Here is a 144,179-nt window from a genome sequence, read left to right on the forward strand (position 1 = left end):
GGCCAGGGCCCAATACCTAGAATTGGAAAAGCAAAAGAAACATATGATTATAATCAGATAAAAAAAATTCTATTACTTGACAAAGCTAATCATAGTCCCAGCCATATCATTAACTATGAGGTGTGTTTTGTAAGTAAGTCTTGTCCTCAAAAAAAGTGCATTTACAAAATTCTTATTACACAAAAGCCCAAACCTTAGTCTACCTTTCAATACAATTTATACCAATATTAAGGCTTCTTTCTGGTGTCCCAAGCTTCCTACTAGACAACAGCAGCATCTGCAGACAGCCTCACAGATCTTCCAACATTATACACAGGACCATTTACAGAGTTAGTAACAGTAACTATAACACTCCCTTGGCATGCTCCTGAAATTACATTTAGAGCTGTTGATTTTGCTGAGTTACGTATGCTACGAAGTCCTGAAGTCAGTCACAAATCTGGTTCGATACTCTGTAAGTTCAGATTTTGTTTGTTACACAAAAATAGAAAAGTAAAAAATACAGCAGCAACATGGATGCCTTTGTCTATGGTGCTGTGGACTTCCTGAGTTGCATGTGGCCTCTGTATGCAGATGCTGTGTTGATTTTAATAGACATTGTCATTCTTCAAAAAGACCATAATTCGTGTATTAAGCATATTTCATAATTCCGCAATAGATCAATAGCAGCAATAACTTTCCAAAATTATGTGCACCTGCCTGGTGATCCTTCTTGTGAAATGGGAATGGCCTGCATTTTTTTCAAGCTTATGTCACAGCCACATCAATTATTAAACAGATTTTCCCACAATGGATTCTGCCATTTCAGAAGAAATTTGACTTGACCAGGCAATACTACACTCCTGGAAATGGAAAAAAGAACACATTGACACCGGTGTGTCAGACCCACCATACTTGCTCCGGACACTGCGAGAGGGCTGTACAAGCAATGATCACACGCACGGCACAGCGGACACACCAGGAACCGCGGTGTTGGCCGTCGAATGGCGCTAGCTGCGCAGCATTTGTGCACCGCCGCCGTCAGTGTCAGCCAGTTTGCCGTGGCATACGGAGCTCCATCGCAGTCTTTAACACTGGTAGCATGCCGCGACAGCGTGGACGTGAACCGTATGTGCAGTTGACGGACTTTGAGCGAGGGCGTATAGTGGGCATGCGGGAGGCCGGGTGGACGTACCGCCGAATTGCTCAACATGTGGGGCGTGAGGTCTCCACAGTACATCGATGTTGTCGCCAGTGGTCGGCGGAAGGTGCACGTGCCCGTCGACCTGGGACCGGACCGCAGCGACGCACGGATGCATGCCAAGACCGTAGGATCCTACGCAGTGCCGTAGGGGACCGCACCGCCACTTCCCAGCAAATTAGGGACACTGTTGCTCCTGGGGTATCGGCGAGGACCATTCGCAACCGTCTCCATGAATCTGGGCTACGGTCCCGCACACCGTTAGGCCGTCTTCCGCTCACGCCCCAACATCGTGCAGCCCGCCTCCATTGGTGTCGCGACAGGCGTGAATGGAGGGACGAATGGAGACGTGTCGTCTTCAGCGATGAGAGTCGCTTCTGCCTTGGTGCCAATGATGGTCGTATGCGTGTTTGGCGCCGTGCAGGTGAGCGCCACAATCAGGACTGCATACGACCGAGGCACACAGGGCCAACACCCGGCATCATGGTGTGAGGAGCGATCTCCTACACTGGCCGTACACCACTGGTGATCGTCGAGGGGACACTGAATAGTGCACGGTACATCCAAACCGTCATCGAACCCATCGTTCTACCATTCCTAGACCGGCAAGGGAACTTGCTGTTCCAACAGGACAATGCACGTCCGCATGTATCCCGTGCCACCCAACGTGCTCTAGAAGGTGTAAGTCAACTACCCTGGCCAGCAAGATCTCCGGATCTGTCCCCCATTGAGCATGTTTGGGACTGGATGAAGCGTCGTCTCACGCGGTCTGCACATCCAGCACGAACGCTGGTCCAACTGAGGCGCCAGGTGGAAATGGCATGGCAAGCCGTTCCACAGGACTACATCCAGCATCTCTACGATCGTCTCCATGGGAGAATAGCAGCCTGCATTGCTGCGAAAGGTGGATATACACTGTACTAGTGCCGACATTGTGCATGCTCTGTTGCCTGTGTCTATGTGCCTGTGGTTCTGTCAGTGTGATCATGTGATGTATCTGACCCCAGGAATGTGTCAATAAAGTTTCCCCTTCCTGGGACAATGAATTCACGGTGTTCTTATTTCAATTTCCAGGAGTGTATATGGGGTCACTTGCAGGAGTAAGTTATAGCAAATGATAAGGAAGGAACATGCATTACTGTAAATATTGAAGAACTCCTGTCTGTGCAAGATACTTTGCTTGCAGAACTTCACACAGTAGACCAAAAAATCATTGTGACATATATAAAAAAGGATACACACACTACAAGCAAAACTGTAAATATTTCTTGAAGTCCTTCACATCTGAAAGTAGTTGTATCAACATTTAGTGTTGAAATGGTTCAAAAACTTTTAAGTATGAACAGGCAACAAATGTTACAAATTTATTAGTAGTATTTTGAGAACATTACAGTTTCTGAACGTTTTTCTGAAATGTGTTACAATACGACTCCTCTTACCTCCTGCACCTCGGGGTTTTAAGCCTGAGGGTCGATATACTCCTCTGCCTCTTCCTGCTGGTCCTCTGTAGAAAAAAAAGAATTCACGTTTAAGTACTGACCACAAATGAGTCACAATACAATTAGGTCTTGTAACACCGGTGGTTACAAATGAAAATTATAACCCAGAAATCAAATGTGCGGGACAACTATATTCATCAACATACAGAACAACTGATTTCCCACACATCAAACAATGGAAGATCCAAGATGAAAGCTTACACTCTCTAATGGCCTTCTTTCAATGTTCCCGTCGGCCACTCAGTGCCTTCTCTATGTGGTAGCAATCTATCCAACTGAATATCAATTCTCCCCAGTCACGAGAAACGCTATTTCCATTTATTTTTATTGTGCATACGCACTTTTAATTCACTGGTGAGATGTACAAATATTGTGCTCCACTATTTTCTTCCTACTGTGGTGAAGGAAGGCTTAGTAAGGGATATTGCAGATAGTTTTTACTTGTGTTATATTTACGAATGGAATCATTTTTTTGTAAAATCACCAACCCATCAAACACTCATTGTCAAGCAGGTTGTCTTGCTATGCAGTGGTGACTGCACAACCTGATGCAAGAGGAACACCACTTGCCACGCTGATAAAATAGTCACAGGTGGAGCAACTTCTATCCTTCCATTTCATGTCAGCATTTCCTTTCTTTTCTACACTGCTTCTTATCAGTCATTATCTGTTGGCTGTTTTCAAAAAATGTGCCCTGCTGTGGGCTAATGATCTCCAGGATGAAGGGTCAAGGATTGAGTTGTTAACATTACTTTGACAACATCTTCATGTTAGCCTTAATTGCGTCCTTAACTCATTTCCTCTGATCTCCTAGACTAGCATCTACTCACAATTAATTCAAAGTAAAACACTCGTTTAGGAACATGGACTACATGCCATCCCCATCATAACTAGCACCTGAAGAGTGCCGCTTCTATGCCGGTTGTATGTGCCAGTTATAGGATGCTAACATTTGTGTGACTGTCTTGCTATATTACACTATGTCTCTTTGAATTAACAACACTGCCTGTCTAACGCCACTTTCTCACTAGATCCTGAATCGTTGATTTTGCAGGAATATTACTTGCAGGAAAAGTGTCATGAACATCTTTAATGGATTCAGACCCCACATATTCTTCAACAACGAACACACGTTCTTCAATGGAGTAAGACATGACAATGAAGTACACGGTTTATAACGACTACTTTTCGTATGAACTGCTCACACACTACTGCTGTTAAAAGGGGGCAAAGAAACTGACAAGCTAGTAATGCTACGCACGCACGTTGACATTCCGGTTCGGGCCGGTTTTCTGTGTGCCACTCTGCAGTATATTCCTACAAACATCAGCTTGAAACTTTGTTAAGTCGACTTTCTCATGATATTTCTCATCTATCTTCAAGTACCAGTTCAGTTTCATCAGCCTCACTGTGGCACTCTCCACAGGTGAAACAAACCTGTGGGCCTTCGTGCTGCCCTTCTTTGTGTACATTCAATATCCCCTGTAAGTCCCACTCACTATGAGTCCCACACACTCAATGGTGCTGTTTCATATCCTTACATATTGTTACACACAGGTACTTGCATGAATTGACCATTTCCTGAACATTTAAAGCAAGTCGTCATTTTTTGCACAACTATGGAATCTCTTCGAGACATGACTGAATATTTCTGCACTTGTTTTCAGACAATACTTCATTTCAAATAACTGTATCATTTACAAAAATTCTGAGGTTACTTTGCTACTGCCTGCAAGGTCATTAATATATAACACAAACAGCAAAGAAAGTCAACACACATATGCAAAGACAAACAGATTTGCTCATGATGGAGCAGACTGGACAGGTGCAACCAGATTTCAATAACAACACTGAACAGCACGAAAGTCAGGACATTATTGCAACTATTGTACTGAAGTGCTGTTTGATTGCTGAGTCAGCTTTACCTTTATATGCATACTGCTGCTATTTTCATTTGACTTAGCCATTTGCCTCCAGGGGGACAAATGTGTAGTATTGCTGACATACACACATGAAAGGAGACACTTCTTAGCTTTCGTAACTAATGGTTCCATCCCCAGAGAGGATGGAGGTATTCATTGTGAAAGGTTAAAGAAGAAGGCCATATCACTCAAACATCAGGGCGAGAGAGACCGTACTGTCAAACAATTCTGTCTCATAATTATAATTTTTCTCTACAAAAGTTACAAGTTGCACAGAGTCATTCATTCAAGAATTAATATACATACAAATTTCTTCACAACTTTAAAGTGATTCCAGATGAGAAGGAGTCTTTTCTGAAAAGAAGACCACAAAAACAAAATTATCTGGTGTTTAAATCTGAAAAGTGCAGAAGCTTGGCAAATGGAAGCCCAAGTTCCAACTTCATGTTAATGGAAGAAGAACTGTCCCTGATTTCACAGAATTATAGAATGACTTAGTTCATTGTACTGTACAGAAATTTTATAGTCACAACTTCTGAGAAGTGAGAAGAATGAGAAAGTGGAACATTGTACTGCTTGACATTCTGTAACCGACATCTGTACTCAATGTGACACGAGTCTGCAGCACTGCAATAGTTAGCAACAATGTGTGTGTGTTATTAATGTGCACTTTAAAAGTTCCCAATTTGTTAATTTTGTAGGCTAATCATAGCAATGATTCCACATTTTGTGGTTTTTTTTATGTTTCCTTCGCACAACATTCTTACCAGTGTTTTCAGGAATATTTAATCAGTATAAAATCAGACACAATTCTCAAATTTGTGAATGCCTACAATCAAACCCCTATCTCAACATGCTTAGTTCTGTTTCTCAACGAAGTCTGCTCGAAGACATATCAATGGCGATGTCACTTTTGTTCAGATTTATATAACCTTGCTGTCACACAGTGCACAGTCAGAGGAGCCATATAGTAAACATCCAAAGGTTAATCAGCCGCTGTCACTGAATTACAATGAGAAATAAAGTTTCTATTAAATTTTGAAACAGCAACACTGCTTTGCAAACAATCTGTGTTTCTAAATCAACAAGAAATAACACTTCCCACTGCTGTAACAAAGAAGCAATAACAGACTGATCAAAATGGCTCTCTGCATAGTGGTAAAGACAACACATGTGCACTGAGATGAAAAAATTCGTGGGATGCCTCCTATTATTGCGCGGGACCTCCTCTTGCCCAGCATAGTGCAGCAACCCATTTTGGCATGGACTCAACAAATCATTGGAAGTCCTCTATAGAAATATTGAGCCATGCTGTGCCTATAGCAGGCCATAATTGCAGAAGTGCTATTGGTGCAGGATTTTGTGCACGAACTGACCTCTCGATTATTTTTCATAAAAGTTTGACGGGATCTGGGTGGCCAAATCATTCACTCAAATTGTCCAGAATGTTCTTCAAACCAGTCACATATAATTGTAGCCCGGTGACAAGGCACATTGTCAGCCACAGAAATTTGATCAAGTCCATGACTGGCTGCAGACTGTCTCCAAATAGCCGAACACAATCATTTTCAGTCAATGACTCAGTCAATTCCGTGCAAACATAGCCTATACTATTACAAAGCCACCACCAGCCCGCACAGCACCTTGTTGACAACTTGGGTTCGTGGTTTCGTGGGGTCTGCGCCACACTCATACCCTACCATCAACTCTTACTAACTGAAATTGGGAATCATCTGACCAAGCCACAGTTTTCCAGTCATCTAGACTCCAACTGACACGGGCACAAAGCCAGGAGAGGAGCCGCAGGCGACGTTGTGCTGTTAGCAAAGGCACTTGCGTCAGTCGTCAGCTGCAATAGCACATTAACGGCAAATTCTGCCACACTGTCCTAACAGATACATTCGTCATACATCCGACACTGATTTCTGCAGTTATTTCATGCAACGTTACTCGTATGTTAGCAATTACAACTCTACGCAAATGCCACTGTTCTAGAGTGTTAAATGAAGGTCACTGCCCACTCCATTGTCTCTGGTGAGAGGTAATGCCTGAAAGTTGGTATTCTCAGCACACTCTTGACACTGTGGATGTCAGAAAACTGAAGTCCCTAACAATTTTCGAAACGGAATGTCCCACAGGTCTAGCTCCAACTACCATCCCATGTTGAAAGTTTGTTAATTCCCATTGTGCAGCCATAATCATGTTGGAAACCTTTAGACACGAATCACCTGAGTACACATGACAGCTCCGCCAAACCACTGCCTTTTAAAGGCTCGTGTACATGATACTACTGCCGTCTGTATATCTGCGTATCACTATTCCATGATTTTTGTTGCCTCAGAGTATAGTTACACATATATTAATTCAGCAAAGAGGGCAATTAGAACCACATAAAATACTTACCTTGATGGCTTCCTGTCTCGAAACATGGTTGTTTAAATCTGCACAGCAGCTGAAATTAATAAAAGAACAACTATGAGTTGAGGATTACATATCACAATAAAAATACAAGCCACAGGTTGCTTAACAGTTTCATATAACAGAAATAAGCTACCCATTGGTACGTTGATAGACACACAAACACAAACACACACACAAAATTCAAGCTTTCGCAACCCACGGTTGCTTCATCAGGAAAGAGGGAAGGAGAGGGAAAGACGAAAGGATGTGGGTTTTAAGGGAGAGGGTAAGGAGTCATTCCAATCCCGGGAGCGGAAAGACTTAGCCTGCCTACACTGTGAAGCTTTCTATGTGGGAATGACCAGCAATAAACTGTCCATTCGCACGAATGGACACAAGCAGACAGTGTTTGTTGGTAATGAGGATCACCCTGTGGCTAAACATGCCTTGGTGCACGGCCAGCACATCTTGGCACAGTGTTACACTGTCTGGGTTATCTGGATACTTCCCACTAACACCAACCTGTCAGAACTCCGGAGATGGGAACTTGCTCTTCAATACATCCTCTCTTCCCGTTACCCACCAGGCCTCAATCTCCGCTAATTTCAAGTTGCCGCCACTCATACCTCACCTGTCATTCAACAACATCTTTGCCTCTGCACTTCCGCCTCGACTGACATCTCTGCCCAAACTCTTTGTCTTTAAACATGTCTGCTCGTGTCTGTATATGCGTGGATGGATATGTGTGTGTGTGTGTGCGAGTGTACACCCGTCCTTTTTTCCCCCCTAAGGTAAGTCTTTCCGCTCCCGGGATTGGAATGACTCCTTACCCTCTCCCTTAAAACCCACATCCTTTCGTCTTACCCTCTCCTTCCCTCTTTCCTGATGAAGCAACCATGGGTTGCGAAAGCTTGAATTTTGGGTGTGTGTTTGTGTTTATTTGTGTGTCTATCAACATACCAACGCTTTCGTTTGGTAAGATACATCATCTTTATATATATTTTTTGTACGTTCCAAGAGTAATGGTTGTAGAATCAGGTCAGGAACTGAATAATGAAATAAATCCTGTTCTGCTAAGTACAATTGTCAATCCACAGTTAACAGGCTAACTCTTAATAAGCAGGAGCTCCAGTTTTTCTGGGCTGGCATTCATCTCAATCAGTGACAAATTGCTGCCACTGGATGTCAATGGTAAGCTCTCTTAGAATACACACATCACCTCCTTTTGAAGATTCTGAATGCAGTTGCTCAACATAGCAATGAATATGACACAACTCAGCTTTCACCACTGACACTAATCGACAAGGTAACTACATGTCAGCACTACATAATCATTGGGATGACTATGACATTGTACAATTACGAATATTTAAATTACTGAAATATCCCCCAAGATGATGTGGTGGTTTGGAGTGAAGATATTCTTGTAATTAATTCTGGGAAACATATTAAAAACTTCAAAAATCAGACTAGAGTGCAGAAATAACGGTTTTCAGCTGATGTAAAACTATATCTATGCATCACACCACCATCACACACATAAGTAGCACTGAGTATGCTCCCATTCTGTGACTACTCAAAGTGATCATTCCATTGACGCTGTGGTCTTCTTTCTTGGGATTTTTAGTGGAACTTATTCTTCATCCGCCTACTAACATGGTGTTGCAATTTAGATTGGTATGTTTCTACACCATACACTAAATGTCATGGTTAACACTGTCCATCAAAGCTACAACACTTAAGGAGTGCAAAAATCTCATCTGTGTGCTGTTTATTCTCATGTTATAATTCTGAAGAAGAGTTTAACATTCACTGCCAAGTAGAAGAGTTTGCTTTCATATTACATTATTAAATAGGATTTGTTTTTCTCACCTCCAATGTTCACCAAAGTTTCTTTTGACTATTCCAAGTAGTTTACTACAATTGGTTAAATTTAAATAGAGAAGAACAGCCATGACATGGAAATGAATAAAGAAGATGGGAAGGACCTTTCAGTTGACCAAGGATTTCTACAATTATCTCTCAAACAGTTACAGTAAGAAAATCAGAATGTTTATACACATCCGCACACCTGAATTTGACTACACCAGGAAAAATAGAAAACATGGAACATAAAGAAAGGAAAATTCTGAGAAAATAACAGGGAAAGTAAAACACAACAGTGAATACCGAAACAGGAGTAATGAAGATCTGTATAAGAAAACTGAACAACTAAATGCCACAATGAGAAAACGTAGACAGATGTTTTACAGCCATCTGGTTTAGAGGAATGAAAACAGGTCACACAAGAAAATTTTTGAACATGTCCGTTGCAAAAAAAATCTCTCTGGTGCAAGTAGCTCCACGAAATCAGAAGTGAACATTTAAGAACACGAAATTGCAAACAATGATATGTTTTGAAAGAAGGTTTTATTTTCCCAGCTCCAGGGAAAACAAAAAAAAAAAAGACAGTTGGAACAAAGTGGTTAGAAGGCAGGAAACACCAGTATTCTGATCAAATGAAAAATTACTGGAAACTCTGAAGTTAAATCAGAAGTAGTTATAATATAACACACTAAAATGGATGTAACAGTAGAAACATTGTTCAAAAATGCATTGTCATTAAGGAGATGATGTGGGCTCCTACATATTAGATGTCCAAGGGTTTCTCAAGTCTTTCCAGGCAAATTTCAGAACAGTTGCTACTAATTAGGCCATCGTTGACAGCTTCCCATTTTCTTGCCCCTTACTAATACTTCTAAAACAAAACAAGTCCTCATATGGTATGCTTACTATCAATATTTTAATTCTGAAATTCCTTAGTGCCATTTTGGATAAAATAATTATGGGTATTGGACTGCATCATGGTAACTACTAAAACAGCTAAATTATTGATGTTTCAACCGACTTTGTGCGGTCCTCTTCAGGGCGGTTCACTGCTGTATAATGGTGTAAGTGTTGCTTATAGACTTGTCATTTTTGGTTACCCGGTGACTATTGATCTTGTATATCCAAGATGTCACTGGAAAATTTGAAGAGGTCGTTATGGATGGTTGGCTTTACGGTGTGCTACTGCCTGGTGGCTGACTGGAAGGCAACTGTGTTTTCCGACTGGCAGTGCCACTTAACCTGAGTTTGGCAGCGCAGATGGCTGCCACGAGAGAACTAGCGTGAGGTCTTAATGTCTTGCTTCACCATCGCTGGATACATCTGGGATGCACACACGTACATCTAACACGAATCTCTTTCAAGCAGCTGGTAATATTAACCATAGCCTCACAGTATATTTATACAAGTGTGGAATTTGTTATCAACAATCGATCCGAGTTTGAGAAGAAAAATCATCTTTTTCATCATTTAATGAATCTAAGTTTTATACAGAAAGGAATGAAATATGAATGTATAAAACTCTAACAGTCCATCCATGGAAATATAATTCCAGACAGATACCAGCAGCTGTTTTCAAATATCAATTGATGTCCTTGACAACTCCTAAGCCATAGAGGAACTCTTAAACAGAAATAGTCATTTTTTCAAAAAACCTGTAAATGGCGAGCATGGAGTAAATGTTCATCCAGTTTCTACATCTAAATCAATACTCCACAAGTCACTTGATGGTGTATGGCAGAGGGTACTTCTGGTACCATTAACTGAGCCTCCCTTCCCAGTTAAACTCGCAAAGGGCATGTGGGAAGAATGACTATTGGTAAGCTTATGTATTAGGTCTAATTTCTTGAATTTTCTCATTACAGTCTCTTTTTTCTATCAGTCCTACCAAAAATGGTCACAGACTGATGAACAATACTCATCTAACAAGTGCCTTATTAGCCGCTTCTTTTGGGAAAGAGTTACATTTGCTTAAGATTCTTCATACGAATCCCAGTCTGGCATCTGCTTTTCCTACTATTTGTTTTATATGGTCACTACATTTATGGTCACTCTGTATAGTTTCCTAGATATTTTATGGTAGATATTGTTTCCAACAATTTGTCATAAATATCGTAGATGTACAGTAGTGGATTTCTTTCCCATGTTACATTTATTTACATTCAGGGTCAAGTGCAAGAGACTGCACCAGACACTTCTGTAGTTAATTCTGCAAATCGATGTCTTCTGGCATTGCTACTTTCTTATAGAACAGTCTTAAAGAACTTCCAATGCTTCTTACTATGTCACTTATATATATTGGAAACAGTAACACTCGTATCACGCTTCCTTAGGGTATTCTGCAAATTACCTCTACATCTGTCAAGTGACATGTTGAGTTCTATCTGCAAGGAAGTTAGCCCATACTTTTTCCACTAGACAGCATTGCATGATGATGGCAAATGCCTTCCTGAAGTCAAGGAATACAGCATCAACATGAACACTATTGTCTACAGTGCTCTGGATCTCATGGAGGAACTGAGCAAACTAAGTTTTGCAGCATCTCTGTTTGCAGAATCAATGCTGACTTTTACAGAGGAAATTTTTGTAACAAAATTACAAAAAGTCATAATTCCTGAGCATAAAACGTGTTCCATAATTCTACTACTGTTTGCTGTCAACAATGTAGGCCTATAATTATGTGCATCTGCAGCATGACCCTTCTTGAAAACGACAATGACCTGAATTTATTTCCATGTGCTAGGTATCCTTCATTACTCCAGTGAACTATGATAGACTGTTGCTACAAGCTGTAGATTGTAAAATGAAAGCACAATTTGAGCAGCAATATTGCATCGAATTTTGTGAACAACTCGATGATTCCAAACTGGAAACGATTCACAAGATTCAATAGGCTTTTGGGGAGAAAGCTATTGGGAACTCACAGATAAAGGAGTGATCCAAGGTACAATTTCTTTAAAGACAGTCACATATCAGAGGGCAGTGAATCAGGTACGTCCTCAACAAGCCAAAATGACAATATCATTGAGCATGTGTGGGCTCTGGTTACGGAAGACTATCGTATCACAGTACTAAAACTTGTGAAGGAAGTAGGGTAAACTCTTGACTGCTACATTCAATTTTGATTGACAATTTGTGCATGACACAAATCACACAGGGCATGCTGGACAATCCAAACAGTAATCCACCTTTCTGAACACTGATCACAGGCAATGAGAATTGCTTGTTTTGTTTTGCTTTAGGGTGCAAAAACAACTAGAGTCATATGTGCCCATGTCAGAACTGTAGAACACAAAGATGAAAAATGAGTTAAAAACGGCTAAGCATTAAGCCCAATTGACGAAAGGAAATACAACTAAAAACAGTGACATGGAGAAATGTCAATAAAATACACCCTAGAGCCAAAAGAGGTTCTGAACTAAAAGTTACATGTCCTTTGCCATACTGCTACAATGGATAAAAAGTAAAACATATTTGACAGCTCGTGCATTGTTTCCTAAAATGGCCGATAACTCACATGGCAAACATAAATGAGAAAGCAAATGGTTAAAGAAAGGGCATTCTGTCAGGGAATGGTGAACTGTCAGAGGTTGAGGGCAATAAGTACAAAGTGTGAGGGGTCATCACTTAACAAATGGCACTGGCTAAAGAGGCAGTGCCCAACACGCAACGTAGTTAAAATGATCTCCTCACGGTGAGACGGCCCAGTCAAGATTGGCCAAGCCACTGGGAGAGGTTTAATTCCCTGTAGCTTGTGCCCACGAGGGGAAGACCAGTGGTGATTCCACAATGACACCACCTGCTGACAGACGGTGACAGAGAGATCATCGCAGGGAGTGGAAGCATTAGCAGGCTGAGGTAAGAGGACAGCAGCCTTGGTAGCAGCACCAGCAACCTCCTTTACCGTCAGACCGATGTGCCCAGGGGTCCTAATAAACATCACACCAGCTCCATCAAGAATGAGCAAGTGAAAGCTTATTTGGAACCGTTGCACTAAGGGATGGATGGTGTACAGCACACAGAGGCTCTGAAGGGCACAGAGAGTCAGAGCAGATGACACAATTGGAAAGCCTGTGTTGCCGAATGTACTGGGTGGCGTGATAAAGGTCAAAGAGCTCCACTGTAAATACTGAACTATGTTCCAGAAGCTGATACTGAAAAACATTGATGCTAATGACAAGGGCACACCTGACACCACAGTCACTATAAGAGCCATCAGTGTACACACAGGTACTGTCGCGAAGTTCTGTGTGAAGGTCATGAAACTTACGGTGATAGAGCAGGCTGGATTTGTGTCCTTAGGAAGCGAATGAAGTACCAGGTGAACATAGGCCGCCGCACGAAGGCAAAGCGGTGGGGAGTTCACACCCATTGGGAAAGTGGTAGGTATCATGAAGTAAGCTGCCGGAGCAATAGCTGAAAGTGAACTGCCGGGGGGTAATAAAGAAGTTGCCAGAGAAATAGCTGAAAGTGAACTCCAGGAGGTAATAAAGAAGAGGGACGTGCCCCACACTGGTGATCAAAGCAGTCACTGAAGAAGGCATAGGATAGCATGGTAGACAAATAGCATATCACAACAACCTTGGGCACTCCTGACAATACCCTCGTCTATGATGAACACCCACCATCAAGGACAACATAGTGAGTTCTATTACTAAAGAAGTCTTTCAGCCACTCAAATATCTGGGAACCTATTCCATATGCTCGTACCTTCATTAAGTGTCTCCACTGTGTTGAATGCTTTCTGGAAACCTAGAAATATGGAAACTTCCTGTTGCCCTTCATCCATTCTTCACAGTATATCATGTGAGAAAATGGCAAGCAGAGTTTTGCAAGAGCGATGCTCCCTAAAACTGTGCCGATTCATGTACATGAGGGTCTCAGGATCTAAAGATTTTATTTTATTTGAACCTAGAATATGTTCAAGGATTCTGCAGCAAACTGATGTTAGGAACATTGATCTGTAATTTAGCTGGTCCATATTTTACTCTTCTAGTATAGAGGAGCCACCTGTGCATTTTTCCAGTCGTTTGGGACTTTGTGTGGGGTGAGAGATTCACGATAAATGCACGATAATGAATGCTGTAGAGTACCCTTTGTAAAACAGAATTATTTCTGTTTATGCGGATTCCACATTCAATATAACAAGTCACTATCCAACTGACAAAAACATGTTTATCCCATTGCAGACTTGTTTAACTTTTTTTTACTTGTGCATTTTCTTGGACATGCATCAGTGTAGCACAGAACTGAAAGCTTTTCGTAAGTCTAGGCATATAAATGTAAACTTACCAACAGTTACCTGTATCAAATGCTATTAGATTATACTATTTTAAGAGTGCAAATTGGGTTTGGCATGACTATAACATGCAGTTTTCAACTGCTATTACATCTCTAGACATGGAGTAATTGATTAGTACAAGGATGCAAAATTAAATAAAATATGTGTTGGCTGTGTGTTTTGTTCAGGGCGTTGCAAAGCTATTAGGGTTTTTCATCCAGTCGACTGTATCGGGTATATCAAAATTGCGAGCGTGATAAATTTAAAAATTAACATTTCTTGCAGACTGTGTACTGACTGACGCCATCCTCAGTTATGTGAAGGATATAAAGGCAAAAACTAGCTACCATACAGAGCCATACTAGTTAACTTACCTTCCCTTCCCTTCCCTTCACAAGAACCATGCTTCTCATTGTAGTTTACTGAGCTTTTCCACAACACACTTCTTATATGCTTAAAATGGACTTTTATAAGCAAAGCAGTGCGTCAAAAAAGTAAACATTAAGAAAAACTTCCATAAATTCAAATATTTGCTCGATGCATTAAAAGTACAATGCAAAAGTTTAATACAGAATTGTTTTTTGAGTGTGTGCGCGCGCGCGCGCGCGCACACACACACACACACACACACACACACACACACACACGATACGAGATCACAATACAAAATGAGAAATGGTTCAAATGGCTCTGAGCACTATGGGACTCAACACCTGAGGTAATCAGTCCCCTAGAACTTAGAACTACTTAAATCTAACTAACCTAAGGACATCACACACATCCATGACCGAGGCTGGATTCGAACCTGCGACCGTAGCGGTCTCGCGGTTCCAGACAAGCGCCTAGAACCGCTCGGCCACAACGAGAAATACTTAGCTACATTATTATTTTATTTTTCAAATAAAAAAAACTCACTTTTAAAAAAATATTCACACTCTTCTTAATTCTGACAGCAGCGAACTTAGTAGCAGATCAAAACATTACCAATCAACTAACTGAAACACGTTTTTCGCCAACACACAGTCTCTGTAAACAAAATACTGATCACTGAAATAGAAGTTCACTGCCGCCAACGAGACATTCCACTTCCCTGTTTCAAGTCAGTGATTACAGCACAATTTTCAATGCAGCACCACTGGCGCACAGCTGCAATCTGCTCAAACCTGGAAGTTAGAGGAAAGTTACTCATCTAGATACGTAAATCGCCAAGCACTGGGATGAAAGAGAATTAAAATCAACACTCTATGGATGGATGATTCTCTTTATTCCGCTGATGTCGCAACTCAGAAAATTTCGCGCGAATTCTGCAATCAATCTCCGGCCAATTCAAATTTTTCGTGACCCTCTTTGGCTGGTCAAAAACCATGTGACCTTCATGCTGTCCTCCTTCGTACGCGTGCAATATCTTACCGCTGTTCCTATTAGTTACAGGTTCCACAAACATGAATAATAATCTAGGATGAGTTGCTCGAGAGTTTTGTTAACAATCTCCTTTCGTAGAATTATTTTATTTTTCAACAGTCCTACCGATAAATCGAAATTAATCACCTGGCTTACCTACGGCTGAGCCTGTGTGATCAGTCCATTTCATGTTCTCACATGTTGTTATGCGCTTTGTGAAATGAATAATTTTACATTTCTGACAATTTAAAGGAAGTTACCGATACTCTCATCACTTTGAAGTGTTATCAGTCTCTGACTAGGTATTTGTGCGACTTTTCCAGAGACTGCTTCATTATAGATAACTGGATCATCTGACATAAATCTGAGATTATTATTAATATTACGTGCAAGGTCATTAATATACAACACGAAGAGCAAGGGTCCCAACGCATTTCCTGGGACATGCTTGAAACTACTTCCACAACTTTCGTTGATCCTCCATCCTAGTTAACATACCGAGTCCTGACTACCTAGAAAATAAAGCTGACACTCTTGCTTCCCACAAAGGAATAACACTATCATCATAGGGACAACAACAGGTTAGTGATAGAAGTAAGTGAGAACTGTTTGCAGCTGTTACGATGAATGAAGTCTGTTTACAGATTGGACAAGATTATAATAAGAGAAACAGGGTTGCATGTTCTCTGATTCCTTCCTATCATTGTCATCTAAATCCAGTCGAATGGAAATGGAATGTAACGAAACAGAATAAAATTATTTGCGATAAATATCAAGTGTATTTCGCTGGAAGCTTCCAAGAAACAGATATGAAGCAGCAACCAAGTGAGGTGGCGCATTGGACAGCATATGGGACATGCACTTGGAGGACAAAGGTTCAAACCTGCATCCAGCCATCCTGGTTTTTGTTTTCAGTGACTCCTCTAAATCACTTCAGGCAAATGCCAGCATGGTTCCTTTGAAATGGCATGGCCGATTTCCTTCCCAATCCTTCCATAATCCCAGCTTGTGCTCCACTCTAATGACCTCGTTGTCGAAAAACCATAAATACTAATGTCCTTTTTCCTCTTATAAAGCAGCGTAAAAGAAGTAACTGTAGAAAATGGAGCGAAGCATGTGAATGAGGTAAAATTTTGACTGGGAGTTATGCGATGTGATGCTTAAATATGGTAGGAATATGATAAAGTTTTAATACCAGTTGTGCTTAAAAGCCTGGATGTCCAGTGGTAAATTTACGTCAAGCATTTAATATAAGCGCTTATCACATGGTCATATTGATTGAAACCATTAAATTTGTAACACCAAACACTGAAGGTGATTAAGTAGCGTCAAACAGAATAGCTATGGTGAAAGGTGAAAGCTGTGTGTAGTGTGGTTCATGAGACAAAGTCCGATACCGAAGGCACCCACAGCACACATCTAGAATCGTTTGCTTATGTTCATAGAAAATCAGCGTCATGCTAAAATCTTCAACTAAATAAATACATACTTTCTAAAGTGGCAGTATGTTCTTAAACAGTGCGACAGGAATACCATTCAAGCATTCAGCAATTCCTTATAAACACTAATTTCTAACAGAGTAACACACCATCATTTGAAGTGACGAAATAGAATAAAAACTATTGACACTAAGAGTGTGAACTTGATGTGAACTTGATGAACCGAAGTTCATATTACTGCAGAACAGTCAATACTGTAAAAATACTTTTTTATTTTGGTATAACGATCATAATATTATGCTTTAGTCTTTGAGTGAAATATTACAGTGATATGGAAATTTATTTGTGAATTCAGAGGTTTAAAACTATTCTTGTCCCTCATTAAAATTTTATGTACAGTAAATATAACAGTGTTTTTTTTGTCGCCATCTTTGACTGTTCGGCACAGTAGTACAATGTTTGGTTACAAATTAAGTTCCACACTTGTAAAATAAATGTATATTTCCAGCACCTGTGACCTCTGTGACCTACCAGAATCTAGACTAACTCTTTGAGGGGCAGGTAAACACCACTAAAATTTACCCTAGTGCAGCAAGAAAAATTATTTGCAAATTTCAAATTTTTTTTTACTATTTTATACATTGAGTTTGTAAAAATTCACTTAAACGACAGTAAAATATTAACATTAAATGTGGTCACTACAGGTAACCACCACCACATTACAGTATACAAATTCGATATTTGGTGGTTGAACTTTGAAATAACTAGTTTTTAATTTTCGTGGTATCTCTTGAAACAGTTCTTGCCTGCTCTCAGACACAAAGGTACTTTGCACACTGAACACATCCACACTGTTCAGACTGGATTTTTCTTTGAACTGCAAACTGCGCATCTTCTAGATGATGGGTGAATTGGTTGATGTTTACTGCTTTAGTGGCGAATACTCGTCTGCGTATGGTTTGTGTGATTTGATCTGGGTTGCTATACTACTTTGGGATACAGAAGCAAAATTAGCTGCCACTGAAACTATTTTTGGAACCTACAAGATTTTGTACATCTCTCAATGGTAGTCTTTATTGGGGAACTGCTCCATTTCGATTTCTTTGCGCATAATGAAGGCGTTTGTCACACTGCAGTCTAAAAAGTGAAAAAATATCCCATCCACCATTTCTTGCTTTTTCTGTCAATAGCATAGTCTGACTTTAGTCGATCAAAATTATCCATATAGTTCATACTGGAATTGTTGTCTTTCAATACAATTGGACAAGTGATATTGGTTAGTGTTCCATCTTTCATTTTTCGAGTTGCTGTGGACACATCTTATAGTGAATGACATGTAGAAATCAAGTTGACTGCCCTGTTATCTTTTCATCTATAGATTATTATTGCATCATTGCTTATTTCGTAATCGAATTCCCCTCTTTCCAGTTCCTTTTCCTCCTTGAGTTTTGGCATATTTTTCCTTCTGGGATTTATTGTTCCACAAGAGTACACACCATTGGATTTTAGGTGCTTGAACAGATCATATGATGTAAAATAATTGTCCATGAAAATAATATGATTCTTTCCAAGAAGACCACTGGTTAAATTTAGAACCAGTTTCGATCCTAGACCCACTACTGGAGAGTGTGAAGCTTTTCCTGTATAAACGTCAAATTTAAGGTTGTATAACATCCATTCTTTGTACCCTCTTTTTATAGGGTTGTCCCTCATATATTGTTTGAGAGATGATTTGCCTTTGAATTTAACCATTGCTTCATCAATAGCAAAGTTTTTGATGTGGTTTATAGCAATCCTGGAATTTGCTGTTCAAATGGTCTAGAAATGGGCGTAATTTGTACAGTTTATCATAATTCTGACTGTTTCTGTTGGGAGCGACCGAATTATCATTGAGGTGTAAGATACTCAGTAGCCAACTAAGCTGTTTTACTGGCAACAGCTTTGATATGTAGCTTTCAACAAGATCTGGATCAGTGCTCCAGTAATCTCTGTAGCCTTTTTAGTGATACCCATATAAAGATTTATTCCAATAAAAGTGTTAATTTCAACTTCGTTGGTTGGGCACAAAAGTTTTGCCTTTCTGTGTAGCATACAATTTAGTTTGGAACACTGTGAGTTTTATTAGTTTTTCATCGAAAAATTCACAAAACAAGTCAATTGGCTGTAGGTTCACTTTGTTCTTTCTTTCTGCGATCACACAACCTTCTCCAATAAATAATGGCACTTGGTCAACACTTGTTTCTTGGCTCCAGTTTACCATGACTGTTGATGGGGGTAGATGGTAAAATAATATTTTCACTGACATCATAAATTTCACTGTCATCCCGAGAATCACTACTGTTCGACACACGACTGCACACAAGACTAGAACTTGCACACCTTGTCGTGAATCGCGGGTCATTTCCATCACTGCCCTCACTGTCAACACTGCTCTCACTAGAAGGTATTTCTTCAAATAAAATTCGGTAACATTCGTTCTCAGTTATTCCTTTTTGGCTAGACATATTTGATGGAGACGAAGAAAATATACTGGGTGGAGCAGAAGGGCGGTGGTTAGCAGCACTAACCACACAGAAATTTGTCTGTAAAACACGGAAAATTCTATTTCAATTTAAAGGTACATTGCATGTAGACTTATATATCTTCAACACTTAAATATAAGCAATTACTTACCAAAAATAGGCGTATAAAGAAGAGATACAGAGAATACTGCATGCCGCTTCCAAGAACAGTGCTAACAATGAAGAAGTATCAACTATTGTTCTGAATACGTGGCAAGAATTCATGCAGAAGACCTGCACTGCCATCTAGCGGCATTTTAGGCAACAATTAGGTGGTTGGCAGAGAGACTACTGGCCCCTGAGCGGTAAAGGGAGAAAATATTATGTGGTTAGTCACAGTGACCACTGCGCATTGAAACCGTCTACATATGTGGTCAGTTACAGTTTTGCCTGCCCTTCAAAGAGCTAACCCTGAAAATAGAAACAAAGCTGAGCTGATGAGACATAAACCTTTCCTGGACTTGCGCAATAAGACTGAGAATGGCAGGGTCCCCCTAAATAGGGCAGATGTGCACTACACATCAGAGGCTGCTACTTAGGTAGCTGACTGTGTGTTGGCTGCAACAAAGCTTTTTTTGTTTTTGTTTTAAGCACATTATACATGGGAAGTGTGAGCTTACAAAATGACCCATGATGCACTGGTCCCCCGGCCTCTGCCAGCCACTTACACAAGATTCTCGCTGTTAGATGGAATACGATGGATCCTATTCTCACATGTATGATGAATATAAATCATTGATTCAGATCTATCTGTAACTGCTCGTAAGGAATATGTTCTTGCTCACTCGCACATGAGCCATAAAGTGCCGTGCCACGAAAGAAAAAACGTGAGTTAATCTAGTAAATTAACACTGGCAACAGGAAAGCAAAATTTTTATTGGTTTGTACATGATATCCAGCTTTTATAGTGAGGTCGTTTACACATGAAAGTGACTTCGTTTCACATAACTTGTACGAAAAGAACTAAACTCAGCGTCACAGTGTCTGTCTAAAATGCAATGAAATATGGTAACCATTACAAAAGCACATTAAATACTTGATAGTAACGAATAGTGAAATTAAGCTTCCGATTCACTTGCTGTTAAGTTGACAACAGAAACAACAGATATGTAGAGCAGATGATTAGACAGGCATGCACTGTGTAAACGCTTTGTTGTATTTGTACTGTCTGCAGAGCACTGCAGTCGATGACGACTTTCTTGTTCGTGTCGCACGTCCCATCTAAAATGTGTTTTAGATTAGGCGACTCTCCAGCCAATCTAGATAGCGATGGCTGCAGGACACCAAGAAGCATCAGTGAAAGATTGAAGGACATGCCTCACACATGAGAGAGTATTAGAAACCTAATGGTAAACTGTCGAAGCATTCGTAACAAAGTTCCAGAGTTAGAAGAGCACATGAAAAGCAGTGAAACTCACATAACACTATGTACAGAAAGCTGATTGAAACCTGAAATTGATAGCAGTGAGATTTTCGAGAAAAATTTAAGAGTATTTCGAAAGGATAAGCAAATGGAATATGGAGGTGGTGTATTTGTTGCAGTACATAAAAAACTCAAACCCACCAAGATAGAAACTGAAACTGCATGTGAGATTGTTTGGGGAAGACACAGTATCAGGGGTTGGTATAAAATGATAACTGAATTCTTCTATCGACCGCGAGGCTCTTCTCCTGATGTAACAGAAAATTTCAGAGAAAGCCTCAGTTCACTAGCAAGTAAGTTCCCCAATCATATTGTAATCATTGATGGAGACTTTAATCATCAAACAATTAATTGGGAAAATTAGGATTTTGTTAGAGGTGGGTGTGATAAGACATCCTGTGAAACTTTACTAAATACCTTCTCTGAAAACTGCCTAGGACAGATAGTTAAGAGACCCACTCATGATGGAAATATACTGGAACTAATAGCAACAAATGGACCTGACCTCTTTGAGGATGTCCACATCAAATCAATGACCATGACGCTTATGTGGCAACAATGATTACCAAAGTACAACTAAAACAAGCAGATATATATATGTTCAATAAACTAGATAAAAAATCAGTAGTATAATATCTCAGTGAGGAACTTTAAACTTTTAGCACAGGGCAGGAGCATGTACAGGAACTATGGCTCAAGTTTAAAAGGGTAGTTGACCTTGCACTGCATAGATATGTGCCCAGTGGAACAGTAATAACAGGAGGGAACCTCCATGGTATAAAGTGAATGTAAAGAAACTTCTAAAGAAATAGAGCTTACTGCATAATAGGTATAAAACAACATAGGGCTATACGAGTGCTATGCCGAAAGTTTTTAGCAAAATGTGTGAAAAAGAATTTATTTGCAAAACAATGTTTACAGCTTTTCAAAATTCTCTCCATTAGCATGTATACATTTTTTCTGTTCTCTGAAACCACTTTGAAAATTTGTCAGTCCAAGCTTCTTTTGGGATGTCAATTAACGCACTCTCGTACGCTTCAATGGCCTCTTCATCTGATGAAAACCGCTGCCCTCGAATGTTTTCCTTAGTCTTAGGGAACAGAAAGAAGTCACAGGGTGAATAGGGGGCATGGGGTAACACTCGCACTTTCTCCTTCTCCAGAAAGTCCATCGTTCTGTCAGTCCTGTGCACAGATGCATTGTCGTGATGCAGCATAAGGTGCCCACTCTTGGACTTTGGATGCTGTGACTTCCATGTGGCGATGACTTTTGGAAGACAATCGTTCACGTACCATTCAGCATTGACTGTACGACGTGTGTCCAAGGTCACAGAGGAGATGCCCGATCTTTGTGAAAAAAGTTGCCACCATCGTTCTTCCAGAGCTCTGACTTCGTCAAACTTTTGTGGGTGGTTCCTCCCCTGGAAAGCATCACACAGAAAACTGTCTCTTCATTTCTGGGTCATAATGGTAGACCCACATTTCATCACCTGTGACGATATTGTAGGTGTCTTGGGACTTCCCTCCATTGAATTTTTCGAGCATGAAACGACACCAGTCCACTCTCGCCTCCTTTTGGCTTTCTGTCAGGAAATGTGGCCAACGGGCACATCTCTTAGTAAGGCCTAAGTGACTATGAACGATTGTCTGTGCTGCTGTTGATCCAATATTTACTGTCCCTTCAATGTCGCAAAATGTAAGATGTGGATCTTCTTTGATCATTTTCCTCACAGCATCAATGTTTTCAGGAGTCACAGATGTTGCTGGCCGACCAGGACGAGGTTCATCTTCCATTGACTGCCGACACCTCTAAACCTCGCAAAACCAGTTTACAACTGTGATCCCAGAAGGGGAAGCTTCACCGAAAACATGAAGCAAAGAAGAATGGAATTCTTCGGCACTTAAACCCTTTTTATAATCATAAAAAATCATGGCGCACCGTCTCTGACTCAGCACTGCCTGTGCTTTCTTACCGCGCTGTTGGGGGATCACCGCTAGCCAGGGGCTGCGCGCGCACATCCCGAGGTCGAAAAACATCGCTCTTTCGGATGAAAACAACCCCATTGTCCTCTGCCTTACGGTTTACGGGCTGCTAAAAACTTTCGGCATAGCCCTCATAGATAGACAGATGCTGAATGAAACGTGTTTGGCTGTCAAGAGAGCAATGCATGATGCCTTCAATGACTACTGAAGAAAAACACTGTCAAACAATTTTCACACAATCCAGATAAATTCTGGTCATACGTAAGGGCGGTTAGTAGCACCAAAGTTAGTGTCCAGTCCCTACCAAATAAGACAGGAACTGAAATTGAGGGTAGCAAAGCAAAAGCAGAAATGCTCAACTCTGTTTTCAAATGCTCCTTTACAAAGGAAACTCTAGGTGAATAGCCCAAATTTAATCCTCGTACCACTGAAAAGATGAATGAAATAAGTATTAGTGTCAGTGATAGCGAGAAAAAGCTGATATCATTAAAATTGAACAAAGCTCCGGGGCCCAGTGGAATCCCTGTTAGATTCTGTACTGAATTTGCGGCTGAGTTAGCCCCTCTTCTCATTATAAATTCACCGTTGGCTAATGTAACAAAAAACCGTGCCCAGTTCTAGGAAAAAGGCGCAGGTCACACCCATTTATAATAAGGGTACTAGAAGTGATCAACAAAACTACCGTCCAATATCCTTGACATCGATTTATTGTAGAATCTTAGTACATATTATGAGCTCAAACATAACAGGGTATATTGAACAGAATGACCTCCTCGATGCCAACCAGCACGGTTTTCGAAAACATCGATAATGTGGAACTTAATCTGAACTTTTCTTACATGACATACTAAAAGCTTTGGAGCAAGGCAACCAGGTAGATGCAGTGTTTCTTGGTTTCTGAAAAGCATTTGACTCCATATTGCGCCTATACTTATTGTCAAAAGTACAATCATATGGGGTATCAAGTGAAATTTGTGACTGGATTGAGGACTTTTTCGTAGTGAGGACACAGCATGTTATCTTGGATGGGGAGTTATTGTCAGACGTAGAATTAACTTCAGATGTGCCCCAGGGAATTGTGTTGAGACCCTTGCTGTTTATGTTGTATATTAATGACCTAGCAGACAATGTTAATAGTAAAATCAGACTTTTTGCAGATGATGCAGTTATCTATAATGAAGTACTATCTGAGAGAAGCTCCATAAACATTCAGTCAGGTCTTGATAAGATTTCAACATGGTGCAGATATTGGCAATTTGTTCTAAGTGTTCGGAGTTGTAAAATTTTGCACTTCACAAAACTAAAAAACGTTGTATCCTATGACTATAATATCAGTGAGTCACTGTTGGAATTGACGAACACATACAAATACCTGGGTGTAACACTTTGTAGTGATATGAATTGGAATTATCACCTAGGTTCAGTTGTGGATAAAGCAGGTGGTATACTTTGATTTATTGGTAGAATATTGGGGAATTGCAACCAGTCTACTAAAAAGATTGCTTACAAATCACTCATTTGACACATCCTAGAATATTGCTCAAGTGTGTGAGACCCGTACCAGATTGGACTAACATGGGATATTGCACACATGCAGAGAAGGGCATCGCAAATGGCCACAGGTTTGTTTAATCCATGCGAGAGTGTCACAAAGCTACTCAATGAAATGAAATGGCAGATTCTTGAAGACAGACATAAACTATCCCGAGAAAGTCTACTAACGAAGTATCAAGAACCAACTTTAAATGATTACTCTAGGGATATACTACAACCGTCTATGTATTGCTTGCACAGGAATCATGAGGATAATATCAGAATAATTACTGCATGCACAATGGCATTCAAACAATCATCCTTCCCGTGCTCCACATGTTAATGGAAGAGGAAGAAACCCTAATAACTGGTACAATGGAATGTCCCCTCTGCCATGGTGGTTTGCAGAGTATACATGTAGATGTCGATGTGGACTTTCTGATGCACCCTTAGTGTGTTGTAGATAAAATAAAAATTTAGAAATAGTGCTCTTCAGAATGCAGTAAGTATATTCCAATGACTCCAGTTTCCATATATTTAAGTGTTACTTGTAACTTAATGCAAGCTGGCATTGCCTCTCACATACTTGTGTCAGCCTCTGTACAGAGCCAAAAACATGGTTCAAAAAGATTTCAAAATTGATGTTGCTCTTTCTAAACTGATTTTCGAACGAAACATTGTTCTTGTCAGAGAATTCCCTCATTAGTGTATTTGTTGTTCTCAAACTATTCCCATTTTCATATTCAACATCTGTGGGTCCATATTTTCTCCGTCAACGAAACTATAAGATCTTCAGCTAAAATCTGCACAACTCCTGTACAAATAATTTCACTTGTCGCCATCTTGAAAGTTGTGTAAGTAGCATATCCATCTCAAAGCATGTGGAAATGTTAACGTGCATGTAAGGGTTCTGGTGGGGGATGCATGTGCTAGAAATTCATACCTCTGGAAACCTGGCTTAAAAACTGGAAGTACATCTGGCACTCAGATGAATTTGGAAAAGTCATGCGATGTTCCTCACTCGCTACTTTTGAGACGCCATATGGTTTCATCATATTTTTGTTGTTTCCGTATTATAACTTGCGAGTTACGACAGTATGCTGTTTTGAAACTTCCTGGCAGATTAAAACTGTGTGCTGGACCGAGACTCGAACTCGGGACCTTTGCCTTTTGTGGGCAACTACCAACTGAGCTACCCAAGCATGGCTAAGCCATGTCTTCGCAATATCCTTTCTTTCAGGAGTGCTAGTTCTGCAAGGTTCACAGGAGAGCTTCTGTAAAGTTTGGAAGGTAGGAGACGAGGTACTGGCAGAAGTAAAGCTGTGAGGACGGGGCGTGAGTCGTGCTTGGGTAGCTCAGTTGGTAGAACACTTGTCCGCGAAAGGCAAAGATCCCGAGTTCGAGTCTCGGTCCGGCACACAGTTTTAATCTGCCAGGAAGTTTCATGTCAGTGCACACTCTGCTGCAGAGTGAAAATCCCATTCCAGTATGCTGCTTTGAGGAAAAGACACAATGGCTATGTGTCATCCTATATGCGATTTATTATGTCATTTAATGAGACATCATCTGTAAAGTCCTAAAAAAGATATAGTATGAACAGTTTTCAAACAGTAAATTGCATATGTTTGTTGCTGTGGTCGTGTGGTGAAAACCATGCTGTTGTGTGGTGAACAAAAGGAGGTTCAGAACTAAATATGTGCTAATATTTTTTATTTTATTTTATATTTCTCATCTTCAGGTTTTTAATAGTCTAGGAATTTCTTTTTCATGTAACAGAAGTATATTCTGTAATATTCGACGTTATTTAAATATAAGAGCATGCTCTCTCAGTAATGAGTTCCTTCCATTTTGTGACAGCACTCTGATGAAGAAACGAAATATGAAATTGCTGTGAGTGACACAACCAGCGATAACATTTATATTCTTTCTTGGTTCAAATATCTGACCTTTTCTTTCGAATATATCGCAATTTCCAAGCGTGTGGTTAGTCAGGTATCAAAGAATACAGCTTAAATAGTGGCAAGTAAAACGAGCAGCAGTGATGAATATATTCCTGCCTGCCACAACTATATGGTTGTTTATTTTACGATACGTCGCAATTTCCAGTGGTGCGGTTAGGCATGAACCTAAGAGTACATCTTAAATTGCTGTCAAATGACAGCTCTCCGATTTCAGTCGAGTGTCAGCCTTAGGGCAATAGCGCACTAGTGCGGTCACTGCCACAATGAATGGCTGGCCCTAGCCGCATCTGCTGCCACCAGGACTGCGGCTGGCCAGCACCACTGACAGTCGGTTGGCTACAGCTCAGTTGCACTATGGAGATTACGGAGATACACTATGTGATCAAAAGTATCCAGACATTTGGCTGAAAATGTCTTACAACTTAGTGGTGCCCTCCATCAGTAATGCTGGAATTCAATATGTTGTTGGCCCATCCTTAGCCTTGATGACGGCTTCCACTCCCGCAGGCGTATGTTCAATCAGATACTGGAAGGTTTCTTGGGGAATGGCAGCCTCTTCTTCACGGAGTGCTGCACTGAGGAGAGGTATCGATGTCGGTCGGTGAGGCCTTGCGCGAATTCGGCGTTCCGAAACATCCCAAAGGTGTCCTATAGGATTCTGGTCAGGACTCTGAGTAGGCCAGTCCATTACAGGGATGTTATTGTCGTGTAACCACTCCGAAACAGACCGTGCATTATGAACAGGTGCTCGAACGTGTTGAAAGATGCACTCTCCATCTCTGAATTGCTCTTCAACAGTGGGGAGCAAGTAGGTGCTTAAAACATCAGTGTAGATGTGTGCTATGATAGTGCCACGCAAAACAACAAGGGGTTCAAGCCCTTGTTGGCACTACACATGCTGGTACATGACATTAATTGGGCATTCGCCAAACTGATCGCCATATTGTGTACTGTGATTTGTCACACCACATAACGTTTTTACACTGTTTAATCGTCCAATGTTTACGCTCCTTACACCAAGCGAGGCGTCGTTTGGCATTTACCAGTGTGATGTGTGGCTTATGAGCAGCTGTTCGACCATGAAATCAAAGTTTTCTCAGCTCCTACCTAACTGTCATAGTAATTCCAGTGGATCCGGGTGCAGTTTGGAATTCCTGTGTGATGGTCTGGATAGATGTATGCCTATTACACATTATGACCTTCTTCAACTATCGGCGGTCTCTGCCAGTCAGCCTGTATGCTTTTGTGCCATATGTGTCCTTTCACGTTTCCACTTCACTATCACATCGGACATGTTCGAAGTCTGTGAGTTCCACAGAGCGCCCCATTCTGCTCTCTCACGATGTCTTATGAGTACTGAGGTCGCTGGCATGGAGTACGTGGCAGTAGGTGGCAGCACAATGCACCTAATATGAAAAACATGTCTTTTTGGGGGTGTCCGGATACTTCTGATCACATAGTGTAGCAACGGCTGTGTGCCTCTGGTATTATCAGGTGAAATGAAAGAAGAAAAGATTCTAATTAATCCTATGTTGCAATCCCACTCTACAAATGAAATGTTTGTGAACTTCGTGAACACAAAGATAAATTCTTCAGTTTCACTAGCATGTCTACAAAAGTTTTGATGAAATATTAAAGAAAATTGGAAACTGCACAAGAGGTACTAACACAGCAATGCGACAATGCATAGCAGATGAAGAGAAACTGCCAATCAGATTAAGGTAAGTTTTATTACAGAAAATGTTTATCAATAATGAAATTGTTAATGTTACATTATGTAGTAAGTAAAATTAACGTGACGGGTCACTGAAACATGTAAGTAATGGTGATGTAACACGATTATCAACACTGCCATCATTGGTGGTTTCTGGTGCAGACTGTTCTGAATTATTATTTTGTGAAGAAGAACAAGAAATAGATTGCATGGAATAGTTTTCCTGATAATATCCTGTTGCATCACAAGATAACGATGTAGACAGAGGCTGGAGTTCTGAGGAATATCTGGCTGATGATTGTGGACGCTGAAAAATGTACGCTGGGTAATGTTTGTAGGAAGATGTGTTTGGACAGTTAGGATGCGGTTGGGCTTCTTCAGTAATAATTAAGATTCTTCATTTTATAGACAACTTCAGGTGCTCAGGTATTTTCTTGAAGTCGCTGACCAAAGACAAGAAAAAAAACCTGTCCTCATCTGTCATCATTTGTGTGTCCAGTTGCTTCCTGGCTTCGGCAGATTTTTGCAGAACATCGGTTGGTTGGCTTACAATTCCGTTTTCTGCTTTCCCTTTCTTACTGAGCACTGTAGCCTGGAATGGTACACTTGGAACTTTCTGCTGTGGCATGATTCTCAACATTCTCAGGTGACACACTCTATGTGATGCGACGATCATATTTAGATATGATTGGAGTTAAAATACAGACATGGCTTCTTTCTCACAGCAGCAGAACCACTTTTACCGGTTGATTTCCGTTTTTCTTGGCTGTGTGAAACTTTACTGTTACGCCAATTCTTCTGTAAAGATTACCTGTAAAAAAGAAATATTATCTTAGTTACCAATAATGTCAATTTTTGTGAATGGAAGCTACAAATAGTGATATGTTAGATGGATTTCCACTTACCACATGCAGTAAGTACTGATAGGACATATGTTAATTTAAATAAAATGATTAGAACATTTCTGTTTATTAGATTACCTTAGAAAAATATTTCAAGTCTTTTTTCCTGAGAAAGGTTACCTTAAAACTAACCTCTCTCGCAAAAGTGTGAAATAATTTATTAATTTCTCCCTTTCAGATACCTGGCAACTGGAAATTCATTGATTTGCATCATACTTTCCGACTTGGAGTAACAACAATCAGAGAAATTGTAAGAACACTATGTTCATCAATGTTACATGTTAAAAGAGCATGTAAAAGAATAACACATTAATTCAATGTTTTAATTTTCAAAATATTATATAATATTAATTTTATGTGTTTTAATTTTCAACATAATGTTAATTATGTGTGTTTGACAGAAATTTGTAATATTCTGCTGTGCTTATTGTGAACAGTATTATGACAATTCCTATATCATGTAAATGATGAGAAAGATGATAATAAACGAAATGAAAAAAAATTGAAATCTGGATTATCATAAAAGATGAATGTTTGCCAGAACCGACCAAAAACGACTGGCTGCAAATAGCAAAAAATTTTGAAACTAAGGCCAATTTCCCAAACTGTTTCAGTGCCATTGGCGGAAAGCATGTGCGACTGGTGAAACCAGCAAACAGTGCATCAATGTTCTTCGACTATAAGAAATATTTCTCTATTGTATTATTGGCTGTTTGTGATGCAAACTACAAATTTGTCGCTGTAGATGTGGGATCACATGGTAAATGTGCTGACTCAACGATATTTCAACAATCAGTGTTCTATAAGCGAATACTGTCTAATAACTTGCACATTCTGGAAGAATAACACATATTTGAGACATAAACAAAACGCCAGTGCCTTATGTATTTGTTGCTGACGACGCATTTTCGCAGTCACACAGAATTATGTGTCCGTACGTAGGTCTGCGACTTGATACTATAAAAAAGTATTCAGCTATCGTCATTCTCGAGCATGATGTTTCATAGAGTGTATGTTCGGGATAATGGCAAATAAATCGAGGATCTTTTACGGGCCCCTGAATGTGGACGTTGACTTCGCCATAGACATTGTTAAGGTGTGTTATACTCTACACAACTATGTATGAAAGAGTGATGGTGTTCAATATTTAGACACATTGTATGGATATCTTTTAGTTCATGACGATATTCACAACGAATATGTAGGTGTGCAACCAGTTCACACTACAGAAACATTTTTGCCGATTACTTTGTACACGAAGACGCTCTGCCATGGCAGTAGTATTACATTTATTAAAGTCTGAATTATATGTACAGTCTTAGACATAAAAACTGACTACCGGCTGGGCGCCACAGAGACTCAGTTCGAGTCGTGCACTTAAGGTGACCAATATAACTGACTGCCCTTGACAAAGTTGCACTATCTGGCAACACTGTAAGATGAGGAAGTACCAGGAGGACATGTTGTCTACTTTTGAAGTTCTAGTTATTATCTTGCAGTTAAGCATTGGATTTTGCATATTTGAAAACCATGAACTACGGTTAAGCGTTGTAAAATTAGGCCGAAATTGGAAAAAGATCAATATTTACTTTTGGTATAACAGAGGGGTGAATGCAGAGGAGGCAGCTCGAAAGATTTGAACTGTGCGTGGAGCGAGTACTTTTGGGAAAAATACTCCAAAAAAAGATATTCTTGTTCCAACAAACATCGTTCCTTCAGGCATGAATGATTTTCCTCTTTAAGGAACTCTTGACTGTTGATACAAGTGATGGATTACCATTTCACCATCATGCGACACTTGCATTCATGGTTCAGAAGTCTGGTGTAGGAGTACTGCATGCTGTAATTCGAAACAACAAAAATCAATGGAGATGCTATTATTGGAATTATTCTTGAACATCAGGTCACTCATTGTACGTACCTACAATATACTGTTACTGGTGATGAGTTAGCCTTTATCGTTAACTCCCTAAGAAGAAATGAAAGGCTGAGACCCACCAAAAGACGTAAACTAGAGCAAAGAGTAGTGTGAACATAATATTTTTCATCTGATAGCTCCAAAAGTGTGTTTAATACTACGAATTCTTCCCCAAGGATGTGTTCATCACAGCTGAAGTTGTTGCCAACACCTGAGACATCTTTTGGTCGCAGTGTAAGAAAATCGACCGACAAAATTACATCCGTGTGCTACTGCATGCAAACGCACTATTTTCATTTGAGGAACAAAACTATTCAGGAGATTGATAGGGAAGTCATCTCTCAGGTACTTGTCCCTCTCCTCGTATACCCATAAAATATTACCTTTCTCGCTCTTGATCGATCAATCGTCAAGGCATTTCATTTCTAGACAAAAATGCTCTTCTAACTACACTGGTTTAAAGACATCGCTAGAACTAGTAGGTTTCTACAGGCATAGAATTTGTAAACTACTTTAGCATTGTCAGATTGTTTTAGATATCATGAAAGAATATACTGTTGCTGACTGATTTCTCGTTAATGATTACTGTTGTGTTCAATAAATTAATGGAAAACGCAATTACAATATTCACTGTAATAATACAAATTAAATTCAACTCACTACAGAAACATCACGACGGAAGTCTATTTTAATAAATCATTAAGTGTCTGTAAGACGGTTGTGTCTATTTTAACACGAATTAGTAGGATATTACCGACTTTTGATTTCGAAAAGGTCTGTATTTACTTCAAGCTCTGTATTATACTCAAGTATTATGAAAATGTAGAGTTTATAGATGAAATTATGTATTCACAACAACAAAAAATATGTCGGCAGAAAACAAAAGTGGCATTATGAATTTTGCAGTACCATAAGGTTTTCGCTCTGACACTAACTGTAAGGGGTACTGAAAGTAGCGAGAAGAATTTTACTCGAGTGTTGTCTTACGATTCCCTTATTGAGTTTCTACCTGTCTGCTTGTAGCTCTGCTGCAAAAGAATTAAAAATATGGCTTTCAGCGAGTCTCGAAAGACTAACGAAAGCAGCTTGCACCGGATAGGCAAGCATGTTACCTCGGAGCTGGTTTTTTCCTAAAGTTTGTAGACTTCATTTTGAGGTTGAATTGTTGGCAAATGTCAGTCAGAAGTGTGCTGTTGGCGTTAGTGTTTCAGTGTGCTGAATTTTTACCTATGATTTTTCTATAGGGTTTTGTGTCCCAAATAGAGCGTTGAAGTCTCTCATTAGGATTTTCACATCATCTTGGTGAATTTTGCTCGTGGTTTTTTTCGAGTGTGTTCCAGAATTTTTCGTTATTTTCAGAGTTTTTCTTATTTTCGATGTCGGTGGGGGCGTGTGCATTGATGAATGTACTTTCTTTATTGGGGCTCTGAATGTGCATAGTCATAAGCCGATTGTTGATGAGAGTGATTTCTTTGACAGAGTTGATGATGGATCTGTGTACGAGAAATGCCATGCTGAAGATTGGTGAGCCTTTCGCTACCTGTTGTTGTGTTTTGCGCTTGAAGATGGGATAGTTTCTGTAATGCAGGGTTTCATTGTCAGTTAGTCATATTTCTTGAAGAGTAAGGATGAGAATATTTTTTTTGTCAGTCGATTTCTTATGTGAGATTATTTAGTTTTCCTGTTTGGATCAATGTATTGATATTTGCTGTTCCAATGAATGTTTTCTGCTTGTAGGAAGGTTCATCAGAGATATCCGATATTCACTGCCATGCTAGCCTGGACTCCCCAAAATCCGAAAAATCCCGTTGCCGTCTGTCGACGGGCGGGTTGTGTACCACCTGGGTTAAAGTTGACTTCATTTGTACAATTCATGTATGCTTGTTTTTCATTGGTTTGTCCTGTATGATACCAGGACCAAATAGGACCAGAGGTTGTTGAAGCTTTTGGTACCAAATATTTTCAGCCGAGCTCATTGGCCCGTAAGAATAAAGTGGAGCAATGGCTTTTCCTTCGAATTTCGAAGCTAAAGCTTCGGAATTTATGAATAAAATGTGAAGCAAGAGCTTTTGCTTGTGGGAACAAAAAGAAAAATGAAAGCTTTTGCTTTCCCCTTGAGCTCTTGCTTCGGTATTAGATGAACTGTAAGAATAAAGAGAAGCTATGGCTTCATTCTGGAAGCAATTGCTTGTAAAACGTAAAGGCTGGTCAGTAGCAGGCTCACGTTTGCAGAGCGCAGATATGGCTCAAATAGCAACACGTTTACGCCGCGAAAAATGCTACAGACCGCGTCGATATCCACCTGGAGAGCATTATAAAACACTGTATCGTTTCAACGAAGCAAATGTTAAGTGGATTGCAAAGCATTTTCTGACAGAGACAGAGGAAAGAAGAGGTGGAGCGCTATCGTCGGAACAGAAGAGGAAGATTTTCCTTCGGTATATAGCTGATCCAGGGTTCGAGTCTGGAACAGCAGAAGAAATGGGAATTCATCAAACTACAGTGAGTAAAACAGTGAGCAGTGTTTCTAAAAAGGTAATGGGAAAAGCTGATTTGTGGATCAATTTTCCGTCACGAACACATGATATTACTGTGGCTAAAAATGAGTGGTTACAAAAATGTAAATTTCAAAGTGCTATTAGTGTAATTGACTGTACACATGTGCGAATTCCATAACCTGTGCAGTTTGGCGACGAATATATCAACAGAAAGAGTTTTGCTAGTATAAATGTGCAGGCAACATGCTGTGTGAAGGAACAGTTCACGAGTGTTGAGGCTAGCCGGCCTGGATCAGTACATGGCAATCGAATATGGAGAAATTCAAGTGTCTGGAATGTGCTGAGTGAACGTAAGAACACTGTTCTTTTTGGTGATGAAGGGTATGGCCTAGAGTCCCGGCTAATGGCCCAAAGGAGTTGTGATAGAGTGTTGCTTTGGTCAGCTGAAGAGGTGGTTTCCTGTTTTGACATATACATGTAGTTGCCTTACCAAACGTTCCAACAGTAATAACTTGCTGCTTTATATTGCATAATGTTGAAAAACATCTACAAGATGAAGATTTTGAAGACACAGCACAGGATTTACATGAAGATGGCGATAATGAGGAGGAGAGCCTTTAACTGAAGCGGATGTTCTTCGGAGAGGATGTCAAAGAAGACAAGAAATTGCAGCTCTAGTACAAAATGCAGGATTTTGAATTTTTTATTTATGAAAAGATACAAAATTACTGATCGTCTACAACAAAAGGAATAACACAGTCTACAGAACGGTATATACATTAAAACTATTTTCATTTTCCTCCTGTTGCATATTGTTTACATTATTTATCTGTATATTAAGAAAGTTCATTAACATAGCTTCTTTTTCCATTTGGAGTCGAGTGAGCTTCAGTTGCTCCAGCAGCACCAGCCTATGTAATTCTGTGGTACTAAGCATCTTCGTCTCATCTGATTCTGGCAATGCTCCTTTCTTCAAGGGTGGTGGCCTTGCATATGGACTTGCTCTAGACAGAGAGGATGGTGGACCAGCACGAGTTGTAACATATGTTCCTAGAAACACACGTGTATGCCAGAGATGCATACAACGTAGAACTTAACGCGTGTTTGCATTTTTATGAAGATTTACTTTACATAGATAGCCGGCCATAGTGGCCGAGCAGTTCTATGCTATAGTCTGGAGCCGCGCGACCGCTACGGTCGCAGGTTCGAATCCTGCCTCGGGCATGGATGTGTGTGTTGTCCTTAGGTTAGTTAGGTTTAAGTAGTTCTACGTTCTAGGGGACTGATGACCTCAGCAGTTAAGTCCCATAGTGCTCAGAGTCATTTGAACCAACTTTACGAAGATAACAGCAGAAACTTTCCTTCGCAAAGGGTTACGAAATGTTGACGGCCCAAGTTAACACTAGCCATGGCACTTAATGAAACTGAATAGCAAACATGGCTCTTACATATCATATTACTGCCAGCACCACTAATAATAATAATAATAATAATAGTAGTACTTACGATACAGTAATAAGAACATTTCGCTACTCTCGCGAAAAACAAACTTCCGCTATTATCTTTATAAGTAGCAGTAATTAATTTTGTTTGACTAACAAAAACTAGAACTGAATCTTACCAGATGAGTTTGAGTGCTCTACTGGCGACAGTATAGATATGGACGGTGCAACCCCTAGTGTCACAGCCCCTGAAAGTTAACGATTTGAAAAAATAAATAAATATTAACATCACACGAGCTCATAATTTATCTTACCTCGTATCTGGTTCATTGTAGGACCCCCATCTCCTTGTAGCAAGCTGTAAAACTTTTTCTCCCAAACATTTAAAACAGTCGGTTTATTTCCCGTTCTGTTCTTATCCGTTTTCCTTTTAAGTCTCGTTTTCATGTTACTAACTTTCTTTAGCAATTGTTTCCTGTCAATTTTAATGCCAGTATTAGTTTCAAATGAATGTATAACATTTAGAATTGCTTCTTCTTTCTTTCTTTTTGCTTCTGGAAGTTGTGACTTCTCTAATAACTCAGGATGATTTTCTAAAGCCTTGACTAAAAAACAACATTGTACTTTCAGCACATACCAAGCTTTCATCTGAATCGGACATCTTCAGTCTATAAGTGACAGTACTCAATGAAAATAAACGAAGTGAAATGCAGTCGGATGGCAAAGAAAACAGTGATGAAGCCTGCTCTTGCTCAACAATGGTTCGCTGACAATGCGTACCAAGCAGGCGGCTAGGAGCTTTTGCTACTGTGTTAGAAGTAAAAAGTGGAGAGGAAAAGCAAAAGGTTATCTTTAGCATCAGAAGCTAATGGTTCTGCTTTTACTTTTTGCTTCCAAGTGAATGCTCTTATTTCTACCTTTTGCTCCAAGCCTGTGCTTCAGTTTTATTCATACAGCCCAATGAGCCAACAAATGGTGACCAGAGTGCTGGTGATTTTCAATCAGACGTGTCCGGATTTTGGGTTCAACAGGTTGAATAACCGCTGAGGATTGTCTTAGTATTTGGTCCACCCCAAGTGTACGATTTCCTTGGTACCACCCATATCTGGGAGGCTTTCCATCTGGAGAGGCACTTGGAGGAGGATCTAACAACCTCACAAGGGATTATTACTATTCTGTTATCAGCAAATCCGATATGGTGTATCTTCCCACCACTGAAATAGGTGTATATTGTTCGATTCAATATTTGCATCACATAAATATGGGATATAATTACATTACATTGCTGCTAGTAGACATATTCCTCACATTTTCTTAGACAGTTGCTGCCTGTCACTCCATCAAAGGAATTTGTGTGTGCAGCATTGTTGCAATACAGACATTCAAATTACCTGATTTCTGTAATTTCAGTTCGATACCAGATCGTCTATGACTGTACATGTTGTGTTAATATCGATAAATAAAAGTAATAGAACTTACACAGTGTGTTTTGTTCCTGTGGTGTTGCACATTCTCTGCCCTCAAACATTATAGTCACTTCCTCCCACATTCTCTTTTTTCACATCATTGTCAGCGTGTTCTTCAGGTGAAAAGTCCCACAAAGCAAGACTCTCCCTTTACAATAAATTTCTCTGTATCAAAGTTCAGATGACAGAAAGACCCTTCTGCAGACACGCAGCAGCAAACAAATAATAAAATGTGAAGTATCTCCACAGCTGGAACCGCACTGACGGCTGGCAGTGGAAAGTGCGCACTGCCCCATTCAGCTGCGTGTAACATTGGCCGCAGAGGCGCGCTGGCCGCAACCGGCTCAGTGCGCGGCACCTTTCCATGCGAACCCGGTCACATCCGGCCAGCCGCAGGTCTGGCCGCGGCCTCACTGGTGCGTTATTGCCCTTACTTCCGATTGTAAGTAACTAACTGAATTTCTATATATGCATCCCTTCACCACCACCCTTATATGAACTTTAGTATTTGCTCATGCCAGAATTGTAAGTGCTACTTACCAGACTCTCAAGATGGCGAGAAATGAAATTATTTGCACAGTAGTTGCGCAGCTTTTAGTTGTAGAGATTACAGTGACGTAGAGATTACAGTGATGTTGACGAAGATAAAACGAACCAACAGTTGTTGGATATGAAAGTAGCCATTTCGCAGGAAAGGTTTGGGAATATCAAATAACCTAATAAGGGAGATATTTGATGAGAATGACGTATCGTTCGAAAATCATTTTCGAATGAGTAAAATCAATTTTGAAAGCTTTTTGGCCATATATCTGGCTTCGTAAGATAGACTACTACAAGCATGCGAGATGGTGTGCCAACCCATTTGAACTTACAAGTAAAATTGAAAGAAACCGGCAACTGGAATCACTGCAATATATGTATTGCATTCCAAAGAGCACCATTTCTAAATTCTTATTTTTTCTACAACACACTTAAGGTACATCGGAAAGTAACGTTCTTGTCTCAACAGTTCAGCTTTCTTTTTATTTTCAGAGTTAGTCAAGGTCCTCACAAGTGCTGTAAATATATGTTTGTTTTATTGGTACGGTATTGTACTTAATCAGACATTGTATGACTATGTAGCACACTCATTACTCAGTCATTGTGCCAATATGAACACTGATACATTTACATAGGAGTTTAATGTGGGTCAAGAGTAGTTTTAAATCTCTAAAGGCACAAATACATTTCCATTTCATGGTAACATTTACACTTAAAGACTAAAGCGCTATAGTTAATCTGAAATAACAAAATACCTTTACAATATTCACTGTTCTGCAGTAATATGAACCTCATCAAGTTTACACACTCGGTTCCATACTTTTGAATCCATTTCGTCACTTCATATAATGGTGTGTTACTCTGTTATAAATAAGTGATTATAAGGAGTTGCTGAGTGTTTGAATGATTTTCCTATCGACCTGTTAACAACAACATGTGACTTAACTGCTAAGGTCATCAGTCCCTAAGCTTGCACACTACTCAACCTAAATTATCCTAAAGTCAAACACACACACACCCATGCCCAAGGGAGGACGCGAACCTCCGCCGGAACCAGCCGCACGGTCCATGACTGCAGCCCCTAAGACCGCTCGGCTAATCCCGCGCGGCTCGCTCTTTTTAAGAACATCTTGTCACTTAGCTGAGGATTAAGCAAATCATTTTGGCATGACCCTATCTTCTCACGTGCATAAACAAGCAATTGTCAGTCTGTATTGTTGAATAAACCAGAGCAGAATGAGCTTAAACTCGCACGCGATGGTGAAGGAAGTGACGTCGTGGAAGAGAGCAGAACACTTTTCAACTTTCCTAATTTACGTGTAAGTTGGCGTGACAATATGCAAGTAGAGCGTTTTCACATGTGAAATGATTTACACAAGTGGTGGTAGGGGGCACAAATGTAAGAAATTCATACTTGTGGGAGCAACATAGGAGCAAAGATCGATTCTGAAAGCGAAATCTTGCTGCTGAAGCCGCAATTTCAGAATCGACATTGCTGCATTTAATCAGAAATGGTATTTGGAGACCAGTTTACTAAAACAGGGTATGGGAGTCCTTGTAAACGTAATGATACTGAGATCTACCAATACTTAGTTGTTTTCTATAAAAGGCGCGCCCCATTAGTAGATTCTCAAAGCCACAATTACCATGGATATGTTTATCTTCTAGTAGCTGGTTTTTTTTAAGGCTGCAGCCCCACAAACAAAAATTTTGCATGATACTTATTATCACTGAGAACAAAAGAAAGAGAAAGTATATTGCTCTCCTTCAACACAGCATCATCATCGGTGGTGTTATCATTCTATTTACTGGAATTGAACTGTCAACCTGTTGCTCTCACGGCTGTGTTAGGAACAGGCGTAACTCATTATACACCCTCCATCGCTGTCCACAGTTTTCCAACTTCTGCTGAGGCAGCTTCTTTAGTATGGTGCCTTGTGACGTCACTCTTATGGCTTCCACCAAATCCTGTGTCAGATTTTCAAGGTGTCTTATTTATAAAATAATCATTCGTACAACTACAAATTATACTGAAGGCCTATTTTCAGTATGATGAGAAGATCAAACTATTGTTTGCTGGCCCTCATAGAGTGGCTGCTCTGTTTGCATGAAAATATATTTTATAATGTACTGATTGAATTAGGTTAATGAGGGATAGGACTGAAAACATACAAAAATGATTGATTGATTGATTGCTTAATTGAGAGGAGTTATGGGACCAAATGGCGAGGTCATCAGTCCTGTGATTCTGAAGTTAGTCACAGAAGAAAGAGGGTTCGCTAAAAGTGCATGGATCCAGTCAGGGGAGTGAAATTATAAAATAATGAACATTAAACACAAACAGTAAAGGCATAAAAGGTGAGACCAAATCTAAAACCTGGAAAAAAAGGGGACGGTCATGGGGTCACAGGTTGACAAGACTGTAAGAGAAGTCTCAACCACAACCAACCTGCGCCTGCGCCTGGGCTAAAGTAGAACCTTACACCTGGAAATAAAAACCAGTTTTACAGAGGAAACTGAGGACCAGTTCAACCATCCATGGATCGTCTTCTAATATTAATTTTAAGGAATCGGGAAGAGCTATACTTAACACGAAGGGCCGAAAGAAGGGGAAATTCCATCAATATGTGAGATATCGTCAGTCTGGCTCCACAACCACATTGTGGGGTGGGTTGCGACATAGGAGGAAACAATGGGTGAGCTGGGTACGACCAATGCGTAAATGGCAAAAAACAGTGGACTCCTTCCTAGAGGAGTGGAAGGAAGAGCACCAAAATGCTGTAGACTCCTTGAGTTTATTACTGTGAGCAGTAGCACTCCAGATGGAGTTCCACTTTTGGTCAAAGAGAGATTGGACATAGATCCTCATATCCGCAGCTAGAATCATGAAAGGAAATGTGGGCAGTATCTGCTTCTCTAATGAAACGGTCAGTCAGTTTATTCCCTGGGATGCCCACATGACTTGGGACCCAGAGAAAGACGACTGAACAGGCGGCATGCTCAAGGGCAGAGAGGAGGTCATGGATAGTGGAGACCAAAAGGTGACGAGAGTAGCATCAGTCGATAGCCTGCAGGCTGCTCATGGAGTCTGAACAAATTAAAATGCTGTGCAGGGAGGCCTGAGAAACAAAAAAGACGACCCTGTGAATGGTTAGAAGCTCTGCTGCTTACACACTACATGATCCCAGCAATAAATGGTGTTCAAAGCCAGTTGGAGATGTGAAAACGTATCCCATCTTATCGACTGTCCTAGTAACATCAGTGTAAAAGATGCTGGAAAACCAAGGAGCGACTGAAATATTAGGATCCTAGAATAGAGCGGTCCTAATCTGTGGTCTGAGCACCATCCAATTGGGTGAAGGGCGGAGGGGGGGGGGGTGGTGGTGGTGGTGGTGGTGGTGGTGGTGGTGGTGGTGGTGGTGGTGGTGTATGGGAGGAAAGATACGGAGTGCAGTCCAGTGAGTGGAGGTCCAACAGAGGGAAGTGACACGCATGCCAATTGGCAATCCCACACATGGATGGGGAGACGTCCCTCTTTGGCAAAGAGCACAGGGTACACAGGATGGTCAGGGAATGGGCGAATGGTGATTGCATAAGAAACAAGGACATGGCTCCGTCGTATGTGTAGAGGGGGAATATCTACTTCTGTGAGGAGACTATCAACGAGACTAGTGTGAAAGGCACCAATAGCCAGATGCACCTCACAATGATGGACAGGGTCAAGCAGTTTCGAAGTGGAAGGAGCTGCTGAGCCATAAAACTGACTACAATAATCTAGTTGGGACAAGGCCAGAGCACGGTAAAGATGGAGAAGAGTGGAACTGTCTGCACCTCACGATGTGTGGGCTAGGAGACGGAGAACATTAAACTTCCGCATACACGTAGTCATTAGGTGGCGAATGTGGGGCAACCATGTCAGCTTGTTATCAAAAATAAAGCCGAAGAAATGGGACTGTGTTACAACATTGAGGAGCTGGTCGCCTAAATAAAGTCTGGTTTGGGGTGTACTGTAGGTCGAAGACAAAAATGCATAACCAACGTTTTGGAGGGAGAAAACTGGAAGAAATGCCCATGCAGAGGCCTGTCAGATGGCGTCTTGGAGCCAACGCTCAGCAGATGCTACCAAGTGGGAGCTGCACCAGATGCAAAAATCATCGATGTACAACGCCAAGGTAACCAGAGGTCCAACAGAGGTCACAAGCCCATTGATGGCAATGAGGAAGAGTGTGACACTTAGTACAGAACCCTGTGGGTTACCGTTCTCCTGAATCTGAATGGCGCTGAGTGAAGTGCCAACTCGAACCTGGAAGAGCCGGTGAGATAAAAACTTGCGGATTTAAGTTGGAAGGGGACCACAGAAACCCCAGTCATGGAGGGTAACTAAAATGTGATGGCACCAAGCCATGTCGTATGTCGTATACCTTATGTAGGTCAAAGAATACCGTGGCGAGGTGCCAGCGGTGAATAAAGGACTGTTGGATGGCTGATTCCAATCTGAGTAAATGGTCAGTTGGAGAGCATCCTGCCTGGAAGCCACACTGAAACAGGGACAAAAAGACCCAAGATTCCAGTACCCGACATAATCTGAAGCTGACCATCCTCTCGAGCAATTTGCAAAGTACATTCATCAGGCTAATTGGCCGGTAGCTGTAGAGTGTGTGATGGGGCTTATGGGCGCTCAACGTCGAGGTCATCAGCGCCCTGACACACATTAAAAGGAATGAATGTGGACAGACCTAATAAAACTGAAGCACACACGCAAAGAAAGCAGGAAAAGAAGGAAAATGCTACATAATAAAGTAAAACGTAAGAAAAGGGAAAACGTAGTAACAAGAATGCCACAGGAAATTTGTCACTGGCTGGCCACTTACATAAAATATGGGCGAGCTTGTCACACAGTGAGCAAATTAAGATCCTCTCCCTAAAATCTTTGTAGAAACATTTGACATGGCACAGAACTTTAAAACTTTAACCACATTCGTCCGAGTGTTGCCTAAAAGAGATGGCAGGTCCGCTGGCGAGTCAGCCACGGCCTGCTGGTCTGAAAATAAAACGCAATCCAATAAAACGTGGTGCACAGTAGCCTGGACGCCACAAGCACCACACATTGGAGGGTCCTCTCGCCGGAGCAGGAAGCCATGCGTCATAGGGCTGTGGCCTATCCCAAGCCAAGTGAGGAGAACCTCGTCCCGTCGACGGGGCTGAAAGGAAGTACACCACACACGCGTTGTGGGCTTGACTATTTGGAGCTTATTGTCAGTCACTTCCAGCCACTCATCCTCCCACCGACGCATGACTCGTGAGCTCAACAGCGAGGTGAGTGCATGCAGGGGGATAGCACACTGAGATACTTGTCGATCGAGACATGCCTCCTCAGCTGCGAGATCTGCCCTTTCATTCCCAGCAATGCCGACATGCCCTGGAACCCAACAGAAAGCCACCACCTTCCCCAGTCGCTGAAGTTGGAGGAGGGCACCCTGGATGGTCTGGACTATTTTATCTGCCGGATACAAACGTTACAATGAGTGAAGGGCACTTAGTGAATTGGAACAGACAAGAAATTTAGGACAGGAAGAATGTCTCATCTGCTCCAGTGCCCGCAAGATCGCAGACAATTCTGCATCAAAGACAGTAAAAGTCTGAGGCAGTTGGACCTTGAGGACACGATCCGGAAAAACAACAGAGCAACCAACGGAATCCCCTTGTTTTGACCCATCCGTAAAAACAGCTACATAGTCGTGGTGCTCGGATCAAATGGCAGAAAATGCTGCATTAAAAACGGTGGTGTACTGCACCAAATCTAAAATCACTCTGGGCCTCTTCAGTAACCAGGGTGGCAGGCAGTTAAAATCCAGGAGGTGGGGTTGTACAGACTCCACACCGAGGGACTCTAGCACACGTTGCACACGGATCCCAAACGGCATCGGAGCCCGGGGACGGTGGGAAAAAAGGCGGTCCAGAGGTGGATGAGCAACAATATGGTGAGCAGGCGAGGTTGGAGCTGCAAGAAACTTACAAGCCTGGCCCACCAGCAGGAGCTGCCGCTGGATGGTAAGTGGCGGATCCCCAGCCTCAGCACAGAGGCTGGGTATGGGACTGGTCCGATAAGCACCAGTGGCCAGCCGAATCCCAGCATGGTGGACAGCGTCAAGGATCTGCAAATAAGATGGCCTCGCTAACCCATACACTGTGCATCCGTAGTCCAGCCATGAACATATGAACACACAAAAGCCCGATAAAACTGAAGGAGATGGGCCCTGTCTGCTCTCCAAGACCTGTGGCTGAGGAGGATGTTCAGTGCCTTCAGGGTTCTGGCTTTCAAGTCTCGTAGGTGTGGCAGCCATGAGAACCTGGAGTCAAAAATTAGGCCCACAAACCGCACTGTGTCTCTAAAATGTAGGACACTATCCCGGTAGCTGTCGAGAGACGTTGAGTTCCTAAGAACATTGCGTTCTTAAGGACAGGGATAATTATACTGTCTCGCCATTTTGACGGAAAAGCAACTGCAAAACAAATGTGGTTGAAGACCGTGAAGAGACGTTGCCTCTGGGGAATATCCACGTGTTGGATCATCTCGTTGTGGATGGAATACGGGGCCGGGGCCATGTCTCAGGAGTAAGTAAGAGCCTGCAACAATTCCCATTCAGTGAAGCGTGCATTATAGGGCTCAACATGTTGCGGGATGAAACAGAGGGGGATCTGTTCAACTCTGTGTTTCTGCTGGAGAAAGGTACTCTACCGCATTGATCCCTTTCCTAGCTGGTATTCATAGCGAATCTCTTCCCCAGTGCAAAATCCCAAGCAATTGGAAAAAAACTCAGGTGACTCCTGTATATAAGAAGGCCACATGAACAGACCTGCAAAATTACAGACCAATAAACCGTTAACACCAGTCTGTGGTAGAATCCCTGAACATATTCTCAGTTTGAATATAATAAACTTTCTTCAGACTGAGAAGCTTATGTCCAGGAATCAGCGCGGTTTTAGAAAGCATTGCTCATGCGAAACTCAGCTTGCCCTTTTCCCACGACATACTGTGAACTATGGATGAAGAGCAACAGGCAGATTCCATATTTCTAGATGACTGGAAAAAATTTGACACGATGCCCCACTGCAAACTGTTAACACAGGTTCAAGCACATGGAATAGGTTTCCAGATATGCAAATGGCTCAAAAACTTCTTAAGTAATAGAACCCATTATGTTGTGCTCTAAGGCAAGTGTTCATCAGAGACAAAGGTATCATAAGGAGTGCCCTAGGGAAGTGTCACAGGACCTCTGTTATTCTCTACATACATAAATGATCTGGCAGACAGAGTGAACAGTAATCTGTGATTGTATGCTGACGATGCTGTGGTGTATGGTATGGTGTCAATGTTGAGTGACTGTAGGAGAATACAAGATGACTTACAAAAATTTCTAGTTGGTGTGATGAATGGCAGCTAGCTCTAAATGTGAAAAAAGTGTAAGATAATGCAGGTGAGTAGGAAAAACAAATTAATAATGTTGGGATACAGCATTAGTAGTGTCCTGCTTGACACAGACATGTCATTTCAATATCTGGGTGCAATATCACGAAGTGGCAACGGCCTTGCCGCAGTGGATACACCGGTTCCCGTGAGATCACCGAAGTTAAGCGCTGTTGGGCGTGGCCGACACTCGGATGGGTGACCATCCAGGCCGCCATGCATTGACACCATTTTTCGGGGTGCTCTCAGCTTTGTGATGCTACTTGAGGAGCTACTTGACCGAATAGTAGCGGCTCCAGTCAAAGAAAACCATCTTAACGACTGGAAGAGCGGTGTGCTGACCACACGCCCCTCCTATCCGCACCCTTACCTGAGGATGACACGGCGGTTGGATGGTCCCGATGGGCCACTTGTGAGCTGAAGACGGAGTGCTTAATATCACAAAGCAATATGAAATGGAATGAGGATGTGAGGATTATGGTAGGGAAGGTAAATGGTTGACTACTCTACTGGGAGTATTTTGGGAAAGTGTGGTTCATCTGTAAATTAGACCACGTACAGGACACTTGTGCGACCTACTCTTGAGTACTGTTGAAGTGTTTGGGATCCATACCAGGTTGGAGTAAAGGAAGACTTCTAAGCAATTCAGAGGCAGGCTGCTAGATTTGTTACTGGTAGAGTCGAGTAACATGTGGTGTCATCGCTAGACACCACACTTGCTAGGTGGTAGCCTTTAAATCGGCCGCGGTCCGTTAGTATACGTCTGACCCGCGTGTTGTCACTATCAGTGATTGCAGACCGAGCGCCGCCACACGGCAGGTCTAGAGAGACTTCCTAGCACTTGCCCCAGTTGTACAGCCGACTTTGCTAGCGATGGTTCACTGACAAAATACGCTCTCATTTGCCGAGACGATAGTTAGCATAGCCTTCAGCTACGTCATTTGCTATGACCTAGCAAGGCGCCATTACCAGTTACGATTGATGCTGTAAAACATGTACCCTCAAGAGCGACGTTCACCAATTATGGATTAAAGTTAAGTATTCCAGCAGCTACGTACGTTTTTTGTTAGTCTCATTTCCTTGACCTGTTCCAGACCTCACGCCAGCCTGCGTGAGCTAAAACGCGTGCCTTTCGGCTTTCTCTCATAGTGGGTTGGCTGTCTTGCCAATCCACAACATAACATGCAAGTGTTATGGAGATGCTTTGGGAACTCAAATAGGAATCCTTGGAAGAAAGGCAAAAGTCTTTTCAAGAAACACCATTGGCAAAATTTAGAGAACCGGTATTCGAAGCTGTCACTGTTTACAGTGCAGCAGCTGGTGGAGACTGCGAATTCACTCCTGTATCTGGGTGCTTTGTTGACAGAAGGTTGTGCAGCTGTAGAAAATGTGAATAACTGCGTAAAGAAAGCAGCTTCTGCCTTCATAAAATTGTAGCCGATACGCTGATACAGGAACATCACATGCAAAACTAAAATTCATATTTTTAACACAGGTATAAGCCAGTGAAAGTTGGAAAGTAAAGATGATATCACCATAGTTACACAGCTTCTGACACATCATAAATATTTGGTGGCCATAAAAAAATAAATTAGGAGGATCTATGGAGAAAACAAATACCATAGAAGGACAAATACATGAGAGAAAGCAGAGAAGACTGTGACACACATTGAGAAAGCACAACTGAGGAATTAAGATAAAGGCATTCAATGACATCCCCAGGGAATGAGGACGAGGGGCAGGCCTGGATGAACATGAAAGAGGGTGGTGGAAGGCAAAATAAAGAATGTACATCAGGGGGAATTGAGAGAAATTGCCAAAGACAGAAGTGAATGGTGAGCAGTCCTGGATGACCTATGACCTGATAGGTGCCAAAGGTATTAAGAAAGTCATCTGTGGGGTCCAGCATGCATCAGTATTGGCCCCATTCTTGTTCTTCAGCTACACAAATAAATTACAAAGACAAAGGGCAGTTCAGAAATTATAATATTTGCTCATGACATAAGCATAAGAGGTGCGGCTATAAAATAATGGGACTATTGATGTAGCATATGTTGCTTCGAAAATGTGTATATTTATGTATTCTCACCTTCAATATACTCCTCTCCTCTATCCCTACAACACAATATGCAAATTTTCCATTGATGGGAACAGTGCAGGAAGTCGTCTTCTGTAAGCTCCTTGATCTGCTTTTTCTTTCACTGCTTTAACAGACTAATATCTTGTTTCCTTTAATGCAGATTATACCTTGGGGAATAGATAAAAGTCACATGGTGGTAGATCAGGTGAATAAGGTGGGTGGTCTACTACTGGGATGCTGTACTTCACTAGAAACCTCTTAATAGACAGTGCGGTATTAGCCTGTGAATTGTTTTGATGCAAACCCATGACTTGTTCTTCCACAATTTGGGTCCTTTCTTCTTACTTTCTCATGGAGTTGAGCAAGAAACTCAAAATAGTAATGTCAATTAATTCTGAACTTTGGGAACCCAATGAAGATAAACAATTCCATGAATATAAAAAAAAACTATCACCAGCACTTTGAATCTTGATTTGCTCATTTGATCTTTTTTGGCTCTCAGTGAAGTTGGCTCCTTCCAAAGCATGGCCTGGCACTTAGCTTCTGGATCATAATTGAAAAACCAAGATTCATCACGTTATCACTCTTTCCAAGAAATTTGGATCTTTTTTAATGGTATTCACACCGTCAGTATAAACATTTTCATGAGCTAGCACCAGTTTCGCACACATTTTTCTCAAGTTGTATTGGTTATGGAAAATTTGCCTTAAGCATCCTTTGAGAGCTCCTATAGTTTCAACAATTGATCATATACTCAACTGCTGGTCACATCAAACCTGATTCCCTACTTATTTGATATTTCCTTCCATTTTTGATGTTGAAGGCTGTCCAGGGCATGATTCATTTTCACTGTCTTCTCAGCCATTTCGGAAACGCTTGAACCTCTCAAAAACTTATCCACGTGATAAGCAGTCTTCGTCATCCTCTTTTTTTTAGTAACAGATTTCAGCTGCAGTTTTTCCAATTTTCATGTGAAACTTGGACAATTTTTTGCTCTGTTATTACACTTATTTTTCCAACAAAACAAAACAGCAGCTCTTACAAAAATGAAGACCATGGCCACATCGATTTGCCTACAGACACTGGAGATCCTGCATTTGATTGAGAAAGCTTCACACTTCACAGTTACCAGTTGTTCATCTTTGGCATACGCATACTTACTCTGTGACAGAGTCAATCACATTGCAGGCACTCCTCGCACTAATCAAGGGTCTAAACGTGATCTAAACAGAGGCAAGACAGGTGATAGCTTGTGTGAAGCTCAGCTTACCCTACATTATTCTGCAAACCACTGAAATGCAGGCAGATTGCTTATTGCTGCATTTCCAGAAAGCATGTGACACAGTGCCGCAATACAGACTGTTAGTGAAGGAGTGTCCCACATAAGTGTGATAGAATCGCTCTTGTTCACTATATACATAAATGATCTGATAGACAGGGTGAGCAGCAATCTGTGACTATTTGTTGACGATGCTGTAGTGTAAGGAATAGTGTAGTTGTTGGGTGACTGCAGGATTATACATGATGGTGACCTGGACAAAACCTCTACCTGGTGTGATGAATGGCAGTATGCTCTAAAAGTAGAAAAATATAGGTTAATGCAAACGAACAGGAAAGACAAGCCTGTAGTGTTTGAACACGGTGTTGGTGGCGTGCTGCCTGGCAATCACATCAAGTAAACATGAGGGTTGTCCGTAAAATAAGGTTCCCATGGAGCTACAGTCCTGAAAAGCGCTGTTATGGTGGATCCCACGATTCTATAGTGTACCTTGGTTCCCCCACTCCAAATCCCCTCCCTAGTGACCTGACTGTGAAGCTCAGTCTTGGCTTGGCAGCCGTACGTGATGGATCTCCCACTCGCTTCGACCGCCAGGTGTGAGCTGTGCTCAGTGATCCGTTTCCTGTTTGCAAAAAACATTGCACCAGCAGATATCCATTCCCAGCTATGCAAAATCTATGGAGACAAGTGTATGAGCGTACAACACGTGTGCAAATGGTGCAGAGAGTTCAAGAACGGGCGTACCGACGTCCACGATGAGGAGAGTTCCGGACAGCCATCTGTTTCTGACGAAAGAATTGCAAAATTGGAGCAATGGTGCTCTCAGATCGAAGAGTGACGGTTCGTGAGCTCTCCGGAATGATCCCTGATGTCAGCAAAACCTCTATTGACAAGATTTTGTTGGAGCATTTAAGATATGCTAAGGTTTGCGCGAGATGGGTGCCAAGAATGTTGACCGAAGGCCACAAACGTCAATGCGTTGAAGCAGCCCAAGAACTTCTTCAAGATCACAGAACTCATGGCGAGGAATACTTCAACTCCATTGTCACTGTAGATGAGACTTGGGTACAATACTGCACACTTGAAACCAAAGAACAGTCCAATCAATGGAAGCACCCAGAGTCGCCGAGATCGCAAAAATTCAAACAAACGCAAAGTGTCGGCAAAGTGATGGCAACAGTGTTTTGGGACCGAAAGGGGGTATTGTTGTGTGAGTTCTTGCCCAGTGGTACAAAAATCAACACTGCTGGGTACTGTGAGACACTGCAAAATTTGCACCGAGCAATTCAAAACAAGAGGGGTATGCTGTCCAAGGGGGTGCGTTTGCATAAGGATAACGCTCGACTGCACGCAGCTAAAGCCACCAATGAGCTCATCACAAAATTTGGATGGGGTATTGTCTAACACCCACCCTACAGCCCGGACATAGCGCCAAGTGACTACCATCTCTTCCCTGACATGAAGAAACATCTGGGTGGAACGCATCTTGGCAACAGAGAAGAGCTGAAAGAAGCGGTTCTCAGGTATTTGTGTGGCTTGGTGGCAGATTTTTTTGACTTGAGCATTCAAAAGCTCGTACACCACTTGCAAAATGTATTGACATTCAGTGGCGACTATGTATATAAATAGGTTAAATTCCGAACTTTCCAAAAATGTACGCATTCATGAAATAAACATGTTTTACACTGTGGAAAAAAAAAAAAAAAAAAAAAAAAAACTGGGCAGCTTATTTTATGGACACCCCTCATATGTAGGTGCAATGCTGCAAATGAACATGAAATGGAACGAGCATGTACGGTAAGCAACATGGAGGGGGCTGGGGGGAGGGGGGAAGAAGGAACAATGGTCAACCTTCATTTATTGGGGGATTTCTCAGAAAGTGTAGCATATCTATAAAGAAGCTCATGTAAAGAACACTAGTGCGACCAGTTCTTGAGTACTGCTCAAGTTTGTGGGATCCTCCACAGGCTCATTTAAAGGAAAACATTGAAGAAATTCAAAAGCATGCTGCTATTATTTGTTATTGGTAGATTTGATCAACATCCAAGTATTATGGAAATGCTCTAGGAACTCAAATGGAAATACCTGAAGGGGAGAAGAGATTTTCCTGAAATGTTGTTGGGGAAGTTAGGAGAATTTGCATCTGTGACAACCCGCAAATTGATTCTACTGCCACAAATGTACATCTCATTTGAAGACCATGAAAACAAGAAGTACACGCTTGTATGGAGGCATATAGATTTGACCCTCACTTCCTTGTGAGTGGACCAGGAAAGAGGTTGACTACCACGGTGCAAGATATCCTCCACCATGCACTGTATGGTGGATTGTGGAGTATATATGTAGATATAGATAGCTAAACTGGCCTACAAGTGATTCACACAATCAATTTAACTCTTAGTCATGTATAGATTTGGATTACTCAATTTCAAATAAGCAGAAGCCAGTCACTTACTACCCCAGATCTAGGTTTTAATGGTCTTACACTAATGAAGCACTGCGTGAAATTTTTCGGGGTCCATTTCGATAAAAAGTTAAACTGTTGTCAACATATGGATAAAATAATTACATTCAGTTTAGCATGTTTTGATCTTAGAAGTATCTGGTTGTCTTTACATAAAGACAAGGTACTGGCTTATTTTGCGTATTTTTGGCTCTCTGTTGTATTATGAAACAATCTTCTGGGACAATGCATCCAAACTAAATAAATTATTTATTCAGCAGAACTGGAGTAAGAAAGTTATGCAGAAGCTTTTAGTATTTTGGGTCTTACATTAATTCTCCATTACATTTATTTTTTAATGGTTTTTGTTGCTGCAAATACTAAATTTTGTTGTTATCATGATGGATTTATTTGCTTGTGTTCTGAATTTCCTTCCTGTTGATTTTAACAGAATTGTCTTGACACCACTTAGATTCAGTAAATCTAATAATCCACTACGTTCCCTGCAAAAGAGCACAGTGAAGTTGCAATATTCCACTGTACTTCCTCTGTCAGAAAAGTTCCACGACAGTTTTTTTTTATTTCTTAGTTTGTAGTACTAAAAAGAAACGAATGTTGTTTTTATGTTAAATGGTATGTGTGCATCCTTGAAATGACCTCGGCCACGTTTATGTACAAACACACAAGGTAGCAGGGCTTTGCTTAGGAACACACTGTTCGGGTTCTTGGCACATTAGCTTAGGCGACACAATGGATGCTGACTATGAGCTAAGAGTGAACATTAAGTTCACTGTTTAGCTCAGGAACACCGCTAGTGAAATGTGGACAATGATTAAGCAAGCATATGCAGGCGAGGCACTTTTGAGCGGTCAGGTTTACAAATGGCACAAAAGGTTTTCCAATGGCAGAAATTCAGTGCAAGGCGACCCCAGAGCAGGTGGCCAGTCTACGGCACTCACCAATGCAAACATGGAGGGTGTAAACAAGTTTCTGAAAGAAGACCATCATGTAATTGTGTCTGTGATATCAGGAGAATGTAATCTGAACCATAATGTATGTTATAAGACTTTACGCGAAGATTTAGGGAAATGGAAACTTAATGCAAAACTCATCACTCACACATTAACAGATGAACAGAAAGAGGGGAGACTACGAATATCTGCTGAATTACTGTATAGAGTCAGACGTGATCCCACATTTTTGTCAAGATTATTGCTGGGGCTGAAAGTGGGTGCTACCAGTATGACATTCACACAAAGCATCAAAGTGCTGAATGATGGAGTTCCAGATCACCAGCATCAAAGAAAGTCACATGGCAACCTTTGTGAACACAATGTTGATCCGATCCTTACATAATAAATGATTACTTCACCATGAATATGTTCCTCCAGGTGAAACAGTGAACCAAACTATTTACATCGAAGCCTTGAAACATTTGCGACAAGCAATTCGATGTTGCCACTCTGATTTGCAGCTCTCTCAGCACTGATTCTTACTGCACGACAATGCAAGACCCCCATAGTGCTTTATTGTAATCGAGTATCTGGACAGACATTATGTTACTGCCATCTCACATCCGCCATATTCGCCTGACCTCTCGCCTTGTGATTTTTCTTGCTTCCATGGGGAAGAAGCACAAAGAAAAGCTACATTAAGATATCACAGACATTCAACAGGCTGTGACAAATGAGGCTGAAGGCATCACAGTTGAAAATTTCCCTGCTTGCTTCCATGACTTCCAGAAACATTGGCAACTGTGTATAGATAGCCAAGGGGACTACTTAGATAGGAACAAGGATCATTACTTAATAAGTGCAGTTTTCTATTTTTTTTTTAATACTGTCCTGGAACTTCTGTGACACGGAGTATTCATATGTTCGATATTTAGACTGGAAGGCATCAGTGTGTTGCAAGAAACTGAACCCGAACTGTGCATCTGTATAGCAAAAACGTCTGGCAATTCAACTCTGTCAAATTACCCAGGCAAGTAATTGTAGAACAAAAACCATGTTTTGAGAAGGACTGTAACATATTTATCCCTTCTCAGAAAAAGCAAGAAGTGGATGCAGTGCTAGTTTTCACCGTCAATAATTTGTAAGAATCGTCACAAATCAAACACAGGAACAAGAACTGCAAATAGGGATATAGGTCAACTGGGTAAAATCACAACAACGTTGGTATTAGTCACACTGGGAATAAACTTGCATTGTATATTAATGGGCAAGATTATTAAATAATTAAAGCACATTGGTTTTGCAATTAAAACATAATGATAAAATTTATGCGGTCCAAGCCAGTTCTTTAAAACTGCATTTATTGCATTGCAATTTGCCACACTGCAAGAGGCTCCATCTCTTATTAGTTACACATGTATATCAATCAAATTATGGTCACTGAAATGAAAAGAATGGATCAATGGCAATGGAATCAATGAAGACGGAATGACATGAAATGATGTCAATGAAAACCAGTCAAAAATGCTAGACACGCAATTGGTAAAAAGACCAGGGACGGTGAAAGTGAAAGTCTGAGTCCCACGTGGATGTATACTCAGGTAGCCTGGGGGTTATGGCAGCTGCTCATGAAAAGCAGGAAACTTCAGTTCGTGTCTCAGTCTGGCACAAATCGTTGCTAGGCAATGAAAAACTAATGTAGACAATTATGCCACATAGCCTGTTGAAACCTTCCTTCTTAGCGTTGTACAGTGTCGCCATCTAGTGGCAATAATGAAAAACTCACATCTCTAGTGATATGTAGTTTGTGCTGTAAACCTCGCATCTCCGGTAATCACCATTGTTAGTGCGCAGGGCGAACACATGCTCCGAGATTAAAATGTTTTTTGATGTGACAGTAACCTTTCTGTCTGACAGACCCAACACTGCTTTATTGCTACAGGTACACATTAGTATTTCCAGGTATTTGTGTATTGCATTTTAAAATACGGAATTAATAATAACCTTGTTAAATACAATGTTGGTTTACGAGTTTTTCATCGCGCGTAAAGCCGACAGCACTCAGTACATATGAGGTTTTAATTTTAGAACTTAACAGAATCCTATACATTCTACAGTAACTACTTTGTTTCCAGCTATGGGTAAAAAGAGTAAATTCACTCTTCACCTTGTGAAACAAGCCGACAATGGGTCATACCGTATAAAATCACCGGAAGAAGATTCTAGTCAGGTTCCTCCTTGTCCTGCACCAAAAGAAAGAGTAGACCTACAAAATGAAGGTAAACCGTAGTTTATATTGTTGTAACTTCAAGTAAGATCCTTGTTTGAAATTGAGGTGATTAAATTATTTAAATATTATTGATGACATTATTGTTTACACTATGGATAATGCAGAAAAAGAAGCCAATACAGAGGCGAATTCCACTTCTAAGTTTGAAAGTCTTTTCGAACACAGCAGCAAGGATGATATCTTCAGTGGCAGTAGTGATGTTTATGATCCGGATAAAAACAAAAATGACCATAGCAGTAACAACAGCACGGAAGATGACAATGATGAAGTTGATGTGGGAGTAAAAAGTACTAAGCAGCACTGTAAAAGAAAAAGCAATCAACCACTTCAAAGTTAGCAGAAAGAAAAATGTATGAGGGTACAGGATTATTTAGGCAAAAAGATGAGTTTGGCAAAAAGAGTCCAACAATGAGCAGAAGTAGGAGGGAAATGAAACCACGATGTACTTGTAAACATTCTTCCTTAAATAGGAACAGGACTTGCAAGGATATTACAGAAGAGCACAGACAGCTAATATTTAATAATTTCTGGCAGGATATGTCTTAGGGTGAAAGAAAAATTTTTGTTAGAAGCCATGTCTACTACGTTCCAGTTAAAAGACGCAGAAATAATTCAGAATCTAATAAATCTCACTGGTATAGCACACTACATTACAATTTTGTAATAGAAGGACACAGAAATCTGTCTGCAAGACTATGTTTCTGAATACTTTGTGCTTAGGTGAATGGAGTGTCAGAACATGGGCATCTAGTGCATCAGGAAGAACGCTTGCAGAAGGGCCTCAAATGCAGGAGAGACCAACGAAAGTTTCAGGTGGACGACAATCAGCATCAGATTTTTTTGCACAGTTGCCAAAACTGGAATCGCATTACTGGCGTCATTCTTCCACAAAACTCTACTTGGAACCTAACTAGCAGAGTTAATCAGAACTACATAGGAAATACATAGAATTTTGCAAGAAAAGAGGACAAATCCCAGCTGCTTACAAACAGTTCTGCAAGGTATTCGACGAAAATAATCTTACCCTATTTTCGCCTAAAAAGGACCAGTGCGATCTTTGTTGTTCTCACTAGACAGGAAATCTCTCAGACAATGAATACTCTTTGCATATGGCCCGAAAAACTGAGGCAAGGGAAGCGAAAAATAGTGACAAATTAGGACCAGCTAGAGTGTTTACTATGGACCTTCAAGCACTTCTGCTTTCTCCGAGACTAAAAGCATCCGCACTGTACTATAAAAGCAAACTAAAGGTCCACAACTTTACCATCTATGATTTAAAAAGTAATGATGGTTATTGTTACCTTTGGCGCGAGAGAAGGTGGACCAACAGCTTAGGAATTTGCCAGTACACTCACACATTTTATAGAAACATTCAGAAGCTATTTTCTATAGTGACGGATGCACGTACCAGAATTGAAACTCAGTCATGAGTAATGCACAGGCTTATCTTGCCAATCAGAAACACATTACAATAGTGCAAAAATTTCTGGAGAAAGGTCACACTCAAATGGAGTGTAATTCTATGTACTCCACCATAGAAAGGAAGTTAAAAAACAGACCATTTATACTCCTGCTGCTTATGTAGGAGTTTGTACTAACGCAAGACAAAGTCCTAGACCTTATGTTGTCAATTATTTGGACCACACATTTTTCAAGTCCTATGATAAACTCACGTTTTATTCGTCTATTCGGCCGGGATCCAACAGTGAATGATATCTGGTGTCTTAAGTACGATCCCTCTGGAATAATGGTACATAAATTGAAATTCAGCAATACATGGGAACCACTTCCAAGAAGGATGTCAAACATACCCAGCTCATTTACAGTGCCCCCTCTCTACAGTTCACCACTAAAGATCAGTGCAGAAAAGTCTACGCATTTACAACAACTAAAGCTGGTCCTTCCTAAGGATATGCATTCATTTTATGACACACTGCCTCACATTTGTAATGAGAGAACATGTCTGTGCCTAAAAAAATGCAGCCGAAAATAAACTTGTTTACAGCCACCTATGACTGTGATAGTAGCAGTAATAGTAACAATAATAAATGTTAATAAACTGCACAGATGTTTACAGTAATAAAAGTTTAATTAAAGCTAACAACATTGTTTCTATGTTTTTTAAACACTGTAATTTATTAACATCCAGATTCTAATATTTTGATCAATATCTGTAACAATGTATCCTTACAGATGTTTCATAATACACATATAATGCAAAGTTTAAGTAAGTATTTTTTAAAACAAATTAAACATTCATTCATTTCAGTTCTTAACCGTGCACTTGTTACATGCCTCTTATCTCCATCACTACCAAAAAAATAACTGTGAAAACCTCGCAACTCCAAAAACCGGCAGACAATCTGAAGTGCATAATAAAGTCTTATGTACCAATGACCACATCCATATTGTGTAGCAGAAACCACTACAATTGACTAATCAGGTCCCTATGTGATTTCTATAATCAGTTTTTTGTTTCTCCTGTAAAATTTGACCAATTTGAGTTACGAGGTTTTCATTGCCTAGCGAAGAAATTTGCCTTGGTTTATTTTCCACAAACTCAACATTTCCCCAAGCAGAAATTAATCTCAGAGCCCCCAACCCACTGCTCTCTGTTGCATTATGCTATCAGGACCACTGGATACCACAAACTGTATGCAGCACAGACGTTAGTGGTGCATAACTTACTGAGAGGCATTTCCTCAATGGTAACTGTGCATTTGCAATTAACAAACGAATAAAGAAAAACTTGCATTTCACTTTATTTTTTTAGGAAAGACATAACGTACAGTGCCTTGGAAAGTTTGTAATAAGGAGGAAATGTTGAGAATTGTGCACATCTATCACATAACAGCTACACTGAAATATAACATGTCGCTGCTACAATACAACGTCGTTTTTATAGCTCTCACGTACCCTATTAGTTCTTCATGAAAATTTTATTTTCATTCCTTACGTTAGATGACTTTTAAATATAATGCTGAGTATACAATTTGCAGAAACTGTGTTTGATATGGCTCACGGTGATTTTCTATAAACATATAATACATAAATGGAAGCTGTGAGATAGGTATGGAAAACATCAGTCGGTGCTTGTGGTACTGCGACAGACAAAGTGCAGCAGGGGGCGAGGGAGGCAGCACACACTGTGGCATACATTTTTTTAAAAAAAGTACCACTAAGAGGACAGTTTTTGTTTTTCAACAAACTGTAAAATCTTGTTTGTTACATAGTTTTACATCAGAATGAACCATACAGTATGTTTTGTTATTATAAGCCTTGAAAGATCAGTTGATAGTATGGATAATGCCTTTGAAATAGATTATAAGTGGAACATAAATAAAAGGTAAAGATGCATAAGGCAGTGCATTTCCTTTACAATAGGTGATGCTGGGGGAAATCAGACTAGGAAATGAAATGCTAAAAGCAGACAAATTTTGCTATTTAGGCAGGAAAATAACTGACAGCTGACTGACAAAGCAAGAAAAGCTTCCCTGGCAAAGAGAAATATGTTAATATATCACATAAATTTAAGGGTAAAGGGTGCAGAGAGTAGCCTTATATCACAGTGAAATGAGGGCAATAACAGTACAGATAAAAAGTTAATACAAGCTTTAGAAATGTAGTGTGACAAATGAATGCAGAAGATCTAATGGACAGAATGAAAAATCAATGAAGAGGTATTGAATCTAGTCAGGAATGACAGAAAATTATGGCACAATTTGACTGATGGAAGAGATCAGTGAAACCAGTGAACAGCACACGTCCTGAGGCGTCTAACAATAGTCAACTCGGTAATTGAGGAAAGTGTGAGAGATAAAAACTGTAGAGGGAGACTCAGGCTCGACAACAGTGAGTAGAATCAAATGCATATAGGTTGCAGTAGTTACACAACAATAAAAGGACCCGCTCAGGATAGACTAATAAGGGGAGAGGCACTGAGTGAGTTTCTGGCCTGAAGACCACAACAACATTATTTGTATTACCACATTCTCCTGGTTTGTAGGCTTACTTCTGGCCTCACACAGTCCAAATAAACAATTTTGCACTGTAGCTAGAAGCAGCTCGAGCACACGCACTGTCCTCCTTGGTACACTGTACGAGGACACTGAATTCACATGAAGTTCTTTCCGGATCTGCTGTATTCAAGCAACAATTGTCTAAATGTTTGTGGCTGCTTCTCAAATACGAACATCACAACACTTCAGATTTTTCTGCAGGAGCCGTGTCGGTATCTACGGAGGTGTCCTTGCCATCTTCCGCCTCAATTTTCACGTCTGCATCTACAGAGGGCTGCTTGCTGTCCTCCTCATCTAAGATAACTAACTCGACATTGCCTAATCCGAGATACGCTTTATTCTTCAAGGCTCGGATGGCTTCAAGACTCCGATTGTCGACTACGTAGACCAGAGTCTGGCCTGACGAATCGGATATTGCACTCACGTTCCTCCACGTCCTGGTCTCTAGAGTCTTGTTTTGAGTGCTGAGCATCAGCAAGATTTTTTTAGGGTCTGTCTTGGCAAACAACTTTGGTGTCTTAAATAGTACCTTAGTCCCTCGTGCTACTTCCCCTTTAGGCTTTACGCAGAGCTTCGCACCATCCCACGGCTTCAGCAGGGGCACAGTTCTCTCCAGCCACTGCTTTGTCTGCTCGTTGGCACACGTAAGGATGAGAACACCCTGCGAATTGTTCGAATTGTAAAACTGTGGAAAACACCCGTCCTCGAGAGGTTCAAGAGCGTCTACGAGTGCTTCTCTGATTTTTTCGATTTCACGTGCTGAACATTTTCGCTCCGAATCTGGTGTTATCAACATATTCTGTTTGTACAGCGCTTCATCTTCAGTCTCCTCTCCCCCTGCAACTGTTGGCATTCTGTCGGCTTTCGGAACCTGCTTTTGTACTTTCGACGTATTCTTGTTCTTAACTGCGTGTCGTCGGTCGGATCTTATTTCTCTAGCAGCTAATCTCAATTTTTGAGACTCGAGTTTCCGGTCTGAAGCAGATTTCTTCACTTGTGTCTTCCCTACTCTTCCTGAAGATGAGTGCCCAGCACCTATATTGAAAGAACAAAAAATTATAATCAGATTACCTACACAGCAAACTGTAGTCCCAGGCATATCAGGAACTACAACTTGTGTTTGTTAAATAAATGCCATTTTTATACTAGAGAAGGTGAATGCATTTGAAATAAATTATTGTATGTGAAAGCTTAAACCTTACTATACTTTTCACTAACTTACTATACTTTTCTTCCACCCATAGTAAGACTTTTTAGGTTTCAAGCTTCCTACAGATAACAGTATCATCCACAAACATCCTACAGATCTTATGACATTATCTGCAGAATCATTTATTTGAGGTGCTTAAATTCCTTAGTCATTATTCTTGTCTGCCTATCCTCCTCCACTTTCTCACTGTGTTTTTCCTTCCTTTCTTCTGACCATTTCAGATCAACTCTTTCACTCTCCTACCTCAGAATCCATTCATATTTACTCTTTGCCTAAATACTTTTTTACTTCTGGTCCAACTTCTTGTTTACTTCTTACCCACAAATATTTCAAGATCTTTTTGGTTAATCCACTGTCTTGCATTTGATACAAATGTCCAAAAAAATATCAGTTTTCTTTTTATCTTTTTTGTTTTCTATGCTTTGACGAATTTCAGCTTATTTCATAATTTCCAGCCTTCCATGGGACTAATAAAGGATGTCCAGCAAAGGAGCCCCCAGTTTTTAATATTTCAAAAACTAGGATTGGCAGACGAGTGAATGAACAGTACGTTTATTGTGAAAGTGGCAAGACTGTGAGACAGAAGTTTTGAAATAGTTCGAGAATCTGATAACAGATGGTGTTGTAATCACACGACATACTGTTTATAAATAATACACTGCACTCAGTGTGATCAGTTCCACCATTGAAACATGAAAGGAGGTTAGTGTACACAAGGTAGAGGTTGAAATTGTATATTCCATTCAGTGACGAGTTTTCTGGTACTGGATACCACAGTTTAGAACACAGTCCTACAGCAATAAAGTGTAGTTTTCAAACATGATTAATGTTCCAAAAGGACCAGTTGGTGAAACTATTCACAAGCTCTTGCCAAATTGCAACCGACAAGTGGACTGGTTGACACTCTAGCTGGGAATGTTGACTCCAAGCAAACTGTAGTTACCCCTGAAAATATTGCCATGGTTTCTGGAATTATTCAGCGCAATCCATCCAAAGAGTTGCAGCAGAAGTTCTGAAGTGTTCCAGCACGCAGAAAATACTGAGACCGAGCCTACACACACTTCCGTTCAAAATCCAAAGCCATCAGGCCACACCAGTATGAGATGGGTGACAGAGGGATGGCTTTGTGAACCGAATTCTCACACCGATTGATATCGAAGAATTTGATGTTGGCTGCATGTGGTTCACAGATGAAGCACACTTCCACCTGAATGAAGTCTTGAAGGAAAAAACTAGTTATTTTGAGGTTCCAAATAACCCCATTTGTGTGAAGCAAAACCACTGTATTCTCCCAAAGTTACTGTTTGGCTTGTGGTATTGTAACATTACGAGTCAAGACAGCTGTAACGGAACTTGAATAGCATAAAGTTATCGTTAAAAACGCACGCCGCGCGATTTGTTACGATTTGGTCGGTCATAATAGTAGTAACATGCTTTTGAATACAATTAAAATATAACGGCGATACCTGTTTAGCGTTATTGGAAATAATATGTAATAAATTAATGAGTAAGGTAGCCGATCCTTTAAGAAGAGGTAAAATTGGGCATATTAAGGTGTTTTGCTTTATATCCACTAAGCTGATGATACGGCGTCTTTTTTCCCGTTTACTCTTAGAAAAAAAAAAAAAAAAAAAAGAAAACAAGTAACGAAGTGCTAATTGTGCATTGTGAAAAATATAGGGGCGAATTTTAAATAGCTACAGTGTATAATCAGACTAACAAATGGACATTCAGTTACGCGAAATAGCGGACAGTGAAGTGTGGTCATTAAATTGAGTACACCTACAGGGCGGTCAATTCCAGGATAAGTCTATTCGCATCTCACGAGGCACGCGGTATTGAGACCGTTTTTTTTTTTTTTTATTATATCACGGAGAGCGGGCTTCAATTTATAAAAAGGAGAAAAGCTGTATCATTATCATTGACTGTTGGTGTTATGCAACCAAAACTGTTCATCAAAGGGTTTCGGTGAATGAGTGGTGAATGCGAAATGAAACTGTGAACGAAGTTATGTTAAATAAAGCAGAAGAGACAAGACAGTTTGGTCGTATCTGTTATTATTCCATAAACCGTAACATTTATTCTCGTTGTACGAAGCCTTTATAGACGATCGTTATGACAATTTGCTTTGAAGGGATCTCGTTACGAGTTAAGTTTTGGGGACCTGGTCAACAGGGGATAGTTCGTAGATCTTAACTACTGCAGCTATTCTGGAATCAGGTGCTACCGTGACCGTTGTGTGTTGTCTATGGCTTAAGGTCATCATATCTCATGCTCTAAGATCGACGCGCCTTTCCTCTTGGTATAACGGTGTCTCACGGTACCCACGACAACGCCGACGGCGAAGGAAGATACGGTAGAAGTGGCGCCCAACATGGGGCTCGATCGAGGAGGATTGCTGCATCGAGTCGAGTGTCATCCGGATTCACGAACCCTAGAGTTGGAAAATATTGTAGCAGCCAGTGAGTCTGTCCAATGAAAGAGGTATTCTTCAATAATCGCTAAAAGTGAGCGATACTACCAGGTATGATTAAAATAACTGTATAATTATAAAACAAAAAAGGAAGCTGAGACTTGTGATTTCGGTAGATAAATATATATAAATACATAGTGAAAATAAGTGTATGTCTTGGTAATGAATAATCATGTCAAAACGAACGAAAAGAATACATGATAATGTGCAGTTGAGTAGAGTAATGAGTAGAGAGAGAGAGGAAAGTGAAGAGGAAAGGGATGATGCATCCCATGAGCTCAATGTGAGACAGGAGACATGTACAGATAATAATACAGTTATTGATTTAGAGCCGTTAGGAGATTCAAATACAATGATAAGTAAGGTAAGCAGCGTGGGAGAACATAAAGATCTTGAGGTTTCGCAAGTAGATCAGCAAGTTTATCCTCAAAATGGAAATATTAATCAAAAAATGTTTGATATGCTGGTATCAATAAATACTCAAATGGGTGTAATGAATGGAAGACTTGGTTCACTAGAAAAAGATAATAAGCAATTAAAAGAGGACAATCAAAAGTTAAATGAAAAATTTGGAAAGCAAACTGAACACCTTTGATTATAAACTGGAAAATACTAAGAAAGAATTAAAGGCGGACTGGGAGACTCAATTAAATGCGAAATTTGGAGAACTAGATGTAGAGTTTTCTAACACCTTAGAAAGGCAATATAATAATTTAATGGGAAAACTTCATGACGTAGAAAAGAAATATGAGGTAGTTTCGAAGAGTTATGATGGCCTGTCCAATAGGATGGTTAAGTGTGAAAGCAGCTGTTTCAATGCTAGCGCACAGATAGAAGAGCTTTCGAAACAAATAGTCGAGTTTGAGTCTGATGCTCGTAAGGGGATTGACAAGTATTTAGTAGATCAAACTAAAAGACTTGACGAAGATCTATCTGAATGGATAGAAATAAAAGGAAATGAAATTGTAGACAAGGTTAAGACTACTATTGGATCCCAGCCAAATGAAAATATCAATGAGCACCTAAGTAGAAATGATGAATTAATTAAGCTCTTCACTAGCGAATTTCAGAAAATAAAAGACAAAATAGTTGATGAGTTACCTAAATGGCAAAAGGAAACCAATCATAAATTGGTGGAGTTAGAACGAAAGTCATCACAAAATTTGTTGACAGAGGACAAACGTTCGGAGAATAGGTCGAAAAACAACCGAACATGTGATAATACGAAGTACAATTGTGGTGAAAAATTGCATTGGGAAGTTGATGATTTGGTTGGTAAAGATGATGATTCTTTTGGTCAGCGAGGATATTTGTCTTCTTTAAAGGTGGAGAACAGCATTTTTAAAAGTAGACAATTCCCAACATTCTCCACTGAAAAGAACAACTTGCATCCGAAAATCTTTATCAATAATTTCAAAAGAATATTTCCGCGTAGCTGGTCAGAACACGACCGACTTCAATTTATAGTATCCAAAATTACCGGGGAAGCCGCATTATGGGCCGCCGAAGTAAGTGAAAGTTGCCATACTTGCGCTGAGTTTGAACAACTTTTTTTGACTAAATACTGGTCGTCGAGTAAACAAGAGAAATTAAGAAAAGAGGTTTACCAACCTGAGTATTTTAACAGTAAAAGGAGTACTTTAAGGCAATATTTTGAAAAGTACATAAATAAGACACGTTATTGGAGTGATCCAATTTCTCACAAGGAAGTGATCAGAATTTTGAAGGGAAGGTTGCCCATAAATATACGTGAAAGTTAATAAATGTTCCTGACCACGACGTAGAACAATTCTTGTCGGTGATTGACTCTATAGATATGATTATGGAAGACGCAAGTCAAATGAGTAGTAATCAAATGTCGACTCACACTCATAGTAATACGAAGAATTATAATAATAATTTAACGTATGATAATAATAATACCGAAAACCAGGTCAAACCCGCATCACAGGAGCGTGGACAATCTTCATCCTATGGTTGCAATAAAAACAATGATTATAATAAATATAGAAGAGATACTTACTGTACTAGAGGTAAACCTCGATGTGGTGACGCGAATGTGCATAGTAGTGATATTAATAAAAGTAACAGGTACCCAAGTGATGAACCCAATTGCATTCGACCTTGGGAAGATAATTCGAAGCATAATGTTCATTGGCAGGATGAAACAAATGCCTCGAGTCCTCATCCAGCACAAGGAGTTATACCAATGGGCGAAGGAGCCTCCAATGTGCGACGGGGTGAATCCAATGTGCGACGGGGTGAATACCACAACTCGGATCATACTGTACGGATTGTTGAAGTTCATGAACCCCCACCGATGACTCAACGAGATAGATTAAACTAATACCAGTCACCAAATGCCTTCCTAGGATGACTGGAAAGGAGAAGGAAGGCAGGCATCAATTTGAAGTGAGAGTATTAAGGTACAATAATGATCAGGATATGAGGAATGAGTTAATTGAAGAAAAACCTGAAGTTTCTAATAAATGCGGACAAATTTTACAGGCAATATTTCCAACAAGTATAAATAATGTTGATGTTGAAATATTAATTGATACTGGAGCAACTATTAGTGTCATGACGTTGGACTGTTTAAAACAGATAAGCCGAGGGGTAAAAATGCCCACCTTTCCTATCACAGGATGTACCGTGTCTGGCGCGTTCAGCGCAAAAATGCAAAAAGTTGTGAAACAGGTACGTGCTGACGTTACAACACAGGGGGCTCAAATAGAAAGTACATTCCTGGTTGTTCCTAAAATGACAGTACCATGTATCTGGGGTTTGGATTTTTTATGTGAGACCGGTGCAATCATTAATTTAGAGAAAGGTGAATGTATATTTAATTCCAATGGTAATGTTTTGACAGCCACCCTGAGAAAGGGCCGAGTAATTCCAAATCAATTGTGTATGAATCTAATGGTAAAATATGTCAGTATTGATGATGAAAATGTGTATGATATATGCCTTATTGAATGTTCTGAAGAAATGATGGATAAAATGTCATTGCAGGAAAAGGTGTTAGAATCAGAATATTTATCTGTTATCCAAAGGGATGAACTGTACTACTTGTTGGAAGCATATCAGTCAATTTTTAGTAAACGTCCGGGTATAATAAAAGACTTTGAATACCATATAAAGACGTATGCACATAAACCCTTTTGTCGTACTTCCTATTCTATCCCATGGACAAAGAAAGAAGTAGTCAGAAAGGAAATCAATAAAATGTTAGAATGGGGTATTATTGAGCCCTCAGATTCTGAATATTGTAACCCTCTTGTGGCGGTAATTAAACCCAATGGTGACATCAGATTGGTGTTGGATGCCAGAGAGATCAATAAGATCATTATACCTGTACAAACGCGACCGGAGAACCTAGAAGAGTTAGTACAAAAGTTTTATGGTGCCCGCTTCTTAACTTCTTTGGATATGCGTAGTTCATATTGGCAAACTAGAATATTGAAAGAATCTAGAAAATATACTGCATTCGTTTTTCTGGGCCGAAGTTACCAGTTTACTGTCATGCCATTTGGGTTGAAAATAAGCAGTGGTGTTTTCATATCGGCATTAAACACCGTACTGGGCAGAGACCTTTTGAATGAAGTTACTTTATATGTGGATGATTTGCTAATTGCTTCTGAAACTTGGGAGGAACATTTGGACTTATTAAGAAGAGTTTTTGCGAAATTTTTGGAATACGGAGTTACTGTAAATTTGAGCAATTCCAAGTTTGCTCATAACCAATTGAAATTTCTTAGACATATAATCACTCCTGAAGGGATAAAACCAAATCCTAAAAAGATGGATGCGATTAACAGATGTGCTTATCCAAAGAATAGAACGGAATTAAAGTCATTTATCGGCTTAGTTTCATTTTTTCGACGATTTTTACCCAATCAGTTAGGAAGCCAAGACTGTTTGTTACGGCTGTTAAGAAAAAATGTCATGTGGGAGTGGAATTCCGAATGCACGCAAGCTTTCGATAACATCCGCAATGCTTTGACTAATGCTCCACTGTTACATCATCCAAGACTTGATCAAGATTTTTATATTGCTGCGGATGCTTCTGAAACAGGATTGGGTGCCACTCTTTTCCAGATGGACAATCCAGAAGATATCAGTACCATCAAGATAATTGGGTTTGCCAGCAGAACACTCTCTAGCTGTGAACGTGCATATTGTACTACTGAATTGGAAGTACTGGCCGTGGTCTGGTCACTTAGAAAGTTTCGCTATTTTGTATATGGAAAGAAGATCATTGTATTCTGCGACCACAAAGCTTTATCTTTTATTTTAACAGGAAGGATGTTCCATTCACGTTTAACCCGGTGGGCCTTGCTACTGCAAGAATATGATATTACGCTCAAACACATCAGAGGGAAAGACAACATCATAGCCGATGCTCTTTCAAGACTACCGAAAAGAAAGAATGACAACGAGTGTGAAGAACGGACTATTGACTTTAAAGTCATGAATTTATCAAGGCAATATTGTGAGAGGCAGATTTCACAGCTATCTCGAAGTCTTCCACAACTGCAAGAAGATGATAAGTTGTGGAAAGCCATTAGGCATGCTGTTGAAAGTAAAACGCTAAGTCACTCTCAAGAACAGTATCAATTAAAATCTGGAATATTGTATCGGAGGAAGGATGAAGAAGATGTTTGGAAAGTTTGTGTTCCAAATAAATATTTAGAATCATTAGTATGATACACTCACTTGAATTGGGGTCATTTTGGTGCCGCTAAATGTACAGCCAAAATAGCACAATACTGCTATCATCCAAATTTGGGACGTATAGCTACAAATATTATTAAGAAGTGCAAAATATGTCAGAAGGCGAAACCCATAAACTATTGTCGGAAGATAGAATTACATCCTATCATCCCACAACAACCTTTAATGTTGGTGTCATGTGATGTCTGTGGGCCATGTCCCGTGACACGTAGACTGTTCAAATATGTATTGGCTTTCTATGACCTCTTTTCAAAATATGTGAAATTATATCCTTTGAAAAATCTCCACGTTCGACCCATGTTACGCAAATTTATCAACAACTATATAACTGAGCTTGGCAAACCTATAATGATCTTGACAGACAACGCTGCTTATTATACAAGCAAAGTATGGAGAGACACTATGAAAGAACAAGGAATCCAGCACATTTACATCTCAAGATTTTACCCTTGTAGAAATCCGGTTGAAAGAATCTTCCGAGAGTTGAACCAATTTTTACGGACGTACATACCCAAACAACATTATAAATGGATCGTTGGATTTATGAATTTGAGAAAGTGTATAATGACTTACCACACTTATCGACAGGTTATTCACCTAACCAAATAGTATTTGGTGAAAGTATTGTGCTAGAATGGATGAAGAAATTACCTGCAATAGAACAAAAGATTACCAAGAAAGAAGATATGGTGAAGAAGGTCTACGAAAACCTGAAGCATCAAGCACAATTGAGAAAAACCCGTTTTGATAAAAATGTGAAGAAAGTAGTCACATATGATGTAGGGGAAGAAATTTTATTGAGAAATCACCCAAAAGCATCAACCAGGAAAAGACTGAATAAGAAATGGCAATATTTATATACAGGTCCATATAAAATAATGAAAATACCTCAAGAAGGGAGCTACCTCCTGGCAGATTGTGATACTGATGTAATTAAAGGCTTGTTCCCTCACATAGACCTGAAGAAGTATTATCAATAATGAGCAAAATATAGATTCAAGAAACACTGAATGATACCAAGACTACACTCAGTGGACTAAATAAAAGCACCAATGGATAAATACGTACTTATACTAACTTACAAAGAAAATTAAAGAATGTACCGACGATTTCCATGAGATACCTTCTTGGTATAAGCAACAATGACGACGCTGAAATACGATTTATCCTCTCACCGAACAGCGAGGATGGATGATTTAAAAGTGGAATTAACAGGAAAAGAAAAGGACCAAATCCTCTCTGGTTAAACAAGTGGCCTGATAAGGGTTTTGGCCTAGGATGCCAATCGTCGAACCCGGCTGTGATCCCTGCCTTGCACAGTCGGTTGAAGAACTGAGGGCTTCATCCAAGAAAAAAAAAATGTGGTGTGAATATGAAGTGATTAGTGCGAAGTGCTTCTAAGACAACCTATAAACAAATGTGGAATTTAGTTAAGGGCATTTTGTCTAGCACCATTAACTCAACTTAAATATTGTAGAATGTATGTACTGACTTGTTGAGTGAATCTGAGAGTGAGTGTATTCGCTGAAACAAATACCCTCTCCTGTCATAGTACACAAAAAAAAAAAAGCCTGTTCTGTCTGGAACCCTCTTCAAGACATCACAGTCTGGGGGGCCATGTAACATTACGAGTCAAGACAGCTGTAACGGAACTTGAATAGCGTAAAGTTATCGTTAAAAATGCACGCCGCGCGATTTGTTACGATTTGGTCGGTCATAATAGTAGTAACATGCTTTTGAATACAATTAAAATATAACGGCGATACCTGTTTAGCGTTATTGGAAATAATATGTAATAAATTAATGAGTAAGGTAGCCGATCCTTTAAGAAGAGGTAAAATTGGGCATATTGAGGTGTTTTGCTTTATATCGACTAAGCTGATGATACGGCGTCTTTTTTTCCGTTTACTCTTAGAAAAAAAAAAAAAAAGAAAACAAGTAACGAAGTGCTAATTGTGCGTTGTGAAAAATATAGGGGCGAATTTTAAATAGCTACAGTGTATAATCAGACTAACAAATGGACATTCAGTTACGCGAAATAGCGGACAGTGAAGTGTGGTCATTAAATTGAGTACACCTACAGGGCGGTCAATTCCAGGATAAGTCTATTCGCGTCTCACGAGGCACGCGGTATTGAGACCGGTTTTTTTTTTTAATTATATCACGGAGAGCGGGCTTCAATTTATAAAAAGGAGAAAAGCTGTATCATTATCATTGACTGTTGGTGTTATGCAACCAAAACTGTTCATCAAAGGGTTTCGGTGAATGAGTGGTGAATGCGAAATGAAACTGTGAACGAAGTTATGTTAAATAAAGCAGAAGAGACAAGATAGTTTGGTCGTATCTGTTATTATTCCATAAACCGTAACATTTATTCTCGTTGTACGAAGCCTTTATAGACGATCGTTATGACAATTTGCTTTGAAGGGATCTCGTTACGAGTTAAGTTTTGGGGACCTGGTCAACAGGGGATAGTTCATAGATCTTAACTACTGCAGCTATTCCGGAATCAGGTGCTACCGTGACCGTTGTGTGTTGTCGATGGCTTAAGGTCATCATATCTCATGCTCTAAGATCGACGCGCCTTTCCTCTTGGTATAACGGTGTCTCACGGTAACCACGACAACGCCGACGGCGAAGGAAGATACGGTAGAGTATGGAGCAGAGGCATTGATGGCGCTTTTTTCATGCGAGTTGCAGCTAGTGAATGTCACGTTGCAACTTTGCATAAATTTACTGTCACAGAGCTAGGATCAACTAGGCACCGAGAGGTTCACGCAATATAGGGCCAGATTACATCGCACCAAACAGGTGTTTCGCTTTCTTGATGAAAAAATGAAATGAAATGTCGTGTGGCTAGGGCCTTCCGTCGGGTAGACCGTTTGCCTGGTGCAGGTCTTTTGATTTGGCGCCACTTCGGCGACCTGCGCGTCGATGGGGATGAATACTTCACAAATTGAGTCACTGTGTCAGATTATTATACATTTACTGGCCAGGGATGGATTAGCTTCCATATGTGCCCAATGTTACACCTTTGGACTACTTTTTGTGGGACACATTGAAAGAAACTATCTATAGGAACCATCCCACCACACTCTAAGAGCTAGAATTGGCGGTCTGCTTGGCATCTGAATCCATTTTTCATTTGCACCATCTCCGGTCTCCAGTGGAGATTTTGAAATGATTGTGATGCAATTTCAAGGTCTGTTTGCATAGTACGAGTTTAATTATGCACATTGACACTGTAAGAACTACACAGCGTACAGCACCATCTGTTAGCAGCTTTCGAGCTATTTCAAAACATTATGTATAAAATTCTTACAGCTTTCAAACAAAACAAACCATTTGTTGCATTCTTCTGTCGATCTTAGTTTTCGAGATATTTAATGTTGAAATCAGGGACTTCTTCGCTGGACACCATGTATTTTCCTAATCATTTGCATTTCTAATGTTTCTTGTTTATCTAAATTATAGTTTAATGCTAGACATTCCCTTCCATATAGACATTGTGGTTTCACTAGTGTATTGTGATCCCTTATTTTAGCAATTTTAGACAGGCATCTTTTGCTATAAAAATCTTTAGTTATTCCGTATGCCCCACCCATGTGTTTTTCCTCTCTAGCAGCTTTTTCCAAGTCATTTTCTCGGATCATCTCCCCAAGATATTTAAATTTTTTAACCTTATCTTTTTGGCCAATATCTATTTTCAAAAGTTTTGGCGAGTTTTTAATAATTGTTACAAATCCATTCGTTACTGGTGAAATCTTATATTCCTTCAGTTTTTTATTCCAAATTCTCACGGTCTTTTCTAGAACATGATTATAAAGAATGGGGGTTAGGCATAACCTTGCCATACATTTGTTTATTTCGATGGACTGACACCTTTCTCTCATAAATTTAACTTCAGATACTGCATCTGTGTTTCATGAAACAGATTTGCCAATTTAAACTATTTAAACTTTACACCAAATTCTTGGATTATTTTCTCCATTAAACAAATCAAAGGCCTTTTTGAAGTCCACAACCATTACTACAGTGTCTTCTGAATTCAGTAATCTGTGGTGAATGACTGGCTTTAGAATAAATATTTGTACGGAAGAGGCTCTGTCATTCTAAAACCACCTTGATATCTTGACAAAATGACTCTCCAGTGCTGTGTCTACTTCGTTTTGTACAATCTCTGAAAATAGTTCCCACACAACTGGTATAAAAGAAATTTCTCTGTTGTTGTTAACATCTTGTTTATTGCCTTCTTACGCAGTGGAAGTATTGAGGCTATCTTTTATTTCTGGTGGAGATAATTTCAAAATTCCTGAAATTACTTTTAGACCTGTTGATTGTGTTGAGTTCTATATGCTAAGAAATCCTGAACTCAGTCAGAAATCTGGTTCAATAATAAGCAAGTGATCTCTGTTTGCAGAGTCCATGTTGATTTTTATAGAGGTGACTTTTTTCCTCCAAAAAGGCCACTATGCATGTATTAAACATGCACACTGATAGCACCAATGTATGTCTAAAATTATGTGCCTACGTCTGACAATCCTTTTTGAAAATGGATGTGGTCTGCACTTTTTCCAATCTCACAACTACTTATTTCCCACAGTACATTCTGTAGTCTAGGAAGACTACATAATACTGTGTGGCTGTCACTCACAGGAGTAAATGACAGAAAATGTTAAAGATGAAACACTGTATTACAGTAAACAATGAGAAGTTTCTGTGTATGGAAGAACACAGGCAAACTTATAAATATCTCTTGAAGCACTTCATATATCAAAGTAATATTAAAAACATTATAGTTTTTGAGCATTTTCCCTGAAATCTGTTACAATGAGACCCCTCTTACCTCCAGAGCCTCGCAATTTTGGGCTTGAAGACTGATGCTTTTCTCTATCCCTTCCTGCTGGTACTCTGTAGAAGAAATAATTCACCATCATAACTGAGTCACAATACAATTGATTCTAGTAACAAAGCCGCTTAAGAATGAAAACTGTAACCCAAAATTCCAACGTGCTGAACAAACGTATTCTTCAACACACAGAACAACTGATTTCTGAAGCTTATAATATCCAACAGATATCTTTCAATGTTCCCATCTATCACTCAAAGTCTTCTCTGTGTGGTGAGTAGCAATCTATCCAATTTCATATCAATTTTCCACATGACATGGAAGCAGGTTCAAGCTGTATCACATCTTAAGATGGTAAAAGCATTACTCATATTTAAAAAAAAAGTGGAAGAAGAAAGGAGGTCACTACTCAATGTTAAATCTGTACTGAATAATCACAATTCAGTTTTGCAGAATATTGCTGCCACATGGAAATAAAACATTTCATCAGTGACTATACTGCTAAATAGCTACTATTCTTCGAAACACCTGTTCTTTGAACACACACACACACACACACACACACACACACACACACACACACAAATGCTTCAGAAATTATACAAGAAAGGATCTGTAACAGAAAACTATTTCACTTTGCTTTTATTGTGTAATCAGTACCCATAATTAACTTGTGAGTGGGACAAATATTTTGCTGCATGATTTTCTCTCTTCTGTATCAAAGTAAACGGTTCTCAGTCTGCAACCCTAAAGCCTTGTAACAGTGACACATGTTTTGTTTCTTCCTTTTCTTCTTTTCTTACTACATGCTCATACTATACACTTACAGAAGGGGAGTTGATTTAGTAGCGACTAAATTCCTCACACAATCATAATCAAAACATATATATATATATATATATATATATATATATATATATATATATATATATATAATAGAGGGAAACATTCCACGTAGGAAAAATATATCTAAAAACAAAGATGATGTGACTTACCAAATGAAAGTGCTGGGCAGGTCGACAGACACACAAACGAACACAAACATACACAGAAAATTCAAGCTTTCGCAACAAACTGTTGCCTCATCAGGAAAGAGGGAAGGAGAGGGAAAGACGAAAGGAAGTGGGTTTTAAGGGAGAGAGTAAGGAGTCATTCCAATCCCGGGAGCGGAAAGACTTACCTTAGGGGGAAAAAAGGACGGGTGTACACTCGCACACACACACACACACACACACACACACACACACACACACACATATCCATCCACACATATACAGACACAAGCAGACATATTGTTTGTGTCTGTTTGTGTTTCTATCGACCTGCCAGCGCTTTCGTATGGTAAGTCACATCATCTTTGTTTTTATGAGGGAAACATTCCACGTGGGAAAAATATATCTAAAAACAAAGATGATGTGACTTACCAAACGAAAGTGCTGGCACGTTGATAGACACACAAACAAACACAAACATACACACAAAATTCAAGCTTTCGCAACAAACTGTTGCCTCATCAGGAAAGAGGGAAGGAGAGGGAAAGACGAAAGGAAGTGGGTTTTAAGGGAGAGGGTAAGGAGTCATTCCAATCCCGGGAGTGGAAAGACTTACCTTGGGGGAAAAAAGGATGGGTGTACACTCGCACACACACACATATCCATCCACACATATACAGACACAAGCAGACATATTGTTTGTGTCTGTTTGTGTTACTATTGACCTGCCAGCGCTTTCGTATGGTAAGTCACATCATCTTTGTTTATATATATACATATATATAGAGGGAAACATTCCACGTGGGAAAAATATATCTAAAACAAAGATGATGTGACTTACCAAACGAAAGCGCTGGCACGTCGATAGACACACAAACAAACACAAACACACACACAAAATTCAAGCTTTCGCAACAAAGTGTTGCCTCATCAGGAAAGAGGGAAGGAGAGGGAAAGACGAAAGGATGTGGGTTTTAAGGGAGAGGGTAAGGAGTCATTCCAATCCTGGGAGCGGAAAGACTTACCTTAGGGGGAAAAAAGGACAGGAATACACTCGCACACACACACATATCCATCCACACATATACAGACACAAGCAGACATATTTAAAGACAAAGAGTTTGGGCAGAGATGTCAGTCGAGGCGGAAGTGCAGAGGCAAAGATGCTGTTGAATGACAGGGGAGGTATGAGTGGCGGCAACTTGAAATTAGCGGAGATTGAGGCCTGGTGGATAACGGGAAGAGAGGATATATTGAAGAGCAAGTTCCCATCTCCGGAGTTCGGATAGGTTGGTGTTAGTGGGAAGTATCCAGATAACCCGGACGGTGTAACACTGTGCCAAGATGTGCTGGCCGTGCACCAAGGCATGTTTAGCCACAGGGTGATCCTCATTACCAACAAACACTGTCTGCCTGTGTCCATTCATTCGAATGGACGGTTTGTTGCTGGTCATTCCCACATAGAATGCGTCACAGTGTAGGCAGGTCAGTTGGTAAATCACGTGGGTGCTTACACACGTGGCTCTGCCTTTGATCGTGTACACCTTCTGGGTTACAGGACTGGAGTAGGTGGTGGTGGGAGGGTGCATGGGACAGGTTCTACACCGGGGGCGGTTACAAGGGTAGGAGCCAGAGGGTAGGGAAGGTGGTTTGGGGATTTCATAGGGATGAACTAAGAGGTTACAAAGGTTAGGTGGACGGCGGAAAGACACTCTTGGTGGAGTGGGCAGGATTTCATGAAGGATGGATCTCATTTCAGGGCAGGATTTGAGGAAGTCGTATCCCTGCTGGAGAGCCACATTCAGAGTCTGATCCAGTCCCGGAAAGTATCCTGTCACAAGTGGGGCACTTTTGTGTTTCTTCTGTGGGAGGTTCTGGGTTTGAGAGGATGAGGAAGTGGCTCTGGTTATTTGCTTCTGTACCAGGTCTGGAGGGTAGTTGCGGGATGCGAAAGCTGTTTTCAGGTTGTTGGTGTAATGGTTCATGGATTCCGGACTGGAGCAGATTCGTTTGCCACGAAGACCTAGGCTGTAGGGAAGGGACTGTTTGATGTGGAATGGGTGGCAGCTGTCATAATGGAGGTACTGTTGCTTGTTGGTGGGTTTGATGTGGACGGACGTGTGAAGCTGGCCATTGGACAGGTGGAGGTCAACATCAAGGAAAGTGGCATGGGATTTGGAGTAGGACCAGGTGAATCTGATGGAACCAAAGGAGTTGAGGTTGGAGAAGAAATTCTGGAGTTGTTCTTCACTGTGAGTCCAGATCATGAAGATGTCATCAATAAATCTGTATATATATATATATATATATATATATATATATATATATATATATATATATATATATATATATATATATATATCCCTGCTGGAGACTGAATGTGGCTCTCCACCAGGGATACGACTTCCTCAAATCCTGCCCTGAAATGAGATCCATCCTTCATGAAATCCTCGCCACTCCACCAAGAGTGTCTTTCCGCCGTCCACCTAACCTTCGTAACCTCTTAGTTCATCCCTATGAAATCCCCAAACCACCTTCCCTACCCTCTGGCTCCTACCCTTGTAACCACCCCCGGTGTAAAACCTGTTCCATGCACCCTCCCACCACCACCTACTCCAGTCCTGTAACCCGGAAGTTGTACACGATCAAAGGCAGAGCCATGTGTGAAAGCACCCACGTGATTTACCAACTGACCTGCCTACACTGTGAAGCTTTCTATGTGGGAATGACCAGCAACAAATTGTCCATTTGCATGAATGGACACAGGCAGACAGTGTTTGTTGGTAATGAGGATCGCCCGGTGGCTAAACATGCCTTGGTGCATGGCCAGCACATCTTGGCACAGTGTTACACCGTCCGGGTTATCTGGATACTTCCCACTAACACCAACCTGTCAGAACTCCGGAGATGGGAACTTGCCCTTCAGTATATCCTCTCTTCTCGTTACCTGCGAGGCCTCAACCTCCGCTAATTTCAAGTTGCCGCCACTCATACCTCACCTGTCATTCAACATCTTTGCCTTTGTACTTCCGCCTCGACTGACATCTCTGCCCATATGTGCGGATGGATATGTGTGTGTATGCGAGTGTATACCTGTCCTTTTTTCCCCCTAAGGTAAGTCTTTGCACTCCCGGGATTGGAATGACTCCTTACCCTCTCCCTTAAAACCCACATCCTTTCGTCTTTCCCTCTCCTTCCCTCTTTCCTGATGAAACAACTGTTTGTTGCAAAAGCTTGAATTTTGTGTGTATGTTTGTGTGTCTATCGAACTGCCAGCGCTTTTGTTTGGTAAGTCTCATCATCTTTGTTTTTAGATATATTTTTCCCACGTGGAATGTTTCCCTCTATTTTTATATATCGGGTTTGCTGTTGCAACTTAGCCATTGTCCCATTACCATTCCAATATTGCACATTACAGTCATGTCCCTAGCCACAATAATGTATTCCAGTGGATTAGGAACTTCTGAGAAAATGCCTCTGTTCATAAGAAATGATCACCTAGTCTTGTGAAATGTGTACAAAGCCCACATAATTTTGAGAAACAGAGGAATACATCAACAAGACGCCCTCCACATTCCATTAGAAACTGTGTTACTGCCATATGAGTAACTCACCATAGTGTTCTGTTGCCAGAATCCTGCAGAATGGTTTCAACAACTTTTGCGCAGAAAGATCTCTGAGACTGACAAAACCAAACACACTGAATTCTGTAGAACTGCCCTCAATGAACTGCCTGGTGACATGTCCTAAGCACATTTCCATGTAGTTGATAGGGCAAACAATTAAAATGTTTTTTAATGGTCACACTCAAATCCCCTAGTGCTCCACATGTGTCCTCTTCACATGTGTTTCCACACAGCACTGTCTGGTGTGGTATGCCAAACTATGCTTTCTTTCCACTCTTAATTCTTTTTGATATGTTCTCAACAAATGAGGGGCCCAGTGGAAAAGGGGTACATGTCACCTGTGAAGTGATTTTGTGATTTTGGTACAGGAAGACAGCTGATGCCATCTAGTATCGTAGGTAGGAACTTCTAGAACAGTGGGATGTGCCCGTTCCTTTAAAGAGAGCATATTATATTTTCTATTATTCAGGACTGACACATTCCCAGTGGAAAAGAAGCCCATGCAAATAGTATCTCTGTGTCTCATGAGTCAATTCGTCTCACTGGTTGACTTTGTTTCAGAAAGCCAATCAGAAAGCATTTCTCAAAAGTTGTCTTGCTATTAATGTTACTCATGAAGAAAATGCAACAGTACATGTTAAAAAAAAAGAGAATTCATAAGGAAAATGAGTGGAAATATAATGAAAGGAAGAGGTTAAGAAACAATGGAAAAGAATATAAATCCCAAAAAAATAAGATTTTGCCTGAGACTGCGAGACTAGTTTCTGCGAATACTCAACATTGAATGAAGAACAGAAGGAGGCTATATTTATTGAGTTTAATCAGTTGGGAGATTATAATAAGCAAAATGGTTATTTATTTGGATTAGTAGGGCCTAATAAGAGCAAAAAGTGTATCCAAAGAAGAGGAAGGTTTCAACAGTAAGCCAGATGAAGGTATCTTTCAGGTATTTTATTTGACACTCCAATTACTGAGGTTGAAGTGTGTAGGACTGCATTTTTAGCTGTTTGTGCCATTTCTGTTAAATGTTTGAGGGCTGTCCATAGCAATGAAGAATATGACACAGTGTCATGAATCTACAACACCTCTATCTGTACATACACCTAGACAGGATAGAAGAGGCAAGCATTCTAACAGACCTCATGCCAATGACAACAAGAGAAAAAATAATGTTAGAAATCACATCAAAATGTTTCCAAGGTACACATCACATTATAGTAGAATGCAGAATCAGAACAAGTCCGACATAAACTCTGTTCACTCGATTGCTGGAATGTACCGTTTGTATTGTGAAGATCTTAAAAATACAGATGAAGTCCCAGTGAAACAACATGTGTATAAAACCATTTTCAATTTGGAATATAATGTTAGTTTTAAATTGCCGTCAAATGATACATGTCATATTTGTGATTCTTATAAGGCATGTAATAAAACCGAAACCACAGACATCAAACTACACCTTGAGAAAGCTGAAGCTGCAAATAGTGCTCTGAAAAGTGCCTCAAATGAGTCAAAACAGGATGGTAGTGATCACTCATTTTGTGCATGGACTTATAACAAGCACTGCCAACACCATATATTTCGACGGAAACAGTTTTTTTTTTTATAAGAAACAACTTTGGACATATAATTTGTGTATTCACCATCATAGTGATAAGAAGGCAATGATATGTGTCTCTTCTGAGAATGTTGCATCTAGAGGGGCTGAAGAAGTAGCTAGTTGTGATTTAAAGGCTTTAAACATGATGAAGGAAGAACGTCATCAAAGGCACATCATTTATTCTGATTTGTGTGTTGGACAAAATAAAAGCTATATTATCCTAGGTCTGTGTTTAATGATGTGCCATGTAAGGATGTCAAGGATTTCATTTTCTGTACTTCAAATTGTAATGAAGTGGCCTAATGTTTAATAGTATTTGTAAAACACCATCCAGTTACTGTAACAAAAGTTTGTTTCACAGCAGGAGTTCACATTACTATACAAAACCAGTTTCCTTAATTCCCATTTTCAGACACAACATACTCCAGTGGCATGTGCCCCTTTTCCACTGGGCCCCTCAAATGTGCCGTTGTGATCTGTCAACAATTGTGCTGTTGTGATACCTCTTGCTGGGGAATACAGTTCCAATAATTTTGATTTACAGAAATACTGCCAAGGTGTCTGCAGCACTTGACAAGCTGTTTCCAGAGCAAGTGAATGGGACTTCATTATGAACACCGCTTGCAGAATAAAGAAACCTTTACTCTTTCCCTTCTTCCCATTCATAGTTACTTAGTTAGTTAGTTTCATGATCCATTGATAATTTTGTGAGATAGATTGTAGTGATGTAGAATGAGTCATTTTACATTCACAGCACAAATTAATTTTCACATATGGTTACAACATTCTGAACTTTTATAAGTTTTTTTTATATTACAAAAAGAAAAAAATGATAACAAAAGTGAGTTAGTAATTCCAACCCATCACATTTTTAAACACTACAGTAATAGAAATTCTTCTACAGAATAGGAGTAGTTATCAAGTTTCTCAGTTTGTTTTCAAATTTTTTATTTTTATTTATTTATTTATTTTTGCTGTGTGTCAGACTTTTGTTATCACTGGGTGAGTGATTAAAAATTTTTGTTGCAGTACTGAGCACCCCTTTTCGTGCTAAATACAACCTTAATGTGGTGTAATGAATGTCTTTTCTTTCTAGTATTATAATTATGTACATTGTTGTTCCTTTTGAGCTGTAGTGGATAATTTACAACAAACTTCATGAGAAAATAAATATACTGTCAAGCAGGAGTCACAATCCTTAACTCCTTAAACTGATGTATACAAGATTATTGTGCTTGATCACCACATATTATCCTTACAGCACATTTTGGCCAATGAAGACTTTCTTTCTTAAAGACGAGTTACCCCAGAACATTATGTCACATGATGTTATTGAACAAAAGTTGCAAAAAATGTCAATTTCCTGATTGTCTCTGTGCAAGATTTGCAATGATTCTACATGCAAATGTGTCTGAACTAAGTTGTTTTAGGAGTTACAAAAGGCGATTTTTCCAATTTAAATTCTCATCAATATGGACACCTAAGAATTTTGGCGTTCCCACCCTACCTATTATTTTCTTATCATGTGTTACATTTTCATTGGTGCAGTTCCCCCTAAACGTACAGAACTGAATATATTGTGTTTTTTTCTTTTTCTTTCTGTCTTCTTTTTTCTTTTTTTAAATTGAGGGTGAGACCATTCACAGAAAACCAGTCAGTGGTACTTTCAAGAACTCTGTTTACCATGTCTTCTGTTACTGAATGTATGCTTGGATTGATTATGATACTAGCGTCATCTGCACAAACAACTAATTCTGCTTGTTGTATATTAGACAGAAGACAGTTTACATATATGAGGAACAACAGTGGACCTAAGATTGAGCCAAGGTTGGGGAATCCCATACGTCATTTCTCCCCAGTCAGAATTATGTCCTCAGACTATATTACCAAGTACAACTTCCTGCATTCCCTTGATTAGATATGACATCCATTGGTTGGCTGTACCATAAACCCATAAAGCTTCAATTTATCTAGGAGAATGCTGTGATTCACACAGTCAAATGCCTTAAATAGTTCACAAAAAATACCAAAAAGTGTTATTTTGTTATTTAATGCTTGTAAAATTTGGTGAGCGAACATGTACATGGCATTCTCAGTAGAGCAACCCTTCCGAAATCCAAACTGTGATTTGCTAAAGATATTATTGTTGCTAAGGTGAGATATTGTTCAAGAATACATCACCTTCTCAAAAATTTTGGAAAATGATATCAGGAGTGAAACAGGTCAGTGGTTATTGACATCCCTCTTAATCACCTTTCTTAAAGTGGGGCTTGTTGTTGTTGTGGTCTTCAGCCCTGAGACTGGTTTGATGCAGCTCTCCATGCTACTATATCCTGTGCAAGCTTCTTCATCTCCCAGTGCCTACTGCAACCTATATCCTTCTGAATCTGCTTAGTGTATTTATCTCTCGGTCTCCCTCTACAATTTTTACCCTCCACGCTGCCCTCCAATACTAAGTTGGTGAGAGGGGCTTAACAACAGCATATTCCAATCTCGCTGGAAAAGTGCCTTGAGTTAGTGATGCATTACATATTTCAGATAAGACTGGGCTTACTGTGTGCAAACAAATATTTAGTACACTGTTGGAAACACCATTAAAACCAGATGAGCTTTTATTTTTGAGTCACTCAATAATTTTTTAATTTCAGAAAGATACGCTAGTGACACATTCATTATCACTGAATTTTATGAAAGTTGCATCTTCAACATACTGCCATGATTTTTCTCTTGAACTGTTTGTCCTCACGCTTTCTATTTTTAACTGTGAATAGGCCATCTGAGGACCACGTTCAAATTTCAATTCTTCATTATTTGTTCTTTTCTTTTCTTCCAGTATCTGTTCACTGTGTTTCTTCTTTCTGTCTTCAGATCATTCTGAACCAGTCTATTTAGCTACCCTGCCTTGGAGTCCTTCCATTTTCAATACTTTTTTCTGAAACGCTTCTCTGTTGTTTATATCTTCTGGTTTTGTGTCATTTCTTTCTAAATCCTTTTTTACTTCATTGGTATAGCTTCTTGTGGACTTCTTACCTCACAAACATTTGAAAATATTATTAGTTACCTACTGTCTTGCATTTGAAATAAATGTCCAAAAAACATGGGTCTTCTTCCTCTCATTACATTTGAAATATTTTGCTATATTTCAGGATTACTCCACAATTTCCAGTTTCCTGCTGTGTTGTATCCTAATGTTTTCCTTATAATACACCTTTCTAGTAGTGCTAATTTATCTACATTGTAGTTTAATGCCAGGCATTCACTTGCATATAGGCATTCTGGCTCCACTACTGTGTTGTAATGTTTTATTTTTGCATTTCTGGATAGGCACTTTTTGTTGTAGAGGTCTTTGGTGATACCATATACTTTCTCCATTTAATGCTCTCTTTCCTCTATTGCAGATATTTTCCAGAGCATTTTTTGGATTATCTCCCTTAGATATTTGAATTTTTTTACCCTTTCTATTTGTCCTTAACGTTTGTTAAAAATTTTGTTTTTTTCTGCAGGAATTCTTAAGCCACTTCTGCTTGCTATTTCTTCCAGGAGATTTATGTGGTATAGCAGATGCCACATCTTTGGAAAGTATGGCAGAATCATCTGCAAATGCAATGCAGTTGATTTCGATCTTTTTACTCTCTCTTCCTAATGTTATTGGCAAAATGTTGAGTTCAATAACTTTTTTGTTCCAAATTCTCACTGTTATCTCTAATATACTATTAAAAAGAATTGTATATAGGGCATCACCTTGTCATACACCTGTTTTTATTTTAAAAGACTGAAATTTCTTCCATAAATTTTACTTTACAGATTGTATCTGTACGTGCAGATTAGGTTTGCCAGTTTAGGCTTTACACAAAATTCTCAAATCATTTTATCTATAGTTTCTCTGTCAACAGAATCAAAAGCCTTTTTGAAATCCACAAGCATAACTACAATGCCCTTTGAATTAAGTAATCTGTGGCAAATTACTGCATTGAGATTAAATATTTGTTCTGAGTATGACCTTCCATTCCTAAATCCACCTTGATATTCACTTAAATGACTGTCTTGTGTTGTTTCTATTCTTCTTAATAAAATCCTGGAAAATGCTTTATACACCACTGGCAGTAAAGATATTTCTCTGTAGTTATTTACATCCTGTTTATTACCTTTTTTATGGAGTGGGTGTATCAAGGTAACTTTCCATTCCTCTGAGACTTTCTCTGTTTTCCACATTTCTTCAAAGAGTAAACTTAACTCATTTGCTATATTGGGCAAGATCCAGTTTAAAAGTTCAGCTGTAATAAAATCTTCACCAGTAGCATTGTTGTTATGAGGGTTTTAATTACTTCTTTAATTTCTTCTATAGTTGGTGGTAAATCTTCCTCCAAATGATTATTAAATGCGTCTGGTGCCAGCGACTCATCATTTATGGCCCTTCCATTCCATTCAATAGGGATGTTATCCTGTTCTGTGCCTAGTTGTCCTGTCTCTCATTTCGCTACATTACTTATAGCCTTAAGACTCTTGTCAGAATAACTGATTTCTGACATTATGTGCAAGTTCCTTGACTTTTTTATAACATTTATAAGTAATTTTGAGTTGTCTTTGTAGTGTGCAACTACCGCTGGATCCCTACTTATTTTTGGCAAAAGATACACTTCTCTTTTCCTATCACAAGATTCTTTAAACCCTCTAGTGATCCATGGTTTTTAACATGATTTTTTACTGTCCTTTCTGACTAGCTTATGCAGAAAACTATTTTCAAATAATGATATGAATTTATCCTGAAAGAGATTAAATTTTAGCACTTGGTTCATTACAAATTTCATCCCAGAACATCTGCAAACTATTCTTAAAAGCATTTGTCCTGGAGTCATTAATTATTCTAATTGATTTACACTTAGGAGTATCCATAGTGTATGACACTATGTTATTTATCCTAACCAACTGTCTTTATCCACCCGTGTTGGAAAGTTAATTCCCAAGATCAAACTGTAGGATCCAAAGTAAGGTTTCCATATCATTTTTTCCCATCAGAATCCTTTACAAAATCAACATTGAAGTCACCACAGACTACTAACTGCTTGCTGCTGTCTGACAGATAATATAGCGAGGACTCCAGATTCGTCATAAACAGTTCAAAATTTCCCGGTGGGGATCTATATACAGTTACAATTAAAAATTAATTATTTTTAAGTATTAATTTTCAAACACACATTTCTATGTACTGATCACTACAAAATCTACTTGTCTCAATGTTTTTGAACTTGTGTTCTGCCTTAATATAAGTAAAGACTCCTCCTTTTCTGCATGAGTAAGCTGCTATAGTGTAATCTTTTATGTGTAACTTATCCAACCCTGTGGTTATGTAGTGTTCAGGTTGTCTACCTTTTCAGAGTTCTCTAAATATTCTTCCACATCTTTCAAAACATGGTGCTTGAATCCTCATTCTAATCTAAAAAAAGGTTCCCCTCAAACACCAGCAACCTTGAGGGCAGTCTCAGAAGAGAAGATATCTTGTCTTCACAGCAAAAATGTCACTACAAACAGAGAAGAAAATACATATAGGAACACAGGGAATGGAAACCTGTCATCAAGGAACTAAGTTTCAGTCTCACAGGAAAGAAACAGATGAAGAATTATCACCGATTTGGACACCCTACAAAAGAATGCTATTCATCACACTGCGTCAAAATTTGAAGATTGTGGCTTCTTGGTAGTGAGAAGAATTAGAAGTCAAGCAATTATCACCTCTCAACAGATAATTCTGTTGCTGACCTCTGTATCTGATCTGAGATGTGAAGCAAGTCTACAGGTCTCCAACAGTTAACAATAGTGTGTGTGTGTGTGTGTGTGTGTGTGTGTGTGTGACATTTCCTCTGCACAACATAGCTAACAGTGGACTCAGGAATATGTAGTATGTGTTAAAACTGACAGAATTCTCAAATTTGTGTACACTTACATGGAGACTGCACAACAATTAGATATTTGTAATTGTTTACATTTATAGTATGTGAAATAAAGAACTCAAATATCAACCAGCAAAAGCAATTCGGTGTAACTCTAAAAAATTCTCAAGAAAATCAAACTTGAAATTTTACGAGTATCTTTATTTAATCCGTAATTCGTGGCCTAACTTGCAGATGGGCCACATTGCTCTGTGGTATAATGTTCACCCGTGACATGATGGCCAGGGTTTGATTCCCAGCTACTGCAAATTTTCAAACACTGGTGCACGTTCGAGCATTTCTGTGAAATGTTAAATACATAATGATGAAAAAAATTAATCTGTAATTTTTTGTTAACAATTTTTTTTATAATAGAGTGATAATTAAGAATTTATATTTTGTGTGTAAAATGTATTTAGAAATGACAAGCTGTTGATATTTTTAATAAAAAATTGCAATTAGATGTGTGTTAATTAGCATACATTGGATGAAGTTTATATTTAAATGATGTAGGTATTAGATCTGAGCAGGGAAAAAGACCAAAACGAAATCTGAACCAGAACCTACAAGTACTGTGCACCACCAATTTTCTTTTTTTCCCCATCTTTACAGATTTTACGCTTCAAGGAAATGCCCACAGAACACACAAAATTGTTAAAAAAACTTGCAACGGCTGGGAATAGAACCTGAGCCACCCAGATTGTAGGCAAGCTTTCTACTACAGAGCCATGTTATCCATCAACAGACTCTGCCATGAATTACTGAATTTCAAAGTCGATTTTCTCTAGAAATGTTGAGAGTTGCATCAAACTGCTTTGGTTGATTAGTTTCTTAGTTATGAACTTCATGTACCATAAATTAAAAAAAAAAAAAAAAAAATACAAAAATCTGATTGTTGTGTGGTCTCCTTGCTAGTACTGTGACCCCATCTGTACTCGCTCAGTTCTCTTGCTACTCAGTCTACTCAAAAACAAGTAAGTAGAGGTACAATATTTTGCTTGCATTTATTTAACCCTGCTGTCACCCAGAGAACATTCAGTCTGGCCGTATAGTGCACATCCGAAATTTAGTCAGTTGCTGTCTATGAGTTACAATGAGAGTCAAGTTCTTCATTGAAACAGCATCATTCATTTGAAAACAATCTGTACACCTACAAATGAAATATTCCTGTTGCTGTCATGTGCGAAGTACTAGAATCTACAATATTATTTTCTCAATTAACAAAGAAGCAGTAATGGAGTGATTGGAAAAATTCTCCATGTAATGGCAAACACAACATGTGTATAACTATTCATATTAGTTAAGCTGAGGGAGTGTTTAGAACAATATAAAATACTTACCTTGCCATTTTTCTATCTTGAGACATAATCATGCACATCACCGCATCATCTGAAATTGGTAAAAGAACAATTATGAGTTGAGGATTATATATTGCAGTAATACTACAAACCACAGGTAGCTTTACAGTTTCACACAACAGAAAACGAGCTGCCACCTGACTTATAAACAGTAACTTAGTTCGAAAAAGAGCTCACTTCTAGGCCTATTACATATTAATGATTTGCTTCAAAATAGCAGACCACTAAAGTTGTTTTGTTTGTTTATGTGCGATATTATAGTAATGGTTACATGCTCAGGTCAGGGAGTGAATAATGAAGTAAATCATATCCTGGAGAGTACAGTTCTAGGTTTACAATTAACAGGATAACTATTAATAGTGACAAAACATAGTAGATATATATACTATGTTTTGTCACTATTAATAGTTATCCTGTTAATATATAAAATAGAGGGAAACATTCCACGTGGGAAAAATTATATATAAAAACAAAGATGAGGTGACTTACGGAACGAAGGCGCTGGCAGGTCGATAGACACACAAACATACACACAAAATTCAAGCTTTCGCAACAAGCTGTTGCCTCATCAGGAAAGAGGGAAGGAGAGGGAAAGACGAAAGGAAGTGGGTTTTAAGGGAGAGGGTAAGGAGTCCTTCCAATCCCGGGAGCGGAAAGACTTACCTTAGGGGGAAAAAAGAACAGGTATACACTCGCACACACACACATATCCATCCACACATACAGACACAAGCAGACATATTTAAAGACAAAGAGTTTGGGCAGAGATGTCAGTCGAGGCGGAGGTGTAGAGGCAAAGAAGTTGTTGAAAGACAGGTGAGGTATGAGTAGCGGTAACTTGAAATTAGCGGAGATTGAGGCCTGGCGGATAACGAGAAGAGAGGATATACTGAAGGGCAAGTTCCCATCTCCGGAGTTCGGATAGGTTGGTGTTGGTGGGAAGTATCCAGATAACCTGGACGGTGTAACACTGTGCCAAGATGTGCTGGCTGTGCACCAAGGCATGTTTAGCCACAGGGTGATCCTCATTACCAACAAACACTGTCCATCCATGTCACATCATCTTTCTTCTTCTTCTGCTTTTACGGCCTCATTGGACCACTTCAGTCAATCATTTCTGGTCCTCTTCTTTGGTATTTTCCCCTTCCGAGTGGCCCAGTATCTCTTCATTCGTTCCGATGCTTTTCGTCGTTCCTTATCTGTAAATACCCTTTTCATTGTATGTCGTTTGTCAATTTTTGGTTTAAATCTTATTTCTGTGCCCCTCAACTTCTTTAAATTTGGCGTTTTGTTCTGCAAATCATCCAGAGTTATTTCCAGTTCTTCCATATCCTCTCTTATTTCCTTAAGCCATCCTCCTTGTTGTTTCAAATTCCAGAGTTTCTCAATAATTTTCCTTGATAATCTGGTTTCTGGTGTCCTCAGAATTTTGTTGTTTCAAATTCCAGAGTTTCTCAATAATTTTCCTTGATAATCTGGTTTCTGGTGTCCTCAGAATGTGACCACAAAAAGAGATCCTTTTCTTTCGTATAGTATCAGTGATGGGCTTCAGTTCTCTGTATACCACTTCATTTGGAACTATCCGCCATTGCCCAGCTTTTTGATATTTCTTATTTATGCATGTTCTAGCAATTCTTCTCTCTACTTTTAAAATTTTGTCAATTCTGTTTTTCTGGGTGACTTTAAAAAGAGTTTCACTTCCGTATGTAACCTCTGGTTGCACCACCGTCTTGTAATGTTTTAATTTTGTTTTAATTGATAGACATTTTTTATTGTACGTAGACCATGTTAGTTTTTGAGCTTTTATCATTTTATTAGTTCTTGCTCGCCATGCAGGTTTCTCGTCCAATTTATGTGTTATAATTTCACCCAGGTATTTAAATTGTTTCACTATTTTAATTTCCCTATTGTTCACTGTGATGTGATCTATTACAAGTGGATCCGTTACAATTATTTCAGTCTTTTCAAATGATATCTGGAGTCCTAATTTTTGTGCTATATTTTGTAAACTTGTTATTTGTTTCGTGGCTTCCTGAATATTATTAGCTAGTAATGCTAGGTCATCAGCAAATCCCAAGCAATTTAGGTTTATTTTATCTTTCTTAGTTCCAATTTTAATATTCATAGGATTTTCCTTGTACCATTCTCTCATTACATATTCAAGAGCACAACTGAATAGCAATGGTGATAAACAATCTCCCTGTCTCAACCCTGTTTTAATTGTAAATGGTTCAGATATTTCTCCTCTAAATTTTACTTTGGATTTGGTGTTTGTTAAGGTTAACTGTATCATTTTTATTAATTTAGGATGAAGTCCAAAATTCCTTAATATTTTCATCATTGAAGATCTATGGATGCAATCATACGCCTTTTTGAAATCTACAAAGGTTATGACTAGTTGTTTTTGCCTTCTTTTGTAGACATCCATAACTAACTTCAAGGTGATTATCTGTTCTGGGCAGCTTCTCCAGGATCTAAATCCTCCTTGATATTCTCCCAGTTCCAGTTCTAATTGATCTTTACAGCGGTTGTATAGTATTCTTGACATGATCTTATACGTGCAGTCCAAAAGGGAAATTCCTCTATAGTTGTCTGGATTTGATTTTTCTCCTTTCTTATGTAATGGATGTATTATAGCAGTAGTCCAATTTTCTGGTAATTTCTCTTCATTCCAGATTTTTACTATGCATTGGTGTAATGCTATCTTTACTGGTTCTGCTGCATATTTCCAAAGTTCAGCAAACGTTTGATCTTCTCCACTTGCTTTGTAGTTTTTGAGTTCTTTCAAAGCTCTGTAGACCTCATTACTTGTAGGTGGATTTATATTTTCTGCTGGTGTCTTAATTGGGGTTTCTGTGTTTATCTGAAGAAGTTCTGGGGGATCTTCACAATTTAGTAACTTGTTAAACGTTTCTGCTAGAATTTCTGTATTTTTACTATTGCTATGGGCTAGGTTACTATCTTTATCTTTTAACATTAATGTTGGAGGATCATATCTTTGTAATTGTCTGCCAAATATTTTGTAATAGTCTCTTGAGTTTGTTTTTTCACTATTTGTTTCTATCATTAGAAGTATATCTTTTTGGTACTGACGTTTAACTCTCCTTATTATTTTTTGTGTTGTCTTCCTTTGTTTTGTGAGTTCCAAATATGATTTTTTATATATATATATTTCCGCTCCCGGGATTGGAATGACTCCTTACCCTCTCCTTTAAAACCCACTTCCTTCCCTCTTTCCTGATGAGGCAACAATTTGTTGCGAAAGCTTGAATTTTGTGTGTATGTTTGTGTTTGCTTGTGTGTCTATCGACCTGCCAGCGTTTTTGTTCGGTAAGTCACCTCATCTTTGTTTATATATATATATAAAAAATAGAGGGAAACATTCCACGTAGGAAATATATATCTAAAAACAAAGATGATGTGACTTACCAAATGAAAGTGCTGGCAGGTCGACAGGCACACAACCTGCCAGCACTTTCATTTGGTAAGTCACATCATCTTTGTTTTTAGATATATACTTACTTACTTACTTATCGCGAATGGACCCAGAAGGATCACGCAAAGCTTTCTGACGTCGTTTCTTCCATACTTCTTTCATTCGTTCTCCATGTTTTCTTTTTCTTTCTTCTGTCCATTCTGTTCCTGGTCTCTTTAGTGCTTCCTTCTCCGACAATACAATCCACTTTTCCACCTTATTTCTAAAAGTTTTTCTATCTTTGACATCTTTAAGTTCAATATTTGCTTTTTGTAAATCTAATTTTACTTGGCTAATCCATGGTGTTGTTGATCTGACTTTTTCTATGTAAGTGAGAATTCTGTTGGTGAGTCGTGTGGGGGGAAGTCTAGTGACATGTCCATAAAATTTTAATCTTCGCCTTCTTATGTCTGCTGCCAGGTTTGATATAGTTTCTGTGGTTCTTGATTGTATCCGGTATCCTTCTTCTGTTAATTTTGGACCTAAAATCTTTCTCATAATTTTGCGTTCTTCTTTTAGTATTTTTTCTAAATCACATTTTGTGTGGAGTGTGAGCGTTTCACTAGCATATAGTGCTGCTGGCTTAATTACTGCGCAGTAGTGTCTGATTTTTGTGTTCGAGGAGATGCATTTTTTATTGTATATTTCATGTGTCATACCATATGCTCTCTTCATTTTCTGTTGTCTGATCTTCTGTGCAACTTTCTCTCCTCCGGTTGGCTCCAAAATTTCACCTAGGTATTTAAAATGTTTTACTCTATTTATTTTTCCATATTTTGTGTTCAAACTGTGTATATGGAATTTCGTACAGAAAAATTCTGTCTTTTGAAACGAAATTTGTAAACCTACTTTATCCGTGCATTCCTTAAGGATCTCTATTTGTTTGGTGGCGATTTCTTCATCATCTGCAAGTATGGCCAAGTCGTCCGCGAATGCTAAACAAGATATCTCCACATTGTCTTTGGTTCTACCAAGATGGATTGGTTTCCAGTAGGATTGATTTTTTAATTCTTTTTCCCATTCTTTAATGACTTTATCCAGGACTATATTAAACAGAAGTGGAGATAGCCCGTCACCTTGATGTACTCCAGTTTTTATGAGAAAAGGTTCAGAGATTTCTCCCCTGAATTTAACTTTAGATACAGTGTCTGTCAGTGATTCTTTGATAAGCCTTAGTGTTTTGGAGCAAGTCCAAGTTCCTCTAAAATGTTAAACAAAGATTGCCGGTCAATTGAGTCATAGGCTTTCCTAAAATCTACAAATGTACAAATTATGGGGGCATTTCTAATTGCTTTGTGTTTTAATATTGTCTTTAAATTAAATATTTGTTCTATGCATGAGCGACCGGGGCGGAAGCCTGCTTGATAATCACCAATTTGGCGTTCCAGCTGCTCTTGTGTTCTTTTCAGCAGGCATGTTGAGAGAATTTTGTAGGTGACTTGTAAAAGTGAGATTCCCCTGTAGTTATTGACATTTGTTCTGTCTCCTTTTTTATGTAACGGGTGAATAAGGGCACATTTCCAATCCTCTGGTAATTTTTCTGTTTCCCATATATATATATATATATATATATATATATATATATATATATATATATATCTCTAAAAAGAAAGATGATGAAACTTACCAAACAAAAGCGCTGGCAGGTCGATAGACACACAAACAAACACAAACATACACACAAAATTCTAGCTTTCGCAACCAATGGTTGCCTCGTCAGGAAAGAGGGAAGGAGAAGGAAAGACAAAAGGATATGGGTTTTAAGGGAGAGGGTAAGGAGTCATTCCAATCCCGGGAGCGCAAAGACTTACCTTAGGGGGAAGAAAGGACAGGTATACACTCGCACACACACACATATCCATCCACACATACACAGACACAAGCAGACATTTGTAAAGGCAAAGAGTTTGGGCATTTTTTGGGCAGAGATGTCAGTCGGGGCGGATGTACAGAGGCAAAGATGAAGTTGAAAGACAGGTGAGGTATGAGCGGCGGCAAATTGAAATTAGAAATTAGCGGAGATTGAGGCCTGGCGGATAGCGAGAAGAAAGGATATGCTGAAGGGCAAGTTCCCATCTCCAGAGTTCTGACAGGTTGGTGTTAGTGGGAAGTATCCAGATAACCCGGACGGTGTAACACTGTGCCAAGATGTGCTGGCCGTGCACCAAGGCATGTTTAGCCACAGGGTGATCCTCATTACCAACAAACACTGTCTGCCTGTGTCCATTCATGCGAATGGACAGTTTGTTGCTGGTCATTCCCACATAGAACGCTTCACAGTGTAGGCAGGTCAGTTGGTATATATATATATATATATATATATATATATAGAGGGGCGGTTAGTAGACCCGCAACCGAGCGCCTCCCCAGGTGGCGGATAGGGGAATGCCTCCTAGATATAGGTGGTACCGAGGAAATGAATACTCGGGGTGGACCAAAACTACTAGTAGCGTCTGTTCCCACAGTGGGCGGCTACAAAAGGCGTCTGCTCCACATGTCAGTGGCGTCCTCAACCAACCTCCTGATCTGGAAAGTCAGGTTGTACTCGGCAGCATTCCATACATCCAACTACTAAACATCATGATGGCACAACGAGAAAAATCTCATTACCCCGGGCCCCAGTCAATAGACTGGGATTGTCGTGAGCATCGGATTCCGGGGGCTCACGGACATCATGAGAAGAATCGGAGCTTCTCAAACTCCCTCAAGACCAAACGCAAACACTACATCGGCACACTCAACGTGAACACACTGATGAAGACAGGGAAGATGAAACAACTGACAGACACTCTCGAAAAATTTCAAATCAAAATATGTGCACTGCAAGAAACACGATTCACAGACGAAGACCACTTCAACACGGAGAATTTCAGAATATACAAAGGAAAACCATCGAGACAACTGAAAAACCTAAGGCTTTTTGGCACAGGATTTGCAGTACACAGGTCCATCACGGACAGCATAATCGACTTTTCGTCACCAAACGAAAGAATCAGCACCATCACAGTGAAATCAGCCAATAAATCCTACACAATAATCAACGCACATGCACCGACTAATGACTACAACAGGAAAAACCCGGACGAAATTGATGACTTCTGGACGACAATGGAAGAAACTATCAGAAAAATTCCTGCGCATAGAGTCAAAATAATACTGGGAGACTTCAACGCCAAACTCGGAAAAGAAAAGATATACAGACATATCACAGGAAAACATACTCCACACAAGGACACCAAGAAAAACGGAAAACATCTGATAGACTTTTGCAAAAGCCACGACCTCGCCATTATGTCAACAAAATTCAAGAATCCAACACGAAAACTTACCACATGGAAATTCCCCAGCGAAAAGCAAGAACTACAAATCGACCACGTAATAGTGCAGAAAGACTCACAAAAAGAAATTTTGAACATAGACACCCGTAAAGGCTACTTCGACTCAGACCACCACCTACTACAGATCAGGATTCGTCTTTTGCCCAAAAAAAAGCTCCAGAAGAACAAAATTGTTAGACCAGATCCAGAATACGTTACTTTAAACCAGACACAAATATTACACAAAATTAAAATGGAGAAAACGACAGACTGGACACAACTTTCACGAAGAATCCGAGAGGCCATGAAACTAGCACAAGCACCACGAACACGGAAACACCGTTGGTGGAACCACACATGTGACCAAGCTATTGACCAACGAATCAGTGCATGGAAAAAATTTAGTAGCCATAAATCCCAAGAGAATTGGATGAACTTCTTGAAAACACAGAAGCAATCAAGCAAAATCATTCGCAGTGAAAAATGACAGTATGACAAACGGCGACTGACAGAGATCGAATCAGACTTCATGAAGAACAATACAAGAAACTTCTACAGAACGTTCAGAGAAAATATGACTGGATATCAACCACCCAACTTGTGTTTCAGAAGACCGGATGGAACCCTAGAAACCAATACCAAAAACAATTGTGACATTCTGGCAAAGTACTTTGAAAAACTGCTCAACACGGACCCCCCCCATGGAAGAAATGATGACAGAAACGAGCACATACAATCCAGATAGTGAACCTCCAACTCTAGAAGAAGTTAAAGAAATAATAAAGTCACTCAAGAATCGTAGAGCACCAGGAGAAGATGGCATCATCGCGGAAATCTGGAAGTTGCAAGACCCAGAACTCACCAAAGACATCCACAGGATCTTGGAAGACATCTGGAAGACCATGGAAATTCCTGGCGACTGGAAAACTGCCCTGATACACCCACTACACAAAAAAGGTGACAAGACTGACCCGAACAACTACAGAGGAATATCCCTACTACCGGTCACATACAAGATCCTCTCTAAAGCTTTACTGAACAGACTAGAATGCCAAACCGACCGCTTGATTGGGGAATACCAAGCAGGCTTCCGTAAAGGGCGGTCTTGTGCGGAACAAATTTGGAACCTGAAAATGATTTTACAACACAAACAGAACCTGATCATTACCTTTGTTGACTTCAAAAAGGCGTACGACTCTATCGAACGTAAAACTCTCTTCAAAATTCTAGCAGAATACAAAGTAGACAACAAAACACGGGCTATCATAGAGCAAACTTTAACCAACACGACCTCGAAAGTAAAGTTCTGTGGGGAACTATCAGAGCCCTTTGAAATTCGCACAGGTGTCCGACAAGGCGATGGCCTCTCACCTCTCCTTTTCAATCTGGTGTTAGATAAGGTCATAAAAGAATGGGAAACATCACAACAGGGGATAACCTTAGGAAACCTACAGATTAAATGCCTAGCTTTTGCAGACGATTTAGCGATTGTCACGAAAGGTATAAAGGAAACAAAAGACGCTATTGAAAAACTGCACGAAATCGCTTCCAAAACTGGACTACAGATCTCTTACGAAAAGACACAGTTTATGAGCACAAAGAAACTCTCATCTCTGAAAACAAAGTATGGCACGATTTACAAAACGGCAAACTTCAAATACCTCGGTGAAACACTACAAATGAGTGGACATAACAGAGACTCAAACGAAGAAAGAAAGACTAAACTGGACAAGGCATACAAAGTAGTGTGGAATCATTACAACAAGAAGTCTATCTCACAAAAAGCCAAATTATGCCATTACGACACGGTGGTGCTCTCCGAGGCACTATATGCAGCAGAGACCACACTAATCCTAGGGCATACACGTATCAGACAATTAGAAAAAGTAGAACGGAAAATACTTAGGAAAATATTTGGCGCAACTAACAACAATGGAATATGGATCAAGAAACCTACAGAGGAACTGTACAAACATACGGAGACAATCACAGAAAAGATTAGAAAACGCAGACTACAATTCTATGGACACCTATACAGAATGCCATCACACAGGCTGACCAAACAGATCTTTGGCTGGGTAACCACTAGAAACAACAAATGGGTGGCAGAGGTAGAAAACGACCTGAACCAGCTCAACATAACAGCAGACACAATAAACAACAGAATAAAGTTCAGAAACATCATTAAGAAAAGTAAACTACAAGAGATACAATGCGACAAACGAACAGGCATAAAATGGACCGAAGAACGCAAGCAAGATCACAGCCAGAAGATGAAAGAAATATGGACAACCAAAAAGGCAATCAAGATGAAGCCGAAGACACAAAGCCGACAAGAAGCATGGACAGAGGACCGGAAACAGAAACACAGTGAGCGAATGAGGGAAGTTTGGGCAGCAAGGAAGGCAGCAAAAGGAACTGGCCATGTAGTTTAGTCCAAATGCGCTCTTTAAGGGCAAAACACCAATAATAATAATAATAATAATAATAATAATATATATATATATATATATAAAAAGATGATGTGACTTACCAAACGAGAAAGCGCTGGCAGGTTGATACAAACACAAACATACACACAAAATTCAAGCCTTCGCAACAAACAGTTGTTTCATCAGGAAAGAGGGAAGGAGAGGGAAAGACAAAAGGACGTGGGTTTTAAGGGAGAGGGTAAGGAGTCATTCCAATCCCGGGAGTGCAAAGACTTACCTTAGGGGGAAAAAAGGACAGGTATACACTCGCATACACACACATATCCATCCGCACATACGGGCAGAGATGTCGGTCGAGGCGGAAGTACAAAGGCAAAGACGTTGTTGAATGACAGGTGAGGTATGAGTGGCGGCAACTTGAAATTAGCGGAGGTTGAGGCCTCGCGGGTAACGAGAAGAGAGGATATACTGAAGGGCAAGTTCCCATCTCCGGAGTTCTGACAGGTTGGTGTTAGTGGGAAGTATCCAGATAACCCGGACGGTGTAACACTGTGCCAAGATGTGCTGGCCGTGCACCAAGGCATGTTTAGCCACAGGGTGATCCTCATTACCAACAAACACTGTCTGCCTGTGTCCATTCATGCGAATGGACAGTTTGTTGCTGGCCATTCCCACATAGAATGCGTCACAGTGTAGGCAGGTCAGTTGGTAAATCACGTGGGTGCTTTCACACGTGGCTCTGCCTTTGATCGTGTACACCTTCCGGGTTACAGGACTCGAGTAGGTGGTGGTGAGAGGGTTACAAGGGTAGGAGCAAGAGGGTAGGGAAGGTGGTTTGGGGATTTCATAGGGATGAACTAAGAGGTTACGAAGGTTAGGTGGATGGCGGAAAGACACTCTTGGTGGAGTGGGCAGGATTTCATGAAGGATGGATCTCATTTCAGGGCAGGATTTGAGGAAGTCGTATCCCTGCTGGAGAGCCACATTCAGAGTCCGATCCAGTCCTGGAAAGTATCCTGTCACAAGTGGGGCACTTTTGGGGTTCTTCTGTGGGAGGTTTTGGGTTTGAGGGGATGAGGAAGTGGCTCTGGTTATTTGCTACTGTAAGGTTGGGAGGGTAGTTGCGGGATGCGAAAGCTGTTTTCAGGTGGTTGGTGTAATGGTTCAAGGATTCTGGACTGGAGCAGATTCGTTTGCCACGAAGACCTAGGCTGTAGGGAAGGGACCGTTTGATGTGGAATGGGTGGCAGCTGTCATAATGGAGGTACTGTTGTTTGTTGGTGGGTTTGATGTGGACGGATGTGTGAAGCTGGCCATTGGACAGATGGAGGTCAACGTCAAGGAAAGTGGCATGGAATATGGAGTAGGACCAGGTGAATCTGATGGAACCAAAGGAGTTGAGGTCGGAGAGGAAATTCTGGAGTTGTTCTTCACTGTGAGTCCAGATCATGAAGATGTCATCAATAAATCTGTACCAAATTTTGGGTTGGCAGGCCTGGGTAACCAAGAAGGCTTCCTCTAAGCGACCCATAAATAGGTTGGCGTACGAGGAGGCCATCCTGGTACCCATGGCTGTTCCCTTTAATTGTTGGTATGTCTGGCCTTCGAAAGTGAAGAAGTTGTGGGTCAGGATGAAGCTGGCTAAGGTAATGAGGAAAGAGGTTTTAGGTAGGGTGGCAGGTGATCGGCGTGAAAGGAAGTGCTCCATTGCAGCGAGGCCCTGGACGTGCGGAATATTTGTGTATAAGGAAGTGGCATCAATGGTTACAAGAATGGTTTCCGGGGGTAACAGATTGGGTAAGGATTCCAGGCGTTCGAGAAAGTGGTTAGTGTCTTTGATGAAGGATGGGAGACTGCATGTAATGGGTTGAAGGTGTTGATCTACGTAGGCAGAGATACATTCTGTGGGGGCTTGGTAACCAGCTACAATGGGGCCGCCGGGATGATTGGGTTTGTGAATTTTAGGAAGAAGGTAGAAGGTAGGGGTGCGGTGTGTTGGTGGGGTCAGGAGGTTGATGGAGTCAGGTGAAAGGTTTTGTAGGGTGCCTAAGGTTCTGAGGATTCCTTGAAGCTCTGCCTGGACATCAGGAATGGGATACCTTGGCAAACTTTGTATGTAGTGTTGTCTGAAAGCTGACGCAGTCCCTCAGCCACATACTCCTGACGATCAAGTACCACGGTCGTGGAACCCTTGTCCACCGGAAGAATGACGATGGATCAGTCAGCCATCAGATCATGGATAACCTGGGCTTCAGCAGTGGTGATGTTGGGAGTAGGATAAGGTTTTTTAAGAAGGTTTGAGAGGCAAGGCTGGAAATCAGAAATTCCTGGAAGCTTTGGAGAAGGTGATTTTGAGGAAGAGGAGGTGGGTACCACTGTGACGGAGGATGGAACTGTTCCAGTCAGGGTTCAATTTGGATAGTGTCTTGGGGAGTTGGATCATTAGGAGTAGGATTAGGGTCATTTTTCTTCGTGGCAAAGTGATATTTCCAGCAGAGACTACGAGTGTAGGACAGTAAATCTTTGACGAGGGCTGTTTGATTGAAACTGGGAGTGGGGCTGAAGGTGAGGCCTTTGGATAGGACAGAGGTTCGGATTGGGAGAGAGGTTTGGAGGAAAGGTTAACTACTGAACTAAGGTGTTGTGGTTCCAGATTGTGTTGATTGGAATTTTGAGGTTTTGGGGGGAGTGGAGCTGGAAGTGGGAGATTGAGTAGATGGGAGAGACTGGGTCTGTGTTCAATGAGAGGAGGTTGAGGTTTGCTGGAAAGGTTGTGAAGGGTGAGTGAGTTGCCTTTCCGGAGGTGGGAAACCAGGAGATTGGATAGTTTTTTGAGGTGGAGGGTGGCATGCTGTTCTAATTTGCGGTTGGCCTGTAGGAGAATGCTCTGAACAGCCGGTGTGGATGTGGGAGAGGAAAGATTGAGGACTTTTATTAAGGATAGGAGTTGACGGGTGTGTTCATTGGCTGAGTTGATGTGTAGGTGAAGGATTAGGTGGGTGAGGGCAATGGATTGTTCAGTTTGGAACTGGTATAGGGACTGATGGAAAGAAGGGTTACAGCCAGAGATGGGAACTTTAAGTGTGAGGCCTTTGGGGGTAATGCCAAATGTCAGACAAGCCTGGGAAAATAAAATATGGGAGCGTAATCTGGCTAGGGCGAAGGCATGTTTGCGGAGGGAATGTAAATAAAACTTAATGGGGTCGTTGTGGGGATGTTGTGAGGGTGACATGGTATTAGAAGGTGGAAAGTGTAACATGAGGCTGAAATGAAAATGAAAATAAAAATATATGGGGAGAGATAAAGGTGAACTAGAAAGCAACTGGAGATCTGGTGTGAAAAAAGGCGAAAAAGTGTTGGTAAAAGCTGAGCTATGTTGATCCTGTGGTGAACTTGAGTTGGTAAACAACGATGTGCAGAAATGTTAGGTTGTTGTGCTGCCGCCAAAACACGTTAAAGGGTGGAGAAATTCGGGAAAATTTCGAAAAAACTACGTGTAAATGTATTAAAAGGAGTGGTTTTGTGGTGGCAGATCATGAAAATGAGGCTAACAATTGTCTGACGAAGAAATAATGACGTTAAAACCTGTGGGAAGCGGCTAAAAATGATCAGTGATATGGGAAAAACGGAAATGGAAATAAAGCGAAAGTTATTAGAACTAGCCGAAATGGTTGTTTAATAGGTGAAAGGAACTGTTTGTGAACTGGAAACGGTGGATTTTATAGCAGCGGTAGTGTTGTAAGTGGAAAAATTTTTTTTTGGTTATGGTTTGGAAGTGGGTTACGTATTATTGAGTATATATAGGCGGGATAAAATTGTATGGTAGATTACGGTAAAAAGGAGAAGGTGAATACAAAGTGAAACTATTTGCAAAAACAGAAAGAGAAAATAAGATGACAGAAAAGATTTCGAAATGCAACAGTGACAATAGCAAACGTAAATGTTGGGTTCAAATTAATGATATGAATATTATATATGGAAACATTCCACGTGGGAAAAATATATCTAAAAACAAAGATGATGTGACTTACCAAACGAAAGCGCTGGCAGGTTGATAGACACTCAAACACAAACATACACACAAAATTCAAGCTTTCGCAACCAACGGTTGCTTCATGAGGAAAGAGGGAAGGAGAGGGAAAGACGAAAGGATGTGGGTTTTAAGGGAGAGGGTAAGGAGTCATTCCAATTCCGAGAGCGCAAAGACTTACCTTAGGGGGAAAAAAGGACAGGTATACACTCGCATACACAAACATTTCCATCCGCACATACACAGACACAAGCAGACATTTGTAAAGGCAAAGAGTCGCTGACTAGAGCGGAGCGCTCGCTGCTGTACGTTCGAGATGCCGCCCAAGATTAGCGGGAAGGCCGCCAAGAAGGCTGGCAAGGCGCAGAAGAACATTTCGAAGGGCGACAAGAAGAAGAAGCGCAAGAGGATGGAGAGCTATGCCATCTACATCTACAAGGTGCTGAAGCAGGTGCACCCTGACACGGGCATCTCGTCGAAGGCGATGAGCATGATGAACAGCTTCGTGAACGACATTTTCGAGCGCATTGCGGCCGAGGCGTCTCGCCTGGCGCACTACAACAAGCGCTCGACCATCACGTCCCGCGAGATCCAGACCGCCGTGCGGTTCTTCCTGCTTGGCGAGCTGGCCAAGCACGCCGTGAGCGAGGGCACGAGAGCGGTGACCAAGTACACGAGCTCCAAGTAAGGAGGTGGCTCTGGAAGGAAGGAGAAGGCCCCTCCGTTGCCGCCGGAGCGTTGTGGCGTAGGCGGGGAGGAGGCGAGAGCGGCGAACACAGTGCATAATAACAAAAAAAATCCTAGGCTAACGTTCTGTTCCATCAGTGATGGATTTCTGACACATGGCAAGCTCTTGTAGAATATACACATTCACCACCTTTTACACCCACTGAATGCAATAACTGCAAGTAGCAATGAATACAATACAACAATGTAACTATCGGCACCACATAACCACTGCGATGACTATGACATCATACAATCACTTATATATTTAACTATCAAAGAACCCCTCGAGGGAATATGGGGGATTTTGGCAGGAATATTCTTGTAATAAATTCCTTGAAACACAGTAAAACTTTGAAAATACTAGACCAAAGTGCAAAAAATACATCAATAAATAAGTACAGAATTCAGCACAATTACTACCATCCCTCACATATTAGCAGTACTAGGTATGTTTCCACTGTATGACGACTCAAACTGATGATTCGAATGATGCAGTAGTCTTCCAAAATCCTTCCTCTCCTAGAGTACTTATGACAGCTCTCTTTCTTTCCTACTGACACAGTGGTGCAACTGTTTTCACTTTGTCCCTCAAATCTACACTACTTAGGAAACTTAAGAACCTCACCCGTGTGCTGTTCATTCTGCCTTTATAATTTTGAAGGGGAGTCTCAACATTCTCAGCCAAGTGGAAGAGTTGGTTTGGCCATTACATTGAAATCTGACTTGTATTTCTTTCCTCGCCTCTACCAAAGCTGCCTTCAATTTTCCAATTAATTTATTATAATATGTTAAGGGGACCACACTATGGTTCAGGTCGAAAAAAATCAATTTTTGGTTTTCATCACATTTCGATAGATTAAGGTTTTATTTAAGTACTCTGAAAAGGATTTTGCTGATTTTTTTTTTTCGAGCATTTAAAGAACATTTTCCTACCATGTGTGTTTATGTGCCACACCCACTTTTCTGCATATATTTTATATCTTTATATCCCAACATTGCATGTTAGGGATTTTTTTTTACTCCCAAGTGTGTTGGCTATCCTTGGATTGCAACGGTCGGTATGCTTTTGTTTCTGCTGTTTGTAAACAACACACTTTCAAACACACGGTTAGTTTTGTTCAAGTGTGATTGCGAGTGGTTGTTACAGAAAACTTGCAGGTATACTATGGGCAGGCAAATAGCAGAAATAAAGAAAATCTGGAGGCAATGCAGAGAGATGTTTGGGCCAAATTCTTCCATAAGTCCTCTACTGATGATAAGCCATGTCATAGATTGTGATCATCAGGAGGAAATTCGTTGTGCAAATATAATAGGGCTCAGGCAACTGGAGAATCTTAATCTCAGATGCATTCTCTTCCTGCTGCTGTTATTACAGCAATTAAACCTATTTTCTGAGACTTGGCTCATCCGACCTTCTAATGTCTGCATGGGCAGACACAGAACCCAAATAAATGTTTCAACAGCATAATTTGGAACCACCTTCCTAAAACTGTACTTGTAGGCATGCATACAATGAAACTAGGAGTTCATGATGCTGTTTTTACATTCAATTGTGGTAATATTGGAAAGCGTTGGGTATTGAAAAAGCTGGGAATTAATCCTGGTGAAAATATGATCACCGAGCTGCAAGACTGCGATAAAATGAGGATAGCCGATGCAGACAGGTCTGCATCTAATATGGTCAAGAAAGCAAGACAAACATCCAGGAAGGTAAAAAAGAAGCTGGAAGACCTGCTGGAGGCCAAAGAAGGGCCATCTTATGCAGCAGGACAGTTTTAATTAACTGTAAGTAACAAATTTCAAAAGTTTTTTCTTTAAAGTCAATTTCCCACAAACTAAAATTTTCAGTACATATGTCCCACTATACTAGAAACTATCATAGATAAATGAGTGAAATATTCAGAGATTTTGCATAACATAAAAAGCCACCTCTGGTACTGCATTCATTAATATTCCCCCATTAGGAAGTTCACAAAAAAATATTTTCTGCAGAAAAAACTTAATATTTTTTTTTAATAAATTTAAAAAAAGTATTTCTTAAAAACTACAAAATAGATAGAGTAGATTTTAATAAAGTTGACTCTGTTAGCATCATGTAACATACAGTAAAAATATTAGGGTCCTGCATCCAATAGTATTTTCAGAAATGGGTCAAATACTTGCCTAAATTAACATGGCTTAGATAGGCAGGATGTGTTCCCCTTAAATTCCACTCTGTGTCTGCTGGGTCCACAAAGTGCAAAATATGGCTACACAAATAAAGATATAAAGTTTGTTACTTGTTCTATTGTTTCATCATTGCTTGAAATTTTCGCTCCAGTTACAGCCACTGTCTTTGTTTTACCATTCACGATTTCCATGTTGTACATTTCAGAACGTTTCAGAGTTTTTATGCCAAGCTGTAGAATCATCTTTACTTTCCACTACTAAGGTTCAGTTAAAACAACTTTGCAGCTGTGGTATCTCAGGTTTTCTCAGTGTGACTGATCCATGACATGTTTCCAGGGGTTACATATAACGAAAAAACTCGTTTTAACACCTGAATGAAGCAGCTAGGATGGTTGTTGAGATATTGTGCACAAAATGGAAAAAACAACAACTCAGCAGAACACTGGGAACCACATGATTGACTTTGAAATTTACTTTCAGATGAGCTGAGTGATAAGAGATCAGCCAGTCACAACCTTTCTCAGTCTCCGTGTAACCACTGTGTTGAGTAGTGGGGAGACGTGTAATATGGGTTGGAGAGGGAAAAGTGGAACACAGAGTGATTCATACTGATTGCACAGACCATGTACTAGCAAGCAATACTGCCTGCCCCCACCATAGAAATTTGACAATAGCAACGTTACACTATCCAAGTCAATAGGTCACCAGCTTATGACAATGTTGACTGGAATACACTGAAATTTTGTATGTAGCATATGAACAATACACAGGACAAAAGGTTATTTACAACTTGTACAGAAACCAGACTCCAGTTATAAGGGTTGAGGGATCCAAAAGAGAACTGGTGATCGAGAAGGGAATAAGACAGAGTTGTAACCTATCCCAGTGTTATTCAACCTGTATAGTGAGTAAGCTGATAAAGAAAACTAAGGAGAAATTTAGAAAGGGAAATAAAGTTCAAAGAAATAAAATCTTTGAGGTTTGCCAATGACACCGTAATTCTGTCAGAGAGCAGCGATCTTTGAAAAACAGATGAACCAACTGCACAGAATGTACTTGTAGTTGTATTAAATCTGCTAATGTTGAAGAAATTAGGTCAGTAAATGAAGCAGTAGAAGTAGTAAATGAAGTTTTTTTTTTTTTTTTTTTGGAAAAAAATATGACAAAAAAAGCAGAGTGGTTATAGCACAAAAAGTGTTACTGAAAAAGGAGGAATTGGTTAATATCTAATACAACTGTAAATGTTCAGAAGCATTTTTTGGAGGTATTCATCTGTACGGAAGTAAAACGTGGATGATAAACTATTCAGGTGTGAAGAGAATATAAGATTTCGAAATGTGGTGCTACAGAAAATCTTGAAGATTAGTTGGGCAAAAGAGTTAATTAAAATGAGGAAGCACTACATCACAGTTGGGGAAAAGAGAAATTTGTGGCACAATAGGACTAAAAGAAGAGATTCTTTGACAGAAAACATCCTGAGGCATGGGGGGAAAAGTGAGAGGTAAAAATCGTGCTGGGAGACCTAGACACGAATGTGGTCAGCTGGTTCAAACAGGTGTCAGCTGCAGTAGCTATGCAGAGGCAAAGATGTTTGCACAGGATAGATTTCCGTGGACACTCAAATCAAACATCTTCAGATGAAGACCACAACACCAAAACAGGTAATCTGTGAGATAATATTTTCAAATTGAAAGAATATTTTCTGTCTGGAAGTGAGCCACTAAGGTCATATGTGGTGTCAATTGACTCACACTTGCCACTAATTCACAACCTGTAGATTTTTACATTGACATCACAGCACATTTGCTCCTTTGTGCCATTTGTGGTTCACGAAATCAACTTATTTAAGCAAATTCAAGTAAGAGGAGTAGTCTTTGTAGTGCCAGTACATTTTAACCACTGTTTGAAAAATCATGCAATCCTCTGCAGCATACATTTTGAACTGGCTTATGCAAAGTGGAGGCTGTCGTGAAAAACCAGAGGTTTTGAAACCCTTTTCGCACAGAATCTACTGTGAACAACAGACACAGGAAAAAAAAGGCAGATTCTATATTACTAGAAGTCTGAAAAGCATTAGACATGTATACTATTTGTCAAATGTTTCCGCTCACCAGACTGATTTATAGTTTTGTGGTTAAAACAGGAATTTTGTTTTTAATATTCTATCGTATCCCCATTCTGATAATAAAACAATAAACATGTAAAGATTAAGCGCCTCTGTTGCTTATTTGACTGGTTGTTCACCCACACAGACACTGATGTGTATCCACAACAACACTGATGTGCCTTTACCTAAGATGGTTCCATTCGAGTAGGCCTCATTCCTTCAGCCAGCTGCGTAGCAATCAATTCACATTAGTTTACACTACAATGTGTGCATCTAGCAGTGTGCTTGTATACCCAAACAGCATCAGAGCGTATTACCTCCTAACAGGAGAAGCACTAGACCTGAATTGAAAAATGTGCGTTAGGAAGGCCATTATAGAAAGACAACAGCAACAACAGCAACAACAGTTGGCGTAGCCCAATCTACAATGGTGTACACGCTGTTGCAGTTCGAGCAAACTGGTGCTAAAGCGAGTGTGTCGCAATCTGGAAGACCTCCAAGTAACATCGTACAGGGAAGATCAGTTCATATGTGTAAAGAGTAAATGTCAAGAGGCCTCGTACTGCACCTGAAATTCACAAGAAGAGCTGGTAGCTCCAATTTCTGTCTCAACAGTGCAATGCTGTCACCATGAACAACGTTTAAAGCGGTGTACAGTAACAAAAAAACCTTTATTATGCAAACAGAATAACATGAAAGGATTGCAATGGGCACAGCAACATAAAACTTAAGAGTACGCAGCAATGGTACAAGGTGTTATTCATGGATGAATCTAAGTCTGAAGTATTTGAAAGGCATGTTGAACGTTTGTTCATTGACTTTGTGGTGAACGTATGAGGAGTAGTGTGTGACGTCAATCGTGAAGCGTGGTGGAGGGTTGGTCATGGTGTGGGGATAATGTGGCTGATAAAGTCCATAGTCTAATGAGAATTAATGGAACCTTAAAGAAGAAAAGACATCACGGGGTACTGATCAACAATGCAGTTCCACCTAGCAAGAGAGTTATTACTTGTGGGTTATTATGCAGCAGGACAGCAATACCAAACATGCTTCTAAATTGTGCAGAGGGTATGTCAGTAGAAAAGACAAATGTAGGGAACTGAAGAATATGATTTGGTGAAGTCAGTCACCTGACTTGATTCCATTTAACTCTTAAGGGATGAACTTGATGGGGAGATGAGAAAACAGAGGTCATTTTATGTTGAAGGTCTGTGGAATATTTTACAGATGCGTTGGGCTCCAATATCTGCAAAAACACTGCAAAATCTTATCTCCAGAATGCCAACAGTTTGTGCAACTGTTCTGAGGGGAAAGGATGGATGCGTAGAAGTGATTAAAATCTAAACCATTACTTAATGATAGAGAGAGAAAATATTTATTTTGTTGGTCTGTTTAGTGCTTATGACAAGTTCGTACTTTGAAACAAAGTATATAGCTTTTTTCATGGTGATGGAAAACTTTTGTCTGATAGTGTACTACACTGTAGACTGTTAAAAGGTCGAGTCATATGGAATAGTTTCTTAAATATGTGGTCTGATCATATAATCTTTGAACAATACAAGCCAGTGTGCAGCCCCGGATAGAAAATGTTCATCAGAGACAAAGGCAATGTCAGAAGTGTCCTTGGTAGGTGTTCTCCATGTCCAAATAGATCTGACGGATAGTACAGCCAGCGATCTGACATTCTTTGATGATACTGGTGTGTATGGGAAAAGTGCAGGGCCTTTCAGGATGACTTGGACAAAATTTGTTTTATGCAATGAATGGCAGCTTCCCATAAATCTGGATAGTTGGTTTAATGATTAAAGGGATGAAACTATGAGGTAATCTGCCCTCCTACCTGGAACGGACAAGTCAACAAAATTACACAGCAAAGAAGGGCCTAGTGCATGGAACCCAATAAAAGAAAACTCCAGGTCTACCAAATGTCAAAGCCTAGAGAAAAGAACAAGGAAGAATAAAAGGGCGGAAGGAAGAAAGGTGCCCCATTCATGGAGCTGCAGAGGTCTCCCAAAGGGGACATACCCCATCACTAACTAGAGGTACCCCAACAAACAATACTCAGAAAAGAGTAGTGACATGGACAGAGTGAGAGAAGCATAGGAAAATGGGAAACACCAAGTGAAACAGAACATGTGAGAAGGAGGAAGAAGAGCAAAAGAGCCAGTAGGGTGAGGGCTGAGGCACACCACCGAGCCCAAACAGCCACTGCCCAAATGGGGCAGAGGGGGCAACAGGACATCCTGCCAACCCCTCAATGGGCCAACAAGGCTAAAGTGCCCTCGCTTAGAGAGTGACAGAAACTTCTTTCAGGAACAAACTGTAAAACCAGGTGAACCACTGAGGCATCATCCATCAACACCAGAGATAGCGAGTCAGGAAGATTTTGAGCCCACTGCAGGGTGCCTAGATTAGGACGGTCCAGCAAAATGTGGACCATTGTCAAAGGGACAGTATGACAATGGGGCGGATCCTTGTGATCGAGCAGATGACCATGAGTCAGCCAAGTACGCACAACGTGGAGCTGGCACAGGACGATGGAGTCCTTGTGAGAAGCCGGCATGTAAGCTCTCCACAAATTCATGGTCTCCTTTTTCACCCATAATTTGTTCCACAAAGTAAGAGTGTGCCATTCCGTATTCCACATCCTTGGAACTTGACAGTGTAACGCCAACTGAAGGTCCGATTCCGGAATACTGATACCAAGAGGCAACTTGCTAGTAGCTAATTTGGCAATCCTTTCATTTCCTGGGATCCCAACGAGACCTGGTGTCCAGACAAAGACCACTGGGCATCCACATAGTATAATGGAAAGAAAGGGAACCCTGGATAGTCCTGACCAAAGAGATGGTAAGGGCAACATTGGTCAAGACCGCTCAAAGAGACATGACAGATGAGGAAGAACTCAACAAGTGCAGGAACAGATATGCTCAAGAAGCAACATAAATGGCTACCAGCTACACAGTGAAAACACTGCAGCCATCTGGCAAGGAGGGGCGTTTATTACACAGTGCATGAACACAAGCAAAGCCAGTATGATTGGCAACCACTAAATCATCAGTATAAACTACTTCTGAACCTCAAAACGTGCTGAGAATGGAGAATTGGTGGCAGAGGGACTCAGGATGAGCCGAGTTTTTCAGACCTTGTGACTGAACTGTGAATGAGAGATGCAACACAGAGTTGTATGTGAACAATTCCAAAGAAGTGGTAGAAGAGAAAGCTGGAGTTCAGAAAAAGTGGACCAGATGCAGATGGTGTTCGTAACCCCAGACCCGGTCTAGCATTGTGAGAGGTGGATCTCCTTATCTGGAAAGAGGAGACGATAGATGGGTGCTCCGGGGAGCAGTGGACACATATGCAAAAGTGATCAACTGTTCGTGGTGCAGAACCCACAATGGTTGAACCCCTACCTCCACTAGGAGGCTGGCCACTGGGCTAGTCCAAAAGGCATGAGTTGCCAGTCATAACCCACAATGGTGTATCAGGTCCAGCATCTGTAACATTGAAGGTGGCACCGAGCTGTATACAAGACTCCTGTAACTTGGATAGGACTTGGCCAATGGCATGTAGAGGTGTATCAGAGTAGAACAATCTGCACCCCAGCTGGTGTTGCTGAGGCTTCGAAGAGCATAGAGGTTTGACCAACATGTCAATTTTTGTTAACGAAGATGGGGAAGCCGTGCAACTGGGCATCAGGGACCAGTCCCAAAAATAATGAGAATTCACCCTTTCAGGGCCTTAGAGGTACAGATCTAGATGGGTTTGGACTACAGCACTGGCAGGAATGCAACCATAATATTGGCAGCCAAAAAATGGAAGCCATGAGTGAGAGCCCAAGACTGCACACAGTATATTTGACACTGCAGTCTGTGTTCAGCAACACTCATTACAGATGAACAAAAAGTAAATGCAGAAGTCATCAGTATACAAAGAGGGTGACACTGTAGGTTTTGCAGCTGCCACCAGACAATTGATAGCCACAAAACAGAGTACGACATTCAAAACAGAACCCTGCAGAACTTCATTCTATTGCAGATGCAAGGTGCTAAGTGAGCTGCCAATCTGTACCTGAAAAGTGTGACATGAAAGAATAAAAATCAGGAATGGGCCACAGAGGTTTCACTCATGTATGGGTGGGAAGGATGTGGTGGTGGTGTGTGGTATCACAAGCTTTATGAAGATTGCAGAAGACTGCAACAAGATACTAACACCAGGCAAAATCCATTCAGATAGCAGACTCCATGTGGCTAAATTATCTGCAGTAAATGGCCTCAGCAAAAACCACCATGGGTTCAAGCCAAAAGGTCCCAGGATTCAAAGATACTTTCAAGTAAATTGCAGAGGACATTTCTTAAACTGATCAGATGATAGCTGTTCATCTGAAGAGGTGGTTTACCGGATTTAAAAACTGGAATAATACACCTTCTTGCCTCTGGGAAGGCAATTTCCCCTCACTCCAGAGATGGTTAAGAAGGGCAAGTATATGACATCGGCTAACCACTGGTAAGTGTTGAAGCACTTGATTTTGCACCCAACCTGGTCCAGGAGCTATGTTGGGGCAGAGAGCAAGGATGCTGCTGAATTCCCACTTGCTAAATGGGGTGTTATAAGGCTCCAGGTGGGAGAGAACCAAAGATAATGGGAGTTATTTCAGATAGCGTTTAAGAAGACGTAATATAGACAGATAGTAAATGACACTGAGGCCTGGGTGAAATGCCACAAAATGCACAACGATTGGGTCTGGGCTGGTGGTGATAACACTATTCAGAGAAATTCCCGGGACACCTGTAGGAATATGGCAGCCAAAAATGTACCTGATCTCTGTCCATACATCAAAGAGCAAGTGTGCGGCCCTATGGCGGCAACATACTGTTCCAACAAATTTATTTGTGGCATTTAAGAAAATAATGAGCCTGAGCATGAGACCATTTAAAGGCTAGGGGTCGGTCGAGAGATGGATACCATTTCTAGCATTGGAGGGCACGGCAGCAGTCTTTAATAACTGCAGTAATTTTGAGGGTTAACCAAGGGACAGTCTTCCGCCGAGGAAGAAGGACTTGTTGAAGCAGCTGCCAAAAGGATGGCGATGGTCATACCCTGTACGGACTCATCAGTGCTGTCGTATGGTGGACCTGTGGAAATGGCAGCCAAGGAAAAGGCATCCCAATCATAATGTCATGAACTCCCCACTGAATGGAGGGAGGAATCCAGGGCTACAGATGGAAAGATCAATGGCTGAGAAAGTGCCACATGCCACACTAATGTCTGTGGTGGTTCCAGTGTTGAGGAGGTTATGGGCATTAAAATCCCCAAGGAGAAGGAAGGGAGGCAGCTGTCGAAGGAGGGCAAGAGGAGCTGGAAGCATAGGCCAGTCTGGGGAGAGATAAAGATTACATATCATTACTGCAGAATCTAAATGGATCTGAATGGCCACTGCTTCCAAAGCAGTATGAAGAGGAACCCACTAACTAACAATGTCCAACTCAAAGTAACAGGATTCTTGTCCTGGAGACGCCAAGAATGGGGATCGTAGAGGGAGCCCAGTGCCTGGCTGAGGAGAAGGGGCAGCTTCACGAGGGGAGGGAACAGGAACTTCCAGGGAGGAGGAAAGAGGAGGGATAGGAAGGAGGTAAGGAGGAAAGGACACAACTGAAGCAAAGGTAGATGTTAAAGATACTGGGTGGAGACAGTCGAATTTCTGCCGGGCCTCAGAGTGGAATAGATGCTCGAGAGTGTTGAATTGCTGAACAGTTCACACACTTGGGCAACGGGGTGCAAGGAATCTCCACATGGAGAGGGCAGCTGCAATCACTACAATAAATATGATTCGCATCACATTACGAAGACGTGACCAAAACTGAGACACCAGAAACAGGACGTGGGAGGTGCTTCATGTTCCAATGATAAACCATTGGCTTTTTCAGAAAGGGTATCCCTCTCAAAAGCCACGATGAAAGCACTGTTATCAATGCAATTGTCCTTATGACCTCTCTGGACTAGCTAGATGAAATGAATGGTATACGGTGTCAGATTAGTCCTGAGTTCCTCATCAGATTGTAGATGAGGTTCCTGTGGAAGATAATGTCCTGGGTAACATTTAAGGAATGTTGAGGAGTAATGCTCACTGGCAAGTGTCCTAAGTGCTCACAAGAACAAAGGGAAGCCAACTGACTGGGAGAGGGGGTCTTAATCAGTAAGGAAACAGATTGTATCTTATGGAGTGAGTGAACTTCACCAAACTTATTTTCAACATGTTCTTTTAAAAAAATAAATAAATAAATAAAATAAAAAATATTGCAGTTTGGCAGCGGTGAGACTCTCCCCTTCTGTCCTGAAACAAACCAAGTAATGGGGAAAGGATTTTGTCCCAAACTTTCATATCTAGGCCTCCTTCCAGGAGGTGGCCAGGGAGCTGAAGGCCGAGGAAGCAGAGAGAGAACATCTAGAAGTGTTGATCTTAACATGGTTTATGTACAGAGCGTCTCCCCTGGTATCAGCCACTTCAATCAGGAGCTCGCCTCATGAACACCACCCAGCTGCAGCAAGGGCCGCCTGGCAAGATGGTCATTGCTGGGAGTTCCGATGCCCCAAAAAAATGAGTAACTACTCCTAGTCATACACGAGGCAGTGACAGCTCAGGTACCACAAATGTGACTCCTGTGTTGCAAGGGGCTCAGGCAGATGGGTACCTAACAGCCCCAACACACAGACTGCTGTGCTGGTGACCTAGCTGGCCCCAAATGCTGACACTATGGAAACAACTCAGAAAGGGAGGTCAATCCCCAGAGGACCAGAAGAAGCAGAAAAAAGGGGGAGAGTGGAGATACAAAACAAGACCATAAAGAAACAGTGGAACTGAAGAAATAGCTGGGTCATCATAAAGGAAAACACTGAGTAGAAAGATGGGACACAGGAGGAGGATGAGCCAGGGTGGGAAGAAGAGGGTATGAGGAAGGGAATTCAGTCTGACAGAGAAGAGAGGCTGAAACAGCTTGGGGCCCCGTGCACACCAAAAACGTACCCTCAAAAGAGCTGTGAACCTCCTAGGGGACGAGTAAATTGTGTTCAGAGTCCATGTCTGCCACTAGAAATGTCTTAAAATTTAAAATCTGATTCTGAAATCTCCGTCTTACCACTATATAATCATTCACGTGTCTTCCATGTATGTAGCCTTCTTCCATTAATCTTATATGAAGTGTTAGCGATGATTAAATTATGCTCTGCGCAAAATTTTACCAGGCGACCTCTTCTTTCTTTCCTTTCCCAAAATTTTACCAGGCGACTTCCTCTTTCCTTTCCCACAGTCAATATCCTTCCTTCTCTTCCTTTTCCTAATATCAAATTCCAGTACCCCACCACAATAAAATTTTCGTCTTCCTTAACTATATGAATAATTTCCTTTATCTCATCATACAATTCTTCAATCTCTCCGTCATCTGCAGAGCTAGTTGGCATATAATATTGTACTAGTGTGGTGGGTGTGGGCTTCATGTTCATCTTGGCTACAACAATGTGTTCACTACGCTATTCATAGTAGCTTACCTGCATTCCTAATTTCTTATTCGTTATTAAACTACTCCTGCTTTACCCCTATTTCATTTTGTATTTATAATCCTGTATTCACCTCACCATAAGTCCTGTTCCTCCTGCCACCAAACTTCACAAATACCCACTATATCTACCCTTTCCAGGTCTGTTTTTAAATTTTCTAACATACCTAACTGATTAAGGGATCTAACATTCCGTGCTTCGATCAGCAAAATGCAAGTTTAGTTTGCTTTGAGTAGTCACACTCGGAAATACGAATTGGGGACTATTTTACCTGTGAAATATTTTACCTAAGAGGATGCCATCACCATTTAACCATATAGCACAGCTGCATGGCTTCAGGAAAAATTACGACTGTAGTTTCACCTTGCTTTCAGCAGTTCGTAGTACCAGCACAACATGGCTAGTTTGGTTGATGTTACTAGATCAGATCAGTCAATAATCTAGACAGTTGCCCCTAGAACAACTGAAAAGACTGCTGCCCCTCTTCAGGAACCACACATTTGTCTGGCCTTGCAACAAATATCCCACTGTTGTGATTGCACCTATGGTACAGCTATCTGTATTGCTAAGGCACGTAAACCAACCCACCAATAGTGAGGGGGTAACAGGTTTAGCCATAGCATAGCTTCTTGTTAATATTAGAACAACATCTAATTCACTTTTTACTATAGAATCTAATGCTCTAAGGTAAATTCAGAAAACTTACAGCCAATAGACAAGTCTCTGACTGATGTTTTGATGCATGCTATGTAAATCAAACAAACAATGGAAAATCTAGGATGGAATAACAATATTACGAAAAGAATAGATCGCTACTCACCGTACAGAAAAAATGCTGAGTTGCAGACAGGCACAATGAGAAGGCTGGGACACATTTTAGCTTCAACTTAAAGGTCTTCTTCTGAAGTAGAAAACACACATACATTCAAGATCCATACAAGCACATTGTGTACACACATGCCCACTATATCTGGCTGTCCTGTCCAGACTTGATTCGGAATCGTGCATGACTGGAGCAGCAATCTGGTGATGGGGTTAAGCAGGGGGGCACGGGGCAGGTAGCAGGAAGGGTATACAGGCAGGGTGGTGTGGGGGAAGGTATAGAGTTGCCTGTGGGAGCGTGCAGCGAGATGGTGAGAACAGGGTAGGGCTACTAGGTGCAGTCGGGGGTTCTGTGGAACAGGGATAAGATAAGTACAGAAGGGGAATGCTCCAGATTGTGCAGGCTGCGAAGTAGTCACTGAAGTGAAGCACATTACGTCAGACAGCAACTAGGTGGTCCAGCTGTCTCTTAGCCACAGTCTGTTTGTGGCCATTCATGCGAACAGACAGCTTGTTTGTTGTCATGGTTGCAGTTCAGTTTGTAGGTCAATGATTACTTTCACAGGTAGCCCAGCCCTTTGATGGGGTAGGAGATGCTTATAACTGGTCAGGAGTAGGTGGTGGTAGGAGGCTTATTCCACTACCCAGTAAACCTATGCAATATCCTCATCCATCTCTACAGCACCTCTGTTCCTAACTCGTTGCCTCATGGCTCATATGCCTGCAAAAGACCTAGATGCAAGATCTGTCCCATATATCCTCCCACCACCTCCGGTCACAAGCATCATCTATCCCTGTGAAAGCAGCGAGTTACCAACTACACTGCAAACACTGTGCAGCTTTCTATGTGGGCATGATGAGTACAAGCTGCCTGTCCAAATGAATGGTCAATGACAAAGTGTGGCCTAGAGACAGCTGGACTACCCAGTTGTTGAACATGCTAGTTAATACAATGTGTTTCACTTCAATGACTGCTTCATAGCCTGCCCCATCTGGATCCTTACTACCGACACCAGCTTTTCTGAATTGCACAGGTGGGAATTCTTCCTGCAAAATATTCTATGTTTTTGTAACCGTCCTAGCCTCAACCTTCACTAGACCCACTTACCTGTCCCACTCCTTGCTCCTGCACTATACAGCCTTCTATTTGACCAATATAGTCACTAATCCTCTTCTCTTCTCTCCTTTTCTGCTCCCCTCCCCTCGAACCCCCCCCCTTTCCCCACTGGGCCCCACCACCAAACCTCAAGACTGCACCTAGCAGCCCTACATTGGCCCTCCTCACTCCCACAAGCAGCTCCACCCTACTATTCCCCCTCCCCCACCCCATGCTGCCTCCTTATCCCCACCACCAGATTGCTACATTCATCAGCAACAGTTATGACTCAGTCTGGCCACAGCTGCTGGAGACAGTGGTTATGCTTGTGATGTCTGTTGTGCTTGTATGAATTTTTTTTTTTTTTTTTTGTTTTTTTTTTTTTTTTTTACTTCTGGAGGCCTTTTGACCGAAAGCTAAAACATATGGCAGACTTTTTGTTGTGTCTTCCTGTGACTCAGTGTTTCTCTATATGGTGAGTAGCAATCTATCCTTTTCACTATAATGTTATGCAAATAAATCACACATATAAGTGCAAGGAGGTTCAACTACGTAACTCTGACCTGACCTACCTGATCCAAATCCATACAAGCTGCTGACACAACTGCTCTCATTCAGTCACCTTACAGAGAGTACTGCCAACATTGCCCTGCTGAGGCCAATGACCATTCTTATTTTTTGCCTCTTTTTCAGTATCGATCATTTCCAATTTATGAGTATTTCGGCTACATTGTTCCTCACACCAAAGTGGTCTATGACTATTTGAGCTATCCGTGATGGTGTATGCCCACTCTCCCCTGTTACCTTGGTTGATGTTATACTCACACTTGAGCTGTACTCCACTATGGGCTACAGTTTTCCAGTATAATACCAACGAATCACGACACACCATTTCTTTTGCCTAAAACTGAGTTTATGTGATCATTCCACACATTTCTCCCAGGTTTTTTCCACCATTATTCACTTCCAGTCTATGTCTTAAATTTTTACACATTTGGAGCCCATCTATAAACTGGATGGATATTACAGAATTTTTGTTTTCATAGATAACTATTTCATCATCAAAAGGTGGAACTGCAGCCAATGCTATTCACTAGGACACTTATTTATAACTGGAGTCATCATGATCACATCACTCAAAGCTGTTTGTGTGCATGTGGGCTCTACACTCAGGAACACCTCCATTCGATTGCAGACTTGCCGAAATCTTTTGCATTACTGTAGTGCACTTTCTTGGACATACGTCACTAACACTACATTGAGACCTTTTCAAAAGTCTAGACACAATTAAAATCCTTACCAATTGTTACTTGTATCGAATGCTAAATTAGATTATCCCATTTGAAGAGTACAACTGGATTTGGCACGACTATTTTCAAATGCTTATTCGTCACTGGACATGAAATAGTTGATAAGGGAAAGTATAAGAAAATAAATGTGTTTTGTTACGTAAACTGCATCACTGTTTGGGTTTTTCATCAAGTGGACTGGATGAAGGAGATCAAAGGAATTCAGAGTGATAAATTTAAAAATTAATATTTCTTACAGATTGTGAAATGTTGATGCTACTTTCAGGTATGTGAGAATTATAAGGGAAAAATAAATAACCATACTAAGATATACTACTTATTTCCCCTTCATTCCACCAACAATTATATCTATGTTTCTCACTGTAGTTCCTAAGCATTTCCACAACACACTACATTATATTTGAAATGGACTTTTACAAGCATAGCAGTGCGCCTCTAAAGTTCCTATAGTATTTTTTTTATTATTATTATTTTACAAGATGCTCGTCACTGGTGCCCGATACAAAAAGTAATTGTAACAGAAATAATTGCATCAATTTAAGAGCGTTCAGTACTTCGAAAGTAAAATACAAAGACTGTACGAAAATTTTGTAATGTGAATAGCAGTCATTAAAAACTGCGACGTAATACAAAAGGTAAAGGCGTTCATGATCCATTTGTTTCATCGTTGTTATGCTATTACACAGTAGATTGCCTTTTTACTATTGTCATGACTTCCTCTGACCACTTAAATATTCGATACAGTAAACAGCAGTTAACCGATTCGTTTGAAAAATTGATTCAACAAAGGCGAATTAACGAGAAAACTTACGTTTTCTGAAAGCTTCAACACTCGCCTAAATTCAAGCATTTGTGGATTAAGGCAGACCAAAACTTATCACCACTCGTTTTCCCACATGAATTTTCCGCCACTAATAAACAATATGATCATCTATATCAAAACAACACGATGATCTTTGGTTAAGGCCCGTCTATACGTCACAATCTGTCTGCGCAAGTCTTTATGCACATACCATCTGCGCAGACAGATCGTTACGTGTGCATGACGGAGTATATATGTCTACTATATGGTGTGAATAAGCGACTTGTGCTGCTAAATGAATTTTGAAATGGCAGATACACGTCAGAGTTCATTGCCGAATTTAACTAAATACGTAGGAGTCATACATGTTTATACAAAACTAAGAGCAGGGGATACAGCAATGTAGATACGAACGCAGCTACATATAATTCGTTAATTAACTAATTTAATAGAGAAATTACAACCAGGTGACTCTATGGGAAACAGGTAAACTTAATAATAATAGTAATAATAAGGCCAAAATTCCTTGATGACTGTCTACTGCAAAGAACAAAACAAAGTAACGAAATCTTTCGATCTAGCGCCAATGGATTGCTACTTAGCATACCTCCCGTTACGGTCCCATGCCATAAACTTGTGACAGTGTAGGGGGAAAAAGTGGCGGTAAGTCCTATTCGTTGCGGATTAGAGGAGAATTGCAAAACTGACGTAAACCATCCCGAGAAAGACTATTAACAAAGTTTCAAGAAGAGGATTTAAACGATTACTCTAGGGATACACTACAACCCCCTACTTATCGCTCACACGGAGATCGTGAGGATAAGATTAGAATAATTCATGCACAGAGACATTCAAATAATCATTCTTCCCACGCTCCATACGTGAATGGAATTGGAAGTCCTAATATCTGGTACACTGGGACGTACCATCTGCCATGCACCTCACGGTGGTTTGCAGAGTATAGATGTAGATAAAGATGTAAAATTCACTACTGTAACACTAGAAGCGAGACTCTCCAGGTAGGTTATGAATCACCATCTGGAGTTCAGAATGAAATCTGATATTCTGATCCACAAATCTTTAACAGGTTGGCAAACTAAACTACAGCCCATTGGTAACAAACATATTGTTTAAGAATATACTGTGTTTCAAACGGGTTTAAAACTGTAAACATATTATATGTATCTCGTACACTTGAAAAACAATACTTCATCTAAATCTCCATCTGCAATATGTGAACAACTGTGAAGTGCATGGCATAGGGTACGTCCCACAGTACCAGTTATTAGGGCTTTCTCTCCCATTCCATTCACATATGGGACGAGGGAAGAATGTTTATTTAAATGTCTCTGTTCGTGCTGTGATTAATCTTATCGTCCTGATCTCTATGGGAGCGATCTGTAGGGCGATAAAGTATGTGCTTAGAATCGACATTTAAAGCCAGTTCTAGAAATTTTGTTAATAGTAGACTTTCTCGGGAAAATTTCAAGGGTCTTTCTGTACAGTTCTTTGATCATCTCTGTACCATTCTCTACATACGTTCAATGTCTCACCTAGCCCCATTTGGTATCAGCCCCACACACATGAGCAATAGTCTATGATGGTTCACATGAGTGATTTGTAAGAACTCTTCTTTGAAGACTGATTGCATTTACCCAGTATTCTAGAAATAAACTGAAGTCTGCTGTATTGTTTACCCACAACTGAGCCTATGTGATACTTCTACTTTATGCTTCTTGCAAGTGTCATACCCAGACATTTGCATGACTTTACAGATTAAAACTGTGTCTCATTGATTTTATATTCATAGGTTCCTATGTTTTTTTTTCGTTTTGTGAAGTGTAAATTTTACAATTCTTAACATTCAAAGCAAGTTGCCAATCTTTACATCGCTTTGAAATCTTATCCAGGTCTGACTGAATATTTGCACAGCTTCTTTCACATTGTACTTCATTACAGATAACAGCGTCATCTGCAAAAAGTCTGATGTTACTATTAATGTTGTCCACAAGATCATTTATATAAAACGTGAACAACAAGGAACCCAACACACACGGGGTAAGTCTGAAGTTACGTTACATCTGTCGATAATTCTCCTTCCAAGAAATGCATCCTGTGTCCTCCCTATCAAGAAATCTCCACTCTAGTCTGCTGCTTTACTTGTCTTCATGGAATCATCCTTCAGGTTAGCGCAAATAGCTTCGCATGTGTTATGCTTGATTTCACTCTTTGTTTGTTCCAAAATTGCTGTATAAAATTCTAGATCCTTGTAGTCCCTTCTTGTTGCCAGAAATCTTAATGTCATCACAGCTACTCAAGCAAAGAAACTGCTCTCCTCAGACAAGTATTTTTCTGTGTTACACTTGGAGTTATAAGTGTCAAAATATAATTTTTCGTTTACAAACGGATCCGTAAATTATCGTGCCAGTCGACAGATTCACACAGCAACTCGTGAAGTAAATATATGTGCGAAAACTGCCTTCACTTAAGCAGCCACTGTCCAAACATTGGAGCTTGTGCAGTGTGACCACTTAAACATCAACTGCATGCACAGAAATTTGCGCAGATATCTGTGCAGACAGATCACTGCGTGTGGACGGGGCTTTTATCAACCGAATGAACTGTATCGATATAGTCGATTTACCAAGTTTAATTTATAGTAAATCTAGGAAAAAACTCATGTAAGGCACTTATAATGCTCGGTTTACACGAGCAAGTTATTGCAGCAATTTACTTGCGCGGAGGAACTTGCCGCGCGATTTGCGAGTGTAAACATATCGCCAAGTCGACTTGCGACTGTAGCAATTTATTGCGGAAGTGACTTGCTGCACGTTTTTCGCTTCCAGTGTGAACACCACGCAAGAAGTATCTGCAAGTAACTTGCAGCTTTTAGGATTTATTTCTATTTCCTGCAAGTAGGAAGCGCAAGTTATAGTAAGTATGTCGTCTGCATAACATTCATATTTAACATTTTACTTAATGTGGTGACTTAATTTTATGCAACCATCTTACGTATTTTATGCAAACAAATTTCAGAAATGGAGGAGAAACGGGAATGGATGAAGCAGAATACAGAACATTTTATTGAAGCTGTGGAGAGCTACCCCGAAATATGGAACGTGCATAACCGAGACTTTAAGGAGAGAGTGAAGGAGATGAGCGCTTTAAATGAAATCTCGTCGATATTCGACACATCTATAAAAGAAGTACATAGAAAGTAGCATAACTTGGAGACACAACCCCTTTGCCACATGCATCCACTCGATTGTTGTTTTAGGAGTCTAGAAAAAGACGATGTGTAATTATTACATGTTCTATTTACTTAGCTTTTCACTTTCCATTTTATGAGCATTAGAAAAAAAAACATTTTTATAATCATATCATTCTGTAAAATGCAGTTTATTTCAATAAAAATTTCATTTCATTGTTGTGTTTTCACATACCTTCAAATAATTTTCCCTTTTCAAGACACTGAAAAAGGCTCTACATACATCGGGTACGATCAGAGAAATCGTGCAGACGGGAATATGAAACAAGTATATTAGGAACTTGTATGAGTCTCCTACAAAGAAAAGGTTTCAAAATTCAAACTTTTTTTGGTTGTATGTTTCACATAAATAAATGAAATGCCTATTTTATTCGTAGCTCACCGGCAGCTATAAATCATAGAGTGACTAGCAAACATTCCTTTGCTAAAATAGCAGTACCGAAGTTTGTATCTCGTTTTGATATGACGGGCGCTATTAACATCAACAAATACTCAGGATCATTTGAAGACATTCTGCAAAAGTATCCATGCTCTCGATACTAATGCTCGGTTTACACGAGCAAGTTATTGCAGCAATTTACTTGCGCGGAGGAACTTGCCGCGCGATTTGCGAGTGTAAACATATCGCCAAGTCAACTTGCGACTGTAGCAATTTATTGCGGAAGTGACTTGCTGCACGTTTTTCGCTTCCAGTGTGAACACCACGCAAGAAGTATCTGCAAGTAACTTGCAGCTTTTAGGATTTATTTCTATTTCCTGCAAGTAGGAAGCGCAAGTTATAGTAAGTATGTCGTCTGCATAACATTCATATTTAACATTTTACTTAATGTGGTGACTTAATTTTATGCAACCATCTTACGTATTTTATGCAAACAAATTTCAGAAATGGAGGAGAAACGGGAATGGATGAAGCAGAATACAGAACATTTTATTGAAGCTGTGGAGAGCTACCCCGAAATATGGAACGTGCATAACCGAGACTTTAAGGAGAGAGTGAAGGAGATGAGCGCTTTAAATGAAATCTCGTCGATATTCGACACATCTATAAAAGAAGTACATAGAAAGTAGCATAACTTGGAGACACAACCCCTTTGCCACCTGCATCCACTCGATTGTTGTTTTAGGAGTCTAGAAAAAGACGATGTGTAATTATTACATGTTCTATTTACTTAGCTTTTCACTTTCCATTTTATGAGCATTAGAAAAAAAAAACATTTTTATAATCATATCATTCTGTAAAATGCAGTTTATTTCAATAAAAATTTCATTTCATTGTTGTGTTTTCACATACCTTCAAATAATTTTCCCTTTTCAAGACACTGAAAAAGGCTCTACATACATCGGGTACGATCAGAGAAATCGTGCAGACGGGAATATGAAACAAGTATATTAGGAACTTGCATGAGTCTCCTACAAAGAAAAGGTTTCAAAATTCAAACTTTTTTTGGTTGTATGTTTCACATAAATAAATGAAATTGCCTATTTTATTCGTAGCTCACCGGCAGCTATAAATCATAGAGTGACTAGCAAACATTCCTTTGCTAAAATAGCAGTACCGAAGTTTGTATCTCGTTTTGATATGACGGGCGCTATTAACATCAACAAATACTCAGGATCATTTGAAGACATTCTGCAAAAGTATCCATGCTCTCGATACTAAGTTCTTGCAAAAGGTTATTACAGGCACCATTTTGCGATCTCATTATCTACTCTCTAACCAAAATACTTCTCCTTTTTTTTCACGTTTTGCATTACAATTACAAGAGCTGCAGCATCTCACCCACCTACTTGTCATTTTACACTTCGGCTGACACTCGTAGTGGTACTGAAAGCATATGTAAACACTATTAGCAAGTTGTTGACGCAAGTTTCTTGCCAAAGAACTTGCGGAAGAATCTTGCTTAATTCTTGCGCTGCTGTGTAAACACAGCTGCAAGCGGCTAGCAATAACTTGCAGCAATAACTTCTGCAAGCGACTTGCTAGTGTAAACCCAGCTTAAGTTCTTGCAAAAGGTTATTACAGGCACCATTTTGCGATCTCATTATCTACTCTCTAACCAAAATACTTCTCCTTTTTTTTCACGTTTTGCATTACAATTACAAGAGCTGCAGCATCTCACCCACCTACTTGTCATTTTACACTTCGGCTGACACTCGTAGTGGTACTGAAAGCATATGTAAACACTATTAGCAAGTTGTTGACGCAAGTTTCTTGCCAAAGAACTTGCGGAAGAATCTTGCTTAATTCTCGCGCTGCTGTGTAAACACAGCTGCAAGCGGCTAGCAATAACTTGCAGCAATAACTTCTGCAAGCGACTTGCTAGTGTAAACCCAGCTTAAGCCGAACGAGTGCCGTCCTTGAAGCAAGATCGAAAGATTACATAATATGAATAGCTTTTGGTGCGCTAACTGTGAACAACGGACCTCTAGGGGAGGGAGGAGATCCCTCCGCCGATGATTAGTTACGTATTCACGATCTACAGAGTACTGAGGTTCTTCTGAGTAAGAGTACGGAGGTCGATGAAATGGCGAGATTGGCGTCAAAATGGAGTCTGGAGTGGAACGAAGAAAAAAATGAAAAGAGGATAGCGATTACCATTCAACAACAACAAATAAAGGAAGTAACCAATCAGATGTGGCTCAATACATGTATGTCTGATCATTATTCTTTAAATAAAAGAATAAGTTCCCTCGCTCAGAAAAGGGAATTTGGAGACATTGTTGGGGCTGATTTAGTTAGCGATCAGCAGCTGCAAGATGTACAAACCATTCAGAGGCAAACTAAAGCTCAACCAAACTGGAATATAATCTATGAACAGAATAAAAGCAATAGGTATCGCCACATGGGGTACCCGAGCGGTCTAAGACACCTTCCCATGGCTCGCGCGGCTCCCCACATTGCAGGTTTGAGTCTTCCCTCAGGCATGGGTGTGTGTGCTGTCCTTAGCGTAAGTTAAAGTTAGACTAAGTAGTGCATAAGCCTAGGGACCGATGACCTCAGCAGTCTGGTCCCATAGGAACTTACCACAAATTTCCAATAGGTATCATATTGATGCAGTTGGTCCTTCTTATGCGTTTGTAAAGGTAATGAATGACAGCAACGGTAAATACCACCCTATGGCTTTGGGAAAATTAATGTTCGCCACAGACTTAGAATTTAAAAGTAAAATCATGAAATGACCTATCAATGAGGGAGGCAACCAGCGCATTTGTGGAAGAAGACCCTCTAAAACACAAACAGTTGGGACTATCAAGACACAGGACCCACCGCCAGCGAGTTGTAAGAAACATAAATACCAATCTGTTGGAAATACAGCTGTAGGAAGTTATTCAGACTAGAATCTCTGTTATGCACGAAAATAGTATGACCAAAAGCATAAATTACTTGGATGCAATGAGCAACATATCTTGACAAACATGTGTTGTCACCTTCTCATCACATTTGCTGCCAGATTGTATTACAATATATGGCATGGGATCTATGCTACCATGACAGTATTTCTATTGCCTGCCATATGGCCACTTAAGTAATCAGTGCCAGTTAGAGGTTCGTTGTAATACATGTGGAGATGATAATGAGGCAACACAATCTACAAGTCAAACAACAAGCTGTGTCCATAGCAAAGGGAATCACTCATCTAAGGAGAAAACCTGTCCAAAGCGCTTAAACATAAGGAGCTTAAAAATATCAGCTACCCTCAAAATTCCATTAAAGAAAGCTGAAGAAGTATAAACCAGAGATCATATGCTGCAGTGGTAGTGAACCATGGTAATAGTAAACTGAATTGGGGAAGGAATTTTCTCTCACACAAAACACACAACACAGATTCACAACAATTTTACACCTAACAGACCAAAACCTAGAAAGTGTATCCCATCTTCAATACCCTCTTTGTGAACATAAATGTGCCAGAATCTTCAATTACAGAGAATCCTTATGCATCATGTCCACATGCTCCAACCAGACATGTTTGGTCAACTTCATGGAGGGGATAACAAGAAGACAGTTTTGATCTAAAAGCAAGTGACTGGAAAAAGAACTGATTAAACACAATATCACGATTGCAGGTCTCAACAAAACTTTATGCCAGCTACAAACATGAGTTAATTTCATAGGATTTAATTTAGTAACCTTAGATAGCCCAGGTGACAAAGGAGGAGCGCTACTATTAATTAAGAACACCATCAGCTACAACCAAATACAATTAAACTTTAACAATAAGGGTTTTCAAGTGGCAGTTGCAAAAAGAAGCACTGAATGGCAACTTCAGTATCAAACCTTGAACAAGTCTGTAAGCAGCAACTGTAAAGCTATAGTGTTGGGAAGGATGAAAAAGTCAGGCAACCTTCTGCAAAAGATAATTCGATAATTACAGAAACCTAGGTCTGGGGTTCTAATGAACCTTTGTCATGCAACTGGTTGACTGAATGTTTTTCATCCTTTCCAAGAAATTCTGTATAATGTCTATAAAAACAATCCATCTAGGACAATGACCAGTAGCAATATCTGGCATCAATTTTTTATGCAACTTCATCTCTTCTTCCTTATCATATCACAGTACTCGGGGCAATGTCCTTAACGACCCAGAATGCCTCTTTAGAGCAATCAAAGATCTACATTGGTCTTCTAAACGACAGATCTCCACCAATGATACATTCTCTCTTTAAATGATTGTCTGCGGCAGACTTGAGTCTATTGTAGCCTGATTTCTATAAAATTTCTGAGTGGTGGCTCTGAAGATCAGACAATTATCACATTGAAATACACTCCTGGAAATTGAAATAAGAACACCGTGAATTCATTGTCCCAGGAAGGGGAAACTTTATTGACACATTCCTGGGGTCAGATACATCACATGATCACACTGACAGAACCACAGGCACATAGACACAGGCAACAGAGCATGCACAATGTCGGCACTAGTACAGTGTATATCCACCTTTCGCAGCAATGCAGGCTGCTATTCTCCCATGGATGGGATCGTAGAGATGCTGGATGTAGTCCTGTGGAACGGCTTGCCATGCCATTTCCACCTGGCGCCTCAGTTGGACCAGCGTTCGTGCTGGATGTGCAGACCGCGTGAGACGACGCTTCATCCAGTCCCAAACATGCTCAATGGGGGACAGATCCGGAGATCTTGCTGGCCAGGGTAGTTGACTTACACCTTCTAGAGCACGTTGGGTGGCACGGGATACATGCGGACGTGCATTGTCCTGTTGGAACAGCAAGTTCCCTTGCCGGTCTAGGAATGGTAGAACGATGGGTTCGATGACGGTTTGGATGTACCGTGCACTATTCAGTGTCCCCTCGACGATCACCAGTGGTGTATGGCCAGTGTAGGAGATCGCTCCCCACACCACGATGCCGGGTGTTGGCCCTGTGTACCTCGGTCGTATGCAGTCCTGATTGTGGCGCTCACCTGCACGGCGCCAAACACGCATACGACCATCATTGGCACCAAGGCAGAAGCGACTCTCATCGCTGAAGACGACACGTCTCCATTCGTCCCTCCATTCACGCCTGTCGCGACACCACTGGAGGCGGGCTGCACGATGTTGGGGCGTGAGCGGAAGACGCCCTAACGGTGTGCGGGACCGTAGCCCAGTTTCATGGAGACGGTTGCGAATGGTCCTCGCCGATACCCCAGGAGCAACAGTGCCCCTAATTTGCTGGGAAGTGGCGGTGCGGTCCCCTACGGCACTGCGTAGGATCCTACGGTCTTGGCGTGCATCCGTGCGTCGCTGCGGTCCGGTCCCAGGTCGACGGGCACGTGCACCTTCCGCCGACCACTGGCGACAACATCGATGTACTGTGGAGACCTCACGCCCCACGTGTTGAGCAATTCGGCGGTACGTCCACCCGGCCTCCCGCATGCCCACTATACGCCCTCGCTCAAAGTCCGTCAACTGCACATACGGTTCACGTCCACGCTGTCGCGGCATGCTACCAGTGTTAAAGACTGCGATGGAGCTCCGTATGCCACGGCAAACTGGCTGACACTGACGGCGGCGGTGCAGAAATGCTGCGCAGCTAGCGCCATTCGACGGCCAACACCGCGGTTCCTGGTGTGTCCGCTGTGCCGTGCGTGTGATCATTGCTTGTACAGCCCTCTCGCAGTGTCCGGGGCAAGTATGGTGGGTCTGACACACCAGTGTCAATGTGTTCTTTTTTCCATTTCCAGGAGTGTAGTATTCGACCACGAGATAAGTAGAAAAGAGATATTATTTAAACAGCCCATGAAAAACGAAGGATACCTTCTGGGAAAAATATCAAAAAATCACATAGGAAATACTTAGGATACAAGACATCGGCATGGACACCAAGGGAAGCTTACGCCACACTTTTGTCACTTATGAATCTAGCGTTCAGAAACTCATTATCCCAGTGAAGAAAAAAGAATTTTATTCTGCGATTTTCGGGTGGGGGACTGTCTGCAAGCTAAATGAAGGTAAGTTCTAGCTAAATATTGTAGGGAATAGATGCTGGACAATTCCTAGAAGAATAGATGCAAATTCTAGGAGATTTTTGAAGGAAAGGAAACAGGAGACTTGGGTAAGTACTGTAGTAGCTTGAATAAGATCTCTCAATGTTTTAGAGGTCTGTAAGGCAGCTAAATTTCTGAAATGTCTTAATGCAGTTGGTTGTCAAATAATAGATTCCATGTTGTTAGAAGAATTTCTGATTAATGGGCCTTTTCCATCTTTACCTGAAGCCCCCATGGCTATTCCGCCCAAAACGGGTTACAATCATCCTCCAGTAGCTCCGTTCACCAGGCATGAGTAGTTATGAAAAATTCTATAAATACTTTTGTATATTATTATATGATCAGAAACTTACCACCAGACTCTTCAGATCTACTTCTTTGGACATTCAATGAAATGTGGGAAAGATGGGAAGTTATGGAGGAATGGACTACACTAATCATCATGACTGAAACCTGGCAAAGCCGCAAAATTCATACATCAAATAGACTAATTGCCTTCTCCTCTTGTGTGGCGGAAAACTTGAAAGACTTGTCAAAAGTCGTATTGAGCTATGGCTGGAAACTAATGAATTACTGCTTTGATCCTTCATTAAAGGTCGACGAACAATGATCAACATAAAAATTCTGTGCACAGACATATCTCAGCTTACCAAGAAAAGAAGTTCTTAATATCATTATTCTCAGACGCCACATTAGCCCATGACAATGTCCATGTCCTTATCATTTTAGAAAAGCTGAGGAGAATTGAACTTCCAGTCAGCTGGATGTATAGCATTAGTACTTCCCTTGTGAAGAGAACGACTTATATATATATATATATAAGTTATCAGAACCAGTTTATAGTTCCTTTCGTCCTATCTAAAGGCTTACATCAGAGTGTAGTCCTTAGCCCTTTGTTATACAGAATTTAGTTTAGGGATCTCCAAGAAATTGTTGCGTGTAATGTTCAAATACGGCAGTATGCTGATGATATATGTTTATACTCATCTGGTTCCATCGAGGATTCCGCAGTTGGCAATCTGATTGACTCAGTAATTGAAGAGGACGATTGGTTAAATGGAAACGACCTTGAAATCCCTTCTGTGAAGTCTTCAGTCATTATTTTCTCAAGATGACATGTGAATCACAATGAAGTTTACACAAGGAATTATTCAGTTCTTGTTAAACTGTCAGTCAAGGTAATGAGAATATGGTGCAATTGCAGAGTCAGTTGGATTCCTCACTTCAAGTCCATTTTCAGTACTTGTCTCCCTGTCATGATAAGATATTTAACCAGAGTCTGGTGGTCTGCCAACCCAAAATTTTATTGATCACCTATCAGACATTAATTAGGACCAGGATCGAGTATGGTTGCATTGTATACAGGTCTCTTAGCGTAAAGAATATCTGTAAATTAGGTAGCTTGCAGTACAGCTGTATCTGGACTTATCGTGGGACGAAGATGTCAAGTCCTACAAACGTACTATTAATAGGACAACTGGAAATGCCTCTCCATTTCAGCTGATAACGATTTGGCAGCAAATACACGTTGGAAAGCATAGTTCTAACGACTCATTCTGTCGTGAATAAATGTGGAATGCTACACACTCCTCTTGATAACAAAACATATATCGATCTCAAGAACTTTTAGAAGATTTCAGACGTTAGAAGAACTAAACAAGACTATAATAATAACGAGAAGATTTCCTATGTATGGCAAACTTTTCCACTTTGGAGGGTACCCTCACGATCGTTTTACTTTAATTCAATCCTCACTTTAAATTAGCGACAAAATGCGTAAAAAAGAGATATGAAATTTATGGCTTAACAGTTCTACTATGACTATTGATTGTCGAGCAACAGGTCTTATAGCTTGTCTATCTCTTCAGTTAATATGGTTTCGTTAAACAGGTCGGGTTAGAGCGTCTGTTTTTCGTAGCGACAAGACACATTATGCGCCACCTGATTGCCGATTGTCTCTAGTGCCTTTTGGTGTCAAGTATAGTTGTTCCCCTACAACCTCTGCACGTGTTGCTCTCCAGTGTTGTCTTTGAATTTAGTGTACACACTGACAGAAACCTTAATTTGCTAGCCAGAACGTATGTGTGTGAAAAATGGAACGAAGCTCTCAAAATGATTCAAATGGCTCTGAGCACTATGAGACTTAACTTCTGAGGTCATCAGTCCCCTAGACATTAGAACTACTTAAACCTACCTAACATAAGGACATCACACACATCCATGCCCGAGGCAGGATTCGAACCTGCTATCGTAGCGGTCACACGGTTCCAGACTGTAGCGTCTAGAACCGCTCGGCCACTCCGGCCGGCTGAACGAAGCTCTCCATACATACAATGGTGGCTTAAGAATCGCAATCGCACCAGAAAGTAACACTGGGTATTCTTTCTTGTATCACTACGAACTAAGCTCCCATCTTCAGCCTCTTCTTATACAGCGGAAGCAGTTGCAGTTATGAAAACCATCAACCACTCTTTAAATCTGAAAGACGAAAAGATTTGATTATTTCTGATTAAAAAAGCATTCTCAGTGACAAAAATAACAAAGCAGTTCTCTCTTGTGGCCTCTTATAGTAACTATTTTGTATAGTCAGGCGGCTGTACCGAAAACAGAGCAGAGAACCTACAAAGTTATGTTATGTGGGTTGCACAGAAATCAGGCGAAACGCAATGCAGGTGATTCGGATACTTTTCAGCACGAAAGTACATCACACCTATCAACCACTTTCTCTCATTCGAATAATTCCTTCGTGGTGCGCCTTTTTTAAATGCATATTGGAGTAATGTAGTACGGCAAGACTTGGTCTCTGAATGTGACTTCTGGTTTGTAATTTGCCTGTCTGTTGCGTAGGTGAAGAGTCAGGGAACGTACTGCATTCTTCATAGCACCACTCAACAGTGGCGATGACGGTGAAATCCCAGAATTCAAGATCGCATGGTAGTCGTTCATGCTGCGCACTGGGGTAATCAGATGTGCCGTACTGTACGGGCCTTCCCGTACTTGAGAGTTAAGAAAATTTTCCCTTATGAACACGGCATGGGGCGCTCAAACCTCTTATTTATCGTTTTCTCGCTAATTTAACTTATTCGTGTAACTCATTTGTCGAAATTACGTAAATGTTAGGCCTGTATGTTGCTGATCAATATAATGAAGTGTACACGATCAATATTACTGCTCAGTAATATTGTGCAATATTACTGAAGTTCTCCCTAGACGGCTCAATAACAATGGGCAACAGTACTGTGCAATATTTACTCTGGTTCTGGATGTTGGACGATCAAGACGCTGATGCTGTGCCAGTCATTCTATTTTTGTGGCAAGCAGAAAAAAATTGGTGTAATGAGAGTCAAAGACCCATTCACATGAACTTGTTGCTAGGACTGTGATTGAATGAAAAAAAAAAACAAGATTATCATAACTTTTTAGGCATTGTTGGCCCTACATTTGAAACATAACTGGAAACGCTTGATCCAGCTTAGGCATCCACAAGTGAAGGTGGGGAGGGAGGGGGGAGGGCAAGAGGTACACTAAAAACTTAACTCCTCCCGAACAGGCCACGAAGGCCTAACCTAACCTAACCTAACGGCGACCGGCCGCCGAGTCATCCTCAGACCATAGGCGTCACTGGATGCAGATATGGAGGAGCATGCAGTCAGCACACTGCTCTCCCGGCCGTATGTCAATTTCCGAGACTGGAGCCGCTACTTTTCAATCAAGTAGCTCCTCACTTTGCCTCACAAGGGCTGAGTGGACCCCGCTTGTCAACAGCGCTCGGCAGACTGGATGGTCACCCATCCAAGTGCTAGCCCAGCCCAACAGCGCTTAACTTCGGTGATCTAACGGGAACCGGGGTTACCACTGCGGCAAGGCCGTTGGCCCAAGAGGTGCACTCCCCCCCCCCCCCCCCCCCTTGAAATCTGCCACCTCCCCGGAAATCTGAAGTACAGAGTTTTTATTCATTACAAAATTTTGTTAGCTTCTACAAGTGATTTCCCGTGATTCCGCTAAACATCTCGTTTAGCCAAATGAAGTGTAAATGGCTGATCGCTGCGAGACAATACTTTGCTTTATGAAATTTCCGTGTAACTTATGTTCGTTTGCTGGATTTAAGTGTCAAAGTGACCTAACTATAACAAGTATGGAGAGGATAACCGTCCATTCTCTCGCATAAGGTTGTTGTTGTTGTGGTCTTCAGTCCTGAGACTGATTTATGCAGCTCTCCATGCTACCCTATCCTGTCCAAGTTTCTTCATCTCCCAGTACCTACTGCAACCTACATCCTTCTGAATCTGCTTAGTGTATTCATCTCTTGGTCTCCCTCTACGATTTTTACCCTCCACCCTGCCCTCCAATGCTAAATTTGAGATCCCTTGATGCCTCAGAACATGTCCTACCAACCGGTCCCTTCTTCTCGTCACGTTGTGCCACAAACTCCTCTTCTCCCCAATTCTATTCAATACCTCCTCATTAGTTATGTGATCTACCCATCTAATCTTCGGCATTCTTCTGTAGCACCACATTTCGAAAGCTTCTATTCTCTTCTTGTCCAAACTATTTGTCGTCCACGTTTCACTTCCATACATGGCTACACTCCATACAAATACTTTCAGAAACGACTTCCTGACACTTAAATCTATACTCGATGTTAACAAATTTCTCTTCTTCAGAAAAACTTTCCTTGCCATTGCCAGTCTACATTTTATATCCTCTCTACTTCGACCATCATCAGTTATTTTGCTGCCCAAGTAGCATAGCAGAACTCCTTTACTACCTTAAGTGTCTCATTTCCTAATCTAATTCCCTCAGAATCACCCGACTTAATTCGACTACATTCCATTGTCCTCGTTTTCTTTTGTTGATGTTCATCTTATATCCTCCTTTCAATACAATGTCCATTCCGTTCAACTGCTCTTCCAAGTCCTTTGCTGTCTCTGACAGAATTACAATGTCATCGGCGAACCTCAAAGTTTTTATTTCTTCTCCATGGATTTTAAAACCTACTCCGAATTTTTCTTTTGTTTCCTTTACTGCTTGCTCAATATACAGATTGAATAATATTGGGGAGAGGCTACAGCCCTGTCTCACTCCCTTCCCAACCACTGCTTCCCTTTCATGTCCCTCGACTCTTATAACTGCCATCTGGTTTCTGTACAAATTGAAAATAGCCTTTCGCGCCTTGTATTTTACTCCTGCCACCTTTAGAATTTGGAAGAGAGCCAACATTGTCAAAAGCTTTCTCTAAGTCTACAAATGCCTTTTCTTAATCTTTCTTCTAAGATAAGTCGTAAGGTCAGTATTGCCTCACGTGTTCCAATATTTCTACGGAATCCAAACAGACCTTCCCCGATGTCGGCTTCTACCAGTTTTTCCATTCGTCTGTAAAGAATTCGTGTTAGTATTTTGCAGCTGTGACTTATTAAACTGATAGTTCGGTAATTTTCACATCTGTCAACACCTGCTTTCTTTGGGATTGGAATTACTATATTCTTCTCGAAGTCTGAGGGTATTTCGCCTGTCTCATACATCTTGCTCACAGATGGTAGAGTTTTGTCAGGACTGGCTCTCCCAAGGCCGTCAGTAGTTCTAATGGAATGTTGTCTACTCCCGGGGCCTTGTTTCAGCTCAGGTCTTTTAGTGCTCTGTCAAACTCTTCACGCAGTGTCGTATCTCCCATTTCATCTTCATCTACATTCTCTTCCATTTCTATAATATTGTCCTCAAGTACATCGCCCTTGTATGGACCCTCTATATACTCCTTCCATCTTTCTGCTTTCCCTTTTGGTTAGAACTGGGTTTCCATCTGAGCTCTTGATATTCATACAAGTGGTTCTCTTTTCTCCAAAGGTTTCTTTAATTTTCCTGTTGGCAGTATCTATCTTACCCCTAGTGAGATAAGCCTCTACATCCTTACATTTGTCCTCTAGCCATCCCTGCTTAGCCATTTTGCACTTCCTGTCGATCTCATTTTTGAGACGTTTGTATTCCTTTTTGCCTGCTTCATTTACTGCATGTTTATATTTTCTCCTTTCATCAATTAAATTCAATATTTCTTCTGTTACTCAAGGATTTGTACTAGCCCTCGTCTTTTTACCTACTTGATCCTCTGTTGCCTTCACTACTTCATCCCTCAGAGCTACCCATTCTTCTTTTACTGTACTTCTTTCCCCCCACTGCTGTCAATTGTTCCCTTATGCTCTCCCTGAAACTCTTTACAACCTCTGGTTTAGTCAGTTTATTCAGGTCCCATCTCCTCTAATTCCCACCTTTTTGCAGTTTCTTCAATTTTAATTTGCAGTTCATAACCAATAGATTGTGGTCCGAGTCCACATCTGCTCCTGGAAATGTCTTACAATTTAAAACCTGGTTCCTAAATCTCTGTCTTACCATTATATAATCTATCTGATACCTTTTAGTATCTCTGGGATTCTTCCATGTATACAACCTTCTTTTATGATTCTTGAACCAAGTGTTAGCTATGATTAAGTTATGCTCTGTGCAAAATTCTACCAGGCGGCTTCCTCTTTCATTTCTTAGCCCTAATCCATATTCACCTAATACATTTCCTTCTCTTCCTTTTCCGACTCTCGAATTCCAGTCACCCATGACTATCAAATTTTCGTCTCCCTTCACTACCTGAATAATTTCTTTTATCTCATTATACATTTCATCAATTTCTTCATCATCTGCAGAGCTAGTTGGCATATAAACTTGTACTACCATAGTAGGCATGGGCTTCGTGTCTATCTTGGCCACAATAATGCATTCAGTATGCTGTTTGTAGTAGCTTACCCGCAAGCCTATTTTTTTTATTCATTCTTAAACCTACTCCTGCATTACCTCTATTTGATTTTGTATTTATAACGCTGTATTCACCTGACCAAAAGTCTTGTTCCTCCTGCCACCGAACTTCACTAATTCCCAATATATCTAACTTTAACCTATCCATTTCCCTTTTTAAATTTTCTAACCTACCTGCTCGATTAAGGGATCTGACATTCCACGCTCCGATCCGTAGAACGCCAGTTTTCTTTCTCCTGGTAACAACGTCCTCTTGAGTAGTCCCCGCCCGTAGATCCGAATGGGGGACTATTTTACCTCTGGAATATTTTACCCAAGAGGACGCCATCATCATTCAACCATACAGTAAAGTTGCATGCCCTCTGGAAAAATTACGGCTGTAGTTTCCCCTTGCTTTCAGCCGTTCGCAGTGCCAGCACAGCAAGGCCGTTTTGGTTATTGTTACAAGGCCAGATCAGTCAATCATCTAGACTGTTGCCCCTGCAACTACTGAAAAGGCTGCTGCCCCTCTTCAGTTTGTCTGGCCTCTCAACAGATACTGCTCCATTGTGATTGCACCTATGGTACGGCCATCTGTATGCCACCAACGGCAAGATCCATGGTTCATAAGGTTTAGTTCTTATTAATGTATGTGTGTCCATTGCTTATCCGAATATAATCCTTTAGTACATGTAGTATTGCTTGACACGAGTGGTAACGTGCTTGCTTCCCATGCAGCAGGCCCGTGTTCGATTCCCCGCCGGGTTAGAGATTTTTCTCCGCTCGTGGTCTGGGTATTGTGTTGTCGTTATCATCATTTCATCCTCATTATCGGCACGCAAGTCGCCCAATGTGGCGTCGACTGAAATAAGACTTGCACTTGGCGGCCAAACTTCTCCGAGTGGGACCTCCCAGTCAATAATGCCATACGATCATTTCATTTTCAAATACATGGTTACTACACTGTCCAGTCACATTAATGTTACCAACTTATCCGCTCCTGGTAACTGAGTCGTCAGCGCGACAGAATGTCAATCCTAAAGCCGTCGGCACATGGACCGTGCATCCGAACGTTGAGCGTTGAGCGTGCCGAGTTCCTGACGTCATAGCGTGGAGTTGCACGTTCAGGAGTCTTTCCGAATGTGCAGAGCAATATCTGGCATGTCAGATATTCTGAGCGTGCGTCTGAGCGTTGACCAATGAGATGGCATAACGCCACCTACGTCACATGCACGCCATCTCCCTTCAGTACAGAGTTGTGAGGCGCCATATTGGCATTCGTTTCAAGCCTATACGTATGTATGCCGTTTCTGAGCATCAGCAAATTGAGAATCACTGGAAAACCCGTTGTTAGTAGTGTGATTCGTTCCAATAAAATAATGAGAAACATCATATTCGTGGCAAAAGAATTATTGTAACTTGTGTATTATGAGAGTAGGCTATTTGAAGGCGCGACACACTGAAAATCCACGCAAAACGCATTGTTCTTGGTACAATTTGTTATAATTAAATTTCAATTAGTAACATAATTATCTGCGATTAACGTTTATAGTAATGGCTAAGATAATATGATTAAGTATAACGACTGCGTTGTTGGTTTAGCGTAATGAGTAGCCTCTGTGTCGAGCAATGAGTTTTTGTTGGGGCGGTGGTTAGCGTCCTAACGCTTCCAAATTATTTTTTCCTCACATTCGTGTTTTTATTAGGTTCTGATACTTTATTATAAGTTTAATACACGTATATGCTATAATATTTGTGTTACGTAAATATAAATTCACCTTTTTTTGAGGGGTGACTGTTCGATTGGCTTAATCTACAGGACAGCTCCCACTACTTGTATAAAGATATTTTGCTCCATTTTCTTTTACACTTTGTAATTCACATGTTGCAAAGATTCTGTCACTGGGTAGGAACGGTGATCAAGTAAGACTGACCTTGGAGTTTTACTAAAATGTGGAAATTATGAAATAATGTTTATCTTACGCTGAAAAGTGTTCCAAATTTGTACCGCACTGTATGCAATTGAACTTTTATAAGCCTGTGTCCTTATTGATTGGACATGGTACTTTCCTTTTCATGGACGATGGAGGAAATGTGCGTTTTAATAGAGCTAACGTGGGAATTTTACGCGCGCCCGTTGAGTAAACCGTGTGATTTACTAACTAAAAACAGTCCTCAACTGCCGGCCGCGGTGGTCTAGTGGTTCTAGGCGCGCAGTCCGGAACCGCGCGACTGCTACGGTCGCAGGTTCGAATCCTGCCACGGGCATGGATGTGTGTGATGTCCTTAGGTTAGTTAGGTTTAAGTAGTTCTAAGTTCTAGGGGACTGATGACCACAGATGTTAAGTCCCATAGTGCTCAAACCCATTTGAACCATTCCTCAACTGCCGCTGGAGTGCGTTGCGATCGCGTATACCACGTTGGGGCCCACGTACCGTGTGCACAAGTCGCATCGTTCCTGAGCGTTCAGCAGCACGTTGAACATGGCTCGCTCAACGTTAATGTTCGACAGCACTGTCCGTATGGTGACGGCTTAAGGGCCCGGGTTCGATTCCCGGTTGGGTCGGAGATTTTCTCCACTCAGGGCCTCAGTGTTGTGTTCTAATCATCATCATTCCATCCCATCGACGTGCAAGTCGCCGAAGGGGCGTCAACTCGAAAGACTTGCACCCGACGAACGGTCTACCTGACGGGAGGCCCTAGTCACACGACATTTTATTTAATGGGACCACCTGTTAAAAGCCTGGATAACCACCTTTTGCAGCGTCGGCGGCTGCGAAACGTGCAGAAAGAGAGTCAATTAGGTTCCGGAAGATACTGACGGATTTGGAGCCATGCGGACTCCAGTGCTACGGCCAGCTGCGCTAGGTTTGTCAGTTAATGATCCATGGGACGAGCTGTCCGATCGGTGTGATACCACAGACTCTCGATCGGAATTAAATCTGGGGAGTTTACTGGCCAGAGGTTCAAAATGGTTCAAATGGCTCTGAGCACTATTGGACTTAACATCTGAGGTCATCAGTCCCCTGGAAATTAGAATTACACTACCGGCCATTAAAATTGCTACACCATGAAGATGACGTGCTACAGACGCGAAATTTAACCGACAAGAAGAAGATGCAGTGATATGCAAATGATTAGCTTTTCAGAGCATTCACACAAGGCTGGCACCGCTGGCGACACCTACAATGTGCTGACATGAGGAAAGTTTCCAACCGATTTCTCATACACAAACAGCAGTTGACCGGCGTTGCCTGGTGAAACGTTGTTGTGATGCCTCGTGTAAGGAGGAGAAATGCGTACCATCACGTTTCCGACTTTGATAAAGATCGGATTGTAGCCTATCACAATTGCGGTTTATCGTAACGCGACTTTGCTGCTCGCGTTGGTCGAGATCCAATGACTGTTAGCAGAATATGGAATCGGTGGGTTCAGGAGGGTAATACGGAACGCCGTGCTGGATCCCAACGGCCTCGTGTCACTAGCACTCGAGATGACAGGCATCTTATCCGCCTGGCTGTAACGGATCGAGCAGTTACGCCTCTACCCATGAGTCAACAGATGGGGACGATTGCAAGACAACAACCATCTGCACGAACAGTTCGACGACGTTTGCAGGAGCTTGGACTATCATCTCGGAGACCATGGCTGCAGTTACTCTTGACGCTGCATCACAGACAGGAGCGCCTGCGATGGTGTACTCAACGACGAACCTGGGTGCACGAATGGCAAAACGTCATTTTCTCGGATGAATCCAGGTTCTGTTTACAATATCATGATGGTCGCATCCGTGTTTGGCGACATCGCGGTGAACTCACATTGGAAGCGTGTATTCGTCATTGCCATACTGGCGTATCACCCGGCGTGATGGTATGGGGTGCCACTGGGTACACGTCTCGGTCACCTCTTGTTCTCATTGAGGGCACTTTGAACAGAGGACGTTACATTTCAGATGTGTTACGACCCGTGGCTCTACCCTTCATTCGAGCCCTGTGAAACCCTATATTTCAGCAGGTTAATGCACGACCGCATGTTGCAGGTCCTGTACGGGCATTTCCGGATACAGAAAATGTTCGACTGCTGCCCTGGCCAGCACATTCTCCAGATCTCTCACCAATTGAAAGTGTCTGGTCAATGGTGGCCGAGCAACTGGCTCGTCACAATACGCCAGTCACTACTCTTGATTCGGGAGGACGACGGTTCAATCCCGCGTCCGGCCATCCTGATTTAGGTTTTCCGTGATTTCCCTAAATCGCTCCAGGCAAATGCCGGGATGGTTCCTCTGAAAGGGCACGGCCGACTTCCTTCCCCATCCTTCCCTAATCCGATGAGACGGATGACCACGCTGTCTGGTCTCCTTCCCCGAAACCAACCAACCAACCAACTACTCTTGATGAACTGTGGTATCGTGTTGAAGCTGCGTGGGCAGCTGTATCTGTACACGCCATCGAAGTTCTGTTTGACCCAATGCCCAGGCGTATCAAGGCCGTTACTACGGCCAGAGGCGGTTGTTCTGGGTACTGATTTCTCAGGATCTATGCACCGAAATTGCGTGAAAATGTAATTACATGTCAGTTCTAGTATAATATGTTTGTCCAATGAATACCCGTTTATCATCTGCATTTCTTCTTGGTGTAGTAATTGATGTGTTGGTAAATGTGCCAACACCTTGTAGATAGAGGCGGCATAAATGCACGCTATCTAACGCAGACGGGCGTGAATTCTGGAACAGGATAAGTATTGAATGCTAATAAGAAAAGTCTGCAGCTCCACGAATACTTAACTTTTATTTATCCTTTGTTGTTTACAGCATTCTTGATGAGACATTTCATACGATAACTTTCAAACTATGTAAGGCTAATGGCGCCTTGCTAGGTCGTAGCCATGGACTTAGCTGAAGGCTATTATAACTGTCTCTCGGCAAATGAGAGAAAGGCTTCGTCAGTATAGTCGCTAGCAAAGTCGTCGTACAACTGGGGCGAGTGCTATCTCGTATCTCGAGACCTGCCTTGTGGTGGCGCTCGGTCTGCGATCACACAGTGGCGACACGCGGGTCCGACATGTACTAAATGGACCGCGGCCGATTTAAGCTACCACCTAGCAAGTGTGGTGTCTGGCGGTGACACCACAGTAATTTTAATGGGCAGTAGTGTACTTAAACCAAACTAACCTAAAGACATCACACACAGCAATGCCTGAGGCAGGATTCGAACCTACGACCTTAGCGGTCGCGAGTTTCCAGACTGAAGCGCCTAGAACTGCTCGGCCACAACGGCCGGCTACTGGCCAGGGGAGTTCAGGAAACTTATCTTCATGCTCTTTGAACCACGCACATGCGCTGTGAGGTGTGTGGCATGTTGCGTTGTCCTGCTGGTAGATGCCATCGTGTCGATAAAAAACAGAGTGCATTTAGGGGTGGACAGAGTCCCCAAGGACAGAACTATACTTGTGTTAATCAAAATATCCACGGGTGTACTGCCGGTCTACAGTGTCCAACGGGCACAATATTTCAGCGATCATACATGTCGCCATCATCAGGTGAACTGACGGACTGAGCTCCTGTGAACCAGGCGACACGAAGATACGTACGCCATGGCTGCTCAGAGGGAACTGGGTTCGGTCGCGGCGGCGGCCGATTTAAATACCCTCCGCCCGCGGCGCGCTCCATCCGCCGTCCGCGCCCCGCGCCACGGTCGCGCGGTGGAACAGATTGCGACGGCGTCTGAGATGACGTCGGAGTGATAGCTCTGTCCGCTGTGGTCGTCGCAAATATACGTTTGCTCGATTTACTCTCGATTAACCCAATCGCTGGTTCCCAAGCCTTGCTAAGATTATAGCCACAGTCACGGTTTATGAGGTCGTCATTGGTGCGAATTTCGATGGCCTCTCTAACAACGCTGTCCCAGTATCTGGACGTCTGTACCAGAATCCTCGTGCGTTCATACTCCATAGCGTGATTTTCCGACAAACAATGTTCAGCGACCGCCGACTTGCTCGGATACATCAGTCGTGTGTGCCTCTGATGTTCACGGGATCGATCCTCGACGGTACGCATCGTCTGACCAATATACGACTTGCCACATTGACACAGAATCTGGTACACGCCGGTCTTCCTCAAGCCGAGGTCATCTTTGGCGCTCCCCACCAGTGCACGAGTTTTATTCGGAGAACAAACCAGTTCCGACCCGGTGTTTCTTCAAAATGCGGGCGATTTTCCCCGAGAGTGCGCCTGTATAGGGAATAAACGCAGTGCCTACCTCCTCCCTCGTGATTTCATCCATCTCCACAGGTTGTGCTGTAGCGGTTGGGCGGAGAGCACGTTGAATCTGTCACTCTGAGTACCCATTTTTTCGAAATACAGTTCTCAGAGGTTCCAATTCCTGGGGTAGACTCTCTGCGTCAGAGATAGTGCGCGCCCTGTGTACTAGAGTTTTAAGTACCCCATTCCTCTGTGAAGGGTGGTGGCAGCTATCTGCGTGCAAATACAGATCAGTATGCGTTGTCTTCCGATACACCCCATGACATAGGGTGCCGTCAGCCCTTCTCTTGACCAAGACGTCAAGGAAAGGTAATTTACCCTCCGTTTCAGTCTCCATAGTGAATTTGATGTTGGGGTGTATGGAAAACGGAAAAAGCAAGTAAGTTTCCTTTCGGATGACGACAGGGCTTTCTCCTCGAGGCCGGCGTGTACCAGATTCCGTGTCAATGTGGCAAGTCGTATATTGGTCACACGTTGCGTACCGTCGAGGATCGATGCCGTGAACACCAGAGGCACACTCGACTGATGTATCCGAGCAAGTCGGCGGTCGCTGAACAATGTTTGTCGGAAAATCACGCTATGGAGTATGAACGCACGAGGATTCTGGTACAGACGTCCAGATACTGGGACAGCGTTGTTAGAGAGGCCATCGAAATTCGCACCAATGACGACCTCATAAACCGTGACTGTGGCTATAATCTTAGCAAGGCTTGGGAACCAGCGATTGGGTTAATCAAGAGTAAATCGAGCAAACGTATAGTTGTGACGACCACGGCGGACAGGGCCATCACTCCGACGTCATCTCAGACGCCGTCGCAATCCGTTCCACCGCGCGACCGCGGCGTGGCGCGGACAGCGGAGGGAGCGTGCCGCGGGCGGAGGGTATTTAAATCGGCCGCCGCCGCGACCGAACCCAGATCCCTCTGAGCAGCCATAGCGTACGGATCTCCGTGCCGTCACGTTCACAGGAGCTCAATCCGTCAGTTCACCTGATGATGGCGACATGTATGATCGCCGAAATATTGTGCCCGTTGGACTCTGTAGACCGGCAGCCACTCAGCGCACGTCCAGTTGAGGTGCTGTGTCCAAATTCCAGCCTCCGTCGCCTGCAGGCGCCCATACGCAACAAGGTTCGCTGAGCAGCCGTTGAGGAGACACAGCCGGAAGCCCGTTAGCTCATCCGGGCGGTCAGTTGCTCAAAAGTTGTTCGTTTATTCGCCAGTATACGTCTCTGCATCCGTGGTGCACCACTGTTGCCTCGGCGGCAGTTTTGGATAGTGTCATTTTACCATGCACGGGTAGTGCAACCACAGCGACACGCGATCAGTTTACAGACAGCCGTTTCGGATATTTCCACACCTGGCCCGAAAGTCAATGATCGCGCCCTTTTGGCCGTCAGATGCATCTCTCCTATCTCGCATTACAACGACTGCACCGTTTTCCGCGCCCTCCCAAAGTGCTTTGTATACACTCCACTACTAGTGCTGCCACCTGCTGACTGTGAGTGGTTGTAGCCCATGTTGAACATAGGTGGGTCTCACATTTATGTGACTGGAGTGTGTATAAATGGTCATTCGTTTTTAAATTTCTGCACTTTCCAAAGTAGTACATGTACAAATATTGGAGGTATGAATTAAACAACGCCTTCAGTCACAACTTTTTCGTGTTTTATTAACTACACGATGCATTTCGGACCCTGTAGGTCCATCGTCAGGTGTAATTTGTCTTAATACATGTTTTATTTCTTCTCCTGAATGTGGTGAAATGCATATTCCTGTCACGAAAAGGTTTAATGTTAGGTTATGAATTTCGTAAGTCGAACGCAGAAAGTATGTGCAATATAGTGGAAAATGAACAGTGTAAACTTACCACATATCCAAGGAAAGCATTTTTAACGTTTTAGTACCGGCAAACATTCTTTTCTCCGTCGTTTTAGTACATGTCATTTCAAAAAATGGCTCTGAGCACTATGTGACTTAACTTCTGAGGTCATCAGTCCCCTAGAACTTAGAACTAACCTAAGGACATCACACACATCCATGCCCGAGGCAGGATTCGAACCTGCGGCCGTAGCGGTCGCGCGTTCCAGACTGAAGCGCCTAGAAACGCTCGACCACCGCGGCCGGCCATGTCACTTCATTCAAGATGTACATTTGCACACACATTTTTATAAACATAAATTCATAACCTAACATTAAACGTTTTCGTGACAGGAATATTCATTTCACGTCATTCCGGAGAAGAAATAAAACATGTATTAAGACAAAAAAGACGATGCACCCACAGGGTCCGAAATGCATCGTGTAGTTAACTGAAGGAGTTGCTTAATTCATACCTCCAATGTTTTGAATACAGTCACGCTTTAAGCTGCAAAATATGGATAAAATTAAAATGTACAAATATGATTGTTGCATGAATAAAACAGTAAACTCACTGAGTTTGCATTATGCCCACTAGCGGGCGTTACGAGTGCAGTGATTCGACAAAGTGACGACAGGCAAGAAAAGAGTTCTTGTGTGTTGGAATGTGCGAGATGTTATCTGTTTCAGCAGAGCAGCCTGCATTCAGAAGGAATTATGGAAAAGACTCGCCATGTAAACAGAGCACTGTTTCGCAATTTAGAGACGCAGTTGATGTTAATGAAGGGAAAAGTATCGTTCGACCTAGTGTGTCAGATGCAGCCGTGGAGAGGGCGAAGGAAAGATTTGTATGCAGTCCAAAAAGACCAGCAGGTCGAGCGTGAAGAGGGCGGAGGAAAGTTTTGTATGTGTTATTGTGGAAGTGGAAGATTAGGAAGGTAAGCATTCCCTAGTGGATGCACTCCATCACTAAAATGATCAGTGAGAGCATACCATGAACTGAAAAAAAACACGTCCACTAGTGAAGGTGAACCATCACTGTACTCGGCTAGGGAACAATGCTACCACGGCATCAGCATGAATGTAATTGTCATCAGCTCGTTATTGTTATGTTATACAGCAGTGCAGTTATGGTTGACAGCAGTGCAGTTACGGTTTACAGCAGTGCAGTTATGGTTCATATCAGTGCATCTATGGTTAAATGAATGAAGTTCTACTAACATCTTAGAGTGGAACAGGGAAATCTCAGTTCTAACTCTGTCTTCATGGACAGAGGAAAGTACAAGTCACTTACCAGCAAGGCTAAATCACTAAAATCTGGACGAAAGATGGACGGCAACGACTACCAGTGTTTGAAGAGATATGAAGTGCTGGAAGTAAATGGAGGGACCGAATTAATACAACCTGTAAATGAGGAAGGTAAGATTAACTACTATGTTCGTGATGAAGAACTGTACGATATTCTGCCTGATGCTCATGTAATGACTGGCTACGGTGGACGCGACCGAATGATGAAATGTATGAAGTCAAAGTTCTGTAATATAACATAGAGAGATGTCCAAATTTAACGTAGTTTGTGAGCCTTGTTTACAAAATCAAAAAGGTCAGAAAAAAGGAATAGTAGTTCAAAATGGCTCAAATGGCTCTAAGCACTATGGGACTTAATATCTGAGGTCATCAGTCCCCTAGACTTAGATCTACCGGGTGATCAAAAAGTCAGTACAAATTCGAAAACTGAATAAATCACGGAATAATGTAGATAGAGAAATACAAATTGACACACATGCTTGGAATGACATGGGGTTTTATTAGAACCAAAAAAATACAAAAGTTCACCAAATGTCCGACAGATGGCGCTTCATCTGATCAGAATAGCAATAATTAGCATAACAAAGTAAGACAAAGCAAAGATGATGTTCTTCACAGGAAATGCTCAATATGTCCACCATCACTCCTCAACAATAGCTGTAGTCGAGGAATAATGTTGTGAACAGCACTGTAAAGCATTACTGGAGTTATGGTGAGGCATTGGCGTCGGATGTTGTCTTTCAGCATCCCTAGAAATGAAGGTCGATCACGATACACTTTCGACCTCAGCCAATAATCGCACGGACTGAGGTCTGGGGACCTGGGAGGCCAAGCATGACGAAAGTGGCGGCTGAGCACACGATCATCAACAAACGACGCGCGCAAGAGATCTTTCACACGTCTAGCAATATGGGGTGGAGCGCCATCCTGCATAAACGTCGTACGTTCCAGCAGTTGTTTATCAGTCAGGCTGTTGATGATGCGATTCTGTAACATATCGGCGTACCTCTCACCCGCCAAGGTAACAGTATTGCTATCCAGCGCCATCTGTCGGACATTTTGTGAACTGGTTTTTCTTTGTTTTGTTTTGTTCTAATAAAACCCCATGTCATTCCAAGCATGTGTGTCAGTTTTTACCTTCTATCTACATTATTCCGTGGTTTATTAAGTTTTCAAATTTATACTGACTTTTTGATCACCCCGTACTTTAACCTAACTAACCTAAGGACATCACACACATCCATGCCCAGGGCAGGATTCGAAGCTGCGACCGTAGCAGCAGCGCGGTTCCGGACTGAAGCGCCTAGAACTGCTCGGTCACAGCGGCCGGCAGGATTAGTAGTGAAGCCAATGCTGTCCAAGGAGCTAAATTCCAGATGTCAAGTTGATCTCATCGACTTCCAGTCGCAACCAGATGGAGATTACTAATTCGTAATGGTTTATCAGGACCACCTCACTAAATTCGTCGTTCTCAGGCCACTGAAGTCCAAAACAGCTGAAGAGGTATACGATAACGTTATTGGCATTTTTATGTTGTTAGGCGCTCTTCAGTGTTACAGTCTGACAATGGTAGAGAGTTCGTTAGCAAAATAATGAGCAGCTTAACTGGACTATGGCGCAATTATAAGTTGGTCCACGGTAAACCAAGACACAGTCAGATACAAGGCAGCGTAGAGCGAACAAATCAAGACACAGAAAATATGCTAACTACATGGATGCAGGAGCATAATACCACGGACTGGAGCCGTGCATTGAGATTTGTGCAGTTAATGAAGAATAGCGCTGTACATTTTGGAATCAAAAGATCTCCATAAGAAGCGATGTTTGGTTGCCCTCCTAAACATGGTTTGTCTTCAACAAGTTTACCTTCTGAAGCACTGATGAACGTTCACTCTGAGGACGACCTGGGAAATATAATTAATTAAGTGAGTGTCAGCAGTGAGACATGGACGGAAACGCTGCAGGATAATCATCACAGTAAATCTAAGTTGCAAGAGGAAAACATACTAACAGGAACAGAGGTTGATAACAGAGACAAAGAAAGTATTCCTGACAGTAATGTCTACCGCCTGACTGATTTAGACGAGTCAACTCGTGGCATTAAAAAATACAGAACTGAAGCGTACAAGTGGTTAGAAAAACAAGCGCAAAGAATGCGGCAGTGTTCCAAGCGCTGCTTTTGAATGGTTCGAATGGCTCTGAGTACTATGGGACTCAACATCTTAGGTCGTAAGTCCCCTAGAACTTAGAACTACTTAAACCTAACTAACCTAAGGACATCACACACACACCCATGCCCGAGGCAGGATTCGAACCTGCGACCGTAGCAGTCCCGCGGTTCCGGACTGCAGCGCCAGAACCGTACGGCCACCGCGGCCGGCAGCGCTGCTTTTCAACAATGGAGAAGGGACCACCCTTAGCCTTGATGACAGCTTCCACTCTCACAGGCATAAGTTCAATCAGGTGCTGGGAGGTTTCTTAGGGAATGGCAGCCCATTCTTCACGGAGTGCTGCTCTGGGGAGAGGTATCGAAGTCGGTCAGTGAGCCCTGGCACAAAGTCGGCATTCCAAAACATCTCAAAGGTGTTTTATGGGATTCAGTTCAGGACACTGTGCAGGCCATTCATTTACAGAGATGTTATTGTCGTGTAACCACTCCGCCACAGGCCGTGCATTATGAACAGGTGCTCGATCGTGTTGAAAGATGCAATCGCCATCCCCGAATTGCTATTCAACACTGGGAAGGAAGAAGGTGCTTAAAACATCAATGTAGGCCTGTGCTATGATAGTGCCATGCAAAATAACAATGGGTGCAAGCCCCCTCCATAACGCCACAGCCTCCGAATTTTACTGTTGGCACTACACACGCTGGCAGATGACGTTCACCAGTCATTCGCCATACCCACACCCTGCCATCGGATCGTCACATTGTGTACCGTGATTCGTCACTCCACACAACGTTTTTTCACTGTTCAATCGTCCAATTCTTACACTCCTTACACCAAGCGAGGCGTCGTTTGGCATTTAACAGCGTGATGTGTTGCTTATGAGCAGCCGCTCGACCATGAAATCCAAGTTTTCTCACCTCCCACCTAACTGTCATAGTACTTGCAGTGGATCTTGATGCAGTTTGGATTTCCTGTGTGATGGTCTGCATAGATATCTGCCTATTACACATTACGACCCTCTTCAACTGTCGGCGGTCTCTGTCAGTCAAGAGATGAGGGTGGCCTGTACGCTTTTGTGCTGTACGTGTCCCTTCACGTTTCCACTTTACTATCACATCGGAAACAGTGGACCTGTGTATGTTTAGGAGTGTGGAAATCTCGCGTACAGACATATGACAGAAGTGACACCCAATCACCTGACCACGTTCTAAGTCCGTGAGTTCCCCGGAGCTCCCTATTGTCTAATGACTACTGGGTCACTGATATGGAGCACCTGGTAGTAGGTGGCAGCACAGTGCACTTAATATGAAAAACGTATGTTTTTGGGGGTGCGCTCATACTGTTGATGACATAGTGTAGCTTTTAAAAAATAATTCCCTTTTTTTTTTTGGTTTCCCCATCGTGTAGCTGCATGTATTTTGAGATGAATTTGCATTTGTAAAATTTAAGTCTCCTAAAGAACTGCTTGTAGGAAGGTGTCGTAACGTAACAAATAAGGGCCGACTTGGCGAAATTGTGTCTCTCATTGTAATTCCTTTGCTCATGGAGATTCGGAAGTCCGCAGAAATTTATCTGGAATGGAGGGGGGGGGGGGGGGGGGGAGGACACTAAAAATTTCATTTTTTAAATAAGTAAGTTGGACAGTTTCAAAATACACACATTTATAAATATTTATAAGCACTTTTATTCTTAATTTTGCATTAATTAATTTTTTTAAAAATCTTCCTTCCTGTCTGGAAAGTACTCTTCCCTTATTTTGTGAGCAAAAACCCATATGATTCATTCGTAATATTTCTATTTTTGTACTCATCTGCCCTAGCATGCCACAGCGCCGGCTTTGGTTTATACATTTCGATGCACTCTAATAGAAACGCCCTTTCGTCTTGTTTTGAACTCATTTTCAACAACAAGAACGACAACAATAATAATAACGAACAGCGAACGCAAAGATGCCCAAAGATTGCAGCACGCGAGAGACTGACAACG

General features: G+C 41.0%; 2 protein-coding genes and 1 pseudogene across 4 annotated transcripts in view; all 3 read right to left on the reverse strand.

The window, feature by feature from the left end:
- The window catches only part of LOC124550876, a 17,571-nt gene extending 2,344 nt beyond the window's left edge, over window positions 1–15,227 (reverse strand). Inside the window, exons 1-4 of one of the 2 annotated variants that reach the window (XM_047125627.1) lie at window positions 15,064–15,227; window positions 7,005–7,053; window positions 2,620–2,684; window positions 1–16 (exon numbers count right to left, since the gene is read on the reverse strand). The exon at window positions 1–16 is cut by the window's left edge and continues 2,344 nt beyond it. In XM_047125627.1, coding sequence (XP_046981583.1) covers window positions 1–16; window positions 2,620–2,684; window positions 7,005–7,030 — 107 coding nt within the window. In that variant the 5' untranslated portion in view covers window positions 7,031–7,053; window positions 15,064–15,227. Of the gene's footprint in view, window positions 17–2,619; window positions 2,685–7,004; window positions 7,054–14,522; window positions 14,568–15,063 lie in introns of those variants that run through there. The other variant, XM_047125629.1, reaches the window with a different exon arrangement.
- A 12,983-nt stretch (window positions 15,228–28,210) lies between these two features.
- LOC124551147 lies at window positions 28,211–114,223 on the reverse strand. 2 transcript variants are annotated; one of them, XM_047126112.1, is made up of 5 exons: window positions 114,082–114,223; window positions 84,212–84,260; window positions 70,724–70,788; window positions 35,102–35,170; window positions 28,211–28,973 (listed from the first exon to the last, which is right to left on the reverse strand). In XM_047126112.1, exons 2-5 carry the CDS (start codon window positions 84,247–84,249, stop codon window positions 28,882–28,884), a joined length of 264 nt encoding a protein of 87 aa, XP_046982068.1. In that variant the 5' UTR covers window positions 84,250–84,260; window positions 114,082–114,223; the 3' UTR covers window positions 28,211–28,881. The 2 variants fall into 2 exon arrangements, with proteins under 2 accessions (XP_046982068.1, XP_046982067.1); XM_047126111.1 differs by lacking the exons at window positions 28,211–28,973; window positions 35,102–35,170 and adding an exon at window positions 55,593–58,495.
- Window positions 114,224–127,581: 13,358 nt separating this feature from the next.
- Window positions 127,582–127,699, reverse strand: LOC124551408 (annotated as a pseudogene).
- Between the last annotated feature and the right edge of the window lie 16,480 nt (window positions 127,700–144,179).

This window comes from Schistocerca americana, chromosome 9 (assembly GCF_021461395.2).
Source record: "Schistocerca americana isolate TAMUIC-IGC-003095 chromosome 9, iqSchAmer2.1, whole genome shotgun sequence".
Taxonomy (NCBI): domain Eukaryota; kingdom Metazoa; phylum Arthropoda; class Insecta; order Orthoptera; family Acrididae; genus Schistocerca; species Schistocerca americana.

Excerpts from the sequence above, each read along its gene's own strand:
- LOC124551147 (XM_047126111.1), bottom strand. The coding sequence starts at position 84,249 with ATGTGCATGATTATGTCTCAAGATAGAAAAATGGCAAG. Across the intron at positions 70,789-84,211 it reads CAAGATAGAAAAATGGCAAG|AGTACCAGCAGGAAGGGATA; the intron begins GTAAGTATTTTA and ends TTTCTTCTACAG. Across the intron at positions 58,496-70,723 it reads AAAATTGCGAGGCTCTGGAG|GTGCTGGGCACTCATCTTCA; the intron begins GTAAGAGGGGTC and ends CTTTCAATATAG.